Below are 121,983 nucleotides of genomic sequence, written 5' to 3' on the forward strand. Positions count from 1 at the left end.
GCACCTGATGTTTTATTTCTGGTACGGCGACGTCAAAGCCAAGTATGGTCTAAAAGCGCAGCTCCTGTACACAGATACTGATAGCCTGATATTTGAGGTCAAGACCAATGATATTGACAAAGATATGTGGAAGAAATCTGATCTCTTTGACTTCAGCAACTACCCAAAGTATCGCCTGTGCTTCGACAAGAAAAACAAGAAGCTAGTGAGTAAGCTCAAAAACGAGTGTAACGGTCGTCTTATCCATAAGTTCGTTGGGGTGCTGCCCAATGATTTCGGTCCTCTACAAGAGTAAAAATGGGAAAGAAGGTAATAAACTAAGGCTTGAGGGAGTCAGCAAGGCTGGGTCACCAAGGAAACACGACACGAGTCCTTCGTAGAGTGGCTAAAAGGCCAAATAGTGATGAGAAACACGTAAGTCACGATCCGGAGTGAAGGGCACCAAATCGGTGTCTATAAGCAAGTGAAGACCTCACTCAACCCAAACGACACCAAAATATGGATAGAGCTAGACTGGATTATAACTCATGCCTATGGCTCTCACTATGCGTTGAGTGAGCCTATCAGGTGGTAGCTCTATCCCATCCGGAACTATGCGTAACTCTTCACGGACGAACAGTCTGGCTGGCCAATTAGTAAGACAATAAAGAAAGAGCTGCCCCTCATGCTTCAGCACTGAAACTTTTTTGAGTGTAGTAATAGACCAGATAGAGTCAATAGAGCGGCGACACCCACCTTCCAGCTCACCTGGCGTGTACATATGACGTACGAGAGAGCCAGAGGATATCATGGGTTCCTCAAGACAGACTACCCTCCGAGCTAGTTGTTAGGGTGTCTGACAGACCTTCACAGTCATGATGGCGTCTTTAGATTTAACACCTAACAATCTGGTTAGCTCATAGTTGACGGAGACAAACACAGATGGCAGTGACCTCACCCACTCAGTCGAAGTGCCATGTGCCGTCAACAGCATCTCTTTAGGGTACTGCACACGGAACAGTCTCTCAGCAAGAGTGCAACGGAACGCTCAAATATTCTTTGGTCACGATGGTTTCCAGCAGCTGCCACCAAGACCTGTAAACCATGCTTCTTGAGGATGTGGGTAGTAGCACCGAGAAACTCACGGTCAGGATCTACCTGAAAACAGGTTTTGCCATGTCAACGGACTGCGCTTGTATATGCGAGTGATATCACCTGCAATTTCTGCCGCGGTCTAACTGGTTATTGGCTCCGCTTCTTTATAAAGGCTCTCAACATCAACCACCACCAGAACATATTTGTGCGTGTGCCGACCGATTTTATCATGCGGAAGATACAGCAAATCCGTTTGGTGAAGCGCATTAGGTTTACTCTCATCAACAATTGGCCTTGGGCTGGCAAGTAGATCTGCCATTTGGCCAGCTTACTTAACCATTTACCTCCAGCCTTTTCTGAAATTTTCAAGGCGCGAGTTTCTTGATAGCGGGCTTACCACGGCATTACCGTTTTGGGCTATAATATATTGAAGATAGCCTCTTTTCCACCGCATATGATGAACCTAGTGAGACTCCAACAAGAAGTTGGTAAACGAGCTTGCTTTTATGCAAGGTGAAGCGGTGTCCCATTTATTTCACAAATTTTTTAGCGATCATATTCCTTATATATTCTATTAAATAATTATCGCGGGTAGACCTTTAAGGTCCATGCCGGGACTGGGGTTTGAACAACATAATGCTGACATAGGAGGCAAACGCATCAGCCCCTTAACCACAATGTCTCCTAAACAGAAATAAGAATCCGTCTACTCTAGACAGGAGACTCCAGAAAAAGGTTTGCGCAGAGCATGATGACAACAGTAAGCTCTGGTAAGCTCCCGAGAGGCGGCAAGCGTTCGGCAAGCGCGCTCTCAAATATTAATCGAGCTGATTTGGTCTGCCACCATCGTAACCTTCTTACTCTTTTCTCAGCGATAATTGCTATATTTAAAGCTATTCTAACTATCACTACCACTATCAAGGCCCATATAAAAATAAGTGCAGCTACAGCCATCACCGTCAAGACATTCCCCGGAGTAATAGTTAATGCTACAGCTATCACTGTTATCACAGGGTGTTGTGGCCTCTCTTATCGATTTATTCTTTGATTTACTCTTCTGCTCCCCATTATGCTTGTGGACCATGTCGCAAATCTTGCTAGAATCAATAACTTGCTCGCTATGACCCAGCTCAGCTAGGTGTCTACGAAACTGATTCAGCATGTTTATGCAGGTATGAACGTTTTCATAGCGAGCAACGATTGCTTCATTTACAGCTCTAGCTTTATCGGTATCCCATTCAGCATTAACATTAAGGTTTATGTCTGTTCCCTCCTTTATGTAAACGAGTGTTTTTAAATCATTGTCTACAGACCTCGCAGCTTTCCCTTTGTGGAGCAAAGGCAAGCACTGTAGTATGTCATCGGCTTGAACAACGCTACTCAAAAGTTTTTTCAATTGGCGACACATTGATTCTTTTAATCTTGAAACATACAGGTCAAACTCCACTCTATTCGCATGGATCAGGTCTAACAGTTCACCTCTCGGGATTTTTTTGAGCTTTTCTCCAAAAGACATTGTCATGTACACTGAAAGTTACCTCACTATGCTAAGTGAAAATTTAATTCTCAAAAAAAAATTAAACTTGAGGTTCGATGGAGATGCCCTCGCGAGCTCAATGCTCTATGAAGATTGTCTCACAAACCTTTATAAAATTGTATAGAGCCTTGTGAAGTATGGGATACTCTTGATATTTCTTCATACAGTGTCTACAGCTAAGATAACTCATAGCAGCACGGTAAACATCATTAGATTCCATCGTGGAGGCATTCCTTACTGATGAGAAGAGAATAATTCTTTGCCAGAAAGTCCCTGTACCATCATACGCTAGCGCTGAATGGGAAAGCGTCTCATTAAATCCTGAACCTATGTTCCTCAAGGCTTGAGTAAGTTGCTCGTATTGACTTGACATACTATTAGAAGTCAGTGAACTCTTTATATAAACCCAAGAAAAATCCTCAAAAAGAAAAAATAATGATAACAGTTGTAATAAACTTCAGAACCGCTTCTTGAACATTGTGGAGTTTCAGCGTCGCGACGATCTCAAGCAACATATAACCAATCCCACGCACAATAGTAATTAGCCGTAGCCACTCGCCTAGGGCAGATCAACATACCCCTCATATCATTGGGACAGCATTGGAAATCATTAAGACCAGGCATAGAGAAACGCTCTGGGTGCCTGTGCTGATGCAAGCCTCACATCACCGCTCCCTGAGCCCATGTTCACCGATGTCGTGCAAGACGGTATAATCCTGATCCGCAATTACGCGCTGGGTTGATCATTATCAGAATATTGTGGACAAGCAGCTTCCATGATCTCATGATCGACTGACTTGAAGGGGTTAAAATGGTTCAAAAATAAGGTTTATTGGATCAGTCACGAGAACTTGGATAATTATTTCAGGCTAACAAAGTCTATCTGGAAAATCTTCGGCCTCGCCGTTCCATTTTTCTTTTTGTTTATTATGCTTCGCACCTGATGCGAAATGCCATCCAACGAGTTCCCCGGCAACTGCGGCTGCGGCGACGTAACCGTAGTCTCGCAACCTCTCTTCATCGTTAAGCGCATAATAATCTGAGACTTTGGGTTTTTAAAAAAAATTGAGAACTTCTTGGTCGGGCTCCTCTCTTCTGGCACTCACCATCTCGCAATAGAGACGGCTCGTCATCACATAGACGTCGAGTTGAGACTTAGATTCACCCTCAGCTGCGAGGCGAGCTTTGCTTTTATCAAATTTCTTGGTGCGCTTCTTTGAGTTGCCTTGCTGCTCCTTAGTGAGAGCCTCCAAGGCTTTTTTGCGTTTTTCAATCTCATTTTTGGTCTCGTTTCCTGAGAGCTTTTTTGCTGCGAATCGGCTGCCAGTGAAAGTTGCCGCGCTCACAATGGCGCTGAATATAGCCACCCCAATAGCTGCCGCCATGCTCGCAAACGACATGAGTCTTGCATTGTTTTTTCAGTTGCTAGGAGCAAGGCTGGCAGAGGTCCATTTCTTGTCGAACATTATTTGCCGAGCCCACTCACCAAAAATCAAATAGCCGATCAACTTCCTAGCGTCTCACATATCAAACCACAGCTCAGTCCACGACATATCGAAATCAATTAACTGGTGTGAAAAGTTACTCTCAGGAGGACCATCAGGAATCTCAGGGCAGACCTATCAGTAGCTGATAGTATTGTTACTGTAGTCTCTAAGATCACGGTCGGTACGAATGGTGTTATGGAAGTTGCGCTGAAGTTTTGACGTCGGGTAGAGCCTCTCTCCGGATACTTTATGCTAGATTTCTTTATTTGATTTTTCTCCAATTAGAACAGTGATGTGAGAGATTGTATCATGTAAGCCATGAGAAAGCATTAGGTGCACACCGTCTATAGCAGCAGTCCGTCGCTCAGCGTCTCTTGCATGCTAGCCTCACCAATAATTACCTCTCAGTGCTCGAAGATACGACTGTCCGGAATTATAACAATACCTCCAGGAAATATGATGTTTCTTGTCTCATGTGACGCTGTTGATTCGAGTTGTTCGACTTTCCAAGGTAAGGGTAGCACGAATTTCAATTTAGCTGTTTTCGATAATGTAGTGCCCTTCGTGTAATTGGATTCAAATGGTAAGCCGGGATGGCGAAAAATGAGGTCTGACACTTGTATAGATCAGATTAACTTTAAATTCTATGAGCCTGATAATACTCCTGCTGTCCTTGCTAAAGCTATACTCGTGTTCGAGATGTGTGACATTTAAGCCTGCTCTAAACTATTTACAAAAGTTTTTTTGCTGATTCAGCTGGACCCAGCTTGTCAGTTAACCAACCGCCCATGATTAACGAGTTGAGTTCTGCCTGGTCTTACCTGCGGGTATCCCAATGTCTGGTTTTTTATCATCTGTATGATGGGATTTTTTTCCTGTGTCAGACTTGTCTAAAGACCTTTTCTTCACCCGTTGATGCATGTCGTAAGACCGAAAGCAGACGGCGGTGCTTGGAGAAGTTCAATATTGTACTCTTGCATTGGGTCATCTTTAATCCAAGGTTATTCAGAACAAGATATAGACCTAGGATAAGGGCGAAACTGAAAGTACTGTTGGTGTTCGAATATAAGTACCAGAGTCTTTGGGGCGTCCTATGTAGACTTCAAGGGCGTTTGCATTCTCTCTCTGAGCATCCATAATGTAGAGCCTATAATGATTCCGTTAGTCGGTAGCTGTGCTTACAGTGCACATGTTGTATAAGGTCTTATACTTTTTGAGATAGCTTTAGAACTAGTTTTAGAAATACCGTTTGTAAATTCAGAGATGTGACGGTTAGTCATGTTAATGATGAAATTGCCACCATTTTTCCGTTTTTAACGAAGTGCCTTTCGTCGAATTACCATGCCTATTGCTATAGCCATGCTTACAGCAAAATTTACAACGATTGTATAAATAACAGATTGGAAGAGGTCATTCCATTTCCATGGTGGGAATATGTCCTTGAAGTGATTCGTAATTATAACATTCCTATAGGATGGCCTAAATGAGAAACCGGTCTTAATGTAGACTTACGGTGTCTCAATATCAGAAATCGTTATCGGAAAGCGTGAAAGACCGTTTGTAAATACGGGTGCCTAATCTGTCTGTTTGACATTCGCAGTTCCTAAGATGACATTTGGAAGCGGTGCAGTAGACTCATAAACAAGTTTCTCATTAAAATTGGGTGTAGGATAGTAGTGTTTACCTCCACCAAGATAATTACAATCACTGCCGTTGGGTGGTCTGTTTGTTAAACCTGGGAGAAATATATCTATACTCTTAGTACCAGGTTTTATATAGATCTTGAAGTTTTCTAGTAGGTCTATGTTTGATTGTTCCCCAACGACAATCATTATCCTCGGTATACCTTAATTTTTCTTTTCACTTACACTCCTATTGTGCTTCTCGTTGTATTTGTTTACTGCCGCTATCATGAGTCCTGCTCCAGCAACGAGAGCAAGCCAGAAATTCTCGGCGAGAGAGTCCACAACTTTGGCTGCAACTCGAAAGATCCAGGCAATAATAGAGCCGAGTACACCGGGCAATGCGTTTGCAGTATTCCCTGCGAGCCAGCGTAGCGCGTCTTTAAGCTTATCCATGAATCCTTTTAATTATGGATCAAGTGCTGGATGCCTTATACCGGGCCTAGGTGGTGATATAGCTGGAGCGGTTGGTGGTACTCTACCTACGCTAGTAGCTAACCAACCTTTTGTTGCTGCAATAGGTGTTAGGAGCCCACCATTGTGATCCCCTGCTCTTTGAACATCGCTCTTATTTTCTGACTTAATGTCAATGTCTTACCCCTTTCTCCTGTTATCCGTTCGATTATGCCACGTATCTGTTCGAACTGGCTTTTCAATCCTTCCTTTAAATCCTTTTTCCGAGTTTCTGCGTAAGCATAATTTGATTTGATTTCTTCGAGATTTTTTTTCCAGTTCAATTTCTCCGAACCTCTTTTCAAAATCTTTCTTCCTGATCATCTGGATTTTTCGCTCAATCCTCTTTATTTCTTTTCCAGCTAAGTCTTTTTTAATATTCTCATTTTCTTTCAGTTGCCTGATGCTCTTCAGGTTGTTCAATGCTTCATCTATGGGATCAGCATTAATCCCCGCTTCACTGAGAGATTGGAAGATATTATCAAGACTGACAGGAACTATATCCCTCAAAAAATTAAATAAATATATTAATGAGGATATGGCCAGTCTTGTTCAATGGCTCCGAGCAAATAAAATCTCATTGAATACTAAAAAAACAGAAATAGTAATATTTAAGACGCAGTATACTAACTTTTCTAAAAAAACTAACAAGAAAATACTTGAACTTTAGAATAAATGGCCAAAAGCTGCCTTTGTCTAGTTACATAACTTATCTTGGTGTTGTGATAGATGAGAAACTTTCATTTAAAACATACATAAATAACCTTATTCTCAAATTAAACCGTTCCAACGGCATGTTAGCAAAAATTCGACACTACGTTAATTTTAAAACATTACAATCTATATATCACTCAACTTTGGTTCACATTTACAATATGCACGCCAAGTTTTGGAGACTCCTTCCTTCCATATTTCGTAACTACTTTAATAGTAGGACAACGTGTGGCATAACCTAAGATCAGTCACTTTTAACAACTTAACCATCCCAAGTCCCCTCTCTTATGAGAGGGACTTCCTCACCAAAACCTCCAACCATTTCACTTCAACTCGTGCGTTATTTAAACAGGTTACAACGCCTCTATTAAAGACTGAGACCATTCTCCAAATATTATATCTCCCATTAACCAATATTGCTTCTCTATCCAGCATTTATGGCAAACAGTTCAACCCCGATTGGGATGTGCTGACGCGGTACGTAATCCGCGGTGAAAGTTTGATAACCAAATCAATTTTACCTTTTAGCTCGTTAGAAAATCCTTCGGGTCAGACATTACTGATCCGGTTCCCTAGTCTAAGCAAGGATATGGTTGTGGTGCCTAGCACTGTCCGCTCCGTCTTTAATGTTACACTTACGAGGGGAACTAACCTCACCGCTTGTTTTGCAAGCAATCTTGGCTGAGCCAAAGTAGAAAAGATGATTATCCGGATGCATGTCCAAGAACTTCAAAGCATTATGTCCTACGGTGACTATTGGGGTATAGGTGACGTATTTTTGTCTCCAGCTCCGTGTACCTCTCCTGATTTTTTTTATGCAAAGATGTGATAATCAGGCTGATCCTGGGAATTCTACCCTGCTCAGGTCTGGTTTATCCTCAGCTGTTACCACCTGAGCTGAGTTTTTTCTGGCTCGCTCACGACGGTGACTGAGCAAGGGCAGTCAATAACAACATATTTCAAACTAGTTTTCAAAGCGATATAAGCATCAGAGAGTTAGCAGGTTAGTGTACCTACTTGTTGAATCCTCCTATAACGAATAACATTTCGGAAAGCTAGAGCAAAGCGACATTGTGCGCTAAGAGCGATTTCAGCAGATATCGAGGCGTATGAGACAGTAACAAACCGGAGAGCGATGTTATTGAGACTATTTGACAGCAGCACCCGTGTCAGTCGAGAGGATGATCTGAGTTCGATCGCTGAAAACAATCTCATATTCCAGATGGTCTCCAAAGTTTGAAAAGTGGAATGGACCTCAACGCGTGACCAATTCAAAATCTAGAGGTGTGCAGTACTTTGAAGGATTTTTACCGTAAGCGTTAGCTGGACTGGCATTAGCCAAGTCTAAACCCTGTGATAGTAGACATAGCTATAGAGGGGAGGAACAACTTGCTATAATCTAACGGTATTATATATAAGGAAAAGTGGGTTCTGAGCCATTTATACTTTTCCATACTTAAGTATGCAAACATTGATGCGTGAGTGAACGTGTTTTTGTAGAGAAACTTAAGGATGCAAACGTTTTTTATGTTTTTCAAGAAGAAGTATAAAAATAATCATGTTATTTGTGTACCCTTCAAGATGCCTAAAGATGCCTTCAAGATGCCTAAAGATGCCTTCAAGATGTTTTAAGATGTTAATTCAATTTTCTTGTTTTGTAGTGTCCGAGGGCTAGCGTGTGAATGCCGTCTTGTAAGATGTGTCTTTTGTCATCGTTAGCGCTGAGTGCGACTTTGTTGATTTCTTCGGTGTAAACATCGTGAAGATGAGATCTGAAAACGTTCATGGTGGTGAGCTTTTCTTGTTTACCCTGCAAGCAGTCATAGTAGTCTTGATGAGTGAGGTGATTTTTAACCACGTTCTTTTTGACTCCTTTGCATTTTTTGTGCTCTTTATCTTCATCTTCTTTTTCTTCAGGGATGTAATAAGAGTAGAGCTTAGGTCGAAGCCCGACAAACTGCGTGATTTGTTTACCACCAGTCTCATCTTTGAACTTGCCAATAATCTTTTTATTTTTTCCTACTTTGAAGCCAACGTTTTCAATGGCAGGATGGTCTTTTGGAAATTCGCTCGTGTCAAATTTTTCAAGCACATCATCAGCAATGTCTTTGTAAAAATCTTCTGTTTCGATTTCGTAAATGAGCGAGTCGGTGTCAGTCATGAGAAGTTTTGCTCGATCACCGTATTTGGGTTTCATGTTGTCGTAATGATGTTCAAACATGAGAGTCTTGCTGATGTCGAGGATGCTCATTCCCAAGTAAACGGGTTTATCGTAAGTGACTTGTGTTTTCTTCATGTGAATCGCAGTAAGGTTTTCATCAAAAACGGTGTACCGATCATAACGAGGATCTTTGGATAATTTTAAGACTTCTTTTCTTGTGGTGACAAGTTTAATATCAACATGCTTTAGAATGTTTTCCATGGTTTTTCCAAAGACGGAGTTGTTCATCAATTTAAAAAATTCTTTTTCAAAGTCGTTTTTAGCTTTTGTTCTTTTAGTGGTGTTGCCATCGATGTATGATTTCATGAAAGGTTCTTCTTCAAAGCTGATTCCTCGATGAATTTTGGTTATGACTAAACCCAATCGTTCATAGAGTTTTAAGTTTTCGTGATGAATGACGTATTTTTTTTTGTTGTTTAAATTTGGAACGAGCTTTTCTACTTTTCCAATGGTTAATCTTTCAGGTGCTAAAGGGTAATCGTTGAGTAAATCGTGAAGCTCTTCAGGATAGCTCAAATCGACTTCAAGTATGCATGGCATGCTACGCCAATTTAAAAGTTCATCTTCAGTCATCCATCTGAATGCTCTAACAGGAAGAGGTTTGCACATAGCCCATCCATAAAGGTTATTAGCATCCAAGTATTGGAGGAATTTCGATGGTTGTGAAGGATCATAGTCTTGCATGTACTTGTTATTGCCAGTTCCAAACCGTTTTGAGATCATGCAGATTCCACCGCGTATTCCTTTTTGAATCATTTTGAGCATGTCAATATCGGTTATCAAGTCCAGCTCAATTTTAGTTTCCTTTAACATAGCGTCCCAAGCCAAACCAGGAGAGGTGTAATACCAAAGAGGGTCGAGACCGTAATATTCCATGCAAGTGTCTCTAAAATTTTCAAAGACATCGGCAAGATTCAGCACGTCAGACTTGTTGTATAGCTCGTGATAGTCTTTAAAGGTTTTGCATCCAAATACTTTCCAAACGTTTTGTGCATGCGCGTAGTCTTCATCGCTGATGCGTTTATCATCTAGTCTAGAATAAAAGGCTTCTTTGGGTGGCAATTGCGTTTCGGAAAACTTTTCAATCGAGTCCACCCATTCATAGGGGTAAACTCCTTTTCTTAGTAGCAAATTTCTTTGTTCTCCGCTGTAGAATGAATTGAGATGTTTGCACATGATGTCTTTACAATTGTCTTTGCGCTTGTATTTTTTACCTTTCTTATCAAGGCAGTCCTTTTTGCATGTCTTAGGGTCTAATTCAGAGCACTCCTCACACAAATCTTTAACAAGGTTGCCAGTCAAATCTGCTAACGAGCTTTGCATGAACCTATAGCTGTCAACGAACCTTAAATCTCTATACACTTTTTTCGGTTTACCTTTCTTATCAATCGAATCTCTCACTTTGATGCTTTTTGAGAAGCTGATGTATTTTTCTTCGCTGTTAGGTATGCAATTGAGTTTTCCGTTTTTTCCGCCTAATCTCTTGATGAACAAATGGCTGTCATAGCCAGATAAGTTGTGGAAAATGACTGGTATGAATTTTGGAATTTTATAATTCAAGTTGCATTTGTTATGAGCAGCTCCTCGATACTTTCCGGTCAAATGACAGTGATCCCACACTTTGTCACCGTTAAGATCCTTTTTGCAAATGTGACATTCGGTTGCAGCTTCAAACTTCTTTTCATCCTCATCAGTCCTAGGTTTCTTGTTTTCCCATTGTTGTTTTAACGAATAACTATCGTTACAAATCTTCATAAAGTCAGCTTCAAGACTGGTGACAAACTTTTTACCTACGTCATCCTTATCGCTTTTTGTTGTGTACTCAGATTTAATTTTAAAACCATCAGGTCCTATGATGTAATACCAGAAGGAGCTTGGAACATGCTTTTGGTATTGTTTGGTGTACGATTCTTTATTATTATATTCAGTGTTGTCATCGATAGGTTTGATGAAACTTTCGAAGTCGGCATAGACACAGTACGGAACTCTCATGGTGTTGTTGTAGTTTTTAAACTGGACGGTCTCCCCTTCTTTAGGGAGATCAATTCTCATTGGAGCGTTCTCATAATAGTATTCTTTGTGAATTTGAAGCTTTTCTTCTAGGTCATAACCATGCATGCAATTTCTGCAAAAATGAAGTTTTCTTTTTCCTTTTGTTGTTGAGGAGCCAGAAAACCGACTGAAATTGTTAATGAGAGAGTAATGGCTGTTGTCTTTGTTTGAAATAAACAGCAAATCAACACAGTGCTTTCGATCATGAAATTTGGATATTTGCATAGGTTGAGGTTTATTCATTTCGTAGTGAAAGACGTTCACGCTGATGTCAGGATTATTTTTCTCAAACTTTTCGACTTGAGTCACCTTTAAAGGAAACTCCATTCCTTCCCAATTCAACTCTTTTGATTTTAAAATAAGATCATTGTCAATTCTTGAATTATGCATAGCTTTCATGTTAAGAGCTCTGATAACACACCACTTGAAACATTCATTGTCGTTGTTTTCCATGTTGATGATGGCTTTTTTGTTTTTCAACTTTAGAGGTAGCTCCATATAGGAAGAGCCCTTGAAAGTTTCATAATCAACAAAGCTGATATCCATTCTTAAAATCTTAGACAAGACGCAATTGGATCCCATCTTGTTGTAATTAGCGCTACGTTCCAAGATTTTTTCCTCCATTTCGGTCATTAACGTTCGCACATCATCACCCTCTAATAATCTTTGCGCATTAGATGAAAAGTTAGCTGTCTGAGTAGTTTCCTCACCTGTTAAGATGCTTAAGCGAATCATTTCACAGGCTAAAACAATTCTTACCTTTGTGTTTCTTTCTCCTTCCATGGTTTGAATAGCAGACTCTCTCACCAAGTTTTGAAATGAAACAATGTCTTGTTGCCGAGAAGACGGCTCGTAAGAAAATACTCAGGTTTGCTTTAATCCATCAGCAAACTGAAATCCATAAGGATATTTCATCAATCCAAGTATGGTGGTGGCTGGACCTGGATACATCACTCTTTCCACTTGCTCTCCCGACAAGTCATAAGTCACATCATTAAACAAATACATCAAAGCGTTGTTCACCAGTGCAATGTTGTCTTTAGCATCATAAAAGGTTCCATCGCTCTTTTTCAACACTCCTTCAATAAGAATGTAGGCCTCTGATGGTACTGTTTGAATCGATTGGCAGTCAATCTCAAAAGTAATCGTGCCTGAAGAACTTAAATCGAGATTGGTTGGAAGGTACTCAAAAAAATCAACTTTTTCAATACCAATATCATACTCTGGGTTCTCAGTAACTCTTAATCGCTCAGTACTTATCATTTTTTATATAATAAAAAAATTATTTAATTCATTTAAATGTCTCTCATTGCAAGTCATCGCAACAAAATGCTATCTTCATACTACTTTCATACCCTGCCCCATTTTCACCAGGTCTTGAATTCGAATCGCGTTCTTTTTAGACATTTTCTTAATTTGAATAGATGAACCAGTATTTATTTTCTCAATGGCTTTTTTACCTTTATCAATAGCTACATCTCTAGCAGTGGAAATGGCTGAAAGGGCTAACTCTGTCCCAGCAGATTTTGCAGCTGTAATCGCTTCTTGTCCAATTTTACTTGTAGCAGCATTTTTAAGCAAATTCACTGTTGCTTTTGACACACTTGACGCAACTGCTCTTTTTATGAAATTTTTAATCATGGCTACAATACCACCTCCTCCAACAACGTTCTTTTTCACATATCTTCTTTTGTTCACAATGAGCATTTTTTTAAATAAAACAATTTTTTAAATAATTTTAGCAATAGTCTTCAATAACGATTTATATTCCTCTTTATTAATCTCTCCTTGTCTCAACAGCTCATCGCAAATAGCAACAGCTTCGTTTCTTGATCCTGTATTCCCAGCATGCCATGCAGCAATACTCAATTCAAGCTTTTCCACCAACGCATTAGGATCACCTGGAAGAATAATAACACCACGACCTTTTATACCCTTTTCAATACGCATCATTTTTTCCCAAATAGGAGCAATAAGTTGTTGATACTTTGGTCTTCTTGATGATTTCGGTTTATGCGGTTGCGAATCAGATCTTATAGCATCACTGTCCATTAAAATTTTTTCATAATTTTGCAAATCTTCATCGGTATAGCTCTTTGGTATTGTTAATTCAGTCATCAGTTCCCAAAGACCTTTTGTTCCTTCATACCTTTCACCACCAACAATGATATCATTTCCATCTATTTCAACCTCCATTTTTCCAATATACATTTTATCTCCAACTTTGTTCACTTCGAAAGGCCTTTTCTTTTTTTGATCGACTGACAGGCTTTTGATCATCTTTTCATTGCTCTCGATGATGGGTTTAAATAGCTTGCTCACATCAGCTCGAAAATTCGTATCTGAAATGTTGTCATTCACGCTGTTCTAATAAATCCTCTTTCGTCTGTCATTAATTTCTTTCACAATTTCATCCCTTTTATTCAGGTCTTGTATTTTAAAGAAAAACATCTTTTTAAAATACGTGGAAAAAATACATAAATTGGTTTTTACGACTACGTTGACCCTTTTTTAAACAAATTGTTAAACGTTTGAATCGCGTCTTCTCGTCCTTTTTGGATCAAGTTTTCTTTAGTAACTTCATCTATTCCCTTTTTGGTTTTGGTTCGTATTTCCTCCATCAAGGATTTAAATTTTTGAAGCTCGTCTAGAATCAATTGAAACTCTGAATCGTTTATTTTTCCATCCATCAACGCTTTGGAAATGTGCTCGCTAATCGTATTCAATTTCGACTCTGCCAACACTTTGATCTTTTCATGCTTCTCCGCTTTTAATGCTAGTTTTTTGTTGACTTGTCCTCCTACAATGGATAAAAAACCCATTCCAATAGCTACACCTTCACACGCAATTGCAACAGGGGCAGCAGCGATGGTTGATAAAAGACCAATTCCAGTCATACCCAAAGCAATGCATAAGGTTTGCATCGTATTATCCACATTAGAAATGATCCTAAACACGCGATGATACTTTTTGCTTAGATGAACTCTCTTTGCTTTTTCACTCTCTATCTCTTTTTGTATCTCGCTTATTTTCTGAAGCCGGTAACTATGCCCTTCATCTGCAGGAGCTGTTGGAAGAACTGGATAAAGTTTTTCATTCAATATTTCCATTTTTTTATCAATAAAAAATTATTTTAAATCAATAAAAAAATTATTTTAAATCAATGTAATTAATCTTACAAAGTGTTTCTCCTTTTTTAACAATCACGTCCTGTTTGCTGTTACTATTCACATCCATAATAACATCATCTACAGACTCTGAAATAATAACTTCGTTTTTTCTATAATTCAATTGATCATTAATTTTATTCATTAATGTTATCACTGCAACACCTTTCTCCAAATTCAGCCCAATGGATAAAGCTATCATTGTATGTGAGAGAGCAGCAAATTTAATGTCTTTCTGGGCAAAAATCTCATATTGTTCGTTAACGTTGAAATAAGGTGGATGATCTAACGTTTTCGTAGAAACAATAATGTTGTTTGGTCTTCTTTCCTCCAACTCTCTAACCCTCTCTTCCAAAATTTTTAATTGCAAATCCAAACTGTGGACTTCTGCTGAGGCAACATTTCTAAAAAACTTGGGAGGAGCATGCATTTTACATATTAAAATTAAATTTTTAGATCATTTTTGCAAACTTAACAATTCATTATTATCTACCCATGAATTAAACGAGTCTGGATATCCCAACCATTTGACTAACGACTTGCTCTTGGTTTTGCGAATGATTTTTTCAATTCTGAATATGTCTTGATGTGTCTTTTGCATCTCCTGCTCGTAAAAGGTGCCTTGAATTTCTTCACCGTTAGCGTCAGAGATTTTATACGTGGGCGGATTCGTATACTGAACTTTTGACACTGTAAAAACCTCCTCTGTCCATCTCGGTGTATACCCCTTTTCAAAATGAGACTTCTTTTTTACAATCCGCACTTGATCACCCATTAAGAATTTTGGTTTTGCTGGTAATGTTTGATCCTTTCCATACAGATTCCACCATACCCTACCTTTATTCTTTTCATCGCTAGCTTCCACTGGTGCCATTTTGATAGAAGAGTGCTTTGTGTTGTTGTAACTTTTTACCATCTCATCTAATACGTCAATGTATTTATTAGTGTTGTTGGCTGAAAAATATTTAAACATTCTCTCTTTCATTGTTCTATTCCATCGCTCGACAACACAACTTTTTTCCTCGTTTTCAGTGGAGTATAATTGTACACCCAAAGCTCTCACATGGCTGTTTTAAAATTCTTTTCCTTTATCCACCCACATTTTGACACACTTTCTCTCCTCAAATATTTTGCTTAGAGCGATAGCTACATCAAGACCTGTTTTGCTTTTTAACGGAACGATCCATCCATACTTTGAAAACACGTCGATCACCATGAGTAAATATTTTACGCCGTTGTTGAATTTTGAAAACGATTGCATATCAACCAAATCAGCAGCCCATATTTCATCAATGTCATTCACAATCACTTTTCTTTTTTTAAAATAATGAATCACCGGTTTACGAAGCTTCTCTGCAAGTTGATCCGTCCATTTCAAATCGCTCACACCAAATCCTTTTGTTGCTGAAGGTGATCCATGCGATGAAACAAACTTGCATTTGGTTATCCCACAAGAGTTACAAGTTCCTTTAAGCATATGTCTGTTGTTTTTTGTGATTTCGTTTTTCAAGTGAATGGTTTCAGTCTCTCTTTTGCATTTAACGCAGTACATTTTAACATATATAAAAAAGTTTATATAAAAATGGAAGTGATGAAATTGTCGTGTGAAATTGGAAAAACCAAAAGAAACAACAGCAAGCTTTTACCAAGAAGCATTCGAGGAATCATCGTTGGAAAGTCTGGATACGGAAAAACAACGTTGCTGCTCAATTTACTGCTCAGACCTGGATGGCTCGATTATAACCGCTTGCAAGTGTTTGGAAAATCCCTTTTCCAACCCGAATACAAAATACTCAAAAGATCCTTTGAAAATAAACTTCCTAAAAAGGATATTGTTGATTTGTTAACGGATGATGTACAAGACGATCTTTCGGATGATGTACAAGACGATCCTTTTTAAGAAATTAAAAAAAATGATCGACTTTCAATGGATTGACGTAGAAGGAATTGTTTTACCTAATGAGGCTTTAACTAACTTTCAATTGATAAAGGCTGCTAAACAGTTAAAATTGAAAAACTTTCGAGGTGTATTTGTGAGGGATGATTTACCAAAAAAGCCAATGAAAAAAGAATGTGGAATCGTGAATACGGGAGATTCAAGCACTGGTGGGTTTCATTGGGTGTGTTGGTTTAAAGACGGTGATAAGAAATACAGTTTTGACTCTTATGCTCAACCTCCTCTTGTAGAGCTCATTGATTATTTAAAAAGTCCGGTTTATTATAACAGCGAGAGAGTTCAGTTTGGTGATACGTCTTATTGCGGTCATTTGTGTCTTTACGTTTTAAAAAAATTGAATGAAGGTCTTGACTTTCAAGAAGTTATCAATACATTGTGGTGAAATTTTTAAAGAATAAAGTTTTTTAAAAATAACAAACCATGGAGAATATTCAAAAGCATGTTGATGTTAGGCTTATCACTCATCAAGACTATAAAGACTGCTTAATGAACAAGACAGAAAAGCTCACCACCATGAACGTTTTCAGATCTCATCTTCACGATGTTTACACCGAAGAAATCAACAAAGTCGCACTCAGCGCTAACGATGACAAAAGACACATCTTACAAGACGGCATTCACACGCTAGCCCTCGGACACTACAAAACAAGAAAATTGAATTAACATCTTAAAACATCTTGAAGGCATCTTTAGGCATCTTGAAGGCATCTTTAGGCATCTTGAAGGGTACACAAATAACATGATTATTTTTATACTTCTTCTTGAAAAACATAAAAAACGTTTGCATCCTTAAGTTTCTCTACAAAAACACGTTCACTCACGCATCAATGTTTGCATCCTTAAGTATGGAAAAGTATCAATGGCTCAGAACCCGCTTTTCCTTATATATGGTATTAACCCCAACAGAATGTACGATGCCTTTCTGGAACAAATCGCATACTCTCTCACGACAAGTACACAAGTACTTCTTGGCGTTTTTATTAAAAGTATTATAGTTTAACTTTTAGCATGGCCTACAATATATTCACAATATATCTTACATTTTAGAGGGGGAAATTAAAAGGCCAGTTTTTAATGTTTTTGACACAAAAAACTGCGTAATTGTTATTTCAAAATTTATTCTTCTTGAAGAATTAACTGATTTAAATAAATTATATTTAAAATAGTGAAAAAATGTGCTGCACTAAAATGTACATCCGGATATTTAAGCAATAAATATAAGCAAATTGGATCATTTCATTTTCCATCAGACCAAAACTTAAATCAACTTTGGAACAATTTGTTAAACGTTCAGATTGGATTCCAACAAAACATTCTGTTTTATGTGAACTTCATTTTGAAAATAAATATATAAATAGACCTGATAAATGCACCCTGAATTGGCTTGTGAAACCAGTTCCCTCCAAATACTAATGAGAACTTTTGAAAAAAAATCAATTTTACCAGTTTCAAAGACTTCTCGAAACCCACTTAAAAAAAGAATATTCCAACAAGATCAGTTAGATGCATTCGAGAAAACCGATACTCTTACAAGTTTACATGACTTAAATGTAGCATCACCTGGGTTTCAATTTAATCAATTTTAAAATGGTGTTGTATTTTATAATATAGTATTTAATTTAATGAAAAGACATACTTTCCAACTATATTATCATTAATAACAGTTGATGCAGACCTGAATCTGCATTTGCACTGTGAGGGAGCACCACTTCCATTATCAACCTGTTTTGTTAAAGGACATAATATAGTTTTTTCATAAAACAGTTTTGTTAGTCCATTAGCTGAACCACTAGTCCATCCAGAAAATGCTTTACTTCCTCCTCTCCATATCAAACTTGGTCTGATGAAAAATTTTGTAAAAGCACTGAATAAAAAAGCCAAGCCTTTAAATATCTATTGGAAAAGTTCCCACAGATCTGTGATCCCAAGCTACAAGCAGGTGTATATGACGGACCCAAAATTAGAACTCTGTTAAATGACAAAGATTTTGATATCAAATTGGTAGGCGTTGAACGAGATGCATGGCGAACGTTCAGCACTGTAATTGAAGGATTTCTGGGAAATAAAAGAAGCTCTGAATATGCTTGACATGTCAATGAGTCAATGAGCTTATGAAAAGCTTCGAAAAACTGGGAGCTCGCATGTCAATAAAAATGCATTTTCTCCAGTCACCTCTTGACTATTTTCCTGAAAACTGTGGAGATTACAGCGAGAAACTGGGTGAAAGATTCCACCAGAATATAAAAATGACGTTGGGGCATAAACATGTTAGCTGACTATTGTTGGTGTCTTAAACGCGACGAACCAATAACTCTTACAGTATTCGATATTATATGTTTTTCTCAAATAAAGTAGGTGTGCAGTATTTCAAAAAATGTCATATCGGGATTAGGAGACCAATTTCAATAGGAATTACGTAAGAAACCACCAGGAACAGAAAACTTTTTTTCAAACGTACCCCTGTGTTATCGAAGGATTTCCTTTCAAATGATAACTTAAACACATTTAAAATGAGGCAAAGAAAAAAATAAAGTCAAAATAACCAATATAAGTTGTATGTTATGCAAGTTGTATACCATTTGTTTATTTACTTTGTTTAAGTTTACTTTCTATTTGAGCTCTTTAAATTATTTCTTTACCTTTTTCTCATAGCGTAAGAATATACATAAATATAGATATATATTATAGATAAATATTATATACATAGATATAAATGTACTTTGATTTAAATTTTTGTAACAATCAATTTACTTTGGTATTTAAGCAATTACTACAAATCTCCAACAAATATTGCACAAATGTCTTCAAACCTTTGATACTGTGATGAGGGAGAATTAAAATAAAAACGACGATCGATAAAAAGTATACACAAGATGATTCACCAACTCTTCACATAAATAACTAATAAAGTGTTAGAAGAAAATTGAAATACAACTGGGACAAAACGTAAACACGAAGATGCAATTAGGGCTGCTAGCTCGAACATGTTCAAGTTCGAACGTTCGAACTTTACGCCAAAATTTTAATGTTCAGGTTCGAACTTTTTTCGCTTAAAAGTTCGAACTTTCAGAAGAAATGACTAAAAAATTAAAACATTAGTTAATAATAAAACATGGCTACTTTCAAAGACGTTAGCACATCCAAAAGATCTGAGGTTTGGGATTATTTTGAATTTTCCCAAGAACTGCAACAAGCCAAATGTAAAATTTGTAAAGTTTTATTAAAAACTCCTGGCTCAACAACAAGCACTATTACAAGACACTTAAAAACGAAACATAAAATTGACATTATTAAATGTAATACCTTGGCCTCTGAGGCTTTCGAAATTAGTCATGTTCCTAAAATACCAAGAATTGAAAACTTTTTTAGTTCTGGGATTAAAACTTTACCTGAAATCTTGAGCAGATTGACTGCTATTGATGGAATAAGTTTTACAACCATTGCTAATAGTCAAGTTTTGCGATCAGCATTTCGTGCTCAAGGATATAATTTACCCAAAAGTCATCAAACTGTTCGCGATTTAGTGATGAAATACTTTGAAACAATCAAGAAACAAGTAATTGCTTCATTACAAAAAGTCATTTTAACTAATGGAAAATTTAGCCTAACATTTGACGAGTACACATCAGTTAAAAACAGGAAATTCATGAATTTGAATATTCATTATAACGGAGGATTTCAATCACTTGGAATGTTAAGGGTGCATGGCACAATGCCAGCATCGAAAGCCATTGAACTAATTAATAAAAAACTTAATTCATTTGGTTTAAACTTAGACAAAAATATTGTTGCCTTTGTTACAGATGGAGCCAGTTTGATGAAAAAAATTGGCTATGACACTAAACCAGAACATCAAATATGTTACAATCATGCTATCCATTTATGCGTAATTGATGTGCTTTTTTAAAAAAAAAGTGCTGCACTACTAAACGATAATTTTGACAATGAACCTGTTGATACCATTGAAGTTGGTAATAACAATGAAATTAGTGAAACCATTGAAGTTGTTGATACTATTGAAGTTGGTAATACTATTGAAGTTAATGATTCAATTGAAGATGTTAATGAAGATTATGGTGGTGAAAGTGAGGAAGAAGATGAAAATTCGATTGATTATGTTAAAACAATTCAAATATCTACTGAAAATTTGGTGCCCTCATTGAAAACTGAATTTCAAGAGCCGGTGGCCAAAATTTGAAAATTGGTATAAATGTTTAGTTGATCACCTGTAAAAAATGATGATGATCTTCAGCCAAATATTGTTAAAGCATTTGGAAAAGAGAAAGCTTTGATTTGTGACTCCAGGACAAGGTGGAGCAGCACAATTGCTATGTTAGAACGGTTTTTGGAAGTCCAAAAAGAAATAAAAATAGCTTTAATTAGCAAAAACACCGATTTTCCTCTTTCTAAGAATGAACTTGATAAAGTTCATTCTTAAAATAACCTTTGTGTTGCCCTAAAGCCGCTCAAACTAGCTATTGAAGCACTTTCCAAACGTGATGCTGATTTATTGTCTTCTGAAATTATAATTCAATTCATCCGGAAAAAATTGGATGAAGCCAACACGCCAATTAGTCAACTTGTAAAACAGCAATTTAAAAAAAAGAATTGTTGAAAGGAGAAACATAAAGTTAATACATCTAATGAAATATTTATCAAACCCAGATGTTTTGAATCAAGATGATATATATATATATATATATATATATATATATATATATATATATATATATATATATATATATATATATATATATATATATATATATATACATATACATATATATATATACACATAGATACATACAAATAAAATGTGCTTTATTGTCAGTATAAACAGAGTATTTGGGCGTACCCACTACGTATTTTTACTAAGTAGTTCGTATATAATGCACATTTTATAATGTTTTATAACATAAAATAACTTAACACATTAAAGACATGGTATGTTTTTTGTTTTTTATTTTTTGTTTGTTTTTATCTTTTGCTTTTTGACCTTTTGGGAGTTTTGTAATGATTGGGAATTTTGTTGTATGTGATGTTGTCAGGCTGGCTAACACCCTGATATTTATATGTATATATATTTATATGTATATATATTTATATGTATATATATTTATATGTATATATATTTATATGTATATATATTTATATGTATATATATTTATATGTATATATATTTATATGTATATATATTTATATGTATATATATTTATATGTATATATATTTATATGTATATATATTTATATGTATATATATTTATATGTATATATATTTATATGTATATATGTGTGTGTATATATATATATATATATATATTCATATAATGCATATAATTATAGCATTTCATTAAAAGGGGCATCGACTTCTAAAAACTATGAGAAAACTGTTCAAAATTTTGGGGATCAGGAAAGTAAGGTTTTGGTTAAACTATTTGTTTGTTGTTTTTTTTGTTTTTTTGTTTTACTACTTGTTATACATTGTATATGTGTTATGCATACATACATTGATTATGATGCTGACATATATTGACAAAAGAAAACTATTTATATTTTATGTAAAAAAAAAAATTTGTTTTTTAATTTAAGTCATAAATGGATGAAGGCTTTAAAAAAATACATATTTCATGTTACAAAAATACACATTTCTACTTTTTTATGCAGATAAAGGTTTTAAGTAATGCTCTTTCGCGTGACCTTAATAACACAGCACAAAAATGTGCTAGAATACCATTTTCACAGCAATCAATTCACCTACAGGGATAAATAACATGAATGTTTAAAACTTTAACTCCAAATATTTGAGTTCCATAACACCTTCATCTATGTGTGTCTTCAATTTAATAACTAGATTGTGTTTTTGAAACCAGTTTTCCAATAAGATTCAAATGCAATGAAATATTATTTAATTATTTATGTATGTTTGTAGAGAAGTTAGCAGCTTTGGAGTTAAGATTAAAAGAACTGGAGCAAAAAAATAAGTTTTTAGAAGTTCAAAGTTTTTTGGATAATGAAGACATTGTTATTCCCCTTGGCCTTCCAATGGAAAGTAAGGAAGATTTGGAGAGGCTTAACTTTATGCTACAGATGAAATCTGAGATGGCTCTCTATGTAATTTGAAATTATTTTTTATATTATGTTTCTACCAGTCTACAGGTTGAGTTTAAACTAGTAACTATTATTTTATAAGATCAAAGATAATTTTTTTATAAATCTTATAATTGTAAATTATCAAAGGTAATTTAATAATACTTTAGTTATATTATACCCCATTACATTTTCATTTACCTTTGAAAAAATAATTTAAATAAAAAAAGTTGTAATATGTAGCATTATTTGTTTTTAGGTCGAATATCTGCGTTCTATTGGCAGTAAAGTTGAATGTCCAAAATACATACGATGTGTGTTGGGAGCCATGTTTTCCAAAAACTTTAGCGTTTTTTCTAATCTAAACAGATCTTCAAGTAAGATGATAGCTACTGGAATGAGCAAGATTAAGTTGCAATTTTATCATTTTGTGTTAAAGTGCTTATTATGTAAGTATTACTAATTATGTAAATTTTTAGTCTATTAAAGTCAACTGTATTATTATATTTACAAAAATATGTTTACAACACTAAGAAAGAATATAATATGTTAGTACTTATGACAATTACCAGTGTTGTCATTAGTTGTGACATTGTAAGATATTATATTCTCCCTTGGTGTCTTGAACTTATTAATGCCGTATTTTATTGTTAACTAGAGACGTTAATTGCCAATGTAGACCATGATTTATTAGTATTCAACTATATGATTCTTAAAGAGCATATAGAAGTTTGTCTTGAACCTATAAGCTTATTGCTCTCGGTTATCATATGCACTTATTTTTAAAACTGCTAACCAGTTAATGTAATTCTTGATTTGCAAAGTATACGTGTAAAAACTTAAAAATAACTTAAAAATAATTTATATTTAAACAAAAAATAAATTGAGTTTTTAAATTTATTTTCATTTTATTCTTTTAGCAACAGTAAGAATTCAGTATCTGAATTCCAAGGATAAAGATATTTACCCCATAGTTTCAAGATGGTTTTAGGGCGCAATTGATCAAGGAGATGGGCGAATAAATAGAAAGATGAAAAGCAAGGTTATAAAAAATCAGTTGCAGTTAATCAATGAAAAGAATATTTAGTTATTATTTTCATTTGCAAATTTATAAAAGCTTATTTATCTTGATTTTATTTATAATTCTAATTTTTCTTAATTATTATTAATAATTATCTAATAAATCGCCACGTTTTTAAATACTAGCGTTTTAAAATATTGTTTTTAATTAAAGCTGCCAATATTAATTTCAAACCTTTAATAATATTAACTACAATAATAGAATATTTTCAGTTTTTTATTTGTAAATATTTTTCTTTAATGATCTGGAAATAAAAGTGTAATGATTAAAAATTTGTTTATTTTGTGTATTCAACTAAGTTATCAATAAATAATACAATATTTTGTGTGGACAGTAGTACTGTTTGACTGGTAAAATCTGATATACAAACAATCACTATTAGATAGAAAGTTAAATATTACAAAGCAAAGTTATACTTTGTTATTAAGCAATATTCAAAACATGATTTATAACTTTTGCACTTTCAATTTAAGCGCAAAAGCGAATTTAAAAAATCGCGAAAAAAAATCATATAGTTGGGCCGGTAATGGTACCAACTGTTAGCCAACTGTTTTATTACTGTTGGGCCGTTAACGGCAACCAATAGTTTAAAAACAGTTGGCTAAGTGTTGGTAAAAGCGTTACGTTTTTTTCACGGTACCAACTAAATAGCCGACTGTTGGCCCAACTGTAGCTAATAGTTGGTTATTAGGATCGGGCCAACTACTTACCAATTGTTCGATGTTTACTGGGATGAAATTGACTTTAGCTCAAGAACTTAAATGTTTCATTAAAACATCTGATTTTCAAATGACAGTAGACAAAGGTGAACTTGGATCTAACCTCATTAAAAAGGAAATGGCTCTTTTTGAAGCAAGCAAATCAAGACCCAAAAATTTAGAAATGCTTTTTAATGCTCTTAAAACTATTCCTCCGACATCTGTGGAGGCTGAAAGGGCTTTCTCTAGCCTAGGATTATTTGCTACAAAAATAAGGAGCTCATTACGGGATGATACATTAGATGCATTAACATTTTTAAAACAAACACTTAAAAATACTGATGTTGTTTATTCTAAAATAGACAATTTTTTCAAGTTAAATGTAGTGAAAATGAGAAGCGGGTCTCAATAATAAACAGTTTTGTTTTTATAAATAAACAGTTTTATGAATAGATAAATAAACGGTTTTGTTTTTAACTTGTACTCTTTTATTTTGCATGTTTTAGTCACTGATCTCTATAATAACTGGATAGCGCAACTCCGAGCAAAACTTCTTTTTTTTTGACGCCAAAATCGCCATATTGGAAAGCCCCAAAATTTTAATCCCGTAAGCTTTAAGTTCTGTTTTTCGGCTTATCGCTTTATCGCTTTATCGCACATATCAGATTTCATTGTTCTGGGGCTTTCCAATATGGCGATTTTGGCGTGAATTTTGATATTAGAGATGCGCTATCCAGTTATTATAGAGATCAGTGGTTTTAGTACATTAAAAAATGTTCAAAAATGTTCGAACTTTTTTCCCAAATTGTTCGAACATGTTCAAGTTCGAACTTCTAAAAAAAGTTCGAATTGGCAGCCCTAGATGCAATAATTATAAAGCAAAAAGAATTAAGTTAAAAACAACAACTGAGAAAAGAAGTTAACGCGAAGACTCGTAAACGATAAAGCGACAATTAGAAAAGTCAAAAACAAAGACCAGAAAAGACTTTAACACGATGATTCACCAATCTATCTCGTAAGTAAACGATAAAACGAAAAGAAGAAAAGTTAAAAACAACTGAGAAAAGACGTAAGCACGAAGACTCATCAACCTGCCATATAAATACATGAAAATATACCGCAACTGGAAAACAAGCAAAAAAACTATAAAAGCTCAAAAAAAAAGAGAGTCTAAGAGAATGAGAGAGAGAGATTAGAGCGACTTATAAGTACGGTCGTCTCTTTACAGAGCAGTGGAAGAAGAGTTTTAAAAGAAGAAGGAAGACGTAATTTTAAAAGAGAAAGTTTTAAGAAAGATTTAAGAAGGGTTTTAAAAAATGAGAGAATTTTATGATAAGAAGAGTACTTTGATGAACAAGCAGTTTTATAAGCAGTTTAACAAGTAGTTAAATAAAAAAAGAAAAGAAGATTTTAATATTGATTGGAGAATAACCAAAAGGTTTAATTAAAGAAGAGATATTTGTAATAGAAGAAGATATAAATAAAAGAGGAGTAATTGATATAAACAGTATTGAACACTACAAGAAGAGTAAGAAAATGCTATTTGTATTATACAAAAATTATAAATATAAGAGTACCCAGTAAACATCGAACAGTTGGTAAGTAGTTGGCCCGATCCTAATAACCAACTATTAGCTACAGTTGGGCCAACAGTCGGCTATTTAGTTGGTACCGTGAAAAAAACGTAACGCTTTTACCAACACTTAGCCAACTGTTTTTAAACAATTGTTTGCCATTAACGGCCCAACAGTAATAAAACAGTTGGCTAACAGTTGGTACCATTACCGGCCCAACTATATGATTTTTTTTTCGCGATTTCTTAAATTCACTTTTGCGCTTAAATTGAAAGTGCAAAAGTTATAAATCATGTTTTGAATATTGCTTAATAACAAAGTATAACTTTGCTTTTTCATATTTAATTTTCTATCTAATAGTGATTGTTTGTATATCAGACTTTACCAAACAGTATTACTGTCGACACAAAATATTGTATTATTTATTGATAACTTAGTTGAATACAAAAAAAAGAACAAATTTTTTACACTTTTATTTCCAGACCGTTAAAGAAAAATATTTACAAATAAAGAACTAAAAATATTCTATTATTGTAGTTAATATTATTAAAGGTTTGAAACTAATATTGGCAACTTTAATTAAAAATAATATTGTAAAACGCTAATATTTAAAAACCTGGCGATTTATTAGATAATTATTAATAATAATTAAGAAAAATTAGATTTATAAATAAAATCAAGAAAAATAAGCTTTTATAAATTTTCAAAAGAAAATAATAACTAAATATTCTTTTCATTGATTAACTGCAACTGATTTTTTATAACCTTGCTTTTCGTCTGTCTATTTATTCGCCCATCTCCTTGATCATTTGCGCCCTGAAACCATCTTGAAACCATCGGGTAAATATCTTTATCCTTGGAATTAAGATACTGAATTCTTACTGCTGCTAAAAGAATAAAATGAAAATAAATTTAAAAACTCAATTTATTTTTTGTTTAAATATAAATTATTTTTAAGTTATTTTTAAGCTCTTATATGTATACTTTGCAAATCAAGAATTACATTAACTGGTTAGCAGTTTTAAAAATATGTGCATATGATAATAAGTTCAAGTCACCAAGGGAGAATATAATATCTTACAAATTTACAACTAATGACAACACTGGTAATTGTCATAAGTACTAACATATTATATTCTTTCTTAGTGTTGTAAACATATTTTTGTAAATATAAAAATACAGTTGACTTTAATAGACTAAAAATTTACATAACTAGTAATACTTACATAGTAAGCACTTTAACACAAAATGATAACATCGCAACTTAACCTTGCCCATTCCAGTAGCTATCATCTTACTTGAAGATCCGTTTAGATTACATAAAACGCTAAAATTTTTGGAAAACATGGCTCCCAACACACATCATATGTATTTTGGACGTTCAACTTTACCGCCAATAGAACGCAGATATTCGACCTAAAAACAAATAATGCTACATATTACAACTTTTTTATTTAAACTATTTTTTCAAAGGTAAATGAAAATGTAATGCGGTATAATATAACTAAGGTATTATTAAATTACCTTTGATAAATTACAATTATAAGACTTATAAAAAAACTTATCTTTGATCTTATAAAATAATAGTTACTAGTTTAAACGCAACCTGAAGACTGCTAGAAACATTATAATACAAAAAATAATTTCAAACTTTATAGAGAGCCATCTCAGATTTCATCTGTATCATAAGGTTAAGCCTCTCCAAATCTTCCTTACTTTCCATTGGAAGGCCAGGGGAACAACAATATCTTCATTATCCAAAAAACTTTGAACTTCTAAAAACTTATTTTTTTGCTCCAGTTCTGTTAATCTTAACTCCAAAGCTGCTAACTTCTCTACAAACATACATAAATAATTAAATAATATTTCATTGCATTTGAATCTTATTGGAAAACTGGTTTCAAAAACACAATCTAGTTATTAAATTGAAGACACACATAGATGAAGGTGTTATGGAACTCAAATATTTGGAGTTAAAGTTTTAAACATTCATGTTATTTATCCCTGTAGGTGAATTGATTGCTGTAAAAATGGTATTCTAGCACATTTTTGTGCTGTGTTATTAAGGCCATGGAAAAGAGCATTATTTAAAACCTTTATCTGCATAAAAAAGTAGAAATGTGTATTTTTGTAACATGAAATATGTATTTTTTTAAAGCCTTCATCCATTTATGACTTATATTAAAACACAAATTAATTTTTTTTACAAAAAATATAAATAGTTTTCCTTTGTCAATATGTCAGCATCTTAATCAATGTATGTATGTTTAACACATATACAATGTATAACAAGTAGTAAAACAAAAACAAAAACAAAAAAACAAATAGTTTATCCAAAACCTTACTTTCCTGATCCCCAAAATTTTGAACAGTTTTCTCATAGTTTTCAGAAGTCGAAGTCCCTTTTAATAAAATGCTATAATTATATGCATTATATGAATATATATATATATATATATATATATATATATATATATATATATATATATATATATATATATATATATATATATATAATAATAATAATATAATATAATATAAATGTTATATATGCTTAATATGAAATGTATATGTCATATTGTATATACAATTGCATATACCATTTATTTATATACTGCACATATTATGTCAATATTGTATATGGCATATATTATATGCAATATATACAAAATACATAGGGATGTCTGCCAATATTTTTAGGTGGATTTCTCTGACTTTTCCCTGATACTTTCTTGATCTTCTACCTGTTTTCCTTGATTTAATTTAAAGTTACCCAAATTCAACTTCACAAAAATTGACCTAGATTCGTTTAGAAAAATGCTCTTCAACTGCAAAAATGTAAACAATAATACAACCCACACTAAATGTATCAAGTATTGATACATTTAATATGGGTTGTATAATTGTTTACATTTTTGCAAGTGAAGATTCAAGATTCGCTTGATGCAAGTGAAGTTCATAAAACTATCTGCCAAATAAACTTTTATATTACATGTACTATGTACAACTTATTTAAGTTATGTAAGTTTGATGAAGAGCCATTTTCCCTGATTTCTCCCTGATTTTTTTAAAATTCAACCTAATTTCCTTGATTATCCTAGATTTTTTGCAGATATCTGATTTCCCTGACTTTTCCCTGAATTCCCCTGATCTGGCAGACACTCTGTGTGTGTGTGTGTGTGTGTGTGTGTATATATATATATATATATATATATATATATATATATATATATATATATATATATATATATATATATATATATATATATATATATATATATATATATATAGATAGATAGATAGATACAAACATACATATACATACAGAAATACACACATAAACATACTACTATACACGCACATATACATTTTAGCTGTATTTAAACTTTTGATAATAGTTAAAATAGAGCTAAAATATCTTATACAAATACAACAATGGTGTCATCATAAAAATAAATTAAAAACTCAACCAATGTCAAAAATTATATCTGAATGTGTTACTAATGGATAAATGTAAAATATTTCTACTTACCAGCGTAACGGTTATATTAAGAGGTGTACGAGAGTTTGAGTTTAAAAGTTTAATTAAAGGGTAGAAAAAGCGTTTGAAAGAAAAAAAAATGATAAAAAGCTTCAAACTAAACTAACTCTATTGAATAGTTTTAATCATTGAATGAATCTATTTGAATAATTTTGATAATTAGTCGCATGGTCTAAGTGAATATATTTATAATATACATTTACAAACTTACGGGAAACTTACGATTCAAAAACACGCGGTATACAGTCGGTTAATGGTTGGCAAGAAATGCCAACAGTTAGCCAACTGTAGCCAATACTGGCCCGTCAGTTGGACCAACTAAAGCGTGTTTACTGGGTACTAACCATTACACATTAATAGAACATTTATTGAGTTTTATTACATTATAGAATATACTGAGGACGGCGAATACAAGTTTAGCCCTTTTAGATTAAACCTTGCCCATTCATAACCAAATTATTCCCAAACCTCGCGCTTTCCTAACAAGTACTCCCCAGAACACTAACCTCAATCCCAACCTCCATATACCTCTTTTAAACAACTCTAAACCCAAACCTTCCCCTTACCCTTACCATCACTAACAAAATAACAAACAAATACTAAACAAAAATTTAATTAAATATATAATTGAAACATTATAAAAAGGGCCACCCTCACAATGCTAAATATTTCTTGAATAAATATGTAGTAATAAACAGCAACTGCCACTTTTATATTGAAAAAAATATAAATAAATAATTAAGGTTTGAGTTGCTTTTTAAAAATTAGTCTCTTAAAACCGGGAAACAACTTTTGTTTTACCTCTAAGGAAAAAAACCATCAATTATGTTGTTTACAGTATTTGTAAAAAGTATTGTCGCTTCTTTCTCTTTTGTTATGTATGAGCTACAGCTGGCTATTTATTTAACACCACTTTCAGGTGTATCACTAACAACTCTTAATCCATTGACAATTTTTTTACTATTTAAATAGTCAGTTATTACTCCATAATTCTGAATTAGCATGAAAAAGTTCCGTACAAATTTTAAATCTTATTTTAAAATCAAATTTTAAAAATTAATTGATTACGGTGAATTCATAACCAATTAATTTTTTTAATGTCCATTTTTTTATGGTCCACTTCTTCTAATATTTTAGGCATTTCAATTAATTTAACTGAAGGTTTCATTTCAAAGTAGTCATCAAGTTCTTCATCTTCCGTTTCTAGAGATATTTAATTCAATTTATATTTAATTCAAGATATTTTATACAATTACTTAAAGAGTCAAAGATTAAATGAGAGAGCAGCCTGCTCTGGATTGAGGTACTATAAATGGTTGAAAATTTTTAAAAGTGAAGTATCTGAGATGTTTGTTAATAATCTAGTATTTTACTAAAGATTTTGCAAATTATAAATACAGGTTTGGAGAAGTTGTTGGTTTTGGGGCATCCAACCACACTTTCACACAAATATTTACAATAAATAAACAAATATCATGAAACATTTTTTTCTCTAAATCTGTCAACTTATACTGTTCTCTAAAAATATATATTTTAAATGAATATATTGCCTCGCCATCCACTTTGCATGTTGAAAAGCACTATGAGTTGCACACATAATGTTCTCTTAAGGGATGCGACCCAAATAAATCAAACAAAGATTTATCAATTCTTTTTAGTAATTCCTCAGATGCTTAACTGTTACTTACTCCGGAAGATAATTTGAAATTTAATCTAATTTATATAACGTGCCTATTGCAACCTATTTTTCAATTCCTGGCTCAAATTTTTTACCAATATTGAGCCATTCGGTTTGAAACTTTTTCAACACTACCAATACTAACTTCAAAATATGGTAGCGCCATGGAAGGTGCAATAAATTTTCTTCCATCAATTGTTCCAACTAAACACAACCACCTTAGCGCGACCAAAATTAATGGCTAGTGTTTTTAACAAAGCACATTTCTTCGACCTTGTCCAATGCGCCCCACTATTTAAGTGCTAAATACACAGACTTTGCCTCAGTAATCCCTGCACTATTTTTTAATTAGCAAACTCTTATTAACTGCTCTTTTTCTTCGTAGCTAATTAAGGCTGCAACTCCCTTTACATTTTCATTATTCAAAATATTTGGAAGTAATTTCCCATCTCAGTGTACAACAGCTCCCTCTAAATCTGAATTTATAAATACTTGAAAATTCAGAATTAGAGGGAGCCAAGATTTAGAGACTATGCTATGTAGATTTTTTAAAAATAACATAAAGTTCAACCAAACTGTCAAATTTCGTTGGAGTGATTTTTTAATTTGAGATTAAAGCTTTGTTTATAAACACCAGTAAGATCTTCTTGAAATATTGTCACAAACTTTTATCGAATGGCGAATCTTCGATAAACATTTTTATAGTTGTTAAAAGAAAACTTGGAGCGTGAGGAGGTTGTGATTACCCTCTCACATCTTTGTAACAAAGTTTACGTTATAATGACCTAAACAGTCAAAAACCAACCAGGAACCTTTTTAACATACTTTTTCAATTTTTAAAATAAAAGCCGAGTGTATTGTAATCATGGATTTTAAACAATAGAAATGTATCTTTATAGCACTTTGGCAAGTATTTTATATATTTTATTAATGAAAAATATTTACAATAAAATCTTCATAAGTGTATTAGGCCATGACTATTTTTTACATGCACTTTATAATAATAACAGCACATCTTATTCTTGTTATTACTTTTTAGGAGATACAAAGATGTTGATATGAATACAGCAAACCTAATGCAGTATTTTCTAAAAATCGTCAAATACTTACTCTTACTCATTATGGATCTCATTATTCTGGCCGTTATACATGCAAAGTCACTGTATTAAATAAAGAAACTATTTGCAGAACATTTAATCTACCTCCCACATTAAGTAGGTTTCTTGTTAACCTTTAACTTAAGTTTAGTAAAAAAATCCTAAAGAGTATGCACTCTTTGGGATTTTTTTATTAAACTTGAGTTGAAAATTGTTTACTTTGTTAATGTTAAATATACAGTTAAGGACAATTTGATGTGTGATTTAAAAGTTTTGATAAACATCTAGAACCATATGTTGAGCCTAATGAAAAAAGGGATGAAATGCATTGATGCTATCCAAGGCAGTGAGGTAAATTTTGAATGTGCTGAAAAACAAAAGAAAATATTATGAAAATTCCTTTACCTGAAACATTCAAAGCATATTGAACGTCTGTATAGCCAAAATCATTCTCTACATGACATTTGTAAACACCTGAATGTTCAACATTGACGTTCTTAATACGAAGTAAACGGTATACCTTAATGCTATAATGCTCATTGTCATCAATGATGTTACCATTGAAAAGCCACACATATGATTTTAGATAGTATTGCCAAACAGCACATTCAAAATTTACCTCACTGCCTTTGATAGCATCAATGTATTTCATCCCTTATTTTATTAGGCTCAACATATGGTTCTAGATATTTATCAAAACTTTAAAATCACACATCAAATCGTGGCTTCATTTCTAAATTAGAATTTATCAATTCTTATTTAGAAATGAAGCCACGTTTGAAAAACAATTCTTCCTTTTATGCTGGTTTCGTAATGAGCAGCATGGATTTGGATTGTAGTGCATCAGGTGCTGAGCCTATTAATGTCACATGGTAACATTATGTTTTGCACCATAAAAGTAAACATTTTTAGTATCAAAAAATTAAATTATCTATTTTGAGGATTAAATAAATATATTCTTGAATCCTTATTTCAACTTTTACCATAAACATGAGTTATTTCTTAAAACATCTATGTAGGTGGAAAAATTATATTGAGTTGAGATCAAATTTGTCAAATCCACGTTATGGATTTTTCAGTGGATTATACTGAACTTGAATTAAGAGAATTGAAACAAGATGATGGTGGTATCTACAAATGTAGTTTGGAAAATAAATACGGTAAAGTTGAACATTTCATGGGAGTTGATATATATGGTAAGTTTTATTTTTGTTTGAAATAATTAATACAACTTTTTTTGTATAGTTTTTTCTTTAAAGATTTTTTTTTTTTTTTTTTGTTAAAACTTATTAAATCATTCAGTTATTGACTAATCATCTTTGTTGATTTTATCTTTATACGATTTCATTTATAGCAGAGCCGCTGTTTACTAGACCAATTATATCTTCAACAGACAAACATGTCGATTTTGGTCAGAACATAATAGTCCCCATATATGTCACTACTTTACTTCCCTCTCCACATTTTTAACTGTTGTATGTTTACAATCATACAGATACAATTACAAACAAAACTGAAGTTAAGATAATGGTTAAAAACACAAATCGAATACTAACTGCATTAAGAGAAAGGTCAACCAAAAAGATATACCATTACTAAGATCAAATTAGATTACATTTTTACAAACATTTCAAAAGAGGATTTTGGCAATTATACACTTATGGCTGGAAATAAGCATGGCTAGAATATGTATCCATTTCAAATATTGCATATAAGTAAGTAAAAGTGCTTTCTTTGTTATCAGATTGCAAATCAAGTTGTTGTGTAAACCTGTCTGAACATTAATAAAATTTTGAAATCAACTTAAGAGAAGACAATTATTTTTTGATTCTTTTTATTTTTTAAAACAATATTTTGTTTTATCTGAAGTAGAAAAAGAGTTTGATGAATTAGAAAAATTTGATTACAGTAAAATAAAAATTACATGTCTTAATTTTCATACACAAAAGGTTTTGTAGCACAGACGGCCACCATTAATTTAATTTGAGAGTTGTCCCCAACATTTTTTATTTTATTCGAGATCAATAAAGGAAGGACAAGATCTAACCGTTTTTTTAGATTTTTGTAGGAGATAAAGTGGAGCGTTCGTTTATTCATGTTTATTCATTTATTATTAACAATTAGTAACTGCTAGCTTTTCTAATTTTTAACAATTAAAGGTGGCTCTGGTTTGTTTTTATTTCAATAAAAATGTAAAGAGAGAGTTATAAAAATTACATATCCGCATGTAAATTTCAATATTAACCAAACTTTTTTAAATACTTTAAAAGAAAAATTGACAAATCTATCACCAAACATTTTGGAAATTTTAAATACAGGGGCATAGGCATTATTTTGTGGAGTTCGAAACGATCCCTGAATCCATACCGCCCCCCAGGGTATTGTTCCTAAAGACCCTTTTCAATTTTTTTTTTATTTTGTATTAAGTAACGTTCGTTTAGGTTCGTTTAATGCTGTAAACGTTATGTAAACCAACTTTTGTGAATTCCGATTTACAGTTCTTGAACGTTCGCATCGAACGTTCAAGACAGCGAACGTTGTTTTGACGTTCACTGCAAACGTTATGCTAGCGTTATTTTAACAGCTCTTGAACGTTCATATCAAACGTTCAATAACAAGCAGCAGGCAATGACCTTGTGTGTGTGCGTGTGTGTGCGCGTGTGTATGTGTGTGCGTGCGCGTGTGTGCGTGCGCGTGTGTGCGTGTGGGTGTGGGTAAAAATTTATTCAGTTGAACGTTTAACTTTAAAAGAATAGGTTTAAATAGGGTTTACTAAAAATTTAAATGCAATCTTTACTTTTATTAAGCTACTGCTTAACATACAACTTGACCTACCATATACATGTAATGCTTTTTTGACCTTTCAGAGATTTATTTTACAAGTACAAATTTATTATTTTTCTTGATGGTAATGTTATTTTATTAACTCATTGCCCTGACATTTGGTGTAGTGGGGCAAACTTTTTGGTGCATTCTTGTTCTCAGACTCCAATCACTTCTTTATATTTGCAAATCAATCTCATTTGACACAAACATGAACATACTTAGGCTTGTATGCCTAAAAGTGTCATATCTAAAACAAAATATCATGAAGTGTTCCACCACTTTAGTTCAAACACCTCAAACGGTTTTTGAGACGTCCAATGGCTTACTCCACATCACTTCGTACCTGACGGTGAATTTTATTAAAATATATTTCCTCTGGTGTAGTTGGCTGATTAAACCCTATAATCATAACTGGTGACAAACCATATCCTAAGTCTGCAAAAAGAAAACCTGCATTTTGATCATATTCTATTGTCTGTTTTAATGCAGAGTTAGAAAAGATAAAGACATCATGGCACGATTCAGGATACTTAGCAACAGCATCTCTAAACTTTCCATCAGCTTCAATGACAACCTGACAGTTCAAACCAGGATGTCCTTTTCTAAAAAAAAGAAGTTTAAAATCTTCATTGTTAAAATGTTTAAAAATCCTGAAAGCAGCTAAAACATTTCGGGAAACATTGACATCATGTTAGAACAACTGTTCACCTTTGGCCAAAACAAAACATTGTTTTTTTACGTGATCTTTTATCATAAACTATATGACCTTTTATTATTCTATTTTACTGAAGCATAATGGGAGGGAGAAGGGGTGCCAGAATGGTTAATTGGGCAACTTTAAATATTGAAAATCAAAGTTAACGGGATCAAAAAAAAGGAAACCACCATTTTTCTGCAAATGAAAGGGATTCGGCAGACCTAATACAGCGATTCAACATAAGATACGTCCGAAGAAAGGTAAAATAAGTAATAAAAATGAAGTGAATAGTTTTCTTTAAGTTTAAAAAATACAGAATATTTTACAATAATAAACTACAGAATGTTCATCAAAGCCCACAAATGCATAGTCCAGTAACTTTCGCGTTCGGTGCGAATAAATATTCCCAGTGGATACAAACGTATAGAAGACACCTTTTAAACGTCTTTTGAACAATTTGGACGTCTTTTCAACGTTCAAAAGACGTCTTCTTTAGGTCCCGTGCCTACTGGGTTAGCACAATGAAAACTGGCTTTATTAAACAGTTGATCCAATGTTTTGATGCTCGACTCTTACTTGCTGTTTTTTTCAGATGAATCTTTAAAGAATCAAAATCACTTAAGTCTTTAGAGAACAAAAATGAAATTAGTTCTTCCGCGATCATACTTAATACTCTAATACTGTGTGGAAACGTGTTTCCAGCCAACATAGCTCCAACACCTGCAATCGCAATTTTCAATACACCTTCCAGAACATGACATTAATGTACAAACACAATCAACAATTGCTGGATATTTTTCAACTACTTTAGGTACTAGCTTTTCCTGAAGAACTGAGAACCACCATAGCATTACCAATGTAGTCAAAAAGATCAAAAATTAAATTTCTGCGGCTTTTTGTACCACTATGGCTCATGTATGTAGCATACAACTCTAAAAAATTCCATATACGACTACGATTACTGTTCATAGTAGAGATAACAACAGTAAAACCTTTATCCTCTTTAATTAAAACACTAACAACCCCTTTGTTCTGTACACTTTTAACATTTCGAGTGGTCATAAAGTTTGTGTAGCATGTAGAGTAGCGCTTGCTATCTTCGAATATTTTAATCTGTAAACAAAATGAATAAATTAAAAACTGCACTCTTTTTATTTTGTACAGATTAATTATCAAAAGAACATTTGCGAACGTATGCCTTACGTAATAAAACCAATAAAATACCACAATGAGCGGAAACTAAAAACCTTATTGCTACGAAACTATTTTGAATTAGCAATTTAAAATTCGGGAAATTTCTAATAAAACTATTTATAAGTAAAGTCTTGTATTGTAAAAAGAGTATACCAAAACTTCTATAGAATTTCATTAATTAAATTGTATTTTATAAAATATATTATTAAATAAAACCTTCTTAAATATTTTGTGGTTCATTCTTGGGTACAACCAATTTTACCCGATTCAAAAAATATTTTATGTTGAATTGCTATCTACTTAGTATTTACACAATAAACGTTTAATTAACTAAAACTTTAAACTTTGATAAGTCTAAAATTACATTTTAACTTTAGTTTTAGACAGCCTAATTCTTTCCAGCCGACTAGTACAAATTATGTTTTTTTATTGTTTTATAATAATGGTTTTTTATTTCGTAATAAATAATTCTTCCGCGGAAGAATTTACACGGAATTCCGTGTCAAGACAATATTAAAGCGTGACAAGTTAAACTTTCTGAGTTGCCTAAGTCAAAATAAAATTTCAATTTTTGAAAGATTCCATAATCAAATGCATTAAAAAGGTAACTTTTATGATTCTTTTTTTTTTAGCTTGTGAAGAAAATGTTTCTTCACAGTGTTAAGCCTGAAGTCTTAATTTTCAAAAGCGCAAATTGTAAGTGAGTACTTAAAGAATGTGTTTTTTTCACGAAAATTGTGTGGCTGAATTTTTTTCTCAAAAATGTACTGTCACCCAATTTTTGCAACTACACACTCTAAGTTTGTAAATATAAAAATGTAAAAAACCGGCAAAAAAATGTTTACAATTTAAATTTATTTTCACTCTTTTAGATTTTGCATCTAGTATCAGACTCATTTTTTGCCTTAGGATCAAAGGTTGAACCACAAAATGGCAGGTATAGTTTTTTTGTTTATTTTTTTCTCTTCTTTTAAAAAAAATGTGATTTATAACCCAGAGTAATTTTTTAAAATAGGCTCCAAGCAGTAATTAAAATTGTTTTGTTCATCTTTAAGTTATATTTTAAGATTGTAAAATGGGGATCCTAAAGTAGGCTAAGTAATACTTGCTATAAAGTTGGTATTGTTACTTTTTGAGCTTGTAAATGATTTCTTTTAAATTTGCAGAAACTAGACTCCCACTTGGTCGCAAAAGGCAAAAACTCTGGTGGAATAACTTTGAAGATGTTGAACCAACTTCAAAAAATGTTTCACAAGTCAAATGCAAGTTATGTCCAGATGTCGTCTCTAACAGAATCGCTAGACCAAATGCTTCTGCAACTGGCATGAAGTAACACCTCAAGCGCAAACAAAAAACTGTGTATAATGATGTTTTGCGGCAGGAGGAAGAAATAAAGTCTCAACAAGCCACCTCTGGGGAAAAACTTAAGTTTTTGGCATTAATAGAAGGTGATCATTTTTTAATCAATAGGAGGTAATCATTTTTTAAATACTTAATGATTCTGAAAACTTGCAAAACTGCTTTTAGGAGTAAAAGCTCTTGTGATAACAGCAATTAAAAATATATCTAGGAACTGGAGCTGGTAGTTACTTTCAACTGCGCGGGAAATTCAGAAAGCCAACACATTTTCTAAAGCTGAAGTCGCAAGATCCTATGCAATTAAGATTTGACTATGAAGTGTGTATAGGCCTTTCAAACTCAAATGTTTCATTTCACTTTATGGAACTCCCATCGATTCAACAAATGTTTCAAGGAATTTGTCCACAGGTATATTAGAGTTCTATTCCAATATTTATGCTTTCAACTGCCCGAGTAAAGTAAGCTTCAAATGCTTGGTGTTATTGTGATTCAAAATATTTTAAATTCTTTTTAGTACACACTTCTTTCTGCAAGGACCTCCGCTCAGAATAAACTTCCCATTGTATATGAGGCTGCCAAAAAAGCTGTGAAAGACATCGTCTTTTCCGAGATCAAAATGGTTATGCGCATTGGTTTCACCACTGATGGATGGTCCTTTCCAGCATGTGTTAAGTATAATTCCATCACAGTCCATTACATCAACAACAACTACCAAATACGGAGATTTTTGTGGTGTTGTGAGCCAACTGATGTCCCACAGACTGCTGAAAACTTACAAAAAATCTTCTCGGAGTAAGTACTTAATGCAATTACTTTGGGCGAAATTTGAATGGTATTGGTTATATCAGTAAAAAATATTTTATTTTATTTTTTGATTTCTTTGAAGTAAATTTAACTAAAAAATTGGGAGACTTTACTGTATAAGTAGATTTTCTGTCAAATTCCAATAAAAAAAACGTTGTTTGGCAACATTTTTAATGTTGATCATTTGATGGAAACTATAGTTATAGTAGGATATATAGACTAAAAAACTGGGAGACTTTACTGTATTAGTAGACTTTCTGTCAAATTCCAATAAAAAAAACGTTGTTTGGCAACTTTTAATGTTGATCATTTGATGGAAACTATAGCTATAGTAGGATATATAGACTTGGTATTCACAATGCTGTGGCAGAGCGAGAGTCATTAGCGCCCGTGTCTCATGATGCTGCTGCCGCCAATGTGAAGGCTTTTTAAAAAAATTCATCATCAATCTCATCAGTTTCCTGTGTTAACCATCGGTTAAATCTGGTCTGCTTGGCTGGACTTAAAGCCACTCCTTGGTTTGAAAAAGCAAAAGCGTTTTTCTCTTTGCTTAGAAACTCACCCAAGATTGCAGGCCAAATGGAGGCCACTGCAGCGCACTTGAAACAAAAAAATTTGTTTAAAGGACCACTCCATAAAATTCAAATCTTTGTCAAGACACGCTGGAATAGTATCTTTTTTTGCTTGAAGTCAATTTTAGGTGCAAAGCCTATTCTTCTGTACATACAAAGAAAAGGAAAGAAAAATGAATTCCCTGACAAGCAGAATACCTGGTGGAGAGAAATTCCTGATGAATACATTTTTGAAATCTGGCAAAAAGTTTTGCTCTTGATGAAAAGGCTTAATGACGCAATCAAAACCTTGTCTGTTGAAGACAAGCCATCAATTCATGAAGTCATTCCCGAAGTGTTCAACTTGCATAAAATGTTCTCTGACAGCATGACAGAAGAAAAGACAGAAGATGTGAAGAACTACTGTGCAGCTGTTTTGTCCAAGCTTGAAGAAAAGTTTAAGAACCATGGCTGCGATGGAAAGCTTTTGCTGAAGCCAACTTTTTAGATCCACGTTACCGTGGTGTGGCTCTACGTCGTTTCTCTACGGCATTATTCAAAAAGGTCAAACAAGAAACTATCAATGAACATTCTTCCTACGAAAAATGGACCTCTGCAACACGCCCAGAGCTTTTTGAGGAGTTTTCCCGTGAAAACGATCCCCTTTATGAAGGCTGCAGAGATGAAGAAAAAGCAACAGATCCAATGGTTGGAGCTAAAGCGAAACCTCTTATTTTAATGGAGTGGGAAGCTTTTTCAAAAGTCAAAGTGTCAAAAGATACTGATATCCTTTGCTGGTGGAACCACAATGAATTTTGATTTCCACTTTTGTCTACAGCTGCTCGTGCTGTGCTCTCCGTCCTAGCATCTTCTGCATCATTAGAACGAGTTTTCTCAGAAGTAGGAAATATTGTAACTCCACTACGAAGTCGTTTGGACCCAACTAATATGGCTCGTCTGGTGTATATACATCACAACAGCAGCAAAGTCATAATTCAGTGGGATTTACAACTTGAATCAGGTAAATACAGTTTATTAGAGGGTTTGTTGGTTGCTGTAACAAATTTATCTTTTTAATTCTTTTAATTTGATTTTTGATTTTACTTTAGTTTGAAAAGCTCAAATTTAAAAAATTTAATTAAAAATTTAAAAAAAAATTATAAAACTGTCAAAAGGTTTATCTAAAAAATGAGATTTTATTTTTCATGCAAATTTTTAATTTAACTAAAACTGTTAGGAAATATCCTTTCATATTTTGATACAAAGTATCAAGAAGAGTAAAAAAGCTGAAAGAATGTTATTCAGGTCAACTTGAAGGTCCATCTAAGTCTGATCAAAGAGCAGCCAGCTCTGGAGATTTAGACTCTTTAATGAACAGTTCCATGTATGCTGCCTCCTCGAGCAGAACCTCAACTCCAGTTAAGCGCAATAAATCTCATAGCCAATTTGAAAAAATTGATTCAAAAGATGATGAAGATCAACTTAATCAGGTCTCCAATGGTTCAATTCAGAGTTTTGATGATAATGATGATTACACATCACCCTGAATTCAAACAAAGGCAACTTTAAGGTGCAGGTATTTATTCGTTGGAAATATTTAAACATCTAATAGTCTTATTCTTTTACCAAATTCTTATAAACGCAACTCATTCCAGTATAACTTTTAGCAATTAAAATCTTTGTTCGAAAAAGTACGAGATATTTGGAAAAATAATGAATATGAAGATATTGTTAAAAATAGTACGGTTAACATTTTGTTTTATTTTAGGCCTTAAACGCATCAAGAAAAATCGCCTTTTGGCTCTTCGTTTCGTCATCATTAGTTTTTTTATTCTGGTTCTTCAATTTTTTAAGACATTAACATTTATTTAAGAAGAATTATTATGTTTAACTGTTTGTGTTACTAAAGTTTATTTTCATATATATTTTAAGTTCCTTTGCAGCATTAAAATCAAGAGGAAAAAATAAAAGGGCTGAATAAAATAATTTATGAATGTTATTTTTCAATCAAAATAATAAGGCTATTATCAGACAGGCAATATTTTGCGGCCATTTAGAGCTTAGAAATACATAACAAGATAGGTGACGCGAAATCTAAATATGTAAAAAATAAAATTTGCATTATATTGCAAATCCGCAGATAAAAAATATCAAAAATAATATTAAGTTCTTCAGAGATGAATATAAATACGTTAAAATAAGTTAGCTTTTCTATTTTAATGTATAGTAATACACTAGAATAGTTATTGTAATTTTATTTCGTTATAACAATACAATAGAATAGTTCTCAAACTTTATTGTATTGTTAGAAAAAAAAAACAATACAATATTTATTGTAACTGTTTTTCATCACAGCAATGCAATACCAAAATAAATTTTTTTTATTGTTTCTGTAATATTACAATGCAATATTATTGTATTGTAATGTGTAATTGTATTTAATTTTTACAATTACAATTACAATAGCCCTAACCCTAATTATAACAATGACATTATTAAAATCCAATAAGCTCCAGTTTAACTTTTTATACCACTTTTACCACAAAATTTGACAAAACACTTAACCTTTTTTAAGTTAAAAATCAATTTATAGTTTAATAAATAGATATAATAAACGATAAAAATTAATAATAAAAAATAACAACAAAACACAAAAGAAATTAACAGAAAATTACCAGTCTCTGTATCTATATTTATGCAAATATCACAAATATCTTTTGTAGCCATATCAAGATGAACCTTTTTCAATTGAAACTTTAGCCAAGTATTATCTGGAGCCACCCAGTTGCTAATATAATAATTAAATTGTTTTTTTGGGTTAGGTGGTCAATAAACAGGACTAAAAGAAAAATTCACATACAACTTACAACAACAGCTATACTCACATGAACATTTAAGAAACATTTAATATTTACTTAGCTTGCTGTTAGACAGTATTACTAATAAAACTTCAGTAAAATTTAAAATTAATGAAATTAATTGAAATGAAATAAAAATTAATGGACAAAAAATTTTTTGTTAAGCCGAAAAAAAAATTAAACTACTAAAGCAAAAATAAATTTAAGAAAGATTTTGATACTGTACTGTTAAGCGAGTTAAAACTTTTTTCCTTTTGAAATTTAATTACTAGTTTAGATATATTACATAAAGAATCATATTAAGATAAATAATCATCGTTAAGATCATATTATAATTGAAGTAAGTATATGAAATAGTTATATATACATTTTTATTAGATAAAGTAGAAAGGATTTAAAGTAGAAAGGATTTTAATTTTTTAAATCGTTTATATTTTGTTTGTTTTAGTTTTTCTTTTATTTTTACTAGCAAAAAGCAACCCGTAATACGGGTTATGGCCGGTCTGTTACTTAATTTATAGTATTTTATTTTTAAGAAGGAAAATAGGGGTATGGATGTTATTTAAAGTTATGCTAATGCTATTTCCATAAAATGGTTATTACTACTTTGAAATTTCTGTGATGCTGTTAACTATTTTTGCTCTTTTTTAGAAAATTTAGAAAAATAAATTACAATTTTGTGCCAACGCTGACGTGGCATGTCACATGTTATTATATATAAAGGTTAAATTTTGTTATGAGGATTTTATGGCGTAACTTTTAAAATTTTTTTTTGCACACGTTTATTGTTTGCATATATGCTTTTTTGATATGTATGTGTATGTGGTAATAAGTGCCTTATAATTGCTTTATCAACGTGTTTTTATAACAATGTAAAGTGTTTTTTTATTGTTTGTGTATGTGTTGATGTGTTATATAATTGTTTTAAAAATGTGTTTAAATATGTATATAAGAGATATATTTAACCTTATATACTTAAAAAAACACATTTATTGTGTTTATAGTTGGTACATGAGTTTATATTATGTTGTTTCCGTGTTTTTAAATTGCTGTGACTTGGTAAACGTGTTTAGAGTCAAACTGTTATTGCTTTCAGTCTTGCTGTTTTAAAGCCTTTATTATTAAAAATTACTCTAAAAATGCATAATAATGTATTTTAATAACATTTCGCGTAATGTAGTATCTTATGTTTTGTTGTATATGAATGTTATCTTACTTAAGTTATATTGTATACATATTATATAAGCTTATGGTGTGTGCTATTGTTGTGTGTTGTTGTTATGTTTTTTTAGTATCTTTTGAGTTATTAGACATTTGGCTTATCTTCATGTTGGTGTCTATTGTTTAAAATGGTAAATAGGTAATTTTATTTAAAATTACTGCTTTTAATCATTCACTAAAAGCCAACACAAATTTTTTTGCCTTACATACAATTTGTTTTATCTTAACTTGATTTTTTGTCTTTAGCGCTGTTTACTACCTGATTTTGCTATAAATATTTTGGAATCATGATGTTCAAGCATAACCCAACAATGTAGATAACCGCCGGGTGGTACCTTACAATCCATGGTTATCAAATAAATATCAAACTAATGTTAATTTTGAAGCTTGCATTTCTGTTAAGGCTGTTAAATATTTGTACAAATGCATATACAAGGGTCACGACTGAGCTAATATTTTGATAAATGAGCAAATTAATCTGGATGAAGTAAACACTTTTTTAGATTGTCGTTATGTTAGTGCACCAGAAGGATTGTGGCGACTTTTTGAGTATTGAATAAGTCATATGTCACACACTATTATACGCCATAAAGTCATCTACCTGAAATCAATTAGTGTATTTTAGAGAAGGAGCAGAACAAATGGCTTTAGATTGTGCAGCTCAACGTGATATGCACCTAACAGCATGGTTTAAGTTGAATACTAAAAATGAAAGAGCACATTGCTATTTGTATGTAGACATTCCTTATCACTTTATATTTGATGATAAACATTGTAAATGGAAGGTTAGACAAATGGTTGGTAATAAGGTGATAATAAGAATGGATAAAGTTAGTCCAACTGGAGAATTGTTTTTTCTTAGACTGTTACTTTTGCAATCAAAAGGAGCAACATCTTCAGAGGATGTGCATACTGTTAATGGTATGGTACTTGAAACGTTTTGTGAAGCATGCGTTTTGAAAGGTTTGTTGCAAGACGACACTGAATGGCAGAATACTCTTTCTGAGGCAGTTTTAACACGTATGCCAAAGCAAATTAGACAGTTGTTTTCAATTATTTTGACCTTTTGTGAACCTGACAATCCTCTGCATCTCTGGAATACATGCAAATTTTTTATGATGGAAGATTTAATTCACCGCTCAGTGACAATTCTAATAGCTGAACAAGCTACTCTTCATCAAATTTAAAAGGTTTTTAATCAAAGTGTTAAAACGCTGGCTGATTACAATCTGCCTGTTATTGATGAGCTTATAGGCTTAAATCTAGAAAATTTTGATGAAAATGTTCAACAATCTATTCTATCTAAGACTGTTGCTTAATGTCAATCAATTAATTGTGTGTAATGCTATCCTTGCTGCACTGAATGAGCAACCAAGTGTAGAAAATCAACATTCTAGATTGTTTTTCATGAATGGACCAGCTGGTAGTGAAAAAACCTTTACTAATAATAACTTGATTGCTGAAACCATAAGTAGGGGCTTTAAATCTGCTGCAGCTGCATGGAGTGCCATAGCAGCAACTCTTCTTACAAATGGATCTACATTGCATGGGTTATTCAAACTTCCTGTTCCAATATTGGATACTAGCACATGGAATGTAACTCCTAACTCTATACACAGGCATTTTTTAAGACAAGTTAGTTTGTTTTTGTTTGATGAAACATCCATGGTACCTAAACATGCCTTAAATGCAATTAATAGGTTGTTAAAAGATATTTTCAATAATAGCTTTCCGTTCGGAGAAAAAATCATTCTTTTTGGTGGTGACTTTAGGCAAAGTCTGTCTGTTGTGAAAAGAGGACAACCAGCTGAAATAGTAGAATTGTGTATAAAATGTTCTTTGCATTGGCAATGGGTGCAAAAGTTTGCATTAACTGAAAAGATGAGAGTACAAGATGGGTAAGGTGAATTTTCCCAATTCCTACTAAAACTTGGGAATGGAACAAAACCTGTCAAAGAGGAGGATCCTTTTAAAGGACGCATTGAAAAACCAATACAGTGCATTATTAGAGGAAATGAATCAATTGTCGAAAAGATTTTTGGAGATGTTGATCAAAATAATTATTCTAAACGCGTTATATTAACACCAACTTATGTTGATTCATTATCAATCAATGAAGAAGTTCTTGAATGTCTGCCGGATGAGGTCAAAATTTATTTAAGTGCTGATCAAATTGATACTGATGAACTTAATGAAAGAAATAACTTTCCTGTTGAGTTTTTGAACAGCTTAGCTCCTTCAGGTATGCTACCTCATTATTTAAAATTCAAAATTGGCTCCTTCAGGTATGCCACCTCCAAAATTAGCTCCTTCAGGTATGCCACCTCATTGTTTAAAATTCAAAAAAAAAAATTGTGTAATTATGCTACTTAGAAATTTAGATCTCAAAGGTGGGTAATGCAGTGGTACTCGAATGAAAGTTTGTGCTCTTCAAAATAATTATATTGATGCAGAGGTTTTGACAGGTGTTTCTGATGGTAAACAGGTTATTGTTCCTCGAGTTCAGTTGGCTCCATCAGATTCTAATATACCTTTTGTTCTGAAACGTCGTCAGTCTCCTGTCTCCTTTTTTACTCTTTTTTTTTAAAAATATTTTTAACATCTTCTTCATCCTGTGAAAATGGTGAGGTTATGCTTAATATTTTGATTAAATAAAATTGCAAATATTTTTGATTTTTATTATATCCTTCTATTTGTAATTTTAGATCTGTTAACATTAGAGTAATACCAAAGTTATCGCTACCAACACTTAGGGCCTCTCTCAGAGAGGTACTTCAATAAGTGGTGTAGTAATAGCAGTATGGATGAGTCCTCCTTTAAATGGAGGGCTCATCCATACTGGGGTGTTGGGAGACACTGAAGAAAAAACAGCAACCAAAGGGTAGTTAATGTCTTCTATCAGTGAAGATATTTATAACTTTTTTTTTGTTACTTTTTCTTCGGTGATTTTTTTTTTTTTAATTTTTTTTGAATAACATTTGTTATATATTTGGTTTGTTTTTGTCTTTTTTTATTAAAATTTTATTTGTTTTTCATCAATTAAACTTAAATATAGTTAAATTGGTTCATTACCCAATCATCATAATATGATGCTACATTCTATTGTTAAAAATAATTATTTGGTAGTTTAATTCATTGAACTCACTGCTTTTAAAATTTTCTATAAGCCAAGACAATATGTTAAGCTATCTCAATTTGATTTTTATCTTTAATGTTTAAGAGTGGCTCCTAGAAGCATTTGTTATTTTGCTTTTAATTAAGATACTTTAAATCTATTGTCATGTCTTTTAAATTAAACTAAAGTTTACTAAAAGCCAACATGAAATAACGTCATAAAAAACACCGACAAACTGCATCATGACAGCAGTTTAAGTATGACAACTGGTTACCGAAAAGCAGGGAAATTGTTTTCCAGTTTTTTATTTACTTATTTTTTTATTTCTATGTCTACTTATCTGTTACAATTTTTATTTTAGGTTTGTCATATGACACATTATTGCAATATAAAAGATCAAAATTTACAAATTTTTTAAAATTTGTTATACACATGTTTGATTGTAAATTAAATTTTTTTTGTTTGAAACGTATTTGTACTCAATTGCTCAGTTATTTTTAATAAATTTATTTAGTTGTGTGCATTTAACGTTTTAAAGACATTTTCCATTTTTAAAGAAACATGTGTGAATACCAAAAAATTAATAACTCATGTATAATTCACGTTTGCTTTTTATCAATCTTATTAATAAAAATTCATGTTATAAAAAAATATAACAAGAACTTAGCTTTACTTTTTCGTCAATTTAAACCATGATGAAGTGTTATTATTTTGTGTCAGTAACTAAAAAAGTATTGTGTTGAACTTGGTAATGTCGAGGAAAATGGTTCTGCTTTACACTGATATGACCTATGTCAGTTGTAAATTACTCAAACAATGTTAAATAATTGGTAAATTATTTTACCTCCGCATAATTTTTATTTTTATTTTACAGATGGTTTAATTTTTTCAATTTGAAGGCGTTTTTCTAAAAAGGTATTAGTCAAGGTTTCGCAACTTTAAATTGTGGAAAACAGCCACTATAAATTAAGTAACAGACCGACCATAGCCCTTATTACGGGTTGCTTTTTGCTAGTTTATCATGAAAAGTACGTAATAACCCATGAGTTTTTTTTCAATTAAAATTAAGTTTATATATAGCTGGTAGATCATATTATGTAAATATTAAATACTAAGTTATTCTCGCGGTTTGCTATAAAATGGCTTTGCTAAATTCTTTAAAACTGTGACAAATTATTTTTTCTTTTTTGTATTTGTATTCATTTTAAGTATACACACACATATATATATGTTCACTGACATTTTTTAAATTATAATTAGACATAATAATATTGCAAAATATGCAAGTCACATATAACTTACATCCGTAATATAATCTGATAGAAAAAAGCTCATGTTATTTTTGAAATCTTCAAGCCTTTTTTTCGCTAAAAAAGGTCTGTCATGTTAGATACCAAAAGTTGTGTTCCCCAGTGTTATTTTTCATAAATTATCTTTCGTAAATTATCTTTCATAGATCAGCTTTATTTATTAGCATTCATAAATCAGCTTTTATAAAAATGCTGGTGTTAATAATACTGAAACATTTTGTTTTTAGTTAAAAATTATGATTTGTAAAAAAGTTTGTAAAAATAACTTTATTCAGCTTAAGTTTTATAGAAAGTTTAGCATCAGAGATAAGAACTTATAAAAGAAAAATATCTAACAAGAACACTCTTTTACTGTCTTATATCATAATCATTTACTGTTTTATATCAAAATCACAGAATCAAGATTAAAACCCTAACGGATAGCAAGAAATTTGAATTTATTGGCCCTTAATTAAGTCACTACAGTATACATAACACTTTTTATTCTAATTGAATGAAATAAGAAATGGTTTTAACAAACATTTTCAGAACAGAAAAAAAAAAGATCTTTAAATTTTTCTCAAAATAAATAAATGCATCACAAAACAATTTATAAGCAATTGTTATGTAATTTAAGCGACGCTTTAATTTAACAGTATTCCCAATGTTGATGATACTTTGGACGATTTGTAGTTAGAAAAGCAGCGCTTCCACTAAAATCATCTCTGACCTGCACAAAAAAAGCTCTTGATTCATTTCTTTTTAAAAGAAATGATTTGCCTTTCATTCCCCATTGATAGTTTTATCGCTTCTTTTTGATGCTTTGCTTATAAGCTACTTGGGTTGGGCTTTATGTTTGGGAAGTTATTTAAGTTGGTTGTATGGTATTTCGATAAATCTATTGTGCCGTTACAAAAAAGGCATAACAAGATCAGCGTTGTTGCGATAATTTAAATGAAAACAATATCGTTTTATTATTTTTTTGCATTTTTAGCTGTCATAAATATAAATTTAAGAATCGACTTGAAGCAATCAAATATTATTTAAAAATGAGTTCAATACTTTTTCAAAAAAAAAATAAGAAGAAACAGCACAATTTAAATAATAGCAAAGAAAAACCTATGCTAGTACGTTAGACATCTGAGATTTTTTTTTTTTAATTTCACCTCGGGAATGCTGTAGACATTAAACTTGTTTTTTAGAGACCGTGAGGAGAGATTCTTTTTAAAACGATGTAGATTAGTTTTATGATTATTTAACAAAATTCTTTATTCTGTCATTTACTTAAAAAATGACTGAGAAATTTCGCCCTATAAATCAATGCACAAATTTTGAATTGAAGGATTCCCAGTTGTCTTTGTTGGAGTGCATCATTGCGTATCCGTTAAGATTATTTCTCATATGTAACTAATGATTCAGAATATGGCCTTCTATAATCATAAGCCTCGACGTCGTACAATGTATACTCTACTTAAAAGTAATTGCTGTGCTAAAAAAGAGTAAATCTTGATCAGGATAAAAGGCTCTTTGGGTTTAATTGTTCCAGTGAAGGGTTTCAGAGACACCAGTGACTGAACACAGCCAGGAGAGCTTTAAGGAGCCGCAATATGTTTGCAGGTGTTCTCGTAGGGGATAAAAATTTTTACTAAGTAATTCTATATTAATCTCTGTGCGCTATTTAACTAACACATAAATATTTCATTTAAAAATTCAGTTGATATTTAAACAAAAAGATTCGAAAAATTCAACTTGTACTCAAAAAAATCATAAGCAGGATTATCGTTTTTCTGGCTCATTAAATTAAAAAAATAGTGTTGGTACCTATAAATACAAATTGCAAAAAGCAAAAAAGATAAACTTAAAATCTATATCTGATAAAGTTTGATGTTAGAAAAAGATTGCACGTTATTATGAAAACATTGCACGTTGCTATGAAAAACTCGATTACGATTAAACTTTTGTGCGTAGCTGTAGTCTAACTCCAGCTTTAACTTCGCAACTTTATTATGTAGCCTCTTAACTCCGGCTACATAATAAAGTAGCGAACTGTGTTCCCATCATTTGTGTTCATAAAACAAAGATTTGGTTTGTTTACATTAAAGTCCATATGGTTTGTAAATTTTCGCTTGATATATGCTAATGGTTTTACAGACTTCTTTTAAAATATTATTACTCTCTGTTGTACGGGAAAAGTTGGTTTAAAGTAAAATGATAAATAAGCTGTATAATTTACTTTAATCAATACACGAATACCTGCATATTTAAAAATAAGTGGTATTGCTGAAGCTCCTCTTCTTTTTAACTTCTTATTAAAGTCATTAAAGTTTAAATTAATGAGCCCTGAATAAGCGAAGTTTTTATTCTAAAAACAATAATTTATTTACAAAATAGTAACAACCATTTTGTTAACAATCGTGAAATTGCATACAAAAATTGTACTGAAATTGTTTGATTCACATTTAAAACCATTTATAATAGTAATCATAAACCCTAAACTAATTTTGCTTAGACAAAATAAATATGAGTTTATCAAGCTTCAAAAAAAATTGAATAACATTACTTGATTATAAGGCTAAATATAACTATGACAAGCTTCCCAGGTATATACTTGATGACTAGCCTCTGTAACTAATTTCAGGACAGGTTCAACGCTTTGAGCTACGACATTCTGGAAAATTGGACAATTCTTTAATTGCAATTAGAACATCAATTTCGTTGTCTTTCAACCTGATTGTAGATCCTAGTTTTCTAATTTTCTAACAATCAATCAATCCTCTCTAATAAAATGCATGAAAGTTTATGTCAACATTAACGATATTTGCAACATGATATTCTTTATACTCGCTTGTTCTTAGTTTTTCAAAGCTTTCAAAGCAAACTCGTAATTTCAACAAAGTCAGTACAAAAAAAATTTCTAAGAAGTTAATTGCTGAAAATCTAAATAAACACATAGACGTTTTGATAAACAGAATATTTTAATAAAAAAGAAGTAATAGTTTCAAGAAAAAAACTATAATTGCAAGTTTCCGAAACATCTCGATCTGATGCTCAAGCCTCAGAAATATAATCAGTATCAATGAAGAGTTTTCTTTCGTGAACATTTTAACACGATCAGTTGTTCTACTTCAACTAATCTTCCCGAATAGATTTCAAATCAGTCTTTCCTAGCTAGATAGTACCTTGAGGTCCGGTCTTACTTAAAAAGTACCTTGAGGACCAGTCTTATTTCTCGTCCAGGAGTTTGTAGTAATAAAATAATTCTTTTAATAAGCTACTACATTTATAAATTATTTTTTACCAGCTTCTAAATATGCTAGAGAAAAGGATATCTAGTGAGTTAATTGGCATTTATTAGTTTTAAAGAGTTCACAATGGTTCGCATGTACGTAATATGCAAATTTGTGTATTGTTGCCCATCGCAATACCACTACATAATCCAGTTTATGACATGGTCTGGTTATATGGTGGCACGAAAAAACAGAACCATAAAGCTGAAGATATTGACACTGAACTTGAGAATGGGGATGCTTTATGTCTTATATACCTCAAATCATTCTCAAATAGCTTTCCAGGTGCAAAGTCGATCAAGGTTCGAAATGTCAAAGGTAGGCACATAGCACTTGCTAAAAAAAGAACTCATTTTCTAGTTTAGGAATATTTGTAAAGATGTTCCAGTCCGATTAGATAAAGGCAACCGTTTTTACCCTGTGCACCTTGCTTACCTCAATTTTTATTATAAATTGTTTTGAGGATCAATCTGTCAAAACCCTTGAGCCAACTTGGGTTTGGCAGGTCGGCCAATCATTTTTATCGAATTGCTATATATTGTGACTTTCTTTCAGCCAAAGGTTTCCAAATATGGGATCCTTTTTATCCCAAAGAGTTGTAAAAATGTTCACAAACTTATTTACGCTATTTAAAATAACTTTTATTATTGCATTAATCAAAAACGAAGTCAAAGTAAAAAACTGGGTCTGAATGCCCTGATATATTCTACAATAGATCTTTATGTTAGAGACCATTACTAATTCTAAATAGATTTGAAGGACGCCTTGCAAACTTATAGCATCTATCTATGTGCTAAGTCATATAATCATTACATGGTAGGTCTTAAGATGGAGGAGCTAAGTCCATAAAAACATTAAATTACGCGTAAGGAATTCAATTTGCAAAAGTAAGATGTTAAGCGTTAAATAATTTGTAAGTACAGTGCGTTTATTAAGTAACGCAAATAACGATAGAAATATATTTTTGACTTACTGAATTTTGACACATTTTTTTTACAAATAAAGATATAGTGCATATATGGAGGTTTATTTATTTTTTAGAAAAAACATTTATTTGTCGTATTTAAAACTAACATGGATTTAGCAACTCGCATTTAGATAATACAATTATTTTATGAAAATAAAAAATGTGCAACTGCAGCTCTTAGGCAATTTTAAACAAAGCATGGGTTAAATAAGAATCCATTCTCAATATCCTCAATCACTAGATTACGTGACAAAATTGAAACAACTGATTCTGTTATTCTGATATTTCAAGAGTAACTAGAAAATGCAAATCAAGTGTTTACACTTTGCTGTAACATCATTCTCATCAATGTCAAAATGCGTTTAACACAGGCCACTTACAAATTGCGTTTAACACAGGCTATAACAGCAGCAGACAAGATTTCAAGTGTCTATAAACCTCCTAAAGCATAAACAAAGATACTCCATGCAGAAAAAGTTTGTGTTTAGATTTTAAAAAGTTTGTGTTTAGGTTTTATAAAGTTTTAAAAAGTTTGTGTTTAGGTTTTATAGTCTCATTTTCTTTGCAACCATTTTTCTTTGAGGATACTGTAACAGTAGTAAATTATACAGACATGCTAGAGACTTATGATCTGCCACAATTGCGTGAAAAACGTAAATTATCCTCAACGGTTTTTCAGTACGATGGTGCACCTCCTCATTATTCTTTTTCTGCTAGAGAAGTGCTGGAGGAACACTTCTATGAATATGTCATTGGTCGTGGATTTTATTTTTACCGACTTGCCATATCACCAGATCTTATTCCCTTAGATTTTTAATTCAGGAGAGTAAGTAAATCAAGAGTTTATCGAAGAGGCAGTATTCAAAACATTAGTGAACGTAAGAGAAGAATTTTAGAGGTTATATCTGAAATATCTCAGGATAAGTTATTGGCTTCGGTGAACGAGGGTCCATATCGATGTTAGTTGGTTATGGAAGTTGATGGGGGTATTATTGAACATATGAAATAAATCCTCCAAGAGTGCTAATAATTGTCGAAATTTGTTGTATATACGTTTTAATAAAATGTTTGAGATATTGTGTATTTATTTTTTATGTTACTTAATTAACGTACTGTATAAAAACATAATACACTGTATATACATATAATACACTGTAATAATAACAAACGCACTGTATGTAATGAACCAGATATGAATATGGAACTTGATATTGGCTATTGACCCCCAAAACCATACAGTACTGAGAAAGCTATCAATAGACAGGAACTCTTAGGTGTTTGCATTTCCAGTGCTACGAAGACTATTTTAACACTAACTTTTTTTAAATATTTTCTTTCAATTAAAGACTCTGTAATTTTGAGAAAAGAATTTCTTAATTTAACAAAGATTAAGAATGGTTTATTGTTCTCCCGCTATAATTTTTGATGGGACTCAGTGTAATTACTGCTACAGTTAAAGTGAATCCGAAACTTAAGAAAATAACCATTATAATATAAATAAATCTGTTCAAAAAGACTTTAAGTCTATTGAACTGATCTGTATGTAGTCAGTTCAATGAAGTTAAAGACTTTTCCTGGTCAAATAAACTTAGAAATACTAGGGAAGAATTATTTCCAAGTTTTATCCTGTGCTTGTGAGATTGTTAGTTTATTACTCAAGAATTATTTGAACATCAACATTCTGAACACTATACTTTAAGTTCATAATCATCTTTATTGCATTTTTCTTATTTTAAAGTGAAAATCTTTTTCCAATCAAACAGTGAACCTACTTAAAACTTACTTTTTACATAAGGATACAGTTTCTGAATTTTTATTTTGATTTATAATAGAAATAACTAACACTACTTTACCCTACTTGATTGCTTTTTTTTAATCATGTTAAAACAACTGCTTTTGAAAATTATTAACTATATCGCATATAAGTTTTTAGTTAGAAAGAATTATTTAGACTAAATTAAATTTCATTGAAAACAGCTTTTTAATAACATAAATGTGATTGTTAGGATAAATTCTTTTAAAACAAAAAAATTACAACTGCTCAAAATTGACCATGATTACGCTAATTTAATCACTTTATTTGAACAATAATCATAATCATTAAATAATGCATAAAAAAGCAAGGATTTAAACTGTGCAAAAGTATAATTTATTTACTATCACAGGATAAGAAGTATTAAGAATTTTACTACAAAAGAAATGAAGACTTCTTATTATATTGTCACATTACTGCAAAATCAACTAAAACATTTCTGCTACTTTAATTTTTTCTACTTAACTTCAGCTACTTTTTAACTTTTATGTAACCAGTCAGGTACTTTAAATTCATTCGACAGTAATTCATAAAAAAAAAGCAAAGCAAGTTATCAATAGAGAAATGTACTGATTGTTTCCATTTTCATAATAATTCATCATTTTAAATAGCTATTAATGTATATCTTGAAGCCTTTGTATTATTGATCTGCAGAGGGGACACTTTTCTTTCCGCTGAATCAAAGAGTTCACACATATTCGGCAAAAACCTGAATGATTACAGGGAGATAAGCAGAACTTCTCTTTTGGCCGATCCTTGCAAATAATACATTCCAATTCCTCGCTGGAATCCGAGGCTAAAAGAAATAAGGTTTAAACTAAGAGTTTTTACAACTTGGTTCATGTTTAAATGCTAAAACACTGATATATTTATGATAGGCATCTTACATTCTTGCTGACTTGCCATCTGTTTTGAATGCATCTTAATTATTTACCTTGCATACCTAAATATTTTATTAAAGACAAGGATAATATCTGGAAAGGACCTCAACTTAGCAAAAGGAACCTTTTATTTCAGGGTTTGACTCAGCTCTGGTTTCCATCACCGATACAAAATGTAAATGACTTTGCTTGTCATATTATAAGGTTAGTAAGAAAACAGTTGCGGTTTTTGAAATTCAAGTTTCAAAGAAATTTTCTCAAGGTAAAATTTAACTTAACGTTTGATTGAAGCATCATTCAGTTTGATGCATTTTAAAAATTATACATAAGCTTTTTTCTTACGGAATATCTACGTTCATAAAATCTCAAATACATTTGCGATTGAAGTTTGGTTGATGAAGAACTCACCTGCATATTATTTTGCTTAAATTAATTGAGCTAAAGATCATTGGAATATTAGCCGGTAAAAATTATGGATGAAGTTTCGCAGCCTACTTTTTTAAAATTTACGTAAGTCAATGACGAATCAGTTCTCCTTAAATTGAGCCTCCATTTTCCGAAATACATTTTGATTAAAACAAGTTTTTTACCTTGAAAGCAGATTGGTCTTTATAACTTGAACATTCAAAATAAAAGAAAAAAGTTGCAAGTATTTAAGAGTAAAATTTTGCGAAATTGAGCTTTATCGTTTATTTAAAATTTGACTACTTGTAGAGAGAAGGTTTTTAAAGATGGCACCGAAAGAAGATTTTATAGAGAAAACCTTTAATGTGAAATACGAAGCGTTTTTGAAGTTAAATGTAGATTTTGAGTGAATATTAAAATTAAACTAAAATATTCTAGTTTAAAATTAAATATTCATGCCAATTTTAATTGATTACATAATAAAATGTAAAATGATATATAAATACGAAATTCAAACAAAGTTAGGTGTTAACAAGTCTACATTATGATTTTCAAAATCAACAGAAAATAATAGAAACTGACTAAGCCTTTCAAAGGTAAGGTACTATGTTAAAGCAGGCAGTTTTAAAGCAACAATTTTCTTAACACTAATCTGTGAAATTTCCGCTCTGCTGTTGAAAAATTTAATAGAAACCAAAACATTCTTCAAAATTTTACATCTTATCAACTTTGTTTCCAAACCTTGTAGGAAATTCAGAAATGCTATAAGACATACAGAATACAAAATAAAATTGTGATGTTATGGAAAAACAATTTTAAACAACATTTAAATCACAAAATCACTAATCTTGCTTTAAAAAAAAGAACCTCTCGAAGTAAGAACCAATAGTTTTACAAGAAACAACAAGAATTTTAAAAAGATGATAAACTTAGGTTAGTTTTGTAAAATTAATATTATCAAGGTGGGGAAATAAAGGTAGGAAGGAAGAATGATGGAGCCCATTATATTGGGATAGTGAATAAAAATGGGATGGCTGTATCAGTGGCTTAAAGGAACAGTACAAGTTTTTTATGGGTATGCATTGCACTGATTTAGTTTTATTTGATCAAAGTAAAGACAATATTTAAAAAACCAAAAGGCATTCTTTTAACTTTTCTTGTTCAGTTAACTATATAACAATATTCCGCATTTTCTTAAATGATAAAACGACAATAGAAGTGTTTTAAGTAATGCAGCGATAAGAGAAGTATTTAAATTCCATATATATATATTTTTTTCAAAACAACGAAAGAAATTTATTTAAAGCTTTTTTTATCGGTTCACTGTTCTTACCATTGGTACCTGGGAGTTATACAAATTAAATCAAATATAAGGAGAAGTCGAATATGGATTTTTCATACATGAAACACCTAGAATATTAAAAAAAAAAACAAAGTTCAACAAATTTAAGAAGGAATTAAAACTTGCCAGATAATAACTATGTTTCAGGATTTTTAATGTATTTGTTTTTTAAAACAGTGTATACGAGCTAAATAAAATATCGATGAAGAAGTATTTTATTATATTGACTGAAATTTTTGTAAAAGCTCATATTTCAGACTCACAAATGAACGATGAATAGAATCTTGTTCATCAACCGGTAAAAAGTTTTTGCAACAAAAGTTAAATATGTTGTGTCATTAAAAAAATCTATAAGCGAGGAACAAAATATATTAACTGCTATCATAATAGCAAGTGCCAGATTTGTCTAAAGATTGAGTAGACTGCATCTAGGGTTCTATGTTAGGGACTTCAAATCTGTAAAATTTCATCAACTTTTTTAATTTTTGATGGTGAAGGAGTTATCATTTTTGAGTTTCGCTTTTTTAAGGAGTAAAAAAATATGATTTTCAAGTCACTTCGTCGATATTTCCCAACCTTTAGTATCTAGGGATTGCAATCTCGCACACTTTTCAATCCCGCAGGATCCACCCGGAAATTTTTATTTTCTGCGCGGATCCCCCGGGATCCTGCGCGGGATTGGTAGATTTCTTATGCACATTATAAAAGGCATAATGGCAGTTGTATTTTTCTTTCAAGTATTTCAGAAAAAATATACTCAACTTATTAAATTGATAAGATGAGGTAAATAAAGCCAAAAAACAATTCATTTGTAAATCAATATAATTCTTAACATTTAATGAACAAAAAGATAAGCCAAAATACGTAGAACATTTTTTAGCTTTACATAGAACGTCTATTAGCTTTGTTTATTTTTTAAAATATCAAATATGAGAAAATCATAGTAACAAATGCGCCCTTAAGAAATAGACTCTATTTAAAGTATTATCACTTAATTTACTCCTCAAAAGACTGTATATATAATCATACCACCAACAAGCTCTACGTTTGTTGGTGGTATGGTCATCAAGTAACTATGCGCTATATCTAGAAACTTGCCTCTTACTCTGTTACTTTCATAGGCAGACATTTCCTGCTTTAACAATTTATCAGTCTAAAGAATCTAAATTTGGTATTTCCTTTATGTTTTCTGTCCAGCTTTTCTTGCCTTTCTGTATTTGATTTTCCAATTCTTTTTTCAGCTATAGAATTGTAGGAGAAGTATTTGGGAATTGTTATCAGAATCTACAGCTTCTTTTTCTTCGAGTTAATTTTCTTTGTCTTCATTTTTTTTAATTGTATAAACTCTTATCAATATTTCTTTTATTTCTTGACGCATTCTTCTTCGTTTTTTCTGACCCAACATCAATTAAGGCTTTTTTAATACACACTTTTAGTCTATGAAATCTTTCTAACAAATCGAACATACTGTTCCACCTATTTTATAATCAAGAACCAATTTAAGCTTTTTTCTGTGTTCTTGTAGGATATAAGGGAATCTGTTGTACCTCTGACCACTTTTTGTTTCCGGGCGTTTTTTTTCTTGACTATTGAATCAATTTATACCATTCAAAGTATATGTTATTCTCTTATATTTTGCGCAAAAATTATACTTTTGACTTTTTTCTCATTCAACTAAAAAGTATCATTTTTGAGCGTTTTTAAGAAAGTACTCAAATGGTCCATGGTACAACATGTACGTTGTACCTTTGACCGAGGTATGTTGTTCCTTTGACCATAATGTTGTTAATAAGTAATATTGAATTATTTGCTCTTTTAATAAGTAATCATGACATATTACAGCTTTGCTATATGTTATAAAGAAATTTCTGGCCAACCAGATGTCAATAAATGCTTATAAAACCATTTTGTAAGCAATTAAAGACTTTACCGCAGTAAGTTATAACCAGAAAATATCTTTTAATGGTCTAAAGTAAAATTTTGTTTCTTGTCACTTATATATTACAATCCTAAGTAAAACGTTTTTTTGTAATTCAAGTAATTAACTTTGTTTTGAACAATAACTACTAAATGCAGCATTACATAAGTCTCGCTTAGTTTGGATTTTTTGATAGATCTTGTTTTGTGTCTAGTCTTGTACGAAGGGCCATTCATTGTCCTTGTACTTAGGGCCGTGTTTTAAAATAATATCTACAATCATAATTCTTATGATTTTGTTTTATTTGTTTTTTTGTAGTAAATAAAAGAAAATGACATCTATTACCAGTACTATTTCGATTTAGTCACATTTTTTTCAGTTGGATGCTATTTACATGGGACGGTTAGGGTTAATATTGGAAACTTTAAACGTGATTGAATTGTACAAAATGTTTTTAATTAAGTTGCTACTATCTTTTAGATAATTTAAGAGCAAAAATATATTTCTGTAACTTGCTATACTAGCTGGTGGCCTAGGTACAGTTAGAAATGAACTCATTGTACCTAAGGTTACTGATTTTAAAACCCTTTTACTTGGCGGAGTTTTATATTTTAAGTAATTATGTCGAAATCAATAGGAAGTAATTGATATGATATGATCATACAAAAAATCTTGCCTTAAGTAGATTAATATCCCCTAAATAGGTTTTTAACTTAAAAATGTCTTAAAACCCAACCAAAACTATTTTTAGTTCTCAGATTCATTTAGATTTGACCATAATGCTTTTTAGAACATATCTTTTAATGCAGACAATGAAAAATACGAAATTAAAATATATTATATTTAGTAACATTACTATACAGTAAAAGATGTCAGATAAACATCAAACAAAAGATACTGACGTCTAGATGATCCATGACCAACACTTGGTGGTGGAACTTTTATTATAATATCTTCAAGTTCTACATCATAAATATTGTCATCTTCTCGTATAAATTTATTGTCTCCTGATTTCTTAAGATACCTAACTTTGTAAACTAAACCAACAACTTCAATAACTTCTGCCACATAATGTCTAGAGTATTTCTTTCCGCTTAACTTGACAAGTAAGAAACTTCCAGAAACAATTTCACTATTTTCTAATTGATTGTCAAGTATATTTATTCCAAAATCGATTTCATCAAAACTTTCATTATTTAAACTTGTATCAGAATGTTGATTAAAAATAATCTGATTTGCCATGGATTTTTTTGGTCTTGAAAAAGGTTTTTGACATTGTTCATTATTGGATTTTGAATCTAAAATAACTCTCACTTCAGGTGTATCAGTTAAAATGCGTGATTTTCCCTTATTCCTTTTTGTAATAGCTGCCTTTCTTAACTTGGTTTTTGGGTGAGGTCGTATTATTTCAGGTGAAACAATTTCTAATGTTGATGGTAAATTGCCAGGAGTGGTTTCAACCTCATTGCTATCAATAGAAATGCAAGATTCAGTATCAGCTATTGGCCTATCAGTAACAGTTGCAGCTAAGAAGTCAATTTCAGTAAAAATATTTTCATTAAAGGGAAAAAACCCAGTACATTTAAAACTGTTAACAATATTATTCGGTACAAAAGTACAAGGATAAGCTTGACCAACAAGGTAAGATATATCATAAATTATAACTGGTTTACCAGCATTTCCTGGAGATATCATCCAATTATTCATGGCATTATTATAAAATATTTTAAATGGACCAAAAACCCCACGATCAAGGGGTTGCATTTTGTGGGTTGTGTGAGGATGAAATGTCATTAAAAATATGCCCGATCTTTTAGCTAATTCAATAATAGAAATGTTAACATGACTTTCATGGTTATCCATTAATAAAAGAACTGGTTTTTCTACTGAAGGTCGTACATTACTAATAAAACGCTTAAGAAATTGTAGGAAAATGACTTCATTTGACCATCCAGACTTATTCGCTGCTCCTACACTTCCAGGAGGAGCGCCATTCAACATGTAGTCCTTAAATTTTGCAAGCGGAAATACAAGTAATGATGAAATGCTACTTCCAGTAGCATTAATGGCTGCAATCATTGTTACATTTTTGCCTCATTCTGCACTATTCATACTCCCTATTTGCTATTTCCCCTTTGGGGCTAGGATTTTTGGTGGTACATGAACTGTGGTAAATCCTGCTTCATCGCAATTCCAAATATTTGATGGCTCAAAATGATAACGTTCTAAAACATTTTTATAATTTTTAAACACAATTTATACAGTTTCTTTATTGAATGCAGAAGATCTACCAAGACTTGTTGGCTGCGGTTTACTTAGGGATAACTTATCATTATATCTTTTCCGAAAATCTCGTAGCCATTGTTTACCAGCGCATTTATTCTTTATCCATGAAGTTTCAATTTTTTTATGGTTTGCTAAAGCATACTCATATGCAAAGAATCTGACTTGCTTTAGTGTAAGCCCATAGTATTTTACCAAAATTAATTCTTCTTTTGTTGAGAATACTTTTTTTTGGTTTCTTATGTGAATACGAATACTGGGTTCTTCCAGATTTTTTAAACTGTTTTAACTGATATATCAAAGTTGATTTTTTAATGTTGCAATGTCTTGCTGCTTTACTTAAACTCATTTTTAGTTGAAGAACAAAATTCACTGCATCAAACATATCCTTCTCGCAAACCTTCTTACGAAAAACACCAAAATTACTCCTTGGCATTTTAAGATTAAAACATATTAACAGAAATGATTATATATTTATTTGCTTTTACTTCCTTATTGCTGTACAGAAATCAAGTACAACTCTATAATCAACTTAATTATAAATTTGCTACAGCTGCCATCTAACTTAATTATCAAAACTGATAATCAAGCATAAGTACATAAAAATATACATTCCAATAATGGATTGTGTGTCAAGTGTAAAATTTACTCTTATTCATCAATAAATTAAATAAAACACAATGCATAAGATATAGAAATATATAAAAAATGGTTTGTAAATAAAAATATAATTTGTTAATATTGCATCACTTATATTATATTTAAAACTTTCATAATATCAGCAAGAAAGTAATAATACGCTTTTCCCTGATTTTTACATGCAATAGCAATACCGTACTGCTGTCTGATAAATTTGATGAAAATTATAATAAAAGTATTCTCTTAAAGTTCGCAAAAAATTAAAGCGCAGTACGAATCAGTCAAAGGTACAACGTCCTACGCTGGTCAAGGGTACACGAGATGGGTTTCTTCAACAATTATTATCTCAAACCCCATTTAGGGTTAGAAATAATCATCTAAACTTCTCCATAATAAAAAAAAGATGTCGGTTAATGTTAATAATATCATACATTATCCAAACAACTATTTATGACAGTTTTGTTATCAAAATAAGATAAACATAAATATTTACTTTTTAAGAGCTAAAACTTATAATTTCTTGTGGATCAACACAATCTTCCCCAACCATGATATTTTAAGGTAAAAAGATTTGTCATGGACTAATGTATCAAATGGCTTTTTACGTTTTTGCAAAATGATAATAATCGACCAAAAGGACAGTGACTACAGGTACAACGTGGTCAGAGGTACAATAGGTTCCCCTACTTCTGTCAATATATCATTTTTGACAGGAGAGTTTTTAAATATTTTCACAACCTTTCTTACTTTTTTCATGAGATCTTTGTAATTGATAACCAATTCAGCAGATGGTCGGTCCAAAATTATTTTCAAACCAAATTCTTTATTTATAACTCCATCATCATCACTGTTACCATACTCATCTTCTTCTTCACAATTTTCATATTTATTAAACGAATCTTCAACTTCTCCGTTGTTTTTCTTGTATAAGATAACAATAACTGCAAGTTGCATTCCATGAACATAACATAGTTGTTGATAGCAAGACATCATTTTACCGACTTTCACCATCACACTTGCACCAGTAGTCATGGCGATAATGTCTTTTTGAAGGTCAGTATTGAAGCTATTCAGCCTTCCTGTAACTAACTTGACGCAATATTCTGCATTACACGATCCATGGATTCAAATCAATCCAAGATTAAAGTGCCTCCATATGTACGTTTATGTATCTCTGACTATTTTGTGATGTCCATTTGTCAAACGTTATTGAAAACTTTTGATTTTGCTTTTTTAGTGATGAATTTTTGCATTATATCGGCTTTTACAGAATCTTAGAATTTAAATACCATCAATCTTATAGTATTAGGTGAAGTAGGGGCCGGAAACCACTCTTTGAAAACAAATACCACAAATCTGAAGATGTGCAAAAACTATTAAATGTAAAACTACCTTTAGCAACCATGCGCGATACCATTTTTTCCATAGAAATTTCTTTTACGAAAAACGTATCAATAGTTCTGACCTTTTTCGATAGAATTAACTCTTCGTCTTCGCAGTCGATGTATATTTTAGGCTCTAGTTCAACTGATTCATGCTGTTTTGAAGTTGAAGCTCCGTCTTGTTGTAAAACGTTTGATTTTAAATTGGTGCCATGTTTAGTTTTTAAATGGATTAATAACCCTTTAGTTGAACTTTGACTAATTTTTTAAATAGCCGAACATAACATGCACTTTGCATATTCTTCTTTATCACTTTTTTTTAAATAATTCCATATAGTTTTAATTTGCGACATGCTTAGTTGGTATATTTGCTTTAAAATCTTGATGCAAATAATTTTTAAAGCCTTTTTAAAAAAAAGTTTTTAAAAGTATATTTTTTACTACTGTGCACGCACGTTTTTAATTTCACGTTTTCAACATACTGTGAGGAGGGAAGATGAAGAAAATTGTAAACATTATCTTTAAGTTTTACCCGACTCAAACACGCTACATTCGAACGAGGAAAAGAGCGAATCAACCAAAAACACCAGGTGGACACCCATGTCTAATGACATGAAAAATGAATGAGTCCCACCATTAATGATTAAAACTGTTTTCTCAAACACGACTTGAAACACAATTATATGATTTTAATTAGTAAAGTTCTAGAAAGTTCTATAGCCACTCTGATATAAAGTCTAATAAAAAGAAAACTAGTAAAACTTGTTTTAAAAATACCATGACTCAGCAGTTAAAACTAAAGTACTGAACAAACTTGAAGTAAAAAATAGAAATCTATTGTCTGGACGAGAATTCAAAATAACACCTGCGGACAGATAGAAAAGGAACGGTTGAGAAAATCTTTTAGATTTTTTTTTAGATTTTTTTGGAGATTTTTTTAGATTTCTTTTTTGGGAGATTTTTGGAGCCCTCTCTTTGGAGAGATGTTTTCGGGAAGATTTTGATGAAGTGTTTTAAAGAGAGTTTTTGAAGATGTATTAAAAAAGAGTTATGAAAGATTTTAAAAAGGATTTTAAGAAAAAGAAAAAGTTTTAAGACATTTTAAGAGATTGTATGAGAAAAAGATTTAAAAGAATTTTAAGAGATTTTGAAAGAGGATTTTATGAGAAAAGAATTGTAAAAGATTTTAAAAGAGGATTTTATGAGAAAAGGATTTTTGAAGATTTAAAGAGAATTTAATGAAAAGAATTTATGAACAAGTTAAAGAGGAACTTATGAGAAGGATTTGTTAAGGAAATGTATTTGAGTAACTTTCAATTTGTGTTCTTATAAGTGTTAATGTATTGTTATTTGTATGAGTTAGTATTAAGAGAATGTATATATTGATGAGAAATAATTAAAAATTTTGATAAAGAAAAATAAGTGAGAGAAGAAAAATCAGTCGTAAGTATTTTTATTTTTGTTTTCATTTTGAGTAAGACAATACTATTATTATTAATATCTTTATTATTGCTTTATGCGTTAAAAAAAATTGTTATTAAAAAGTCTGATGCTCCGACCGCGCGTCTAAATTATTCTGCTTCACTCTATCCACATCACCATCGTTACATTAATCACTTTTAACATAAAATACTATAAAAATAAAATTTAATAAAATCCCCGCCCTCACAATACTCATTTACAAAAATTTCAACATACTCATCAGCGAAAATTTCGACATAATCATTAACTACAAAAAACAATTTGAACGAGTTCGATTAATATTTTGCTAAATAATTGTTTATTTTTGAATGATTTTTTTATATTTATAGCTAAGAAAAATATTTTAACATCTGAAGATATATATGTTAAAAGTAAAAATAAAAATGTTGACAAACTTAGACAGCTTCTGATAAATTGCTATTACTTATTTAATAAATAACACATCGTTTCTCAGACAGTTAATAAAATATTTCAAGTAATCCTGACTCAGTATCGTCATATCTGCATGTGCTATAGAAGTTTCTCAGTAAACTTGATTGTGCATTGTATGACTAGTAAACTTTTAAATGGATTTGTTTCGCAAACACATTCAACACTTTTGATTTGATATCTTTTTTGTCTTTTTAGTCTAAAAGAATTGACTTTTTTTTTTAAAGGCAATAGTTTCAAAATCCAGCAAATCCCGCGGAGACCGCAGTAATTTTTGCGAGATCGCGCTATGCGGGATTGCAATCCTTATTAGTATCATACTTTTCTGAAATTCATGTGCCCCTTCTAAAATGTAAACATAATTTTTATCACTCAAAAGTTGATGTTTACTTAAGAAACTTGATACCCATTTCTGAATTGCCTGCATTAACAACCAAAATGCTCCACATTTGGAAACACTGCGTGACATGTAAAAGTTTAATAACAATGAGATAATTTGAATTTCTAACTATTAACTTTCATAATTTAGCAAAAATAGATTTGAATTTGCCCTTAAAATTTGATGCAAATAATAACTTTTAATAAATTTTAATAAACAACAAATAATAAGCTTGAAATTTGGGCTTTAAACTTAAGTAAAAGAGAAGTTCTGTGAACTTTATTTACGGATAAAATATTAATTTCTAACCTTTTTTTTATGATATATTTTGTTAACACTAATCAAAAACAAATGTAAGTCTTGTCAACTTTATTTAAGTCTGTCATATAGGAGCAGTTGCCTGTGACTTGTTTTTTTTTTTGTGGTAATGACATGTTAGAAAGCAAAACAGTTAAAAAAGTTCTAAGATTCATTTTTTTTCTGCGTGATGAGAAAATACACCAGCGTCTAAAATTATTTCTAACGCTTTATTTTAATGAATCAATGAAGCATTAAAGTTAAGTTATCGCCATCATCAGCACCTTTCCCCAAAATAAAGCAAATTACTAACCTTTCTCAAAACGAAACTCTTCTAAAACTGCGTATATATCTTTGAGGTTTTGAAGAGCCTCTTGCTTAGTGACTGAAAACCAACCGGATGGAATGTCAATAGCCGGTTTTGCCGCCTGTAAAAAACAAGTGCTTCTGTTAAAAATCTCATCTTAATAATAAAATCTTTAATATAAAGCTCAGAAAATACTTGCATGGTGTTCGGCAAGTTGACTATGAAATTTGACAAACAGATACTGCCAAAACGCTGTGGCGCTCGCTTGTGGCACAGAATGAATATGCCAATCAAAAAATAGGTCGTTTGCTTCAGAAAAGGGGCTGAAAAAAAATTGAGTTACAAATATTATAGGTAATTTAAGAAAAAATACTAATTAGGATCAATTATTTTGATTGACGGCAATGACGTTTATTGCCATATAGACTCTTCCTTTTTTAAATTTTAAATTGTCACTGTTAAGAGCAATAAAAAAATAATATTGATAAATACCAGCACCAGTATATCACTTAAATTATTAACGAAGATTTTACTTAGAAATATCTAGCTTGAGACCAATAAAGTATATAGAAGAAATTTTTTTTCTAGAGAATAAACCTAAAGTTCTTTAAGAATTTGTTGAAAACATTCATTCTTTTCTACTACTAATTGATACATAAATATTGTTTTTACTCACATGTAGTTGTCGTGTGTGACACCATATTTATCCTTGTATTTTTGATAAAGTTTAAACTTTCCGTCTGTTGAGATGTCGGATGTACATATGCTAATCACAAGTCGCTCATGACTTTCTGATGAAGGCAAATCATAGCGATAACCATTAATTCCCTATAAAAATTTATCTTTTACTTTTAGTTATCAAGTCATTTAGAAAAGTATACGGTTTTGACATACGAGAACCGTAATAATACTCAGCAAGTACATATTATTGCCACTATATTGATACTTTGACAGTAACACAACTAATAAAATTATAATTTAAAGAGCTGCTTTCACTGCCTTAATTTAGAGCTTATTTGTTGAATGTAATGGGAATGCAAGCATTTTTCAAAAACTATTAGATTGTCACCCTGTAAAGGAAATAATAGCAAAAAAAACTAAAAACCTCATTTTCTTGGGAGATGGTGCAGATTCTTTAACGAATAAAGTTTTCATACTTAATGTTTAAAAAAACTGTATGTATGTAAGTATACATTCGAAATGGCTTTTTTTATTCATTTTAAGGCAGGTTCTTTAAGAAAAAGCTTTATATTGAGTTCGTTATCAAAAATTTACTTTATAATTCTTTACTTATCCTGTAAACTTTTTCCTTAATTTAAGTGTAAACCATTTGAATTTACAGTATTGGCTATTAATAACGATCCATTGTATTATTTTTGAAACCATTTGACTTAGATCAATAATAAATCAATGATTGTTTGACTCTTTTCAAATGTAAAAAGTGTTAATTGATGAGCATCATATTTTCTATCAAATAAATATAGATATTCATAAAAATCTTAATCGATGCGCTAATTATCTTGTTTTTTTTGACACATATCTCATAATCTAAAATAATTATAATGGCCAAAGTTAATAATCCACTCTGTTATTTCAAGCCTTCAAAGTTGCATTTACCTTTGAGTAAAACTTTGAACTTATTCGTGAAATAATAATAATTATTAGAGAACTTTTATTCAAACTGTTATAAACATTTGAAAAATTTTTGTAAAATGAAGTATAAAAATTAGTATCTAATTACCCACAACATATCAGCAATAAAACAATCAAGTTGCTTGAAAAACTTTTGATAATGTGACATAATGTAAAATCATAACAATGAATAAACAAAATATCTCAATGAGAAAAATTGCGAAACATTTAAACACAGCACAATCATCTGTTAGCAGAATAACCAACCAACATCATGAATACAATACAACGTAAAATCTTGCGCGTCGCGGAAGACCGTTCATTTCAAATGAAAGAATTAAACGTTCACTTATTCGCATCGTAAAAAAAATAGAAAGTTATCATCTACTGCTCTCAGTCGAAATTGGCAAGAAGCTTCTGGTGTTGTTGTTTGTGCTTGAACAATTAGAAGAGTACTACAAAAACACAATTACTAGTGGCGAGGTGCTTTGAAAAAAACACGTCTTTCGAAAAAACATTTGAAAGCAAAAAAAAACTGGTGTTTAGCTCATAAAATTTGGTTAAAGAGCATGTGGCACAAATTTCTTTTCAGCGATAAAATGAACTTTAAGGTTAATTCAAGAAAAAATTGAGTAATGCTGAGAAGAAGTCCAAATGAAAAAATGCACCCAGGTAGTAGCAGTATAGGCATATGGGCACAAACTATAAGGTGTCAATTGCTTTAAACTGTTAGATAGAAGGATTGATTCTCAAAGATATTTTGATATATTGGATAATAATTTGATGCCTTCTAATGACATTTTCCGAAAAGATATGTGATTTATCTTCCAACAAGACAGTGCTCCATGTCAAACTGCTAAGCTTTACATACAATGGTTTGAAGGAAGCAACATTAACATTATGTCTTGGCCTGCCAATAGTTCAGATTTAAATTGCATAGAGAATTTGTGGTCTTGGTTAGACCACAATCTTAATAAATTGAAATAAAAGGTATGGACCTGTTGACAGTAGAAGTAACAAGTATTTTATTTTTTTTCAATATTTTAGTTTAAATTTTTTTTTTTTTTTTTTTTTTGTTATTATTTTATAATAAATTCAAACTGTAATTATTTCATTTTTTTAAAAAAAAAAATTGAAGAAAAGTTCTCTTTTTATTTTTGAAATATTTAGTTTCAGACTTAAATTCATACTACTATAGCATGATGGGTTGATATTAATGGCTAATACTATATATTTTATATTAGTTTGCTCACTATGAACCACAGTGACCTTTAGGTTTGAAACCTCTTCACATCCATTTTTTTAATTATTATTGGCAAATAATAAATAAAAAAAGTAATAAAGTAAGAGTATTGAGAAATTCCGTAGAAATATACGAAATGAAAATAAGAAACATTTAAGTTTTCAATGAAAAAAGGAGGGACGATAGATGGCTATTTATATTAAAAGTAAAGATATTTCATGTATTTTTAAGACAAACTTAATGTATGATATATACGAAAAATGCACTAAAAACTGTATGAGTAAATAAGACTGCACCTTATAAAGCACAAATAAAGAGATATTCAACTAAAATTTAACAAGCTTTCCAGTTTTTAATACATCTAAATGCAATTTAATCAAATTAAACAATAGTTTTTAGCACAATTGTGCATTTGGCCAACATAATTCATCTAATAACAAACCTATAGACAACTTATTTAATTAATGCTGCAAATTCAAAAACAATTGACCTCAACCTTTTAGCATATTTTCAGTGGTTTTCTTTTCTCATACCTAATCCGTGTTATTTTGAACTCATTTTAAAAGGAGAATTGCAATGCTTTAAAATTAGATTTCCTATAGTTGTAACTATTCCAATTAACGTATGGTATTTAGGTACTGGAACTAAATTTTCTTAAATTGTAGGTGGGCTCTCTAAAAGAGATAATATTCTTGGGCTAGTTTACATTTTTGTAATAAGCCATGATTTTCAAGCTTCAGAATATTTATTGTAATGGTAATCAAATTTTACTTTATGAACATTCAATTACATATATGAAAGTAAAAACTTCCGCAGGAATGGGAAAAAAGAAAGGTAAATCAAAAAAGCAAAAGAAGAATTTTTAGTTAAATTTATCCACCAATTTTACCAAAATCAAATCGACTTATCGATTAAGACAGCGCTTTTGTATTTAAGCATGCTATGGTACACTGACTTCAGCGTTTTTAAATGGAGATCAGCAATACATTTGCTGTTTGTTTTAAAACTTTTGGTAAAAAGTCTACAAAGCTTCATAAAAATACCATTTTTATACTTCTACGCATAAACTGCTGGATTTGTGTGGTCATAGTTGTCATTTTTATTTTCGGAGTCATTAAAATTTAGTTTTGTAATTATTTGTTAAAAAAATGTTTGTTTTGCATTAAAATATTTTTTGTTTAGATATATCATCAAGTTATCAGAAGAACTTTGGATGCTTCAGAAATATTAAAAGATATTAATATCAAGGGTTTCGAATTGAAACAAGAAAAAAACAAAAGAATTTGCTTCAAATGTTATGGTGTTGCACTGTGGAAAATTGTTGAGCAACAGCATATCATAAATGTTTTTTACTAATGTCGCTACTGTCGTTATATTTCAATTTTATTTATTAGTTTAATAGTCAATCATTAATATAATGCTGGAATTTCTCATAATTTTATTTAAAAAAAAGTTTTGAAGCCCTACTGTTTATTACCTTTGTGGATGTTCAATTCAAACCTGTTCGCTTCATCACTTTAAAAGTTAATTTTCTATAAATCTTTCTAGGAATAATGATAGAGTCTCATATAATTTTGAAAAGCTCATCTTATGGAGGTTTAAGAGAATTACACATTTTTAATTATGTTTCAGTTTAGGAGTAATTATTTGAACAATAAAACAAATGAAAAAAGAAATATGTTTTTCAAATTCACTGAGACTTTTGGCAGTTACCCACGCTTCCCCACGCTTTACATTTAGTATAGCATTGTAGTCTAGGTGTTTATTAAAATCATGTATAAGAATGAGGTGCAGAAGCGTGCGGTTTCCGAAATTATCGGGAAAAAATTGATAAAGGTTTCAAATTTTGTTCATTTATAACAATAGCTTGGTATATGTTTTTTAACTTATTACCAATTTTTTTATTGATACCACGGCATTCTTGTATTTTTGCACTCATTTTGTGGTGAATGTACACTGCCAATATATAAAGAGTTGAAACATTTATATCAGTATAACAAATTCACTGTGGAAGTTAAACCAACACGTTTGACTATTGAATATTACGTACGTTACTTTTGTAACTTGTTAAAATGACAACTTTTAAGTGTTCGAAATGTAAATTATTTCTTTCCTACATTGATGGAGGACAGTTAATTCACTGTCAACAATTTTAAAAGAAAATTATCAACTTTCTGAGGAAAACTTGTGTTCCATCATTATGATATTCAAAGGCATATTATTCTGTCGCTTAATAAACGATGGACACAGGCGTTACCGATAAAGGAAGTTTTTTTTATCTATGAACAGTGATTGGTTGGATTCTGAATATTATGTATCTTTACCTTAATAAAAACTTTATATTGAGTTATATGGAAAACGCAAGGCAGAAAAATATGCTAACGGATGAAGAAGCAGTCAGCGTGTTTATTGATTTAGATTTAACAAAAGCACAATATTTGTACATGAGGAAGGTGACAAATGAACGAAACTGTTCCATATTCCCACAATATTGTAAAATTCAAATAATTAAAAAGACCTGCGATCCATCATCTTCTGCAATAGAAATTATGAACACACATGCGAAAATTATGGAACTGCAAGATTTATTGGATTACGCTGTAGCTAGAATTTTGACCATAGATTCCGTCTACAGTATTGAATATTTACTTTTATATTGTAAATGGGCTGTGATGGTTCCTCTGGCCAAATCCAATACAAGCTGAAACTTCCTGAGGAATCTGAACATATTTCTGATGCAAATTTGTTTATTAGTTCTTTGGTGCCTATCAAATTAATTGATAAAGTAACTGACGCATTTTTTTTGGAAAAATCCGACACCTTCAGCTGTTCGTTTTTGTCGACTTATATGCATAGAATATTGCAAAGAGACTCCCAAGAAAACTAAAACCATTGTAGATGAAATAAAGAGCCAAATAAATTCTTTGCGACCGTCTATAATTAACAAAAATGTTAAAATTGTACAAGTAAAGCATGAACTTTTTCTAACAATGATAGAAGGAAAAGTGGCTTAGGCATTAACGAATACGCTTCTTGGCCTATGTACAATATGTAGAGCTACTCCACGGCAAATGAACAATTTGACTAAAGTGACTTCTTGGCCAAAAATTGAAAGTTCGTATCAATACTGATTGTCTACATTACATGCCTGGATTCGTTATATGGAAATGATATTACACATTTCTTACAACCTTTCTTTCCAAACATGGGAAGCCACAAGTGAAGAAAAGAAACGGCTAAAGCAAAATAAGATCTTGGTGCAGAATCGTTTTCTTGAGGAGCTAGGATTGAGCATTGACAAACTAAGACAAGTAAGTGGCAATACCACTAATGGTTATACTGCTAAAAAACTTTTTTAGAATGCAAGCTGGTGCTCTGCTGAAATCACTAGAGTGGATGAAAATTTGATTAAGCGATTTTACAAAATTCTGCATGCTCTCTCCTCAGGTGTTGTGATAAATGCTGAAAGTTTTGGTAGTTACACTGTGGAAACTGCCCAAATCTATGTGACCAATTATAAATGGTACTATATGCCATTTTCAGTGCACAATAGCTTATCTCACGGAGAAAATATCATTAAGCATTTTGCAGTACTTCCTATCGTTCAATATTCAGAAGATGCGCAAGAATCCCGTAATGAGGATTATAAAAAAATTTCGCCTTCATCATGACAGAAAATGCTCTCAATCAGTTACAAATGAGGATGAGTTTCATACTCTTCTGTACACTTCCGATCCGTACATCACCAGCATAAGAAAACCGTATAACAAAAATGTGCAAGTACTTGATAAAGATACTCTGCAGCTTTTGAAAGCCAACGAACTGATTTCAGGAACTGAAAGTCCTTATGTAGTTATGATATAGTACCTTTAATATACCTATACATTATTTCATTAAAAAAAACTATTTAAAAATTGTTACTAAGAAACTGTTTAAAATATTCCTATAATTATTTATGTATTTTTCGTTGTTTCTAATAATTTCAAGGTATTTTCATACATTTGTAAAATATTATGTTAAAGTGTAAATTAAAAAAATGCCAATTTTGAAGTTTATGATTTTTGATTTTGATATTTATTTTTAATTTTGTATTACAAAAAATTCTTATAAAAAAGTATTTCATTAGAAGCGTCATATACTACTTTTACATTTGTGCAAAATTTCAAATCTCTATTTTTAGTAACAAAAAAGTTATCGATTTTTGGTCCGAAACAAAAACCTTTATTTTCCACTGTGCGTTGTTACATCAGAATTTTTCACCTTTTTGCGAAAGTTCAAACCATATAAAATTTAGTTGATGCAGCATATGGTTTGGGATGAGCAAGTGCAGAACATGTTGCTTCAAGTATCTTAAAAACCAAAATGATACAGAAAAAAAAATGTTTTAATAATCTTGAATGTCAGTCCTCTGGTTTAAATTAGTCTTATCTTGCCGCAGTGAAGTACCATCACCTTCAGCCATGTAAATGCAACTGCTTTGAGTATTCATTTTGTGATCTAATATACATTGATAAAATCTCGGTTTGAATCCTCATATCTAATCATTAGGACCCTTTTTGCAACCATTTAGACACATGAGAAACCAATTGATACCCAAGAACTAATATTTGGTACTCAGGAGATAACAATTGAGATCCATGGCGTAACTATGAAGATGCATGAGGTAACAATAAAGTCCCATAGGGTAACTATGAAATCCATTGGGTGCAAAATGAGCCATGAATAAAAAATCATGGGTCCTCCATAGAACTCCATGGGTTTTCAATAGAATTTTATGGGTTACCAATTGAATTTCCATGGAATACTTCCGTAAGAGTTATGCTTTTCAAGATTGAAGCGGGTGCATTTGTTTTCGCTACGTTAGAAACCAAAGCAAAGTTTAAGTTGCGCCTGCAACATAAAGCCATATGACCTTTAAGACAAGTTGATCTTTTTCCAGGACCTATTTTTAAATTGGTCATATAATTTTTAATTTGCAAAATTTTTATACAATTTACAACCAAGACTTTCGTTTGAGCATATAAACATTGCTGCATGAAATAAAAATTGTGATTATATAATATTTTTACTGTTAGAAATATGAGCTTTCTAGCCTGATATTGTGTTTCAACTGGCGCACTATGTTTCCCTGGTTAATATAACAAAAATATTTAGTTTTTCTCAATGAAACTTATTGAACCAACTATAATCTCAAGTTATTTTCTCATGAGGATTACATGAAATTCGCTATATTTTTCAGTCAATTTTTAGTTAAATTTTCTTTCTGACTCTTAACTTCAGCTTTTGCGCTCGGTACTTTGCCTTTTCTACGAACGAAATTATTTTGGTCCTAGATCTCCTTTATAATTAGCTATTTCCTTATAAAATGTTCGTCTCTTGACTGGTATACTAGCAGATGGGATTGCTGCTAGTATACTAGTTTAAAGTGCATTAACTAAGTTATTGACTTATTGTTACCAGACGAATGAAACCATTTTTCCGCTCCGCTACCTAATTTTTGTACCAAACAAAATATAATTGTCTCTTGAATGTTTAGGTCTTAGCTTAATTAAATCTATAAATAAATACGTTGTAGGTAAAACTTTTGTATAATTTTTGCAAAAACAATCAAAAACAAATCGTTTAAAAATTTGTTAGCTCTATTGACGTCCTGTTGCGTGGGTTGCATACAGCGTAATGATAAAGTTTTTCTATAGTGCACATCACAGTGGAAATATTTAGAAAGGTCTAGTTTTCGAAAAAGACAGCGATTCTATTTCGTTCTTCCCACCTTTGAGAAAGTTTTAACTTTCAAGGTTGACATCAAAAGTCTAAAAAATCTTTGAAGATCAAGCAAAACGTTATTGTAATCGGAAATAATGTCTTTCAGCTCAATATTATGAGGAGAGAGAATTAAGTTTAAAACACCGATAACACAGTTAAATTAAGTTAATAACAACGACAAACACACAACGACTTGTTCACCCTGTCATGTAAATTAACAATAAGGCAATAAAGCGTTATGAAGAGAAAACTATAATAGGTCAAAGATAGAGCAATAAAATACTCCTTTGATGAACGAAGAAGAAGCAAAACTACATAGTTTTTGGGAGATTAAATTGTTTTGGAAAGATGTTTATAGAGAGAGAGAGTTTTTGTGATTGAAAAGTTCATCTATAAACTATAAGTTTTATAAGTAAATGACGATGATAAAAAGAAATTTTGATAAACAGAAGTAAAGAATTAAACTCTAGTAAGGAAAAATATTGATTAAAGAAAAGTAAGCGGAAGTTGGCTGGTTCTAATAATGAAAAAATGTTTAAATAAGAAAAATAAAAGAAGAGCAATTAATAAATACAGGCACAACAAGGAGAATAAGAAAACATAGTTTGTACTTTATTAACGCAAAAAATAAAGTAGTGCTAACCACTAAAACATTAACATGACATTGTATTGAGAATTATTGTAAAATAGAACTTACTAAAGACGGACAACTTAATTTTCACTCTTTTAACGAATAACCCTTGCCTTTCCAATCCAAAACAGTCTACTGACCCTAAATTTGCTCTCGAGCCACCGCAATCCTTCCAATTAACACTAGAACTTAAATCCCTCGTGCTAACAGAGAATACACTTCACCCCTCAAATATAACATAATACAATATCATAAAACAAAAAACATTCACAAAAAATCTTCCCTCGCAATATTACTGATTAGGATTTTTTACTGATTGACATTAGTTTTTATTAATATGAAATATGTTGATACTCATCCATTTACCCGAAGTAACGAAACAATAAAAGTAAATTATTACTAAGCTTAAAATGACGTAGAGAGTTTTTTTTAAACACTAATTTAAATACTCAATACTGCAATATTTCATTATCATCTATTATCTGTTAGAGTTTAAGAAAAAATCACTATATATTAGATTTCAAATAGATCGTATTTTTCATGATTCGAGCGCATTGTTAACTTCTCCCAAGTTTACTTTTCGTTTTAGCAAATTGCATGCAAATTATGTAACTATAGGACAAAAATATGCAAAAGTACCAAATATATTAGATAACTCGCAAAAGTCCTACACAAAAGCAACTCCTTAATTTATTTCTAAAGGCAAAATTAATAAATTACGTAATTATTATGTAATCTTATAAAGTAGTTTTTTGAGAATTCTTATTAATTTTTACCGGTTGTTTTTTTTTTAAAAGTTAATGGTTAGGTAATCTTTAAACTTTGTGCGAAAAACATTTTTTGAGTATCAACTTTGAACATCAACATAGAAGCAAAATAACAGTGGATGAGAATATTGTTACTACATTTTATGAATCAAGAGAGAGTTAATGGTTATGATAAAAAAACTAACATGCATGGGCCGCGTTTTATATAAGAGTAAATTTATGCATACCTTTGGCATGTGAATCTCCGCTCGGTGTTTTTGACTAGTTGAATACTCGTTTTGGCAAGTTACACTTCCGGCACACACCGCTCCACATAATGGACATTGAGCTGTGCAACCTAACCTTTGTTCTTTTAATGCGTTCAATGGTTTTAAAACAAACCATTCGAGCAATTTGTAAATGATATCTGCCTGAAAAAAAAATATTAAATAGAATATTAAATCTGGATAAGAAATAACCAATCCCAGTGACATTATTATATTTATCATTATCATTATTTTTTGAGCTTAATTAGGCTTATTTTGTTTTATGTGAGTTTTCTTAAAGTAAAGTTTATTTACATAAAAAAATGCTTTAAGATTTAGATATTAATTGAACCTTTAAAGAATGAATATCACTTTTCAGCAATTAAAACCTACGAAATCTTAATGCAAATTTAAAGAAAAGAATTCCTTTGGAAGTAAACGAAAAAAGGTGAGTAGAAGGAAGATTCCGAGGTTGATAAGATTATAATTAAATGTGTTCATTGTGAATTTAAAGTTAGAAATAGTGTATTTAGGCGCACCTAGATAGATGTAAGAAAAGGAAGTAACCATGTTAAACCTGAATATATCTTTAAAAGCTCAATGAATAATAAGTCCGAATTCCACCGTAACTCAAGCAAACTCGTTGACACCTTAAGCAAAGAGGAATATAGATTTTAGTGGAAAAGAACGCCTTGGCGGAATATGAAATTTAACTTACTTATTCGACTGTTGCGAAATTGCATATATTTGATTCAAAATTTAGGAAGGAAATAAAGTCATCCAAACATGTTTCGCACTACTACTGATACATTATGTGAGATATAGCTTGATTTAACAACTTTGAGTATTTCCAATCATTAATCAAAAAGAAACTAGCAATTTTCTTGAGCAAATTAAGTCATTAGATCCAGATCTAAGCAAAATATTATGAGACTCTTTTGATGCTGTTCAAAACTTGTACTCATTTATGAAGATTTAGCTCACTGCTGTGATGCAATAAAAACATGATTCGTAGCAACTATGTGACCCATTCATTTTCTAAATTACATGACTGATTGCTGCTACCTTAAGTAGTGAAAAGCATAAACGAATCCAGTAAACGAGGGCTCAAATAAAGAGTGGCTGGTGAAAACGAACCCGAACTTTACTAGCTTACTGTATAAGCTAACACTCAAGGACCAGGACATGTTTCACAAATGTATATTCGCAAGTTCTCTTTAAAAAACCTTCTCCCATCCCAAAGGTGGTTAGTTGTAAAAGATAAGTCAGCTTTTACAACTAACCACCTTTGGGATGAGTCTCTTGCAATGTGAATTGGTCCAAACTTTTAGTATACTTTTATCATCTCTGCTCTCCTGGCCGACCAAAAAATGTCAAAAAACTTCTCAGTCCCACTTTCCCATTGCACAACTTACCAGAAAGGAGAAAGAATGCACATCAACACAGCCATGTACTCCAGGGCCTTCTGACAGAACCTTTAGTCTTCTTCATAGAATTGCTGAAGATAATCTACTTTGTAAGGCCTTAGACATTACAACACAAGCTGTGTTCAGTCCCAGAACAACTCTCAAGCATCTTGATAAGCTAGCGTACTATGACAGCGGCAAGAAAGAAGCCAATATAAAATACAGAAAGGTTTCACGGTTGTTCAGAAGAGACAAGTTATTATACTCAAGCGCAGTAGTAACTTAAAAAATTTAGATTTTAATAATGGCTACGGTCCTTAGCAACGAATGTTTTTTTTAGTTGACTGATCATTTATATATGTTCCCATTTAAATCAACATTTGAAACTCTTTCTAAAACTGAAATCATCATAAGCATATCTCAGTTGGATAAGAAAATGATTCAAATAAGATAAAGATTATATCAAAAAGTTTAAAGTTGCGCTTTTCTAAGTAAATTAACATTCTTGAATATGCTGATTTGTTTACACTTTTAAAAACACATTATCTAATTTTCTGAGCGTAGAAATTAAATAATTTTTTTTTAATTTAGTTGAGTTTTTATAGTATTTAACACTTTTATCAGATCTTAGCACTCAACTTTTTCTTCTTGTAAATAAACATACATACATACATACATACATACATACATACATACATACATACATACATACATACATACATGCATACATACATACATACATACATACATACATACATACATACATACATACATACATACATACATACATACATACATACATACATACATACATACATACATACATACATACATACATACATACATACATACATACATACATACATACATACATACATACATACATACATACATACATACATACATACATACATACATACATACATACATACATACATACATACATTTTGATATTTTTTACCTTCTGAATTGGGTTTGATTGCTATTCGTTTGCTTAGGCAAACCAATAGCAAGAATTGTTTAGTTTTTCACGTGTTTTTTTTTTAATTTTTATTACTTCTTTTCTCACTCCTTACTCTTACAGGTTTATTTACTTTTGCTTTGTATTCATATTTGGTCTCTTTATTGTTTGCTATTACAATAAAGATTTGTGCTATTTTAGGATCAAGGACAAATATTAATGCAATGTTTTCAGCTGTTTGGCAACTTTTCACTGATCAACTTTAAAGATTTAATTTTTTAAAACTAGCTTGAAGTTTCCTTGAACTAAAATTTTGGTCATATTAGATTAAAAATTGCTCTAAACAGAGTGGTTAGTTTTTTCTTTAACACTTTCAAAACTTTTCATTGAATTATGTAATTTGCCTTTTTTTTTTTTTTTTAATGTTTGACGTGATACCAGAACTTTCATCATGTTTTTAAAATACAAGAACGTATATATATTTAGTGGACCAGTGAAAAGTTGCCAAACAGCTGATGAAAGATTGCATCAATACATAGGAGTTGTTCATGAATATGAAGCAAAAGGAAGGGCGGATTGCAAAAAAACCTGGAAGAGTAAAGAGTTTTCAGCTATTTGTTTGTTTAAGCCTCTGCTTAAGCAAACAAATTACTTGATTAAAATTAGAAATGTTGTTGTCAAATAAATGATGATGAAGATGATGATGATGATGATGATGATGATGATGATGATGATGATGATGATGATGATGATGATGATGATGATGATGATGATGATGAAGATGATGATGATGATGATGATGATGATGATGATGATGATGATGATGATGATGATGATGATGATGATGATGATGATGATGATGATGATGATGATGATGATGATGATGATGATGATGATGATGATAACGATGTGGCTGATTGTTGTATTATTAATGATTTATCAAGGCAGATGCACTTATGATTAATATCTAAATCATATTCTTTGATTGAATTAAACTTTTTTTTACATATACATGCAACAGTCAATACAATTAAAAGAGAATTTGTTTTAGTACTGGATATCAAATCTTCAGGTAAAACAAGCTGTTTTTATTTTGGACATAATGTTTTATTGAGTTGGTTAACCTTTATATTTTCCACAAGACAGAAAAAACAAAATAAGTGTTTACATTTTTTTAGAGTTGCTTGCTGTTTTGATATTTTACCACAAAAATTACACTGGTAAAGCTTTAAATGAGGATTGATTTCTTTTTTTAGTTCTTCAATATCTATTTCCAATTCATGTGCTGTAACAATGCCTTTTTTAATGGTAGCAATCATGGAAGATGACCACACTTTTTATTTTTGTTTTTGTGATTTAGTAACATTTAAACTTTTACCAAGTTTTTCTACCTGGTGACAGCAATAGCATTCATCACAATGAGTTTTCCAGTTCATATTTAAAAGAAGGGTTGTTGATTTCATTCTTTTGATCACATTCTTTATGGTATCATAAGGTTTTGAAAAATTTTAAAGGAGTGTACATTCTCTAAATCTGACAACACAACATGGAGTACATATTTCAATGTTATTTTTTTGGTTTATTCCAATAGGATACTTTTTTTCCCAACCAAATATCCACAGACCCTCTAAATAAGATTCAAATTTTTGTTATGGATTTTTATATAAAAATAATAAAACTTTTTGGATAGTTCTTGTGAATAACCATCAAACTTAACCACATCCATTAAGTGGTGTTTAGAATCATGAAGCAAATTAAGCTAATAAATCAATAAAAAACTGCATATAAAGTAAAAAATTTTATTTAAGATTATTAGAAACATTTTACATAAGGACAATTTTTATTTCACAAACGATATAAATAAAATGTTATCAATTTAGGACAACCGTTGGATGTAAATTTTGAACAAGAAAAAAAAATGAGCGCTAAGATTTTTTATAAGTAATAAAAAGTTAAAAGATTCATATTAGTAAAAGTAGAAAAAATTTTAAGTTTTACCGCTCAAAAAAAATGTAAAAAGACTTCCAAATTTGTAAACAAATCAAAGAAAAAATATTTTTAAGTAGATCCTTTTCAATCATAAAATAATATTCCCCTTTCATTTTACTTACTTTTTAATAAAATTAAGTTACCGAGACACTACTAACAGCCTAAAAGCTGGTTATCAATGTAGACGATTTTAAAAAACACGATAAGTAATGAAAAATTGGTCCCTAAGTAAAAATTAATTCTGTAACGAAGGTCAGCAGCCATTTTGAAAGTTCTAAAATTTTTATAATCCGACTGCGCTTGCGCACAATAACCTGTCGCTTATTAACAGAGTTTAAACAACTGTGGTTTGAGCTCGTGAAGTGTTAGAGAGACCTATGGCATTTTGGAAATCCGTCATATTCTCTGATGAATCACGATTTGCATAATTTTCAAATAGCAGGAGTTAACATCAAAGATTGCTGCCTAAAGTGAAACGTATAGGCTTCTCACCTATATTTTCGGGTGCAATATGGAGCAATGGTCTTTTAGAGTTAATGGAGTGCCAAGTTTATATGAAGTTAAAGATAATGGAGCGCCATATTCATATAATTTCAGCAAAATAAGAGTTCATATTGCAGGAAAGACTTCTTGTAGGACTATTGAACGTGACTCCTTCTATACGGGAGATGGAGCACCTCAATTAATTGCCAAAAGCCACCCAAAATAGAATTAAGCAACTTTTAATCAAAATAGAATTAAGCAACTTTTAATCAAAATAGAATTAAGCAACTTTCATCTCCAAGTCAGTCAGAAGATATGAACCCAATCAAACACCTCAGCGCCATATTTGACAGGAAGCTTCGCATAAAGAATAAGAGGTCATTGACAAAGACTGAATACTGTAGGTTATTGAATTTAATATAGCAAAAAAATCCTCAAGATGATATTCTTGAATTTGCTTCTGGCACGCCTATAAGAGCTCAACGCTGAAAAATGCAAACGAAATGTCAACTGAGTATTATCTACTCACATTAAAATCAAATAAAAACTTTTTTTTTTTTACCATTTGGCATTTATATACAATTTTTGAGTATCTATTCAATTCTGTTATGCTTCCATGCATGCCAGGTAAAAACATTGTTTTTACTTCGCTCAGTATCATGTTTATTTTTTTACAGATCAGATTTCTAGGAACAATTAGTTATTGAAGCCAATAATATTTGAATCAATGGCCACGCTGCGGCTTACTATTTCGAATTTTGTTATGAGATACTGTCGTGAATGTGCTTGATACAAACGCGGTCTTACAAAAAGGTTATACTTGGTAATGTGCCAGGCATGAGTTCAGTTTAATAAATTTTGCGTTTGTTTCTCCTCTGAGCTATTAAGTACCTGCAAATTGATCAATAGTAAGTAATCACAGTTAGAAATCTCTTTAATATCGAAAATTTTTTGTAATGTATTGAAATATTAACAGTCTCTGTTAATAGTTTTTAAATAAACTAATGAAGTTGGTTAATAATTAAGCTTTTCAATTTTTACTTACATCATTCATGTTGATGTTATCCTGTTCAGTGGCAGTCTGAATTATAGTTTTTAAGACATAATTTGCGAATGAACTTTCCAGTAATTCTTTGATGATTACTCCAGTGACATAAGAAAAGTCTTTAACTTTTTTAAGCTCGGCAACAACATCATTCAATGATGACTAAGAACAATTTACAAAAACATTTTTCATTTGACAATTAAAGGAAAGTTTTTAATAAAAAAATTTCAAATTATTTTTACAAGGATGATAAGGATGAAATTTAGAGTTAAAAATACTGCCTATTTTAAGAGTTTTTATTTAACTTTATAGCTACTGTTCTGCTTTTTTATTGAAAAGTTAAATTTATTCTCTGTTTAAAGAAGTCATAAGCTTTAAAATTTACTAAAAAGTTTTTTAATTTTATTTAATTAACAACAGAATGGTCTGAAATTCATACTATTATGAAGAAAGACCACGCGAAACATTAATAGTGTATTTTGCTTATGTCTTCCTACACAGTAGACAATATCATATTGATTTATCAAATTTCCTATTGGAAACTTTGACCAAAATATTTTCCTCAGGGTTGAATCTAAGGTCAACAATGACGAAAGAAAGGTCACATTTCACATTTGACATTGACCCATCTCAAAACGAAATGCAATGTTGTTGAAGCATGGTGTTAGAATTCAAAATATTAACTCATATAGCTGAAATTGTTAATATGAAAAATTTCGATTAGTGGATTTCACATACACTAAATGGAAAACAGAAGCAAAAGCTATAAAAAGCTAGCTTTATGTTGCTTTCTCTATAGAACTTCACAATCCACTATACTCACCATACGTATCCCCCACTGATTACTACTTCTTCTGCATTCTAGACAACTTTTTCATAGTGAAAATTTTTAAGAGCACAATTTTAACCTATGCTGAAAAACTGGGCCCACAGAAATCCATTGACTATTTTCTGTCAGGGGTTTACACCATCGATCTGAATAACTAGCCGCTTAAATGGTAAAAGCTTTCAGACAATAAGAATGCATACTTTGATAAACAGAATAAATCAATATATTTGAAAGTTATCAAACAAATTTGCTTTTCATTTCACCGATATTCATCCTTGATAAGCCAATAGAAATTGCAGTTAAAAAAAATTTCCTTAAACTTACTTAAAAGTGGTCAAGAAAGTCTTTAGTTAATCGGTGTAAACTTATAATCTATTTTTAAAATAACGCTCAAATCAAATATATTTATGTTAGAAAAAGAAACTCACATCACCTGAAAAGAAAATCCTTTTGACTTTAACTTATCGTTGATAGTAGTCCACCAGGTTTTTAGAGTGCTTGATATTGGGACTTCTTTAACGTTTCTGAATTCTTCAACAAGAGTTTTAATAGTTGTTTTTACCTTTTCTTCTATGCGGGTTTGAAGAAACTGATCTTGAATACAATAATCCGTCACCTTAAATTAATTAAGAACTTAGAAAACGCTTCTGCTAAATAATATAAACAAAATATACTACAATAATGTTCTGCGTACTGAAATGTTGATAACTACCTTATGAGTAATCCAGTCATTAACACAGGTCTTGTAATCATCAACATATGCCTTTAGCTTTTCAAAAGACTCTTGTTGGAGTAGATCTTTAAGTATGTTAAACATCATCGAGCTTTTTTGATTAAATTGGTCTTTCGCAAGCATTGCATCAAGCACTTCAGATCCAATGCTCAATTTAATTTGTTCAACTACAATTGGGCAAATTATGTTGTTAACAAACCTTAATGCATCTCTCGCATCACTGTCTGCTGTCTGGCATTCAATCCGAAATTCATCAAAAAGCTCTGACTTTTGAGCTTCAAGGTAGACTGTTATTGAGTTTCTCTGTAATTGGTCCTTCAACAACTCAGTCATTTGTTTTACTGATACACCAAAAATACTGATGAGAAAATCTTTTTTAAATGATGAGGTAAGTTGAAATTCATCTGAAGCTAGACTTGAAATTCCATCATAAGCTATTTCAAGATTATTTGCCACAACTTCTGCATAACTTACGTCAGACTTTCGTTCACAATCTTTAATCTGTTTATCAATCCTATGTACAATAGTATTTTGTAATTTGTTTGCCTGCTCATATTGTTTGCCTAACGATGCATTTTGCATAATATTTGTGAGTCTTTCCATATAACTTGTTTTAATGTCTTTCCCTTTTATAGCTGGAAAGTAAAAATGAGCTGATTCTATTTTAAATTCAGATTTGAATAAGTTGTAATGTTTTGAAATACTGTCCTGGATTTCAGTATCACTTTTCAAGTTAAGTAGTTTCAGCTTTTGAAGTAAAAGCTCAAATGTATCATTCCATATTTGATTAAAGAGATTTTCTGAAGATTTTTTGGTTTTATCATCTTCACTTTTTGCCTCTTGAAGCCAACTCCCAAATATCTCATTGAATAAAGACTCTACTGCATTTTCGTTAAGGGGAGCATTGTTTTTTCTTATCTTTAGATTATCAGCTATTTCTCTTGCTCTCGACAGACAGAGTTTCTTAAACTCTTGTCGTTTTTTGAGTGCTGTCTTTATATTTCGGCACACTGAGATTATTTTCTCTTTTGCACTTAACTTTTCTCTTTCCAGCCACTGTGTTGTTTTGCGTTCCAGTTCGTAAGAGAATATCGACAGATAGTTTGCGCCCAAGTCAGAATCTGGCAACTTTTGAACATGCTCCCTTAACTTTTCATTCGCATTCTTTTTATGTGAATCAAGTTTTGGTACTATTTCTTCATTAAGTTTTTTACAATATGTTTCGAAAGCTAATATTTCATTTTTATGCTCTGAGGCTTCTTTAAGACTCTTCTCAAGAAGCTGGTATAAGAGGTTAGAAAAAATCTTTGTTAATTGAGTTAGCTCTCTGTCATAGATCTTTTGAAATTCATTATAAGTTTCAACAGCTTGGCTGTTTTTAAACCCAAAAATGAAGTTTTCTTGCTTTATTGCTTCCCAAATGTCTGACAAACGATTCAGAAATTCTGAAAGAGGCTGACTTTTTAAACACAGTTTTTTATATACTTGATATTGCATTAGCCCAACGGATATTGCATTCTTTAGTTGCTGGACAACTTCTCCATACCGAGGCTCAGGAGGGTTCATGGTTCCTTGCCAAAGGGCAGGTAAAAATTCAGGAACAACAGTTTGATCAACAAACTGTTCTTGTATTAATGGAAAAATTGAAGACAGCCCACTAAACAGTTGCACTTTTCCTTCCTTTTTCGCAACTCTGATAATCATTGAGCTTAGCTCTTCAAGAACTTTTTCAACTCCCAGCTTATTTTTCTCTTCGGCTGTAATGTCTGGAACCCCAGCAAATAAGATGTGGAAAGAAGATTTAATTTTCACTTCTTGCATTCGAATGAAAGCATGTGAAACAATTTGCAAAATATCAGATATGTCTTTGCTAAAGGTTTGCCCCCATATGTTAATAACTGTAGTGTTTGCAAGGCAAGCAACAAGAGTTGCAATTTCATTGTCATGTCTGAATGAGTCAGAGAGCTCTGGAGATCTTAACCCTTCGGAATCCATAATAATGAAGTAGTCACAATTGGTTTTTTCTCTTAAACTTTTAGCAACTGGAAACAACTGAAGAAACACGCCTTTTGTGCACCTACCTGATGAGACAGCAAATTTGGAGCCAAACATTGTATTAAGAAGTGTAGACTTCCCGCTACTTTGAATTCCTAAAATTGATAAAACAAAAACAAAAATGTCTTTACCGATTATGTTCTTAACATCTAACAGTACTTGCTTCACCCAACTCAATGGTATATGGGATGCATCTCCATCCATAATTTCGAAAGGATATCCTTTTATAAAAAGCTCCGCCATTATAATAGGAAGATTCCTTACGCGACTTTTATCTTCACAGCATTCATAAAGTTGTCCAATTTCTCTAAAAATATGTTCTATTCCAAATGAAGCCGCTGTAAACTTTTCAGATAACTGGGCAATGTTTTTCTTTTCTGCACTAATTAATTTCTCAATAGTTTGTTGATTAGCACTTTTAGGTAGGTTGTTTCTTCCTTGTTCTAGATTTCTTAAAAGATCTTTAAGCTTTTTGGCAGATTGCTGATATTCTTTTAAAAGGGGTGGGAGATTTTGTTCAGACGTCTCATTTAAATGCATTTGACACCAATGAATAAAATACCTTAGCACATCTGTGTTTCTAAATTCAATAATTTTCTCCAGAAAGAATGAAATTTCAGAACTTAATCCCTGCTTGAACTGCTTTTTTCTCATTTCACTTTTCTTGTCCCTTAAATCACTGCTATAAGTTTGAGGATTTGTACTTCCTATAAGTTGCTGCCTAGATTCTTCTTTATCCAACTTCGCCCAGTTCAACCATTATTCTCCCTGTAAAGGAACAACTTTCCTCTTTAAAGTACTACAATCAAAAATACTTACTTTGGACATAAAGTTTTCAGCTGCTATTTTTCCAATGTTACAGTTTTGTTTCATTTCATCAACCTCCATACCCATTGACCAAGCAGTTTCGGCATGATCTTCAAGTTTCAAAAGGTTTTTTGAAAACGGTTTTATAACATTGACTAGTGCTTCAGACAAAGTCTTAGGATTCATGCCAAAGCCATTTATCCATACTTTGTTGTCACTTGTCCTGGAACTTCCGTTTTTTGCCAAATCAATGATGATAATAAAAGCATCTGTTTTTTTGAGAAGGTCAATTTCTTTTTTTGTAAGTTTTATGTTATCTATAAAAATTACCACTGCAGAGGATACATTCAAAAGAAACATAAACTGTGTTTCATATTCTCTTATACTTCCTCTGAGGTTGTAAATACAATGAATGTCCTTGAGATGTTCTCTCTCTCTACCTTCAGGACAGTACCAACATGATTCAATGCATCCTCCGTTCAATTTTGAGGCTGAGTCAATTTCACTATGAAGAAAATGTGAATGATCTGGCCATCCTTGCGCTGAAGATAAAAATAGATTTGCAACTTTAGATTTAGAAATATTTGTGAGACCAATCCTGCAAAATGATATAGTTCCAATGCTTGCTCTTGAGATGAAACAATCATTAGTTTTTTTACCATAAACTGAATTGCTAGATAACCATTTCTTTTTCACTGTTCGCATTGCCCATAAATGAAAGAAAAGTTTACCTTCTTTATTTGAAACAATTGGAACAGCAAGCTGACATGCACACATTTTGTCATACACATCTTGTATTAAAAATTCATCACAAATTGACAATGTTTTCAGAATAAGATCCGCATTACTTTCCTCTTTACTTCCTCTTTTATTTCCTTTATTATTTTCTTTATCTTCCTCTATATAGGAACCATCATCATTTTTGCTCGAAAAGAAATCATCATCATTGACGCATGGGATTGTTGAAGATTCGTTGTTTGTAATTGCTCTTGGAGTTGATTGATTCCTACAATTGTAATCCAATAGCATAAGCTGCTTTAGATATCGCAAACATTTTCCGTTTATGTCTTTTTCTCCATCTAAACTTGATTTGAACAGGTCAATTGAGAACACATCATCATTGCATAGTAGTGATGTTCTCCTTTTACCGTCATTTTTATATATCAGAATCTAAAACAAAAGTGTTTTTTTAATTATTTTAAAATCTGTAAATAAAGAGGTTGGTGTTATTTGGATTTATTTTATTTAAATTCTTAAGGTAAGCCTATCGTTGCACGTGGTACAAGATAAAAATCACCAAACTAATTTAAAGATTAAACGTCCACTAGTTTAAATATTAGTATAAGCTCATTGCTAAATGTTGTTCAGCTAAGTTAATTGAAATTTTTAGAAAGGTTTTAATTAATCAATCGGTAGAAATAGATGTTAAAATAAAATTTTAAAAATTATTTTCTTTAATTCTTTTTAATCAACTTTTTAATCAAAACCCTCTTCTAATACTGAACTAACCAAATATCCAGCATCGTTGATAATATTTTGACTAAAATTTTCAGAAGACCTCGTAATGCCTTCAGCTTTTCTGAATTTAGACACTTTATGAAAATACTCTAACCTTTGAGGTCCATGTAAAGACATGGTTCTTTATGATCTAAGTAAAATTTTTATGAGGAGGGGGAATGAAGTTAAATAGCGATTAAGAAAAGCCATACACATAAAAATTTATTTAACCTGTCAATAAATGATGATTAGGTATTACAACAGAAGTAATAGAAAACTATAAAAACTTAAAAACAAAGTTAGGTAGGACTACTTGGATGAACAAAAAGGAAGAAAGACTAAACTAAGAATTTTGGGTAAGCATGAAGTCTTTTTGCGGTTGAACAAAATAAGAAAAGAAAAAGAAACTTTTGATTAACAGAGAAGGCAGTCTAAGACAGAAGATGAATCTAAGTTTTAGAATCAAATGACAAACTAGCAACTTGAAGAACATTCAAAATATACGAACAGGTACTCATGAAAATCATAGGAATGATTAATCAGTTCTGAAAGATAAATTTGCTTCCACAAGATAACAAGGAAGCGAACAAGAAAGATTTTGATCAACCTAAGGCAACAATTTGCAAACCCCAATTTATTAATACTAGTGAAACACCTCTAAAAGGAATTTTTGAAACGTTTGGACATGCCACTTAATAGAATTTTAAATCAATTAATCAATGAAGAATATTGTACAACAATTTAAAAACATAGAGAAGATTGTGTCTCATAGCGAATTAGTTTAAATTCTCTAAAAATTTAAGGTACAAGTTCAGAAAACCGAAGCGCATCTTAGTTAAAGATCAATGGAAATCATGATATCAGATTTCACAAAAATGTAAATGAATTTCCTACTAAACAGATACTCTATAATGAACTAGAGTATACTTTTGAACTAGTAAAAAAGTTTCATCCTTCAATTCAAAAGAAAAATTTTTTCAAATTATTCACCACAATTGCCATCCGAAAATATGTCATTTAATCATACATTACATTATTCAGAGCTCTATCAGGAAGTTAGGAGCCTTGCTATAACGGCTTTACATTTGCGATTCCTTTTGTTCATTTAAATAATTTTTTCATTCCATATTTTGTTTATTCATGACTATAAAAACAAAACGTTTCATCAAAGATTTTATTAGGTAAAGTACCGAAAAACGGAAGTAATGTGCCATTATGTTTAAAACACCGACTTAAATATAAAAGTAAGAACATCAATAGATTAAACTTAAGAATACGATCAGAATTTAAGCTATATAGATTTTAGCTAATTAGATTTTGTTATTTTGTTCCAGGTTTACCAAAAAGATTTAGGAACTTTTAGGAAATAGAAGTATCACGTGACGACGACGATGATGATGATGATGATGATGATGATGATGATTATGATGATGATGATGATGATGATGATGATGATGATGATGATGATGATGATGATGATGATGATGATGATGATGATGATGATGATGATGATGATGATGATGATGATGATGATGATGATGATGATGATGATGATGATGATGATGGTGATGATGATGATGATGATGATGATGATGATGATGATGATGATGATGATGATGATGATGATGATGATGATGATGATGATGGTGATGATGATGATGATGATGATGATGATGATGATGATGATGATGATGATGATGATGATGATGATGATGATGATGATGATGATGATGATGATGATGATGATGATGATGAAGACGAAGACAAAGACGATGACTATGAAGATATCATAAAAAAAGACAATAAATATTTTTTGTGAAAAATCTAATCTTAGTATATTGAGTTTTGCATTTCACCTTTTAAAACTTAGCTTTTCTCAAAGTACTTTTTTCAGGTTTTTACTCTAGCTACTTCGTGCCTACGTCATTATATTTTTGAGATTATTTGTTTAATTTCAATTTTTCAGTTTATGTTTTCAAGATTTACATTTCAGTTAAAATATATGAAAGGGCTAACGAATTTTAATTGTTTTATTAAGTAGTTAATGGAAACAGTATATGTAATTTATAAAACGGAGTATTTAATAATATTTACAAAATGGTAGTGATATTTGATAAATTAAAGAATTAGAAAAACTTTGTTCAATTGATTACATGTGATTTATTTTAAACGTTTATTATGTAACAGTAAAAGATTTAGTTTGTTTATTGAAGCACCGCCAGAACTCCTCTACAGAAGATAAAATCAAATCCAACGTAATACTCAATACAAACGCTGAAGACTTCCTACCTTACTTTGAAAATCAAGGGAACCTTTCTTTGAGAAAGAGAGATATGTAATGAGGGATAATAAAATCTAAAAGAACAACGATTAGTAAAAGACTTACACACGAAGACTTATTTAACCTACCATATAAATAAATGATGAATAGGCATAGTAACCCTTAAACTAATTTAGGCTGCATGAGGAGATTTTTTTCAAAGTCTGTTTTTCTTCTTCAATTGAAAGATAGATTTAAAAAGTTTTTACTATTACATTTTGTGTTTGTCCAATAGATTTAATTTTTGAAGAAAGTATTTTGATATAAATGAATTGTAGCCAGTTACTTTCAATGTGAAAGTAACTGGCTACAAGTCATTTAGTCATTTTATCAAAATATCTTTGGGCCACAGGAATGATGGACAATTACGTCACAACGTGTTGAAAAAATAAATCGCTCAAAAAAGGAAAATGATTTTAGGCTGCATTAAAGCACGTTATTTCAATTTTCTAGAAAATAGCAAAGTAAAAATTTACAAAAAACAGTTTATTAAGCTGTTGATAGTTGACTGTGAAATTGTTGACAAGCGAAGAGTCTCAATTAAAGAAGCAATGGTGGAGAGTGAATTTGGATTTTGATCCATAGTGATGCCTCCTCTCAAAAAGCGATCTGGTGCACATTTCTGAACTTTTAAAAGTAAAGCTTAGTTGTATGTAAATTTGTGTACAAGTATCTTAAGTTAACTTCAAATTTAATATAAATCAAAATTAATTGTAGTTTTCTATGTAAGTATGTACTTTAAGTTTTCTAACTAGCGGGTCAGCTGAAACAAAATTCGTTTAACCACAGTATTAGGGCTAGACTAAAGTTAAACTAACTTTTAAAATAAAAATGCAATCATAATTCAAGACATCGTAATTTCTTTTGTTATACCGGCTACTCGGCTTGAAATTGCACACCTACTTCTTATACACTTTTATGAGTAATAAATATTTCGACATACAGGTCGAAACAAAAACGCTAAACAAACTTAAAGATAAAATTTATTGTTTGTGCTACAACAACACCTGATTTAAAATACGTAGACAGAATTTAATAGACACAAAATAAAACAAAACTTTTATTGAAAATGGCAAATCATAAAATAATTATGTTTTTATTTTATAATTACATTTAGTAATTACAATTTGAATAATCAATACTTAGTTGACATTCCCGCTTGCATTTTGCAATTGTTGCACTCTTTTAAGCATACTAAAAATGAACTCACAAATGTCATGTTAAGTAATTTTTTGCCATGTTTCATACAATAATTTTAAATATTCTGTGTTTGATGATTGATTCTTATTCTTTATGCGAAGTTTCCAGTCTAATATTACCTAGAGGTGTTTATAGGGTTTATATGACTAAGTCGGTGACTAACTCGGTCATTGAAGTTTAATCCCATTTTGGTTCAACCAATTTTAAGTCGCATTGGCATTGTGACAAGTTGTTCCATCTTAAGTATTTAGAAGGAGTCCTTCCTAAAATATTAAAACTTGTTTAGCTGAACTGTTATTACCTTTGCACTCCACTAGTTCTGAACAATCACTCCATATTGCACCAAAAACCATGACTGAAAAGTCACTATTTTTTACTGTTGGCTGTAATCTTTTGATGTATGACATTATTCGCAAATGCAATAGTTCTCTTCACCATTTCACGAGCGTCCAATTCTTTCTGCAAAAAACTGGCTTTTTTCCAACAGCTTTCGGAAATACACTTTAGCCATGAATCCAAAGGTGGTAAGAAAATATTTTGGAGTGGCTTTTGATTGTATATTATTAGTATTTGTAAATGATAAAAGAATATACTTGACCTAAATATTTGAAAGTATTTATTAAGTGAAAAGATAAGGATCATTAGTAAATATCGTTATCATTTCATTTATATTTCGATTAAGGAATTATTTTAGCGTTATGAATTGTATTAACAATAACTTTGTTATTAACCTTTACGTAGGTCTAAAGTGAAAAGAATAAAAAACCCGACTGATTTTGAAAATTGGAAAGCTACTCATGGTTGTCAAATTAATCGTTTTGGTTTTGTAGTGCAAGAGAAGTTGCTTAACCTCAAGAAGTATTCTGTTTGTCCGTACAAAACGGAACACTAAGTACCAAAGAAATAGTAAATCAAGCTCACTTTTAAAAGTTGTTGAAAAGAAGCCATATGTCCCTGAAAAACTAGAATCTATAGGTAATTTTCTGAAATGAAAAGGTTATTTTTTGCGTCAAAATAATAAAAACTTAAAAGAGAAATTACTGTAAGATAACTCAAAGTTATCTGGGAAAAGGAGATTTACCAAGAACTTGATTAAAAGATCGTAAACTTTTGTTTGAGTGGTCATCAGACAAAACAAAAAAACCTTCTGAAATTGAGAAACTCTGTACTTACTGGCTTTGCTATAGCACAAATTTTTCAAATGAAATCACTTGTCACCAGTTTAGTTTAAAAGATAAATAATAGAATTTAAAGCTTTTTTCCTTTTATTTATTCTATGCATTTTTATTTAATTTTTTGATTAATAAATCACATTAATGTTTTTTTTTTTTTTTTCATTAAATGATTATTCTATTTATATATTTTTATGAAATTCTTCTTTTCTCATTAATTAATCCCAATTTTATAATGACATTTTTGATTAAAAGTTTAGATCTGACCGAACCAGCACGTGCAGTATTTACATAACTGCAACTTTTATTATCATTTTTAGTTTTTGCAAACAATTAAATGGCTCACAGATGTTCCATAACGGTCATATTGCAATTATAATTATATTTGCTATATCAAATTGAGGATGAAGAGACTATTGCAACCTTATCATCGGTGTAAGACGCTCCACTAGAATTTGAAAAATTTCTTGACGATTCGACATGTTAAACAAATATTTGACATCAATATTTTAAATGAGAAAGCACGACGTCAATAATTTAATTGTAATGACTGGTAAAATACAATTTACTATTTTCTGCAGTATTTTGACCAGAACTGGTTTCACTAATAATTACTCAAATTGTTTTAGTAGACCGACGAAAGTTTACTGAAATAGTCTTTTCGGATAATTACTTTAAGCAAGGACGTATTAATAGATGGATGTTCAACACATTGTTTTAAAAAAAAGATATGCGTGTTACGGAATTGCTCAGATAACAATAGCGAAACAATAGGTGATAATTACAAAACCTGGGAGTATTTTTATTTGATTCGACGTCGGAAAAAATGGTCTCGACTATCCAATAAAAATATTTCAAAATATTTTTCTGAACAGCAATATATAAAATGAGTATGAAAGAAAATTTCAATATTTATCAAGAAGATTATTTTTTGCTTGAAAATATTGATAACAAAATTGAAGTAGTTGTGGATGATTTTATTGAGCTAGATCTTGAAGTGTTAGCTGACTTGTTATATGAGGATTTCGAATTAGAGCTCATACCATCAGTAGTTTCTACTGAGAAGTCGATTGCAGAAGAAGAAACAAAAAAAAAGCTGAAGAAAACAGAAGAACGGTAAATAACTAAATTTACCTCTCCGAAATATCACAATAAATATCTTAGAGAACTGAATTTTAAAAAGCATGAAAAGAAATGTTAAATTGGTACTAAAGTTGTGTTTACACTCGCATGTTGTGGAACTTAACGTCTAAACTGGTGCTATTTTATACTCGCAAATACTCGCAGATTATGAAAATATTGTCATAATTTTTAATTTTGATTTTAGAAATTATTCAAAACAGCAAATCGTTGAAATGTACTATTGAACTTCCATATAGAAGAATGCAAGTTGTCTTTATTACACTTATTACATATACTGGTTTAAGAGAATGTGCACAGTTAAAAAATGGCTAGTTAAAGGTAATAGATGATTGACTTTCGTTACTCTTTACCTGGATTCCATTACATTCAAGTCAGTGTGGTAGATGGTACTAAAATCACAACAGACTTCTGAACATATTAATGAACAATCTTTATGTCTAATAATTTTAAAGTTTTTAACTGTGTTGCCTTCTTTCGTTTCAGTTATTCCAACATCCTCATTTGATGTACTTCGGAAAATTTTAAAATCCACATCCCATTTCTTTCTGATTAGAAAAAAAGATACTGGAAGTCATTATTACCTTTAAAGTTGTTTATGCATGAAATGTTGGAGAATATGATATTAGCAGATTGAAGGTTTAGTTGATCTGAAAGAGATTTGTTAATATCAATTGATAACGGCACTTCACGATTTAAAATAATTAGTCTCCACATGCCATTTGATTGGCAATAACTATTGATTTTAACTATTACAAAATAATTTTTGTTACTTTCATTGTAACAGTCAAAAGCATGTTTCGATGCAAATGCTTTTAACTGTTGATGAATACTTATCACATGTACTTTTTTATTTCTTCCAACTCTTGTGAGTGTGTTACATACATTACAGGTTTCTGTGAGTTCAGAAAAAGTGAGGAATTTATGTTGTTACTATAAGTACCAACAGTAATAATGATAAAAATAATATCATTTTAAGTTAAAGTAGCTTTACATGACTGACTGTTTAAAAATGTTTTATCAAAAATGCTCATTAAAATTGCACACTTTATATTTCTTTCCAACTTCTGAAATCAATAGTTTTTAATGAAGTTTAAGATGCTTTTAGTTATAATACCTTTAGACAAAATGCAATTTAGGTATCGAAAATAAGAAAATTTATAACTGGGTTGTTCGCGAAAAAAAAAAATCACAAATTCAAGAAAAAAAAAGCGATGCAAATAAGTTCGACATTTTCGACAAAAATAAGAAATACTCTTTGACATGAGCCTTAAAGTGGGAAGTATTATCTGAGAGTGGGGTAAAAAGAACACTGAAAATCTATTATTCGACCTTTAAACTATATTATAGCAATTTTAGCATTACAAAGGAAATTTGTTTCACTTTACTCTATCCATTCTAGTAAACCATATATAGCCTTTTTGCAAAAGGCTAGTTTTAGACGTCAAAGTTTAAATAGTTAAATTTTTATTTAGAAAAGTTCATAGCTCAAATCAACCTTTTTCAGATTTGTGAGCTATCAATTTTTTTGTCTTATAATCATAAGCTTCAGTAAATGCATTATTGTAATGGGTTTATTGCGGGAGGTTTAGTGAAGCAAAGTTGGCGCGTAGAAGTCGGAATATCTGTATTAGGAATTTAGAAAATTGACAGTAACGCCCATAGTTTTTGGCTTATTGGCAGCACCTTTGATCTATAACAATGCGTTGAACGTCCATCTATTAATACGTCCTTGCTTTAAGTCAGCACACAGTGAGTCAGAAAGGTGAAGAATGGCAAAAATAATACAACCCTCAAATATAAACATGTCATACCTCAATTCTAGTATTTTTGGGTCAGAAAATTTAAATTTGTTTATTAGATATAAATTTCACACGTACCCAAGAAGCGTGCAACGCGTGCGAATGCTTCTTAGTGCCATTTACGCGCGCAAATTTCAATTTAAATTAAAAATTTGGATTCCTTGATCCCAAATATTATAAAATACAACGTATAAATTTTATACCACGTATTTTTTAAATAAATTTTACGTGTATCTAAAGCGCGTTCTACACACCCGTATGCTTGTTAGAGTCTTTTAAACGCGCACAAAGATTTTAAATAAAAAAATTTTGGGTCCTCAAATCAAAACGCTCACTCATTCTAATTAAAATAAAAAATTTGGATTCAAAAAAACAAAATGCCATATTATCTTATTTTACTATTCCATGACCAAAACAAAAAATGAAAAAACTATTAGAGAAACAGCTATATTTAACATCAAGGGATAGAGGTTTTCCATTTTCAGATTTGTGGTTTTTGAAACAAATGCGCTTAATGAAACTGATAATTTCAGGGGTTACCTTCCGCTACTTCTAACATTGCCTCAAACTCGACCAGCAAATTCATTTCAGCTTTAAGATATTTATCTTTATTTCTGATCAATTCTTTCGCTTCTTTTTGATATTGGAGATATAGGGATCTATAATAATGTGTACTAGAGTGCTTCTTATTTAAACATACTGTTTCCTTCATGATAGTTAGTTTAAGTGAAACAATAAAAAAACTTTTCTCGTTAACTTGGGCCATTTTTTGTATCAGAATATTTTTGTTTATATTTAAGCACACTTTGGAGGCACCATCAAAACCCCTTTGAAAGCGAAGTACACGCTCAAACTCGCAACAAAAATTCTCATTGAGTCTTTACATTCAGTAAAAGTTAGTATCCTTGTCGGAGTAAGATTAAACATATTCTGTAGAGGAGTTGAAGCAGATATTTCTGTCTACAACCTAACTCTCTGGATATAATACACTCGCAGGATAACATTTCTGTCTTTCAATCTTAATTTCATGAAGTAAAGGATAAATATCTACATTCTATATTATGGATGAATTTATGATAATTTGATAATGTTCATTGGGAAGATCACACTGAAGTTAAAGCTCGAGGCATCTTTATTTTTATTGGAAAACTTATCTCCAAGCTTTTCACTTTGCCAGGATTTGTAGCATTTCTACTGATAAAGATAAAATCTTTCTAGATAAGCTCTCCAGAGGCTTTTCTTATTGATGCTAATGCCAAATCTTTAGCAGGATTATTAGTGAACTTGGTAATCTTAAATAAGATAATTTTTAATACTTAAGTGAATAAACTACTTTTTGAATTGGTATGAATTGAATTGATTTATAGCTACCTTAGATGCTCATGCTTCGCTCACTTAGATCTTCCCAGCCCTTTTTTTTTCTACCTGAACCTGAGGAAATGTCGTTTCTGTTAACTGCTATTTCTTTATCCAACCAGATTTCCTCATGTTTTAGATGCTTTGATAAGGTTCTTGAATGTTTCAGCAATTTAGATTTGAATTTACAATTAAATATTGATAGAGTTTACTTAAGATTTATTACTTCAGGTTCATCGCTACTTCTATGGTCTAGATTCTCCAATCTATGAAACTCAAGAAGAAGAGCCTCAAATATATTATCATGATTAATTCTTAACTCTTGAATGATAGGAACTCAATGCATTTTCAGGATGAATGTAAGCAACGAACTTTTATTCGTTGTTTTGTATAAAAGTTTATCTATAGACGTTTAATTCAGGCAGTAGGACATCAAATCATGCAACTTTTGGTTTTTGAGGTTTGAAATTTAGCATGATTTATTTGAGCATGAGTTTATGAAGGTTGGTTTTTGATTTATGACAAATTACTTTTGTAGTGGTAATGTAGTGTGAAAAGTAATTAATAAGTAATTTTAAATTTGACTTTTTTCAAAAGGTTGTATATTGAATTGGGGCAAGTTCGAGCAACTGATTTTTTTTTTCTGCTTTCATATATACTGTGAGGAGGGAAGAGGAAAAAAATTGTAAACATTATCTTTAAGTTTTACCCGACTCAAACAAGCTACATTCGAACGAGGAAAAGAGTGAGTCAACCAAAAAAACACCAGGTGGACACACATGTCTAATAACATGAAAAATGAATAAGTCACACCATAAATGATATGACTTTAATTAGCAAAGTTCTAGAAAGTTCTGCAGCCACTCTGATATATAGACTAACAAAAAGAAAACTAGTAAAAATTGTTTTAAAAGAATACCATGACTCAGCAGTTAAAACTAAAGTACTGAACGAACTTGAAGTAAAAAATAGAAATCTATTGTCTGGACGAGAATTCAAAATAACAAAAAAAACCAAGTAAAAAAATCTTTAACATTTGGTTTTGAAGTTTTGAAAATGAGTAAAAAGAGTAAAACCCACTCAAACTCATATGTGATATTCAAAATCAAAGAAAAGCTGAAACAACATATAGATTATGTATGACCTTTTTCATGGTTCAAACAGAGGTGAAAATGTTATCTCTTAGCAACCCTTATAGAGATCTTCAATTATTAATTAAACTACATTTAAGAAAGCAATCTAATTTGCTTCTCTGCATTTTTAAAATTTCCAGCATAATAGCAGATCTGGTCACCATTTTCTACCAATATTTAATTTTATACCCAATATTAATATTAAGAGAATATATATATTGATGAGAAATAATTGAGAATATTGATTAAGAAAAATAAGTAAGAGAAGAAAAATCAGTCGTAAGTATTTTTATTTTTGTTTTCATTTTGAGTAAGGCAATATTATTATTATCATTAATATTTTTATTATTGCTTTATTTGAGTTAATAACTTTTATTAAAAAGTCTGATGTTCCCATCGCATGTCTAAATTATTCTGCTTCACTCTATCCGCATCACCATCATCACATTAATCACATTTAACATAGTTAACATAAAATAATATAAATATAATAAAACCCATCGCCCTCACAATACCAATCAGTGGGAAAATGTTAAAATTACCATGGAATCTGGTGGAATCTCTTATTTTTTCAGCAGAACTCATTCTTAAACAAATTTTAAAAAATCAATATAGGGTACTTTTTTAAAATCTCAGGAATGACAACCTAAAATCAAAATGCAGTGTCAAAAATATTGCTTATAGTTATCAAATATCTTAAAAATATGCCTTCATATCAAATTTTGAACTGCTTTTACCTATATCAACCTTAAATGAGTGATACTAAAGCGAACATTTTGTACGCAAGTTTCGTAATAAAAAATAAATTATGTCTAAGGAAATGGTGCAAAAACTAGCGAATCCTTCAAAATTAACCATAAAGCAATTAATTCCAGTTTTCTGGTGGTATTAGTTACATTTCAATTTATTAGTTCCCAGCTATTTTTTTTTTGGTTTTTTGCCAGCTTTTTTGATTTTGACTCACTGTGCAGCGCTCCGAAACGATCCGTAAGTTGATCCTTGTTTAAATAGCATTTCATCACGTGCACATATTATTATCACGCGCTTATAGTATCACTTCACGTGCACATAATTTATAAAGTGAACACACGCTATCGGGTGTATTGTTTTGTTAAGTATGAGGGGAAATGATTTTGTTAAGCATGAGGAGAATCGATTAGTCAATAATACCCATAATGGTTAATTATGGGATTAATATCTTTTAATAATTGATAAATATGAGTTAATATGAGTTTTTCAATGAATGTAAGCTAAGTGCGAATATTGGTGTAAATATAAGTTTAAAAATAGTGTTTAAATTAAGAAAATTTTTGTCATGTTTAATCAGGATTTTTTTTCAGTGTTTACGCTATTATTTTAATAAAGGAGTAGATTTATTTATATCGAAAAAAAAAAAAAAAAAAAACCATCGCGGTTTATCCTGAAAAGAGATTTTTAGCAACAGAGCTTTTTACTTTAAAAAAATGCATTTATAAGTGCAGCACCAATATTTTATTTGCATCAATCTTATATAAATTAAAATGATTTGTTTCTCAAACTGAAAAGCTCAATATTTTTTCAGTTTTTTAACTGTCAGTTAGAAAAATAAACTCTGCCGGAGATTTTATTTTTACTTTTGTAAACATAAAATTCAGCCATAAATAAACCAACAGCGTTTCTTTTATTCTATGATTCTTGATTTATGAAATTAAGATAGCTATAAGCTAAATTTGTATTGTAGTTATCAGCTTAACTGGCTACTAAAAGTAAGCTATTAAATAAGAAGATATAAATCTAAATAAACGGATACTAAAAGATAAGATATAAAATTTTATGATGAAAGAATTAAAACTCTATCAATATCTTGATATGTGCTGTTTGTCTTTTACCACAAATCAAGGTTTAAGTCCGCAGAAACGCAAATCCTTTTTAAAAAAAAAAAAACATCCTCGAAAAACACTATGAGATAGTTCATTTACGATTTAAACAAGGTATAGCAAGATTGATTAAAAATAGAAAGCAGTTAAAACCAGCATAATTTTTGGGGTTTCTAAAAATGGCAAATTTCTGTAATGCTACTGCTCTTCTGTTAAAACTTCAGAACTAAAATAGGGGAAGGTAAGGTAGAGAGAAGTAAGAGGCTTAGTTAAGAAAAGGTATTTTGTTTATCAAATATTAGGATTTTGTTTATCATGATGTTATTATTTTATGTGCTCATATATCAACCATCTTGGTTTATTGGAGTTACCTCATAAGTTTTAACTTTCGGTTTTTCAAAGATAATTTTTGTTTTTAGCAAACAAAAGTAATCTTACCTCCCTTTTGTGTGTTATGGAGATCATGTTTGCGATAGTTTAAAAAGTTGAAGTTTATTATTCTGATTATTGATATTTTTGTTTACTTTAGCTTTTAGTAGATTACTTGAATTTAATATATTATGGCGGGGCACAATGAATTGGAGCACAGTGAACCGATTGATTTACTGCGTCCCATTAATGATCTTAAAGATTAAATTCATGCATTTTTAACAAAAAACAGATTGACCAAAAAATTGGTAATGCAAGTTCAGTAAACATGAGAGAGGCAGTGTATACAGTATTTAAGAAAGGGCAAAGCAATTCTGCTGTAAGAAAACAAACTGAACTTGCATTTTCAAGTTTATGTCAGTATGTGGAAAAAGCTAAACAAAATGGTTTTGATCAAATAAAGTATAAATCAAACTTCAGTTGTTAACAGGTTTTCACTAATGAAGAAATATTGTTAAAAGACTACGTAGCGAAGACTTCCAGGACATGTCATGGATTACTTGCACTCAGTTAAAGAACTTAGCTTATGATTTTGATGACCTTAACAGAAATATTGTCCCACAATGGACAAAAACCTGACAGTAGGAAAATATTGGTCGTACGGTTTTATGAACAGATATAAAGAACTTTCATTACATTGAGCAACCAGTTATCATGTGTAACAGGTTTCATGACATCAATAGTTTCGATGCAAGACAGGTTGTTGCCTTGAAGACTTTTTTAGCTCTTATGTTACTGATCGACCGTTAGAATAATACAATGTTGCTTTCAAATTTCAAAATCTAAAAACTCCATTTTATCAGAATGTTTAACATCTAGCTTCAGACTTCAAAAATTTCGTAAAGCCAAGATCTTCATTCTTACATGGTCTCCTAAAGAAATCTCACAAGCACCACTATGAAAAAACATAGATGGAAGTATAATGGAAAAACTTAAGTTTCAACAAATATTGTAAAAGAAGGAATAATAAAAGTATTAATAAGAAAAATATATTTCCCCAAACAAAAAGAAGGCTGAGAAGATTTGCAAAAAACAATTGCAGCTAAAAAAAGTAGCCAAAAAAGTTTGTAAATAGTTATCATGTAAGTTCATCTAATAAGGCAGGTGATGCAGCTTTCTTAAGTTTTCACTACCAGGTAGTGAAATAGATGTCACCAGTAGTCGTACATATGAGACCTTGTTTTAAAACCAAAGCAAATTAACTCCAAGTAATTATGCTTTAGGCAAACTTGCTAGTTAAAAAAGTTTAGTTTTCATGTTTGTAAAGTTATTAGTAATAAACACAGTGAAGACATGGGCGAGATCTTTTTTTCAACAAATATAAGTATTCACTTTCCTTTATTCTTCCAACAGTTGATCATATTTCTTAAGTATCGCTTTAGGATATTTTGGAAAGTTACCTAGATCATTATTTCGTGGAGGGACTGCTAGAGTTCCTCATCATTTTCTTGTTGACATAGATGGCTGAATAAGTTTTGTAAATATAGATGGCTGAATAAGTTTTGTTATCAGTAAAATGCTTTCAATTTTCAATGTCAATTTTTTTAGATTTTATACTCATCTAGTTGCCAAAATTATGCCAAAAATATTGTGTATAGTGTCTTTGCTCCCTCAGTTTCAAAAATATTTGGCTCCACCCTCATTTTTTACTATTAATTCACAGCTGTTGCAATTGATTCATTGGGGTATTGTGAATTACTTAATACCACTCACTTTATATCTCTCTGTGAGCCAGTAGATAATAAATATTTGGGTTTTAGTGAATTCTTATCGTGAAGGACATGTATCTTAATCCTTTCGTCTTTAAAAAGTTAAAATACATATTTTAATTTTTACTTAACTTAAAAAATAAAGAAAACCGATCAACTGTCCTCTATCTTCCTTAAAGATAATTATCATTTTTCATTTATATATTACATTAATATTCGTTTGTTCATATGCTAAGCTGCATATATTACATTTACAAACTAAAAAAGCATTTCATTTATTTAATTTACATTATCCTAGCAATAAAAATGTCCATGAATGAATAGGAATATGATAACTAAGAAAAACTTAAAGTGCAGAGATGATCAACCTGAATGTAAATCCCGGTGACACTGATTAATATTACCGAGGAAAAGGCTGTTTGACAGCTTTTTATTTATATTTTCTTCTTTCAATCAGTATCTGTAATTTTACAACTGTTTTGTTTTTAAAAAGGAAACAAATTTGGTATACTAAAATCGAAAGTGAAAGTAAAAGTAAAAAAACTTGTTTCACTGAAAATGAAAAACCAGAATGAAGACAAGCTGTATTAATAAAAATGTAGATTTGCATTGAAAAAAAAGATTTCAAGTTTACTTGGAATTTAGTATTAGTTCTGATAACCAAATTTTGCATATTACTCGTATAACTGAAAAAAATATTAACAGATTTTGCATACGTTAGTATAAAGTTAAGACAAGAACGTTTCAGAAAATTAGCTATACCTCGTTTGAGTTTGCCATTTTTTCTCCGAAATTTGATTCTAAATTTGATAGTTTCAGTAGTATAACTCCATCCGCTTAGAATGTTCCTTTAGCCAAGAATTTTAATCGAAGTTAGGTTGATTTTTATAACTAAATTGCAATAGATGGAATTACAAATTGGTCCGCATAATATGGCCGCTAATAATTGGTATTTTAGCATAATATGGCCGCTATTTTCTTAAAAATACAAGAAACTTGGCAAAATTTTTTAAAAATTATAACCATTAATTTTTACTACGTTATTAAGTAATGCGAATTTTGTTGATTTTCTAAAAAAAAGATTTTGTACAGACTTCTTTTGAAACGTTCAGTGTGGTACAGCTCGAAATTTGCGTATTATCGTTTTTTTAATCTCAAGTTCTTTTATTCTAAAATTAATGGTATATTAAAGTGTTCCGACCGAAAGTATTATTGGGAAAAAACGTAAACACGGAAACACATATACGATATAGCGTAAGAAGAAAAGTTATATAAAACTCTAAAAGACGTAAACACTGTAAACAATAAACGATAAAGCGTGAGAAAAACTAAATACAACTGGGAAAAGACATAAACGCGAAAATCTGCCGCATAAATAAAAGATGAAAAGATATCGCAATTGGAAAACAACTGAAAACAATAAAAACTCAAAAAAAATAAAGTTAGAGGGAGAAGTAATAGAGATCAGAGCGACTGATGAGTACGGTCGTCTCTTTACAGAGTTAGGAGAAAAGGAGAAGAAAGACGTAATTTTAAAGAGAAACCTTTAAGAAAGTTTTAAGAAGAACTTTAAAAAGAGAAAGAGTCTCGTGATAAGAAGAGTACGTTGATGAATAAGCAGTTTTATAGTGAGTAGTTGAATAAAAGAAGAAAAGAAGATTTTAATATTGATTGTCGGAGAGTAACCAAAAGATTTAGTTAAAGAAAAGATAATCGCAATAAAAGAAGATGTAAAAGAAAGAGGAGTAACTGATATAAGCAGTATTGAACATTGTATTTGTATTATATAAAAGTTATAAGTATAAGAGTGCTAACCATTATACACCAATAGAACATTTGTTGAGTTTTATTACATTATAGAATATACTGAGGACGGCGAATATAAGTTTAGCCCTTTTATATTAAACCTTGCTCATTCCTAACCAAGCTATTCCCAAATCTCGCCCTTTCCTAACCAACTAATCCCCACGCCACTCAACCTCGTTCCCAAGCTCCACATACCTTCACACGCTTTAAATCCAAACCTTCCCCCTGCTTTTCTCTTAATTAGCTAAACAGTAGCAAACATTAAACTAAATAACAAACAAAAATTAAAATTAGTTATTAAATCATTAAAAAAACGCTGCCATCACAGTATAATCGTTTTTTTATTCACAAGTTTTTATATTCTATAATTGTTATTGCGTATAATCGTTTTTTTAATCTCAATTCCTTACATTCTATAATTGTTGGTATATTAAAGTGTTCTGACCGAACTTTTAGTACTTTTTAATTTTTTTGAATTTTTTTTGTTCTAAAGGCTATTCCAGTGGAAACTCTGGATCTCCTCTTGGACTACTAAGCTGTAATTCTTTGATAAGTCACCCAGTGAAGTTAAAGTTTAATTGTCCATTTTTCCTATTTGGTTTTGCAAATATTGAACTTGCGATTTTGAAATATAAGAATGAGAAGTATAATCTTACAACAAATCAAAATCTACAACGGTCGAACACAATCAAATTTAGTACATTTGAAATGTATTTTTCTCAAAGTTGCTTGATAGATTTTTCTAATTTTTCTGCACAATGAAACTGATGTGTTGTTGTTTGATAATATTGGTGTTAAATATTAGTTATTATTGTTATTCGGTTAAAATGAGTAATCAAATATGAAATTAAGAAAAAGTTTTGCGAATTTTGTTCAAAATCCTACTTAATCACAAGCTGAAGCTTGAAATTTGGTTAGTGTTGCTCGATCTTCAGCTGGATTTCTTTTGCATCAATAAAAAGAGGCTCGGTATATTGAAAGAAAAGCAGGAAGAGGAAAAAGAAAGGACTTAAAAACAACATATAAAGCAAAATTAATCATTCTCTCCATAAAGGAAAACTCATGTCAGTCCCTGAAGAATCTTGCAAAAAAACTTAAATTCAGACACGTTTTATAGAAAAAGTTCTTAAATCTCAAGATTATGATTCATATCATAAAAATAAGGTTCCAAAGAAATTCATTTATAGAAAAATTGAAGCGATTCGTTGTTCAAAAAAGCTATACAAACTTGTGCGCTGTAAATCCTGTGCATAATTGAAGATGATGAAACCTTTTGCAAAAAGGAATTTTTACCATTAACTGTCGTAAATAACGTCTTCAAGATGTAATTAGCGTGTGTGAAGATGTTAATGTTTGTAGGTGCTAATGTGTGTAGGTGTTAATGTATGTAATTGTTAAAGCATTAAATGTGTGAAAATGACGCGATTGTAAAAATGTATAAAAAGAAAGTGTATTTTGTAAAATGTATTGATTTGCAGTCAGAGGTAAAAAATATTATCAAGTTCAAAAGTAAAAAGTGACTCTTTAGTGTCTCAGGGAAAGTCTAAATAACTACTAGAAAAGGAGAGTTCTGGAACAAAACCATTTTTGATCTCCGTTATGAGATTTTTGTATAATCGCGGGTTGAAAATTTTCTGAGACAAAAAATGATTTTTTTGATAATCGAGGTTTGAAAATTTTTCTGAGATAAAAAATCCCGACGACGACGATGAGAAAACATTTTTTTCATGACGTGATAACGCGTATTGAAAAAAAAACTTTAATTTTTGTAAAGGTGTTTAAAAGTTGCGCGAAAAATTTCTTTTTTTCTTTGTTCTTGTTCTTGTTCTTGTTTTTCTTCGAGAATTGATTTGTATCTTTTAATTTCAAGCCATCCTAATCCTTTGCTCCTTAAATATTCAATGTGGTCAAGTGTTTTAAAGCTTCTAATTTTTCCGTCCTCATTTCTCAAGATTCTAGTTTTTCTGTTCATTTTATTACGCCAAGAAAAAAATTTTTTACAAAATTAAATTTAAAAAAGGGACGCTTGAGAATGGGGAGTTTGGCCCGAGAAGCAATCCGGCGCCGATGGATTCATATCCTCTTCCGCTTTGGACGTAAAGTCCATCTCTGACTGAGCTTCCTTTGACCCAGGGTGTTAAAAACAATCCGTTTCCTCTGTGGGTGCCCATTTTCATTCCATTTCCATTTTTTTTGACGTATATAACACCCCTTCCTGAAACTTTGTCGATAACAGTGGATCCAAGCGAAGAGGCAGCTCCACCCAATAGACCAGTGGCAACCACAAGAGCTGCTCGCGCTGCAAGCATGCCTAATAAAGGCAAAAAAGCTCCAATAAATCCTCCTTTTACTTTTGCGTTGTGTTCCACTTGAGTTTTGCTCATTTTTATGGTGACTCCGACTCCTCGATGGAGAGAGTCCACAATTTTTTGATGTTGACTTTCTGTCACAAGTAAAACGTCTTTTCCGTGAAAATCGTCTCTTGAAATCCTGATGCTCACGGGTTTTCCTTCCATCATTGATTTTTTATTTTTTTGATCTGTCCCTGAGACACATTTAATTTGACACTGACATATTTGCTCATTTTTAAAATGCCGGAAAAAATATTTATTTCACTTCTCGAATGTGATAACGGATCGTGATGTCCTCGCCGCGAAAGTCGATTAAATTTCCGTTTTGATCGATGATGCGTGTGATCATCGTGGAGATTTCAGGCACTTTGACAGGGAGGTAAACCAAATGGGTAGGTCTTTCGATGATTTTAAAACCAGGACCCACGTCGGGAAAAAAGGAATAAATGCAATTAAATTGTGAGCCGTTGATGTATGCCGACCCGATAACGTTGTTGACGATTCTGATCGCATTGACGCTTGAGATTCTGACAATGTCGTCGGACACGTATTCGGAGTTGGGGTCCAACTGTCTTTTTGTAAATCCCAAAAGGGAGGCGATGCTGTTTTCCACGTTCAAGTCCATCTTATAATTCAAGCCAAGTTTAATGGATGATTTTAAAGTGTTTGAATTGGCTGTGATTTTTATGTTTTCTGGAGATTAGCTGATTTTATTTGCGGCAACGTAGCTTGCGCTTTGTGATGCGTAATTTTTGATTGTGTTTGAGACGGACTTTTTCAAATAATTGTTGATGTCGATGATGTCGTAGCTCCCTTCTGGAATGACGACGTTTTCCCAATTGCCTCCGTTGTTCATGCTGTACCGGAAAGAATTGTTTTTGCTGGTGATGTTTGGAAAGCTGTTTCCGTCTCCAGACCGAGAAAAGCCATCTTATAAGTTTTCCCTTTTTCAAAAACGATTTTGTCCAAAAATTCTTTTATTTTTACGTTGGAGTTTCCATCCACGTCGATGATTATGCCTGACATTTTTTTAAATGGACAAAAATTTTTTTAAATGGCTTGTTTTGGAAAATAAAAATTGCTAAATCCGCTTCGATATTTTTCATCGTATTTTTTTGACGACAAATCGATAACAGCAAATCCGTGAGGTTCAGACCAGCAATGTCTGCAAAACTTTTTGAACTCTTCTTTTTTCATGTCGCTAGAAACGTGGTCTCGAAAAATGTGGTCAATATTTTTTGAGTCTTGAGGAAACAAGCAAATAAAATTGGTGTTTTCTCTGATAGTTTGTCGGGGGAGCATAAATTAATTTTGAGCGAGGTAAAAGCAGTCGACGTTGGAGTGTCTTCCTCGGATGTAATATTTTTTGCACTTGTTTTGTTTGGTCAATTGCAAATCGTCAAAGATCATTAGATTGTTTTTTGTCGAATCAAGATCTTAAGGTTCAGGCACATCCTCAGCCGTTTCAAAAAATTGACACTCCATGTCCTCGGTTTCTGAATAATTTTTTGAAAGGTCGTTGATGACGCATTCAGGGTTTAGATTTAATTTTTCCATTTCTTTTTGTACCTTGAACAAATCGAGAATAATCTTTTTTGGCAAATTTTTCTCGAACGAGCTTTTCAGTATTTTGTACTCGGGTTGGAAAAGAGATTTGCCAAAGACCTGCAAGTGATTATAATCCAACCATCCAGGCTTGAACAGTAAATTGAGAAGCAAGGTTGTTTTTTCACAACCTGATTTTCCGACGATGATCCCTCGAATGCTTCTTGGTAAAAGCTCATTGTTGTTCCTTTTGTTTTTTCCAATATTCCATGACAAATCGGTTACTTCCATTTTTTTATTAAAAAAATATTTTATTTTAAAAAAATGTACTGCGTCAAATGTAAAAGGAAAACAGAAACGATCCATTTGAGAAACGAAAAATCAAAAAACAACAGAAAAATGATAAAAGGGACTTGTGATGCTTGCGGAACGACCAAATGCACGTTTGTTTCTTCACATGCGCTTGAGGGATCATCTTCGCACGCGCTCGAGGGATCATCTTCTTCAACAAAAGAGGGAGACTTGGTCGAATCGATCAACAATTTTTCAAAAAAAATAAAGCTTCTGTAAAATATTTTCAAAGTATGGGTGGATCGTTCCGTTGAAAAGCAAAACGGGCCTTGAAGTGGCTGAAGCGTTGAAAAAAATATTTGGTGAAAGAAAATGTGTAAAAATGTGGGTGGACCAAGGAAAAGAGTTTTACAACAAGCACGTGAAAGCGTTGGGTGTTCAATTATATTCCACTGAAAACGAAGAAAAAAGCTGCGTCGTCGAGCGATGGAACAGAACGATGAAAGAAAAAATGTTTAAATATTTTTCAGCCCACAGCACCAATAAATATATTGACGTTTTGGATGAAATGGTAAAAAATTACAACAGCACAAAACACTCGTCCATAAAAATGACTCCAATTGAAGCCAGTGAGGAAAAAAAATTAAAATATGGTCTGGATGAACCTGAATGGAAAGATGCAAAAAGAAAGACCAGAGCCGAAATTTTTAATGGGTGACAAAGTGAGGATCACAAAAAAGAAGACCAATTTTGAAAAAGGGTACACGCCGACATGGAGCGAGGAGGTTTTTACCGTGTCAAAAATTCAGCGAACGGATCCACCCACGTACAAGGTTACCGACGCCAACGGTGAAAACATTCAAGACACTTTTTACGAGCAGGAGATGCAAAAGACGCATCAAGAAATATTTAGGATTGAAAAAATAATTCGCCGAACAAAAAGCAAATCACTGGTCAAATGGAAAGGATATCCAGACTCGTTCAACTCATGGGTAGACAATAAAGAATTGATCCGTTTGAAAAAATGATATAAAAAAATTTTCTTTTCTTTTTAAAAAGATGAACTTTGTTACGATTGAAAATTTTGACGAGGGCAGATTATCGGTTGGAGAAATATATTCCGCAACCAAACTAATTCAGTACCAAAAGATTCAGCTTTTTTATGAGTACCCATCTGGAAAAGGTCCTTTTATTTTAAGAACCCCCGTTTTGTTTTCTCTGGGTGTGTTTGAAAACTGCAGTTTTGGAACGAACGAGCTGGAGGGATATTCCATGTCCTTTCTCGGTTTCAACGAAAAAAACGGAATGAACGAAAAAGAAAAAAAGTTTATCGAGACGACTGAAAAAATATCAAAATTTCTTCGCGAATAAGTTAAGGAAATGATTCCCACTTTGAAAAAAGGAGGAAGAACGAAAAAAATAACGACAGAGGATTTGTCCATTTTTAAAATCAAATCCGATAATCCACATGCAGAGCCCATTTTTTTCGGAAAATTGTTTACAAAGAAAAGCGAAAAAAACATTGAGGTTTCTTCTTAGTTTTTCAAAAAGGAGAACAAAAAGCTGGTAAAAACAGATCCTTTGGGATATGTTCGACAAAAGTGCTACGCTGTCGCCTCTTTGAAAATTGAAGGTGTTTTTGTCGGAGCGCAGATCGAGTCCATTCAGGTTAGGATTCCCGAAGCGGTCATTGCAAAAAATGAGCCTTCAGTTTAAAGCATCATGAGTGAAGATTTGGATTTGGGGGAAATGGAATCTGACGAAGAAATGTGAAAAACACGAAGAAATGTGAAAAACACGAAGAAAAAAAAATGAAAATAAAATGAGTTAAAACATTTTCTTTTCATACAAAAAATGCATGCTCCTCACAAGCTTTTTAAAAATGTTACCTCAGCAAGGAAACACGCTGATTCGAGTTTGGAGATCTCGAAAATGTATTTGGAAAATATGGATGACCGAATCAAAGAGCAGGAGAAACACAAGGAGCTGGGAAGGTCTAAAGATTTGGAAAATTTAGTGGAACGGATCAAAGAGCTGGAAAATTTGGTGGAGATAATCAAAAACCTGCAAAAAAAGACATCGCAAAATATTATTGTTACGAAAAAAAAATTGGATCACCCAAACTGTTTTAACATAAATGCGCAACACGAGATTTTTGCCCAAAAAGACATAAAATTTGGTTCTCTTTCTAATATAACAATATCGTTGTCTGTTGGACTTAATTTATTCAGAGGCATCGCAGTCGTCACTTTGATGCATTCGATCAGCGAAAAATTAAACTTTTACAAAAACGATGCCATTTTTTCTGAGCCTGTGGACGATATCGTTTTGGATATAACCAACAACAGTGGTAATGACGTCATAGTCAAAAAAGGCGAAATCCTTTGCAAAATAAATCACATCGATTCGAATTAAAAAAATCTGTCTTTGTTAAAAAGATGGAGATAATAAAAAACACTGAAAAAATTTATCCAGTTCTTCCAACAGCACCACCCGATGGTGGTCACGTTTACCGGCTTCAAAAAATAGGTGAGATCCAAAAAGAAATGGAGGATGAAAAAGTGAAAAGAATGGTTTTGAGCAAAAAGTACCATCCACTGGCAAAAATTATTCGTTTCGCAGACGACGGATTGCAAACGTTGTGCATTGGTTTGGGGATTACAGGCATTGCACTTTTGTCAACCGTTGTTGCCACTCCAGTTTCGATTGCGTGCGAGGGGATTGCGGTTGGAATGGGTGCTTTGTCCATTTTCGGAAATCATCAAAACAAAAAATTGATGCTGAAGGTCGAAAAGCACGAAAAATTAAAAGTTCTTTCCGAGTCAAAATTGAATACGATTAGCGATCACATTTCAAAATCGCTCATGGACGGGTTTGTGAGCGATTCCTAATACGAATTAGTTCTCAGCGAGCTTCAAAAATTTAAAACCATGACCGAAGAAATCAGAACAAAAGCAAAAAGCAGCATTGACGAATTGGCTAAAGAGTCACTGATCCAAAAAGGAAGAGAAGAAGCCATTCAAGCATTTAATAACCTTTATAAAAAAGGTTAATAAACAAAAAAAAACACAAACGAGTTTTCGTTTTTGTTTAAGTTTTTTTCTCCGTATTTTAAAAAATGGAGTTCTTTAAGATACATCACCCAAAAAAGAGAAAGGAGATCGTAAAAAATTATATGGCCAACAGGGAGAAGCTTTACAATGAGAGCCTCAAAGCGAACGTTTCAGATGCAAATTATCAGACTGATTTGAACAAGTTTTTCAAGCCGCTGATCGAGAGCAACAAAAAAGTGAAAAACGAGATAAAGAGCATCGCATACAAAGAGGTTGGAAACACTCCACTGGCTTTGACTTACCCAGAAAGCGAGACGCCTTCTGAAAACTTAAAAAGTGCTGAAAAAACTTTTGGAAAAATGAATGTTGGAAATATTGCTTTGGAATATTTGTCAAAATACGCAGCCAAAAAATTTTCTGCAGACAGAGTTTTTGGAATCCACGCAAAAGAACGCGGAAAAATGTTTATTGTAAACAAAGAAATTTTTATCGATGAAAACGACATCATTATTGATGGAGAAAAGTACAATGGTACGATAGGTTTTTGGGAGTTGATCACAAGATCCAGACCCGATATAACAAAGGTAACAAACAAGGACTTGGAAAATTATGAAAAAATACTGGTCGAAACTCATGCAATGGAGAGAGAAGGTAAACCAACCGTACCAAAAGCTTCGAGAAGCGAAAAGTGGGAAAGATTGTTTCAAAAATTTGGGAAAAAAATTACACAAAAACGAGGGGAATAAAAGGTCGCGGAGTAATCATTCTTCCGAGCGATCCAAATGCTCTTGTGCAACGACTTAGTTTGAGCATCGCCGCTGGTCATGCTGGAAATATTGCATCGAGAAACGAAGCTGTGGCCATTTGTGACGAGCTTTTGAGGCAGGGGGAAATAAACAAAAAGGAATACCGATCGATTCAAAAATACATCGAGTCGTGAAACACGATGGCGAATTTAAAAAATATTTTCTCATTTTAAAAATGCTCATTGTGAACAACAGAAGATATTTAAAAAAGAACGTCGGAGGAGGAGGAGGGATCGTGGACACGTTTAAAAATTTTTTGAGGAGAATGGCAGCTTCAAACGCATCGAGATCGTCTCTTCATTTATTAAGAAAGGCAGCAGCAAGCGAAATTGGAAGAGAAGCGATCACCGCCGCCAGATATGCCGGAAAAGAATTGGCCTCTTCAGCCATATCAACCGCCAGAGACGTTGCCATCGACAAAGGAAAAAAAGCGATTGAAAAAGTTTACGCCAAGACAGGTACACCAAATCCATTGGCCAGCACGATTTTGAACGAAGCGGCAAAGCAATATTAATCTATTAATCCGATGGAAGAGCTGCATAAAAAAATGTTTGGTTCGTCCATTCAAGTAAAAAGGAAAATGACAAAAAAGAACGCTTCCAGAATCCAAGATCTGGTCAAAATGGGGAGCGGGCTTTTGATTGCGTGATTTTTTTGACGAATCAAAAATGACATAAAAATTTTTTTTCTGGTTTTAAAAAAATGATAAACACCGACAGATTAAGAGTTGATGAAATGCCCGAGTACGACATCGGCATTGAAAAAGTTAATTTTTTTGAGTACCTTCCAACAAACCTCGATTTGAATTCTTCAGAATTGATCGTTTTTGAGATTGATTGCCAGTCTGTGCAGACACTTCCGTCTGAGGCTTACATCCTCGTTGAAGAAATTCTGAAAAAAGCGGCCGGAACCGCTTACGCGGCAGCAGACAACATTGCTATGGTGAACAACGCCATCATGTATTTTTTCAGTGACGTCACTTACGACTTATCAGGACAGCAAGTGGAAAGAGTCATGTATCCAGGTCAGGGAACAACCATTCTTGGATTGCTAAAATATCCTTTCGGTTTTCAGCTTGCTGATGGTTTGAAGCAAATGTGGTACAAAGACACCTCAAACGCCACTGGAAACGCAGGGTTCAACGTCAGGCGAGACCACTTGTTTGTAGACACCACATCCATTGGAGCATTTTCTTTTAGGGTACCTTTAAAACACGTTTTTGGTTTTTGCGAAACCTACAGCAAAGTCGTTTACGGATTCAGACACACGATCACCTTAACAAAAAAAGAATACGATGACGCCATTTACAGAGCCGGAACTGTTGATGTAGGAATGATCGACATCAAAAAATTTCGACTTTTCATGCCTAAAATTGAGCTGGATGTTTTGATAAAATCCGAATTTTTGAATCTAATGGCAAAGAAAATCTCCGTTCCAGTGGCTTACAAAGCAAACAAAGTCGAAAGGCAAGCCATTCCCGCTGGTCTCACAGAATTCACTTGGACCCTTGGAAGGATCACGGACAAAAGCGTTCCGAGATATATCGTGTTCGGTCTTCAGTCAAACAGAGGTTCCAGTCAGACCGCAAATCCAGCCGTGTTCGATCATTGTGACGTCAGCAATTTTTTCGTGACCGTCAATGGGATAAAATATCCAAGTTACAATTACCATTTGAATTTTGGAGAAAAGAAAATTGTCATGGCCCATCCCGACGCGTTCACTTTTGATGAAAATTATTATGGCACAAACGAGCTTGTTTGCCAATCCGGTTTGTCTCTGCTTGAATATAAAAATTTGTTTCCGTTGTTTTTTGTCGACATCAGCAAGCAAAAGGAAAGGGTTGTTTCCAAAACAGCTGAATTGGTTGTCAACCTAAAATTCCGAACGGCCGTACCCGAAAGCACTGTTATTTTTGCAGTGATCATTTCTGACAAATTGCTACAATTTGTTTCAGACGGAACAAACATGAACGCTGTTTGTTAGATCAAAAAAACCGTCATGAGATTCTTGACAAAAGAAAAAATGATTTAAAAATTTTTTTTCTTTTTAAAAAATAAAACATGAGACTAACAAAAAATTATCTGAAAAATTTGCTGAGGGAAAACGGAGTCACAAAAACCTCAAACAATTTGTTGCCTTTGCTGATGATTGCGGTTGAGAACAATCTCGTAAGCAAAGATTTGCTTTTGGAAGGTGCAAAAGAATGCGGACAGGTGGGTCGACCGAAAAAAGAAATAAAAGCTGAAATGGTGCAAACGAAAAAGATGAAAATAAACGATCGATCCAAAATACGAGAGGCTTGGTTCGATTCGAAAAAAACCTGTGTCTGTGAAAACGACCAACGTAGAAACAGGGGAGGTTGTTGACTACGGATCCCTTTACAAAGCGATGAAAAAGACGGGGCATGGCTGGAGATATTTGGAGCGTCAAGATGGAAAAGTGGAAAATGGAATAAGGATTGACATTTTAGGTTCAGAAAAACTCGAAAAGAGAAAAAAAACTCCAAGTCCGAAAAAATGAAAAAAAAAATCTAAGTCCGAAAAAAAATTTTTCAATTCTCGGAAAAAAAAGAATTGAAAAAATTCTCGGAAAAAAAATTGAAAAAATTTTTTTCTTGGCATAATAAAAATGGAAAACAAAATGTGAAAAATCGGAAAAACCGAAAAAATCGGAAAAACCAAAAAAATTGATTTTGAGCTAAATAATTTTCTTGGCAATAAAAAAATGGAAAGCAAAATCGCCGAAGAAAAAAAAGTTTCAATGGCAGCATTGAAAAATCAAGCCAGAGACAGAGCGATAAAAGGTTATACAAAAATGACCAGGGAACAGCTCGCTGAGGCAATAAAAACAACAAGACCTGTCATTGGCAATAAAAAAATGGAAAACAAAATCGTCGAAGAAAAAAAAGTTTCAATGACAGCATTGAAAAATCAAGCCAGAGACAGGGCGATAAAAGGTTTTTCAAAAATGACCAGGGAACAGCTCGCTGAGGCAATAAAAACAACAAGACCTGTCATTGGTCCTCATCCTGTTCCTATCAGACGAACGACTGATGCGAGACCGTTGCCTGCTCCTATTAGACGAACACCTGCGTTAAGAACGACAAACCACAAAATCCTCTCTTTGAAACCAACCGTAGTTCGGTTTGTTCGACCGCCTGTTAAAATTTCAGTGAAGCCAGCAAAAGTTCGGTTTGTTGTTGGACCAGATACAAAACCACCCATCGCTCCAAAACCAGCCCATTTGCAAAATCCTGTTCCGAGACCGGTTCCTGCTCCAAAACCTGAATGGCTCTCAAAAATTACAATGGCTGTCACCAACGGTATCAACCAAATAAACGCTCTCGTTGAACCATACGTTCCAGCCGCGGTAAAAAATGCAGTGGAAAAAACAATAAAGTCTCTCATAGACGTTGTATTTGGTAAACCGGTTCCTGCCCCTCGTCCGATTGTTCAAAAACCGGTCCCTGCTCCAAGACCTTCCAGACCACGCATTCATTTTCAGTTGACCGATCACGCGCTGAGACATGTTGCAGAACAATTTTCGCATCAAGTCGAAGGAAACCAAAAGGATGCTTCTGCCTTTTTCGATTTGGCGAAAGACGGAGCGATAAAAATTCTTCAAGAGAATAAAAACAAAAAAGCAAGCCTTGTTTTGACTATCGATATGGAGAGCGTTAGCCTTACTACTGGAGAGGAGGTGCATAGAATCGTACCTTTTTTGTCAAAGGCTGGGATTATTTTTGAGTCAACGGACTTGGGAGATTTTCACAAAAAAGCAAAAGATGAGATCCTGGAAAACATGGAAAAATACAACAAAATGGGCTCGAATTGCACAGTGTCCGCCATCTTGAAAATGGACATCAATTTAAATGACTACAGACCCAACGGTGGCCGGTCGTATATCCCTCTCGACGACTTTTTGGCAAGCCAAAAAGCAATCATCAACATGGAAAACGAAGACAATGAATGTTTCAAGTGGTGCGTCACCAGGTCATTGAACATGAAAGAAAAACACGGAGAAAGGATTGACAAAGACTTGATTGAAAAATCAAAATATTTTAATTGGGAAGGGATTGAATTTCCTGTCAAACTCGATCAAATCAAAAAATTTTAAAAAAAATAATACAGACATCAGCGTCAACGTTTTTGGGTACAAAAATGAATCCATTTACCCTTTGCAAATATCGAAATGTTTGAACAGAAAGCATGAAATAGATTTGCTGTTTATCTCAGACGAAAAAACAAATCATTATTGTCTGATCAAAAATCTGAGTCGACTCATTTCTTCCCAAGCATCCAACAGAAACGGAAAAAAATATTTTTGCAGAAATTGCTTGCAGGGGATGAAAAGCGAGAATGATCTTTCAAAACATTTAACCTATTGCAGAGAGTACAGCTCGGCACGAATGGATCTTCCTCCAAAAAATTTGTTCATGAAATTTGAGCACATAGAAAGGTCGATGAGGGTTCCATTCATCGTTTACGCGGATTTTGAAAGTTTTATCAAACCGATGGACTCGTGCGAACAAAACCCAGACCAGTCGGATACCAAAAAGTTTCAAAGGCATGTTCCGAGCTCCTTTGCCTTTCACATCAAATGTTTTGACGAAACCATTTATAACAGTGGTCCCACAATATCAGTGTCGGAAAGCGAGGATGACGACATTGGCGAATTTTTTGTCCGCGAGTTGGAAAAAGAAATAAAAGAAGTCTATGGAAGGATCAAAAGAAAAAATATGGTCTTCACAAAGGACGATGAAAATAATTTCAAAGCCGCAACCGTTTGCCACATTTGCGAAGAAAAAATCCTCGATAAAGAAAAGGTGCGCGACCACTGCCATTTTACTGGAAAATATCGAGGAGCGGCCCACAACGAATGCAATCTAAAATACAAAACACCAAAATTCATTCCTGTCGTTTTTCACAATCTGTCAGGCTACGACTGCCATTTGTTTATCAAAAAATTGGGAGGAGAAATAACCTGAATCCCATGCAACGAGGAAAAATACATCAGCTTCTCGAAAAAAATCACGGTGGGAGAGTACATTGGGAAAGACGGAAAACCCAAAGAAAAAAAAATTGAATTGAGGTTTATTGACAGCTTTAAATTCCTTTCCTTCGGTTTGGATGCTTTGTCAAAAAATTTACAGCCGGAAGAGTTCAAAAACCTCGCGAAATATTATAAAGGAGAAAAATTCCATTTGCTTCGAAAAAAAGGCGCATACCCTTACGATTGGGCGGATGGATTCGATAAGTTTCAAGAAACGCAATTGCCTCCAAAAGAAGCGTTTTTCTCAAAACTCAACCACACTGAAATAAGCGATGAAAATTACGCGCATGCGCAAACGGTTTGGAACGTGTTTCAACGCAAAACGTTTAGAGATTATCACGATTTGTACAACGTGACGGACGTTTTGATTCTGGCGGACGTCTTTAAAAATTTCAGGGACGTTTGCATTAAAAATTACAAGCTCGACCCAGCCTGGTATTCCACGTCTCCCGGGTTGGCTTGGGACGCTTGTTTAAAAAAAACAAAAATAGAATTGGAATTGTTGAGCGACCCCGACATGCTTCGAATGATCCAAAAAGGAACCCGTGGAGGTATCAGCATGATCTCCAACCGGCATGGAAAATCGAACAACAAATACATGGACGACTCGTACGATCCAAGCCAACCTTCAAAATTTATCCAATACTTGGATGCAAACAATTTGTACGGATGGGCTATGTGTAAACCTCTTCCCACTCGTGGTTTCGAATGGATGGTAGAAGATGAACTGTCCGATTGGAGATCGATTCCGTGCATTTTGGAGGTTGATTTGGATTATCCGGAAAGCCTTCACGATGAACACAACGATTATCCGTTGGCCCCCGAGAGAATGAAAATTGGAAAAGTGGACAAGCTCGTTCCAAATTTAAACGACAAAACCAATTATGTCCTTCACTGCGAAAACCTGAAATTGTACGAACGATTGGGAATGAAAATTTCAAAGGTGCACAGAGGTATAAAATTTGAGCAACGGGATTGGATGAAACCGTACATTGATCTCAACACCGATTTAAGAACAAAAGCCACCAGCGAATTTGAGAAAGATTTTTTCAAGCTGATGAATAATTCGGTGTTTGGAAAAACAATGGAGAACATTGAAAAAAGAGTGGACGTGAGACTGGTGACAGAAAAGGAAAAGGCAATAAAATTATCGGCGAAACCAAATTACGACCGGCACACGATTTTCGATGAAAACTTGGTTGCCGTTCACATGAAAAGGACAAAATATTTTTACAGCAAACCAATTTATTTGGGTATGTCCATTTTGGATTTGAGCAAAACCTTAATGTTCGAGTTCCACTATGATTACATAAAAAAAAAAAATGTTCTGGTGACGCAAAGCTTCTAATGACAGACACGGACTCGCTGGTTTATGAAATAAAAACGAACGATTTTTACAAAGACATTGCCGACGATGTGGAAAAAAAATTCGACACAAGCGATTTTAGCAAAAGCCATCCAGCCATTCAAAATACATCAAGAAAAACTTACAAAATACATCAAGAAAAACAAGAAAAAAAAATGCAAAAAATGCAAAGGTGTCAAAACAAAAGACGTCGAACAATACATTACCCACGACGATTACAAAAAATGTCTCGAAACCAAAAAAGAAAAAATAAACAAAATGAACGTCATCCGATCCCATTTGCACGACATATACACGGAAGAAATCCACAAAATCTCTCTCAGCTCCAACGACGATAAAAGAATCATTTTGGAAGATGGAATACACACGTTGGCTTATGGTGACTACAAAAAAAAACCTTGTCTTTATTTGGTCGATAAACCTTGTTTCAATTTGATCGATTATGATAAGTTTTTCGGTCCAGAGACAGAGCCAGAGACAGAGCCAGAGACAGAGCCAGAGACAGAGCCAGAGACAGAGCCAGAGACAGAGCCAGAGACAGAGCCAGAGACAGAGCCAGAGCCAGAGCCAGAGACAGAGCCAGAGACAGAGACAGAGACAGAGCAAGAGACAGAGCCAGAGACAGAGCCAGAGACAGAGCCAGAGACAGAGCCAGAGACAGAGCCAGAGACAGAGCCAGAGCCAGAGACAGAGCCAGAGACAAAGCCAGAGACAGAGCCAGAGACAGAGCCAGAGACAGAGCCAGAGACAGAGCCAGAGACAGAGCCAGAGACAGAGCCAGAGACAGAGCCAGAGACAGAGCCAGAGACAGAGCCAGAGACAGAGCCAGAGACAGAGCCAGAGACAGAGCCAGAGACAGAGCCAGAGACAGAGCCAGAGACAGAGCCAGAGACAGAGCCAGAGACAGAGCCAGAGACAGAGCCAGAGACAGAGCCAGAGACAGAGCCAGAGACAGAGCCAGAGACAGAGCCAGAGACAGAGCCAGAGACAGAGCCAGAGACAGAGCCAGAGACAGAGCCAGAGACAGAGCCAGAGACAGAGCCAGAGACAGAGCCAGAGACAGAGCCAGAGACAGAGCCAGAGACAGAGCCAGAGACAGAGCCAGAGACAGAGCCAGAAACAGAGCCAGAGACAGAGCCAGAGACAGAGCCAGAGACAGAGACAGAGCCATAGGCAGAACCCGAGGAAGAGACAGAGCCAGAGGCAAAAGGATAATCGAGGAGAGCAAAAGATTTTTAAGAAACTTTTAACAAAGTAAAAAAAAAAGATCAATGTGGAAGGAGTTATTTTACCGAACGAGGCTTTGACTAATTTTCAATTGATGGAAGCATCAAAAAAACTAAAAATAAAAAACTTTCGAGGAGTTTTTGTCAGAGACACATTACCAAAAAAACTTAGAAAAAAAGAATGCGGGATTATCAACACGGGTGATTCGAGTACGGAAGGGTTTCATTGGGTGTGCTGGTACAAAGAAGGAGACAAAAAGTTCAGCTTTGACTCTTACGCTCAACCCCCTCTCGTCGAGCTCGTCGACTATTTAAAAAGCCCTGTCTTTTACAACAGCGAAAGGGTTCAATTTGGAAACACGTCTTATTGTGGTCACTTGTGTCTTTACGTCTTTAAAAAATGTGAAGAGGGAAACAGCTTTCAAGACGTTGTCATCACACTTTGGTGATTGCAGATTCGCTTGCGAATTAAAAAAACTTTTGCTTTTTTAAAAAATGATTGACAAATTCAACAGAAGCGAGTTCAGCGTTTATTTCGACAATCTTGCAGCAGACTCAGCAAGCAACGTTTATGTTAACCAACTCACACGACGCCGCCACAAAAAATTACGTCGACACGCATTCGACAGGCGGAGGAGGAATGGTGATTGGCACAGCGGACTTGGATTTGAATTTTCACAAAGCGATCAATTTGAACGAGCCGACCAATCTTCACGACGCTGCCACTAAAAATTACGTGGACGTCAGCTCGAGCATGAATGTTAAATTGGATGGATCCAGCACGATCACGGGAAGCTTGGATTTAAATTCTCACAAGTTGATCAACGTCTCTGATCCAACCGCTTTAAAAGACGCAGCGACAAAAAGCTGCGTCGATACAAAAGTGGCATACAACAATATCTTTTACACAGACGTCAACATGACATCACACAAATTGACCAATTTGGCAGAACCCACTTTAGCCTCAGATTCAGCCACCAAAAATTACGTAGACACGCATGCGTCAGGCGGAACTACTGTGGGAGCTGCCGACTTGGATTTGAATTCCCATAAATTGATCAATATGTTCAACCCTTCAAACGCGCAAGAAGCTGCGACAAAAAGTTACGCAGACGTTTTGTCACAAAAATCCAACTTTTTAGGGCTTGTTCCCAATTCAGGATTTTCGTCCTTGGGATTAAAGTCGCAAACGGTTGCAGGATCAACCACCGCACCAGTCTTTAGCTACACAGACGGACCTGGCATTCTGAGAAGGTTATGGCTGGCTTTGAATGGAACCGGAACAGCCGTCACTGGAAATGTTTTTATTCGGATATTGGCAGACGGAGAAATCAGAGTAGGAAATTATTCAACAACCACTGACGTTGTTGGTGTAGACGCCGCTGCTCTTGCTTGTGATTTGCTCTTTTCCCCTCTCGGCGGTCCTTTTTACGCCAACTCTTTGCAAGGATGCAACATGTTTAGCACCACTTCTTTGGGAGGATATTTTACCGTCGACTTGCCGTTTACATCAAGCTTGACCATCCAATTGGTCAACAATAATGCTGCAGCCATCACGTATTGGATTCAACCGTTCATTTCCACGTTCACCTCCATCCCTCCTCTCCTTTCCTCCGTTAAATTGTACTGCAGGACGTTCAGATATTTAAACACCACTTACGGAAACGAATATGTTTTCCTAAACACCAATGGAAATGGAAATGGCGTTTTTCTGAAATATCTCAGGATGCACATCATCGGCGCATCTGGAAACTGGTGGGAGTCCAGAGTCAGAATGTATGATGGAAATTTACCTCCCGGAAACGGCACTGTCCTCAGCCCATGGACACCTTACAATGCAAACAATTACAACACTTTTCCTGGTTATGACGCCGACAGCAAATGCTTCTTTTCTTCGTCTGGGCTAGAAGATTTTTACTTGTCCTCGTGGAACGGATCAAACATATCCTCGTTTCACAACAAATCGACGGGACTGCTGTATCAATCCAATGCTTCCATCGGTTCCACCACCACCATTTCCTTTTACAGAAATTTTGCAGATGCAGACTCCATGCCCGGCGTCGCAGCCGGCAGAAGGCTCGTCGTCACGCTCAACTCCGGCGACGCGCAAATCGTTCAATCCGGAAGCTTTTACCTTCTTCTCGGACAAGCATATTATTACGCCTAATTCTCAGGCTTAAAAAAGAAATTTTTCGCGCAACATTTAAATACCTTTACAAAAATTAAAGTTTTTTTTTCATTACGCGTTATCACGTCATGAAAAAAATGTTTTCTCATCGTCGTCGTCGGGATTTTTTATCCCAGAAAAATTTTCAAACCTCGATTATCAAAAAAATCATTTTTTGTCTCAGAAAATTTTCAACCCGCGATTATACAAAAATCTCATAACGGAGATCAAAAATGGTTTTGTCACAGAACTCTCCTTTTCTAATAGTTAAATAATTCGTCACATAACTAGC

General features: G+C 32.2%; 5 protein-coding genes, 3 long non-coding RNA genes and 1 pseudogene across 11 annotated transcripts; 5 read left to right on the forward strand and 4 right to left on the reverse strand.

Annotated features, from left to right (window-relative positions):
• Positions 1-6,374: 6,374 nt before the first annotated feature.
• Positions 6,375-12,003, reverse strand: LOC149889393 (uncharacterized). Its single transcript, XM_090085107.1, has 3 exons — positions 11,075-12,003; positions 9,776-10,501; positions 6,375-6,738 (listed from the first exon to the last, which is right to left on the reverse strand). Exons 1-3 carry the CDS (start codon positions 12,001-12,003, stop codon positions 6,375-6,377), a joined length of 2,019 nt encoding a protein of 672 aa, XP_089941233.1.
• A 9,154-nt stretch (positions 12,004-21,157) lies between these two features.
• Positions 21,158-22,368, forward strand: LOC149889394 (uncharacterized). Its single transcript, XR_016451853.1, has 3 exons — positions 21,158-21,288; positions 21,688-21,758; positions 22,274-22,368. It is a non-coding gene; the product is annotated as an uncharacterized LOC149889394 (long non-coding RNA).
• Positions 22,369-22,375: 7 nt separating this feature from the next.
• On the forward strand, positions 22,376-23,628 carry LOC149889395 (uncharacterized). The gene is made up of 3 exons (XM_090085414.1): positions 22,376-22,455; positions 22,691-22,880; positions 23,352-23,628. Exons 1-3 carry the CDS (start codon positions 22,387-22,389, stop codon positions 23,420-23,422), a joined length of 330 nt encoding a protein of 109 aa, XP_089941540.1. The 5' UTR covers positions 22,376-22,386; the 3' UTR covers positions 23,423-23,628.
• Positions 23,629-26,039: 2,411 nt separating this feature from the next.
• On the reverse strand, positions 26,040-29,652 carry LOC149889396 (uncharacterized). 4 transcript variants are annotated; one of them, XR_016452078.1, is made up of 5 exons: positions 29,317-29,652; positions 28,130-28,186; positions 27,436-27,619; positions 27,011-27,200; positions 26,040-26,671 (listed from the first exon to the last, which is right to left on the reverse strand). It is a non-coding gene; the product is annotated as an uncharacterized LOC149889396 (long non-coding RNA). The 4 variants fall into 4 exon arrangements; XR_016452077.1 differs by having other exon boundaries at positions 28,130-28,200; positions 29,317-29,651; XR_016452079.1 differs by having other exon boundaries at positions 29,537-29,555.
• Positions 29,653-37,961: 8,309 nt separating this feature from the next.
• Positions 37,962-38,972, forward strand: LOC145181308 (uncharacterized; annotated as a pseudogene).
• A 15,337-nt stretch (positions 38,973-54,309) lies between these two features.
• Positions 54,310-86,261, reverse strand: LOC149889397 (interferon-induced very large GTPase 1-like). The gene is made up of 8 exons (XM_090084848.1): positions 83,532-86,261; positions 83,253-83,435; positions 81,991-82,152; positions 76,089-76,271; positions 66,502-66,653; positions 66,025-66,148; positions 65,832-65,946; positions 54,310-54,877 (listed from the first exon to the last, which is right to left on the reverse strand). Exons 1-8 carry the CDS (start codon positions 86,259-86,261, stop codon positions 54,696-54,698), a joined length of 3,831 nt encoding a protein of 1,276 aa, XP_089940974.1. The 3' UTR covers positions 54,310-54,695.
• LOC149889398 (interferon-induced very large GTPase 1-like) lies at positions 84,180-102,958 on the reverse strand. Its single transcript, XM_090084849.1, has 2 exons — positions 102,791-102,958; positions 84,180-87,584 (listed from the first exon to the last, which is right to left on the reverse strand). The coding sequence occupies exons 1-2, from the start codon at positions 102,806-102,808 to the stop codon at positions 86,367-86,369; spliced, it is 1,236 nt and encodes a 411-aa protein (XP_089940975.1). The 5' UTR covers positions 102,809-102,958; the 3' UTR covers positions 84,180-86,366.
• Positions 98,149-105,350, forward strand: LOC149889399 (uncharacterized). Its single transcript, XR_016451716.1, has 2 exons — positions 98,149-98,313; positions 104,328-105,350. It is a non-coding gene; the product is annotated as an uncharacterized LOC149889399 (long non-coding RNA).
• Positions 105,351-112,582: 7,232 nt separating this feature from the next.
• On the forward strand, positions 112,583-113,863 carry LOC149889400 (uncharacterized). Its single transcript, XM_090085109.1, has 2 exons — positions 112,583-113,648; positions 113,835-113,863. Exons 1-2 carry the CDS (start codon positions 112,583-112,585, stop codon positions 113,861-113,863), a joined length of 1,095 nt encoding a protein of 364 aa, XP_089941235.1.
• The last annotated feature ends 8,120 nt before the right edge of the window (positions 113,864-121,983 follow it).

This window comes from Hydra viridissima, unplaced genomic scaffold (genome assembly GCF_058129835.1).
Source record: "Hydra viridissima isolate aposymbiotic clone 2 unplaced genomic scaffold, HvirCarnegie_v1 scaffold_4, whole genome shotgun sequence".
NCBI lineage: Eukaryota > Metazoa > Cnidaria > Hydrozoa > Anthoathecata > Hydridae > Hydra > Hydra viridissima.

Coding starts and splice junctions, on each gene's coding strand:
- LOC149889397 (XM_090084848.1), bottom strand. CDS start 86,261: ATGAGAAAAAAGCAGTTCAAGCAGGGATTAAGTTCTGAAATTTCATTC. Junction 76,272..81,990: donor ATAACATCAACATGAATGAT/GTAAGTAAAAAT, acceptor TTTTTTTTTCAG/GCAGATATCATTTACAAATT. Junction 66,149..66,501: donor GTCACACACGACAACTACAT/GTGAGTAAAAAC, acceptor ATTTTTTTTCAG/CCCCTTTTCTGAAGCAAACG.
- LOC149889393 (XM_090085107.1), bottom strand. CDS start 12,003: ATGGAAGGAGAAAGAAACACAAAGGTAAGAATTGTTTTAGCCTGTGAA. Junction 10,502..11,074: donor GAATATAATAATAAAGAATC/GTACACCAAACA, acceptor GTTCGTTGACAG/CTATAGGTTCATGCAAAGCT. Junction 6,739..9,775: donor AACCTTTATGGATGGGCTAT/GTGCAAACCTCT, acceptor TAATTTTTTGAG/GGATATAGTTCCTGTCAGTC.
- LOC149889395 (XM_090085414.1), top strand. CDS start 22,387: ATGGAAAGTAAGGAAGATTTGGAGAGGCTTAACTTTATGCTACAGATG. Junction 22,456..22,690: donor AATCTGAGATGGCTCTCTAT/GTAATTTGAAAT, acceptor ATTTGTTTTTAG/GTCGAATATCTGCGTTCTAT. Junction 22,881..23,351: donor TGTGTTAAAGTGCTTATTAT/GTAAGTATTACT, acceptor TTATTCTTTTAG/CAACAGTAAGAATTCAGTAT.
- LOC149889400 (XM_090085109.1), top strand. CDS start 112,583: ATGATAAACACCGACAGATTAAGAGTTGATGAAATGCCCGAGTACGAC. Junction 113,649..113,834: donor CGAGCTTGTTTGCCAATCCG/GTTTGTCTCTGC, acceptor AATTTGTTTCAG/ACGGAACAAACATGAACGCT.